At 48.0% G+C, this 144,179-nt stretch overlaps 3 protein-coding genes and 1 long non-coding RNA gene across 14 annotated transcripts; 3 read left to right on the top strand and 1 right to left on the bottom strand.

The window, feature by feature from the left end:
* Positions 1-26,430: 26,430 nt before the first annotated feature.
* On the top strand, positions 26,431-44,480 carry LOC116950704 (uncharacterized). Its single transcript, XR_004404061.2, has 2 exons — positions 26,431-26,569; positions 42,170-44,480. It is a non-coding gene; the product is annotated as an uncharacterized LOC116950704 (long non-coding RNA).
* Positions 26,960-35,247, top strand: LOC116950703 (relaxin-3 receptor 1-like). Its single transcript, XM_076073019.1, has one exon. It carries the CDS (start codon positions 27,661-27,663, stop codon positions 28,957-28,959), a length of 1,299 nt encoding a protein of 432 aa, XP_075929134.1. The 5' UTR covers positions 26,960-27,660; the 3' UTR covers positions 28,960-35,247.
* A 17,604-nt stretch (positions 44,481-62,084) lies between the features above and the next one.
* Positions 62,085-95,362, bottom strand: AMACR (alpha-methylacyl-CoA racemase). Of its 7 annotated transcripts, XM_076073016.1 has the most exons (8): positions 92,864-92,948; positions 91,343-91,414; positions 90,426-90,686; positions 89,544-89,687; positions 88,752-88,912; positions 79,572-79,758; positions 74,593-74,664; positions 65,305-70,591 (listed from the first exon to the last, which is right to left on the bottom strand). In XM_076073016.1, exons 3-8 carry the CDS (start codon positions 90,673-90,675, stop codon positions 70,167-70,169), a joined length of 1,239 nt encoding a protein of 412 aa, XP_075929131.1. In that variant the 5' UTR covers positions 90,676-90,686; positions 91,343-91,414; positions 92,864-92,948; the 3' UTR covers positions 65,305-70,166. The 7 variants fall into 7 exon arrangements, with proteins under 7 accessions (XP_075929127.1, XP_075929131.1, XP_075929133.1 ...); XM_076073012.1 differs by lacking the exon at positions 92,864-92,948 and adding an exon at positions 62,085-63,249 and having other exon boundaries at positions 70,140-70,591; positions 90,426-92,500; XM_076073018.1 differs by lacking the exons at positions 91,343-91,414; positions 92,864-92,948 and adding an exon at positions 95,239-95,362.
* MORF4L1 (mortality factor 4 like 1) lies at positions 93,179-139,497 on the top strand. 5 transcript variants are annotated; one of them, XM_032968657.2, is made up of 12 exons: positions 93,179-93,319; positions 98,124-98,170; positions 99,102-99,169; positions 100,349-100,435; positions 101,805-101,834; positions 103,304-103,329; positions 105,231-105,322; positions 116,794-116,895; positions 124,418-124,506; positions 127,715-127,887; positions 137,401-137,485; positions 138,373-139,497. In XM_032968657.2, exons 1-12 carry the CDS (start codon positions 93,280-93,282, stop codon positions 138,455-138,457), a joined length of 924 nt encoding a protein of 307 aa, XP_032824548.1. In that variant the 5' UTR covers positions 93,179-93,279; the 3' UTR covers positions 138,458-139,497. The 5 variants fall into 5 exon arrangements, with proteins under 5 accessions (XP_032824548.1, XP_032824547.1, XP_032824551.1 ...); XM_032968656.2 differs by having other exon boundaries at positions 98,124-98,176; XM_032968660.2 differs by lacking the exon at positions 101,805-101,834.
* Positions 139,498-144,179: the final 4,682 nt, after the last annotated feature.

The following is a 144,179-nucleotide window of genomic DNA, read 5'->3' as shown; positions in this document are numbered from 1 at the left end:
TAAAGCCGTATGGGCAGCGCACGAGCGCTTGTTACACCTGGGTGTTCATAAAACCATTGGGTTTTGCGGTTGCAATTTTTCTGGCCGGGCATGCTGCGCGATGTAACCGACATTCTTCTGGGGTGCACCCATTGCGCGCAACGTAAACCGCCGGCTAAAACGGCATGCCCGCCCCTGCAACCCATTTCGGTGTCTCGTATAAGCGAGTTGGTGGCTCTCGATATTTTGGGCCGTTTTCCTACTAGGCCACGTGGTAATAAGTACCTTCTGGTTGGGGTAGAATACTTTATGCGGCGGCCTATGGCCTGGGCCTTCCCCAACCAGTCAGCAGCGGCCGTCGTGAATGCCTTTATTCAGGGCTACGTCCTGGACAAGGGTACACCAGAACGGTTGCTGACCGATCAGGGAAGAAATTTCTCAGGTGTCCTGTTGAATGATGTGTGCCGCCTGTTGGGCACAAAGAAAGTGTGCACTTCGCCCTACCATCCCCAAACCGATGGCATGGTGGAGCGCTTGCATAGAACTCTCACCACTATGTTATGCCATCAGGTCGATGAATCCCAACTCGATTGGGACTTGCAGGTTCCGGGGGTCCTCGCCGCATACCACATGGCACCTCACGCGGCGACGGGATTTTCCCCGTTCTTTTAAATGTACGGCAGGGATGCCTTTCCTCCTGCCGACGTTCGGCTGGAGATAGAACAGCCACCGCAGAAATCCAAGCTCGTTGACCACTTGCGATTTAACCTGCATAAGTTAGCCGAGGCACGGGAGGCTGCCATTGAAAATTCGGCTTCCCACCAGCGAGCAAATTTGAGACTGCGTGATCCATTGACATCCATGCATCGGTGGGCACCGGGAGACAGGGCATGGCTTCACAGCCCCCAGGTGCCAGTGTCCACATCGGCAAAACTCCTCAGGCCATGGCAGGGTCCAGTGGAGGTGGTTGAGGTGCTGCGTCCCCAATGCGTTAAAATTCGCTGGGGACGGTGTCGCTGGTTCGTCCACCTTTCTCGGTTAAAAGCCTTCGTCGCGCCGCGCGCCCCTGCGACACACACACAAGCACGGGGGCCGAGTGTGCGACGCGTCCAACGAGCTATATGTTGCCCCATTGGTGCCTAACCCACAGTAAAGATGTGTCGTTCCTCCTGCAAATGACATGGGAATGACAGAGCCGTGCAGGCCACGTTCGGCCTCGATGGACCATGGGTCGTCAGGAGTCCCCACGGAGATGCTTCCGGACCCGCCTGACGCTCGTGTTAATCTTCCTGCACCTCCCGTGCCGCCAAAGAAGCTGGCCGTCCCCTACGATGGCCCCGCGAAACACACGCATGTTAAATCTCGCCGGTCTTTGTAATGAACACCTTGCTTGCTGACACGTTCCCGGATCCAAATCGGTTTGCAACACACGTCGCCTGCTCTGTCACGTCGTTTGTGTGTTCTGTGTCATGCCTACTTTGCCTTGTACATACGTTGTGTTATTAGGGGGGTATTTTTATGGGTTTCTCTTGTTCTGTTTTGTTCGCGAGGCACACTCACATTTCTTGCATTGTTGGGGTTTTTCGGGGTTTCACATTGTTACAGCCGGGACGGCTGGAGCTTCCGTAGGAGGGGGTGATGTAGAGGTGCTAACTACTCACTGTTCAGTAACTTGCATTGCCACTAGATATCAAAGGGGCAGTGCAGCGTTACCTCTGTGTGAAACGGTTGGGGTCAGATGAGGTGAAGTGGATCGTAGCCACAGTTTGGTAACAACCAATCAGACAGTTCCACGTGGTAATGTGGGATTGGTTAGACCTGGCCACAAACGGGTATAAGAAATGTGAGCGTGCAGAGCGCAAGGAGTTCTCTCCCTACACGAAGACCGAAGCCTGGGCTGAAGATAGATAGGACCCTGGACCCAGCCTTCCAGCCCTTCTGAGGGCTAAGGCTCGGCGTATCCAGTGGTCAAGACCCACCGGGCCAGCGGTGGGTCAGATAGCCTCCCCTAGGTCCCAGCCGGAGGACTCTAGGATAGCTGTAGACTTGAGATTAAGTCCCGCCAAGACAGGAGGCTGTACCTCCTTAAGTTAGCAAAGAGACCTGTGTGTAGGTCCCACTAAGTCCGGAAGTTGTACCTTCTTAGGATAACGGGTGAGCGGACTGTATACCCCTCTGTGTGTTATGGACTGTGTAAGAGAAGAATTACAATAAACAGAGTGTGCCTCATAAGACGTTTATTCATAATTATAAACACTACAACTGGTGTTAGAAGTGGGGTCTGCACCACAGCGATGACATGTCATTGTTGCAGTTGCGTTGTCACACGAATAATGCGGCTCCGCATCACGGGAAATTCAATTCATTTGTTATGAAGCGCGGCTTGCTGATGCATTGGGATGCTGACTCGTGCCAACATAAAATCGTCATGCCCTCCGCCTTGCGATGTAAAGCCATATGGGCAGCGCACGAGCGGTTGTTACACCTGGGTGTTCATAAAACCATTGGGTTGTTGCGGTTGCAATTTTTCTGGCCGGGCATGCTGCACGATGTAACCGACATTCTACGGGGGTGCACCCATTGCGCGCAACGTAAACCGCCGGCTAAAACGGCATGCCCGCCCCTGCAACCCACTCCGGTGTCTCGTATAAACGAGTTGGTGGCTCTCGATATTTTGGACCCTTTTCCTACTACGCCACGTGGTAATAAGTACCTTCTGGTTGGGGTAGAGTACTTTACGCGGTGGCCTATGGCCTGGGCCCTCCCCAACCAGTCGGCAGCGGCAGTCGTGGACGCTTTGTTCAGGGCTACTTCCTGGACAAGGGCACACCAGAACAGTTGCTGCCCGATCAGGGAAGACATTTTTCAGGAGTCCTGTTGAATGATGTGTGCCGCCTGTTGGGCACAAAGAAAGTGCGCACTTCGCCCTACCATCCCCAAACTGACGGCATGGTGGAGCGCTTGCATAGAACTCTCACCGCTATGTTATGCCATCAGGTCGATGAATCCCAACTCGATTGGGACTTGCAAGTTCCGGGGGTCCTCGCCGCAAACCACATGGCACCTCACGCGGCGACGGGATTTTCCCCGTTTTTTTTAATGTACGGCAGGGATGCCTTTCCTCCCGCTGACGTTTGGCTGGTGATAGAACAGCCACCGCAGAAATCCAAGCTCGTGGACCACTTGCGATTCAACCTCCGTAAGTTGGCCGAGGCACGGGAGGCTGCCATTCAAAAATCGGCTTCCCGCCAGCGAGCGAATTTGAGACTGCGTGATCCTCGGACGTCCACGCATCGGTGGGCACCGGGAGACAGGGCTTGGCTTCACTGCCCCCAGGTGCCGGTGTCCACATCGGCAAAACTCCTCAGGCCATGGCGGGTCCGGTGGAGGTGGTTGAGGTCCTGCGTCCCCAATGCGTTAAAATTCGCTGGGGACGGCGTCGCTGGTTCTCATCCACCCTTCTCAGTTAAACCCTTCGTGGCGCCTCGCGCCCCTGCGACACACACACAACACAGGGGCCGAGTGTGCGACGCATCCGACGAGCCAGATGTTGCCCCATTGGTGCCTAACCCACAGCGCAGACGTGCCGTTCCTCCTGTAAATGACATGGGAGTGACAGAGCCGTGCAGGCCACATGCGGCCTCGATGTACCATTGAGTCCCCACGGAGATGCCTCCGGACCCGCCTGATGATCGTGTTAATCTTCCTGCACCTCCTGTGACACCAAAGAAGCTGGCTGTCCCCTGCGATGGCCCCGCGAAACACATGCGCGCTAAATCTCGCCGGTTTTTGTAATGTTCACCTTGCTTGCTGACACGTTCCGGTTCCAAATCCGTTTGCAACACACGTCGCCTGCTCTGTCACGTCTTTTGTGTGTTCTGTGTCATGCCTACTTTGCCTTGTATATACGTTGTGTTATTAGGGGGGGTATTTTTATGGGTTTCTCTTGTTCTGTTTTGTTCGCGAGGCACACTCACATTTATTGCGTTGTTGGGGTTTTTCGGGGTTTCACATTGTTGCAGCCGGGATGGCTGGAGCTTCTGAAGGAGGGGGCGATGTAGAAGTGCTAACTACTCACTGTTTTGTAACTTGCATTGCAACTAGGTATCAAAGGGGCAGTGCAGCGTTACCTCTGTGTGAAACGGTTGGGGTCAGATTAGGTGAAGTGGATCGTAGCCACAGTTTGGTAAGAATTAATCAGACAGTTCCACGTGGGAATGTGGGATTGGTTAGACCTGGCCACAAACGGGTATAAGAAGGGTGAGCGCGCAGAGCGCGAGGAGTTCTCTCCCTACACGAAGACCGAAGCCCGGGCTGAAGATAGACAGGACCCTGGACCCAGCCTTCCTGCCCTTCTGAGGGCTAAGGCTCGGCGTATCCAGTGGTCAAGACCCACCGGGCTAGCGGTGGGTCAGATAGCCTCCCCTAGGTCCCAGCCGGAGGACTCTAGGATAGCGGTAGATGTGTAAGTCCCGCCAAGACAGGAGGCTGTACCTCCTTAGGTTAGCAAAGAGACCTCTGTGTAGGTTCCGATAAGTCCGGAGACTGTAACTTCTTAGGGTATCGGGTGAGGGGACCGTATACCCCTCTGTGTGTTAAGGACTGTGTAAGAGAAGAATTACAATAAACAGAGTGTGCCTCATAAGAAGTTTATTCGTCATCATAAACACTCCACAATTATTAAAATTGTCAAAGTTTTTCATTTAAAAATGTTTTACAATTTTCAATGTTATTGAAAAAATATATATCATATATGAAACATGTTGCGAGAATCTCTTACACATTAATCATGGGCGAAATAAATGTGTTTTTCTAGGATGGTACAGCGGGGACAAGAGAGCCATGAAGTTCGCTATCCCAAGAATTTGGTGGGAACCCACTGACCATTCAAGCAACTGCTACTTCTGCATGCTGGACCCGTCCAAACGTCGGACGGGTTCAGTATCCGGAACTTCCTTTATCCATCGCCCCGGTGCCACACTGACATGACCTCCCCGTTACCCACTCCTCCGGAGAGAGAGCAGTCGTCTTTAGAAGAGAGCAGCAAGTCAGAGAGCAAGGAAGACGTTGTAGATCCAGATGACAGTTTCAGAGGTGGAGCTGAGGAGAGAAACCCATACTACCCCAACCAAAAAGACCTCAACGACTTGATCAGAGATCTTGGTCTTACCAAGTCCAATGCCGAGCTTTTGACGTCTAGGCTCAAGCAGTGGAACTTGTTGGATGAAAGCGTGCAAGTCGCAGATCAGAGGAAGCATCACCAACCTTTTTGCAGTTTCTTCACCCGTCAAGATGGGCTCTGCTTCTACCACAATATGACCAGTTTGTTCGAGGCAATCGGAATCGACTGTAACCATAATGAGTGTCGCCTCTTCGTTGACTGCTCATCCAGGAGCCTCAAAGCCGTGCTACTCCAACTTAAAGAGGATAACAACAGCATCAAGACCTTGCTGGACGCCTTGAAGTATGATGAGTACGGTTGGGAGGTCATCGGAGACTTAAAATGGTAGCATTCCTGATGGGTCTCCAAGGCAGTTTTACCAGGTTTCCCTGCTACAGTATCTTTGCCTTTGGGACAGCACAGACACCAAGGCGCACTACCATAGGCGGGACTGGCCACAGCGGACCGAGGTCTCTGTGGTGAGAAACAACGTCAAGTGGAAGCCACTGGTGGACCCCCGGAAGGTGCTGATGCCACCACTGCACATCAAATTGGGCCTTATGAAACAATTTGTCAGAGCTGTAGATAAGGAGTCGGCAGCCTTCAAGTACCTTCAAAACTTCTTCCCTAAGCTGTCTGAGGCAAAGGTCAAAGCCGGTGTCTTCATTGGATCACAGATAAAGAAGATTATGGAGTGCAATGAATTCCCTAAAAAGCTCATTAGTAAGGAGAAAGCGGATTTGAACAGCTTTGTGGCAGTGGTTCGTGGCTTCCTGGGCAATCACAAGGTCGAAAACTATGTGGAGCTGGTTGAGACTCTGGTGAAGAATTATGGCACAGTGGGCTGTAGGATGTCCCTCAAAGTCCATATCCTTGATGCTCATCTTGATAAATTCAAGGAGAACATTGGAGCGTACTCGGAGGAGCAAGGCGAGCGCTTCCACCAGGATATACTGGACTTTGAACGCCGCTACCAAGGACAGTATAACGAGAACATGATGGTAGACTACATTTGGGGGTTGTGATTTACAGTAGTTACCATCTCGAAAAACTACTAAATCTTTTGTAGTCATTTTTGTATTACTTTAGAATAAATACATGTTAATTTTGATTCATATGTTATTTTTTCTGACTTTATGTGAATGAAACGACACAAATTCGTCCGTTTTCTCATTGAAAATAGGTCAATTTCAAAATATCACTGTCCTGGTCACCAAAGCAAAGTTTGTGGATAATAATAGCTTCGGCATAAGCAATTACGAAATAACACTTACTACCCAGGAACAAAAATTGCGTTGCATAGTGTTATCATTAAGACCTTTTACATGCAGCAAACCTACATTTTAACAAAAAAAATAAAAAGTGTTTGAAAATTTTAAAATAAGGCTAAGTAAAGGGGATAAATTGTAAATGTAATTATGAGAGAGAGGAAAAAAAGAGCCTTGATTTGGAGAAAATTGCACGTGGTGTCACGTTCTTGGTTCTTTCGGTAAAGTCATGTAGAAGGGAAACAATAAAATAAAAAAATAATAATTAAAATATGAAACAATAAAATTCTCACGACGTTTCGACTGCAACACAAGCAATCATCATCAGGTCTGAAAACCACAACAATATTTTTTTTTCACATTTATTTTCTTAAAATTTTCTTGTTGTGGTTTTCACATGTATATGTGGGTGTTATGAAAATTGATTTAAAATAATGAAAATAAATTACATTTAAATTTTGCATAAATCCGAAATTACGTTAATTTATGCAATTATGTGTAAAAATTATGCTAATTCGAGAGATATTCGTAATAATTATACGAGTGGGTGTGGTTATGTCAATTACAGCCTTATGATAATCAGGCCCCGCCTCGTTGACGAGGTGGTGTTATCAATCGGGATAATGCAATTAATCGTATGCAGTTATGCTAGTGTCAAGAGTCAACTCGGCTTCGTGGTTTAACTTCATATTATCGATCAGGATAATACAATGATTCTCACTTTAGCATTTACCGAGTATGGATTAGAGTTTATGTTAGGTCACCAAGTTCATATCTCATCGCAGAACCAGATCTTATGCATAGATTTCAGGAAAGAATCACACGACCACTTCTGCATTAATCAATTGATTTCTAATTAAACCTTAACTCTAAAAGATACAACTCTCAGCTTGGAATTACAACACAGTATCAACACAGTCTCATCAATGACTGCGTGGTTTCACTTTGACACCAGCACCTATGGTTAATTCCGCCGCGTAACGCGAGCTGTTGGTGAGAGAGAGCGTCGTTAAAACATGCATATGCTAATCTAAATAAAAACCTTAACCTCATAATAAATGATTATACTTGAATTGTTCACGGAGTACCGCACTCATTCATAGATCCATAAGCAACCCTTATCACGTTGTTAGCACATTAGGTCACGGAACAGTTGAGTATTCTGTCGAGTACGCGAGTACGTGCGCGATCAGTAACGAGAAGTACTTAAAGATTATATGACGATATTAATACGAAAAAGGCGATCAAAAACAGTAATTATTCCCAAAGGCACAAATATCTCAACAGATCCATGGGGAAGATTATATGATTACCGGAATACTTAGGGTGAGGGGGTGCGGTGGGGTGTGGTCTCTCCCCTGATATCCTTATCTTCGACTAACGTTTAATTAATTGTGGACCAGATCGCCTGATAAGGAAGCCGGTTGGATACGCTATTCCCCCCCATGTGAGCGTAGCTCCGTGGTGAAGGTGTCAAGGATTCATTCGTATTGATGGATCGGTCGGTACTTATGCGACTAGAAGTACAGCCCAAAACAAAATATTAAGGAGGAAATATTACGAATATACTTATAAACGACGGAGTGTTCACTCGATCTGTCGCGATGCCTTCACAGCCACTGATGGCCTATGGACTTGAGTATTGGCTTCTGGTTAAGGACCCGTGTAGGTTTGAGTGATATGAATTGTTTTGAATAGTCAGTATTTGGAGTTGAGTCTTTAGGTCAAGCGAACGTTAGATTGGTCGTGTAGTGGGGAGCATAGCGCATCATCGTATCGTTGAGTTCTTTTTTAGGTTAATGTGTGAGTGTGGTTGGTCTTCTTGCGTTAACATACACCGACGTTGGCATTCCTTGTAGGAAAAGTATACTCGCTCCCTTTAGAGCGGTAAGGGTGCGTGGGGGTGCATCATACGTATAGCCGGCACTCCTCCACACGGCGGCCAACCTCTGTCCACGGCTGGGTGGGAGAGTTGGCACGCTGCCCACTCCTGGTGCAGCTAGAACATGCGCAGCACTGGGAGGTGCAGGCTGCAGATCCTCTTCACTGCTGGATGGCTGCGCTGCTCTCTGGTGGCTGATGGCACTCGGCGGCAGACGGCGCTCTGTGGTTGACGGCGCTCTGTGGCTGACGGCGCTCTGTGGCTGACGGCGCGCTCTGCCCTGCTGGTAGATGCCAAGCTGGTAGAAGCCCATCTGGACTGATGAGCCGGGCTGCTCTAGCCCTTGCTGACGATGAGGTCGTGGCAGAGCCGAGCTGACCCACCGGTCGCAGCTCGCTCCTGAGCCGACCCGCAGGTCGAACTCTCTGATGAGCCGACCCACCGGTCGAACTGAGTTGAGGTGATGAGCTCCTTGCTGAGGAGCTGAGGAGCTCCGTTGAGGAGCTCCATTGATGAGTTCCCCCGAACTCTTGCTGATGAGATGGCGAGCTCAGCTGATGGGCTCAGCTGAGCTGAGCTCAGCCGAGCCGAACCGGACTCCGATGAGCCGGCCGAATTGAACTTTCAATGCGGCAGCGTCCTCTTTTATGCCAAAATCCTTCCTCTTGACTCCTCCCCACAAGGTGGGGCTTCTTTTGGATTTATCGGTGTGTCGTGGTCTCGAGCGTGTGTCCGTCTGTGTGTCCTTGTGTATGTGTATCCTTGTGTGCGTCATTTACGGCCTTGTTCTATTGATTCCTTTTTCCATAGTCCATCAAAAAAACAGCAGGTGTTGCAAATCGTCTCAAGGCGTCTTTGTCTGTGTGGCACAACCTTGAGAGAGGCGGAATTCTCCCCTGTGTGACCGACTCTCACCGCTTCCCAGACCCAGGCCCCCTCTTTTCATACCATCAAAAACAACAGGTGTTTCAAATCATCTCACAGGCGTATTTGTCTGTGTTGCGCAACCTGGAGGGAGGGGCAATGTTCCCTCATACGACCTTTACCGACGCATGGAGAAATGGTTAAGTTTTTTTTTAAGTTAACATTGTCATCACAGACTTACAGTTATCATTCTGCACGTGACTCGAGGTCTGCTGTGTTTGCTGTGTCAGTCTTCCATCGTGGCTCTTGACTTTAGCTCCAGGGAAAGTGCTCTCTTAAGCTTATGTATACTCTCATCATGTACGGCAGGGAGACAAAGGCGGCTGGGAGACCCTCTTTTTCCTTGGCCCTCGGTTTAACATCACTCAAGTATCTGCAAGGCCATGCCAGCGGGACATAGCTCATGGCGCCTTTAACTGAAACTCCCTGTCCCACTCTCTCGCTGTCTGTCTCAGTCTCTGCCCCACACTCTGCCCCATTATCGTGCAACTGCTAGCTTTAGCACAGACACCCGATGGGGTCTCTCCCACCCTCGCTTCAGGGCTGCGCCTTTATCTGCTTCTCGGTCTACACACGCCGTTCATCTCAAGGTCTCCTCTCCAGTTCTCATTAATTTCGTCATTTCGTCTGGCTGCCGTGGAGGAGTGTTATCTATCGGTTCTCAGCCTTGTGAGCGCAGGTGGCTGTAATAATGAGTTAGCTCTGGTCTTTGGCGTGCCGAGGCCAGCTTTACATGGGTACCCGCAGGCGCCTCTCCCGCCCCCCACTTCAGGCTGCTCTGACTTACATGTGTTTATTTTATAACCTTAAATTAACACTGCATTCTTATTGGCTTATGTCCGGAGGTTAGAGAATTCGTTTTGACTTTATCAATAATTCTGTGTGTGTCATATGCTTCGGTCAGGTTGTACAGGAACTTATTAAAGGTGAATCAACATTCAGTATTGGATTAACAAATGGGCAATAGTTCATTGCTGTAGGTCGTAGCCTTGTCTCCAATTGGAGCGAGCACGAGGATCGATAGTTTAGCCTACTCCTGTTGTCGAATTTCGAACTTTAACGTTACTTTAAAGCAATGCGGTGTAATTGGATGATCTTTTGACGTACCTATGTCTGTGGCTACTGTGAACTCTCCGCGACCTTAGGCTCCGCTTACGTCACCCTGCAGCTTGCTGTGCTGCGTTGTCCGCTTCATTATTTTAATTTCAAAACAACGGCCCGTGCTGAGGTTGGGGGAGGTTGTCCTTGGATCCTATAATTTATTCAATTTATTTATTTAATTATAAGGTAGATAGTGTTAGTGTCAATGTTCTGTCTGCTTCATTATTTAATTTCAATACAATGGCCCTCTCATGGCCTCCACATGTGGTTTGTTTGGGTTAGCCCTACATTGCACACAGATAGCCTATGATAATTGCCTTGCCTTCAGCTTATCTCAGGTCTCTCACGCTACGGGAGGACAAGGCGTCTTTTTGGCTTACGTGTTGTTTTTCAGTTTACCGTGCTCTTATGTGTTTTATTCATTTAAAAAATATAGATGTATCGGTTAATTTCTTGTTAATATTAATTTTGGAAAAAGGCGCATATCCCACACACACCTGATGATGATTGCTTGTGTTGCAGTCGAAACGTCGTGATAATTTTATTGTTTTATATTTTTATTATTTTATTGTTTCCCTTCTATGTGACTTTCCCGAAAGAACCAAGAATATGAATCCCTGCAGTCACGAAGGCTTTAAATCAAAATTTGGTGTCACGTTGTTATTATTACATGTTTTGCTTAAATGTAAACCAATTGACTTCAGGCGACATAAAATCATCAACGCCAACACGGTCCAATCGGATCATTCGCAGAGATTTTCATCCAAATATTATTTACGGTATATTTGCCTTTGGGACACAAGAGACACCAAGGCGCACTATCATAGGCGGGACTAGCCACAGCGGACCGAGGTCTCTGTGGTGAGAAACAACGTCAAGTGGAAGCCACTGGTGGACCCCCAGAAGGTGCTGATGCCACCACTGCACATCAAATTGGGCCTTATGAAACAATTTGTCAGAGCTGTAGATAAGGAGTCGGCAGCCTTCAAGTACCTTCAAAACTTCTTCCCTAAGCTGTCTGAGGCGAAGGTCAAAGCCGGTGTCTTCATTGGATCACAGATAAAGAAGATTCTGGAGTGCAATGAATTCCCCAAGAAGCTCACTAGTAAGGAGAAAGCGGATTTGAACAGCTTTGTGGCAATGGTTCGTGGCTTCCTGGGCAATCACAACGTCTAAAACTATGTGGAGCTGGTTGAGACTCTGGTGAAAAATGACGGCACAATGGGCTGTAGGATGTCCCTCAAAGTCCATATCCTTGATGCTCATCTTGATAAATTCAAGGAGAACATGGGAGCGTACTCGGAGGAGCAAGGCGAGCGCTTCCACCAGGATATACTGGACTTTTATTTGGTAACGCCGCTACCAAATATATATGGGAGACTATATTTGGGGACTGATTCGTGAAAGTGATTTACAGTATTGTTACCATTTCGAAAAACTACTTGTAAATCTTTTGTAGTCATTTCTGTATTACATTAGTATAAATACATGTTAATTTTGATTCATATGTTGTTTTTTTCTGACTTTATGTGAATTAAAAGACACAAATTCGCCCGTTTTCTCATTAAAAATAGGTCAATTTCAAAATATCACTATCCTTTCTAGATTTAAAGCTTTCGTGACTGCAAAGACCCATACTCTTTGGTTCTATTCGGTAAAGTCACGTAAAAAACAACAAAAAATAAAAAAATTCACGACGTTTCGGCCACAACACAAGTGGCCTTCATCAGGTGAAGGGACCAGACTGTCTAGCGGACAGCGCTAGAGTGAACACAGCCAAGCCCAGATCACGACCTTTAAGTTGTGTGAGAGGAAGCAGAGCGCCTTGACAAAGGAATTAGCATAAAAATTTGCATTTAATTGGCGGACTTAGCATGATGAACGATGTACATGGGGGTAGCATGTGCAGACCGGCGAGGGGGGGAGGGGGGGAGTTTACATATTGATGGTGTGAAAAGGGAATTTAAGCAACTGCTAAAGTTTGGGATACCACTACTTGAAAAAATATACTGTACCATTGAAAATTAGTTTAATGTTTGGTTTGATTTAGAACATCTTTCCAATGGTTGCTTAATTTGAAACCATCCTCTTGGTTGAAATTGCGTTTGTGTTTGTAAATCTGAATTGCCTCGTGAACAAATGGAAAGCTGCCATTCTTGGATGTTCTGTTTGAGAGGAGACCTGATGGCTCATTGGGACAATCAGTCTACAGGAAACCCACCCACACATATTCCTACTTGAAACCTGATTCCCACCACCACCCGATGCAAAAGAATGCTCTCATCAAAACGTTATACCACAGGGCTCATTGCATTTCGGACCAACACCACCTGACCAGTGAATTAAAACATGTACATCTGGCCCTAAAAAGGAATGGATACTCTGACCGTGCCATCCGCCAAGCTGTTTCTCCCTCCATACAGAAACAACCACTTGATACTCCGATCAAAACCATCACACTACCATATATAGCAGGCGTTACTAAAAAGATCTCCAAAATTCTAAACAAACACAAGATCCTGGTCCGGTTCAATACAGTACACAAAATCCGTGACCTGATCCCTTCCATGAAGGATGTCATTCCTGACTTACACTACCCCAGAGTTTACAAATTGATCTGCACCTGTGGTGACTGCTATATCGGGGAGACGAAACGACATGTCTCTGACCGAATTCGCGAGCACAAATCAGATTTGAAACACAGCAGAACGAATTCTTCTGCCATAGCTGATCACTGTTACAGCACTGTGGGTGATCACGATATAATTTTCTCTGATACCAAGGTTCTTTGCAAACCCACGGGTTTTTATCAGAGATTTGTTCACGAGGCAATTCAGATTTACAAACACAGACACAATTTCAACCGAGAGGATGGTTTCAAATTAAGCAACCATTGGAAAGATGTTCTGAATCAAACCAAACATTAAACTAATTTTCAATGGTACAGTATATTTTTTCGCAGCTGCTTAAATTCCCTTTTCACACCATCAATATGTAAACTCACCCCTCCCCCCTCGCCGGTCTGGACATGCTCCCCCCCTGTACATCGTTCATCATGCTAAGTCCGCCAATTAAATGCTAATTTTTATGCTCATTCCTTTGTCAAGGCGCTCTGCTTCCTCTCACACAGCTTAAAGGTCGCGGTCTGAGCTTGGCTGTGTTCACTCCAGCGCTGTCCTCTAGACAGTCTGGTCCCTTCACCTGATGAAGGCCACTTGTGTTATGGCCGAAACGTCGTGAATTTTTTATTTTTTGTTGTTTTTTACGTGACTTTACCGAATAGAACCAAAGAGTATCACTGTCCTGGTCACAAAAGCAAAGTTTGTGGGGAATAATAGCTTCGGCATAAGCAATTACGAAATAACACTTACTACCCAGGAACAAAAAATGCGTTGCATAGTGTTATCATTAAGACCTTTTACATTCAGCAAACCTATATTTTAACAAAAACTTGTTTTAATTGTTTGAATTTTTTTAAATAAGGCTAAGTAAAGGGGATAAATTGCTCTTGAGCGCTTCAACAGAATAACAATTGTAAATGTAATTTATGAGAGAGGAAAAAAAGAGCCTTGATTTGGAGAAAATTGCACGTGGTGTCACGTTGTTATCATTACATGTTTTGCTTAAATGTAAACCAATTGACTTCAGGCGACAGAAAATCATCAACGCCAACACGGTCCAATCGGATCATTCGCAGAGATTTTCATCCAAATATTATTTAAAGTACGCTCGGCTATGCGTGGAATGTAATATTTCTACACACACTCGTTGATACTTAATAGTAGAAACAAAGCACAGTGATTCGCATATTGCTCTACAAACCCCGGACCTGAGTTCGATTCTCGACCGCGGCTGATGTCAGAACCGGTCCTGGGAGCACCCTATTCACCAAGCCGCATAGACCAGCGTGGTGAAGTATGGTCACGCCCCCCCCCCTCTTCCCACCCCACCTAGGGGTCATGACCGACACGGATTGGCGAGGCCTTCATCGAGCAATGGATTGACAAAAGAGCTGTACATGCACACGTGTCCCCACACGTCACACACGTGGTGTGCAGGCACCGCAAGTACGAATCACTTTAACCCCATAAAAGGCCCGAATGTTTACAGCGTAGTGATCTGAATGCAGATGGTGAAACAGATCCGAATGCGGGATGCTATAAAGAACACGTATCATCCAGCCGTCAGGTAACATGAGGGCGTGTGGTGGACCCAGCGGGGCACAAATTGTAATGGTGATCCATAAGAACAACGGCTGCGAATAAGAAGGTAAGCGAAACGAACGAACTCACTGTTAAAACATTTCTTTTTTACTAAGGCCCACTGAGTTACATAGTTATTTTGAGAAGTGACCTGGCCAAAAATCTATGTATATTGATCTTATTTTGCACCGTACGTAGCCAACTGTGCTAAGTAGAGATGCGGGGAAAGGACAACAATAATAATATCTCAACGAAATGGCTTATCACGTGGAAATGTGTTTCAGCCAAACGCGTGATGTTGATTCTAAATTTGATTTGGAGCTTTCGTGACTGCAGGAATTACTCTTTGGTTCTTTCGGTAAAGTCACGTAGAAGGAAAATAATAATTAAATAATAGCATACGACGTTTCGATTGCAACTCGAGCAATCATCATCAGGTACAAATGAAAGCGAAAACAAACCTAGTAAATGTAGACTCCAGCGCTGTCCTACCAGACAGTCTCGTCCCTTCACCTGATGAAGGCCGCTTGTGTTGTGGCCGAAACGTCGTGAGAATATTATTGCGTTATTTTATTTTATCAATTTATTATTTTATTCTCATTCTACGTGACTTTACCGAAAGAACCAAAGAAGATAAACCTAGTAAACTTAGAAATATAATGCAATACAACACAGAGAGTCGGCTAACATAACAGTTCTTCCAAAGATTGCTAAATTTGAGAACGAGACAAAACACAGACACGGAGAGATGTAGACAGACACATAAGCAGAGAGAGATAACACAGGCACACAGAGAGACACACACATAGGCACACAGAGAAACAACGCCTCTGTGTCGAGGCCTTAAATAGAGAGAGGGGGGCAGTGAGAGAGGAGGGGGGTAGAGAAATTAGCATTTCAATTAGATATTTGGGGCTTTCATGACTGCAGGAAATAATAGAGCAACAACACGAGGACACACCGAGAGAAAGAGACAACACACTTAATCAAACAAACTTAGTAAAATTTGGAAATGTAATGCAATGCAACACAGAGAGTCGATCAACACGGAACGCATAGCACGGTTGATTACGTTCTTCCAAAGATTGCTAAAATTAGAAGTTAAGTGTGAAATTTTTAGAGAGAGAGACAAGACACAGACACGGAGACACAAAGACCGACAAACACGCAGAGAGAGAGACAACACAGAAACATAGAGAGCGAGAAACCAAACTGCAGGAAATACAAGAGAGACAACACAGAGACAGTCACGAAAGCTCCAAATGCAGTTTGAACCACCTCTACGGGGAGGTTTTAAGTTTGTTTTCTCTCTCTCTCTCTGTGTCTCTGTGTTGTCTCTCTCTGCTTGTGTGTCTGTCTTTGTGTCTCCGTGTCTGTGTCTTGTCTCTCTCTAAATTTTCACACTCAACTTCGAATTTAGCAATCTTTGGAAGAACGTAATCAACCAGGCAATGCGTTAATTGTGTTGACCGACTCTCTGTGTTGCATTGCATTACACTTCCAAATTTTACTAAGTTTGTTTAAGTGTGTTGTCTCTCTCTCTCTCTGTTGTTGCTCTATTATTTCCTGCAGTCACGAAAGCTGCAAATATCTCATTGACATGCTAATTTCTCTACCCACCCTCCCCTCTCTCTCTGCCCCTCTCTCTCTCTATTTAAGGCCTCGACACAGAGGCGTTGTTTCTCTGTGTGCTTATGTGTGTGTCTCTCTCTGTGTGTCTCTGTGTTATCTCTCTCTGCTTATGTGTCTGTCAATGTGTCTCCGTGTCTGTGTTTTGTCTCTCTCTTAAATTTAGCAATCTTTGGAAGAACGTAATCAACCAGGTAGGGTGTTGACTGTTATGTTAGCCGACTCTCTGTGTTGTATTGCATTCTATTTCTAAGTTTACTAGGTTTGTTTTCTCTTTCATTTGTACCTGATGATGATTGCTTGTGTTGCAATCGAAACGTTGTATACTATTTTATTTTTATTTTTTCTTTTTACGTGACTTTACCGAAAGAACCAAAGAGTTGATTCTAAATGTGAAGATAAGAACTGGAGGACCCGGAAAAAAATACTCGTGACCACGGGGATATGCAAACTCCGAATATACAGCAGGCATCAGGGTCCGGATCGAACCCACAACCTCCTGCCTACCAGGCGAGATCGTTGACATCTCCTAGTCACCGTGGCAGCGATCTACGACGAGATTAGAGAACCACGGCTGATGTGGCGAGGGGTGGGGGGAGCGTCCCGAAGCGCCGGGGACCATCACCACCCAGCGACGTCACAATCCATCCGGCTCGTGCGCAGCAGCTGATTTCATCGCTCCATCTTCATGTTGGGAAGTACTCGCGAGTGCGATTCCCTCCTTTGGCTGCCACTGTAGTTGGCATAGAGTAATCTTGTTGTTGTTGTTGTGAAGATGATGATGATGATGATTTGAAGCTTTCGTGACTGCAAGGAAATCACGTAGGTAAAAAAATTAAACAACAAAAATCACGACGTTTCGGCCACAACACACGCGGCTTTCATCCGATGAGCTGTGACTTCTTGTCTCGTTGTCTGTTAAAAGCTCTAACATATATGTGAAAAACCTCCCCGTAGAGGCTATCAATTCCACATTTGAAGCTTTCGTGACTGCAAGGATCCATACTCTTTGGTTCTATTCGGTAAAGTCACGTAGGTAAAAAAATAACACAACAAAAATCACGACGTTTCGGCCACAACACAAGCGGCCTTCATTCGATGTGCTGTGACTTCTTGTCTCGTTATCTGTTAAAAGCTCTAACAGATAGGTGAAAACCCTCCCCGTAGAGTCTATCAATTCTAGATTTGAAGCTTTCGTGACTGCAAGGATCCATACTCTTTGGTTCTATTCGGTAAAATCACGTAAGTAAAAAAAACCATGACGTTTCGGCCACAACACATGCAGCCTTCATCTGATGTGCTGTGACTTCTTGTCTCGTCTGTTAAAAGCTCTAACAGATATGTGAAAAACCTCCCCGTAGAGGCTATCAATTCCACATTTGAAGCTTTCGTGACTGCAAGGATCCATACTCTTTGGTTCTATTCGGTAAAGTCACGTAGGTAAAAAAATAACACAACAAAAATCACGACGTTTCGGCCACAACACAAGCGGCCTTCATCCGATGTGCTGTGACTTCTTGTCTCGTTATCTGTTAAAAGCTCTAACAGATAGGTGAAAACCCTCCCCGTAGAGTCTATCAATTCTAGATTTGAAGCTTTCGTGACTGCAAGGATCCATACTCTTTGGTTCTGTTCGGTAAAGTCAAATAAGTAAAAGTAAAAAAAAAAAAAAATCACGATTTTTCGGCCACAACACAAGCGGCCTTCATCTGATGTGCTGTGACTTCTTGTCTCGTTATCTGTTAAAAGCTCTAACAGATAGGTGAAAACCCTCCCCATAGAGTCTATCAATTCTAGATTTGAAGCTTTCGTGACTGCAAGGATCCATACTCTTTGGTTCTATTCGGTAAAGTCACGTAGGTAAAAAAATAACACAACAAAAATCACGACGTTTCGGCCACAACACAAGCGGCCTTCATCCGATGTGCTGTGACTTCTTGTCTCGTTATCTGTTAAAAGCTCTAACAGATAGGTGAAAACCCTCCCCGTAGAGTCTATCAATTCTAGATTTGAAGCTTTCGTGACTGCAAGGATCCATACTCTTTGGTTCTATTCGGTAAAGTCACGTAAGTAAAAAAAAATAAAACAACAAAAATCACGATTTTTCGGCCACAACACGAGCGGCCTTCATCTGATGTGCTGTGACTTCTTGTCTCGTTATCTGTTAAAAGCTCTAACAGATAGGTGAAAAACCTCCCCGTAAAGGCTATCAATTCTAGATTTGAAGCTTTCGTGACTGCAAGGATCCATACTCTTTGGTTCTATTCGGTAAACTCACGTAAGTAAAACAACAAAAACCATGACGTTGCGGCCACAACACAAGCGGCCTTCATCTGATGTGCTGTGACTTCTTGTCTCGTTGTCTGTTAAAAGCTCTAACAGATAGGTGAAAACCCTCCCCGTAGAAGCTATCAATTATAGATTTGAAGCTTTCGTGACTGCAAGGATCCATACTCTTTGGTTCTATTCAGTAAAGTCACGTAGGTAAAAAAATAAAACAACAAAAATCACGACGTTTCGGCCACAACACAAGCGGACTTCATCCGATGAGCTGTGACTTCTTGTCTCGTTATCTGTTAAAAGCTCTAACAGATAGGTGAAAACCCTTCCCGTAGAGGCTATCAATTCTAGATTTGAAGCTTTCGTGACTGCAAGGATCCATACTCTTTGGTTCTATTCGGTAAAGTCACGTAGGTAAAAAAATAAAACAAAAATCACGACGTTTCGGCCACAACACAATCGGCCTTCATCCAATGAGCTGTGACTTCTTGTCTCGTTGTCTGTTAAAAGCTCTAACAGATAGGTGAAAAACCTCCCCGTAGAGGCTATCAATTCCACATTTGAAGCTTTCGTGACTGCAAGGATCCATACTCTTTGGTTCTATTCGGTAAAGTCACGTAGGTAAAAAAATAACACAACAAAAATCACGACGTTTCGGCCACAACACAAGCGGCCTTCATTCGATGTGCTGTGACTTCTTGTCTCGTTATCTGTTAAAAGCTCTAACAGATAGGTGAAAACCCTCCCCGTAGAGTCTATCAATTCTAGATTTGAAGCTTTCGTGACTGCAAGGATCCATACTCTTTGGTTCTATTCGGTAAAGTCACGTAGGTAAAAAAATAAAACAACAAAAATCACGACGTTTCGGCCACAACACAAGCGGCCTTCATCCGATGTGCTGTGACTTCTTGTCTCGTTATCTGTTAAAAGCTCTAACAGATAGGTGAAAACCCTCCCCGTAGAGTCTATCAATTCTAGATTTGAAGCTTTCGTGACTGCAAGGATCCATACTCTTTGGTTCTATTCGGTAAAGTCACGTAAGTAAAAAAAAAAAAAACAACAAAAATCACGATTTTTCGGCCACAACACAAGCGGCCTTCATCTGATGTGCTGTGACTTCTTGTCTCGTTATCTGTTAAAAGCTCTAACAGATAGGTGAAAAACCTCCCCGTAAAGGCTATCAATTCTAGATTTGAAGCTTTCGTGACTGCAAGGATCCATACTCTTTGGTTCTATTCGGTAAACTCACGTAAGTAAAACAACAAAAACCATGATGTTTCGGCCACAACACAAGCGGCCTTCATCTGATGTGCTGTGACTTCTTGTCTCGTTGTCTGTTAAAAGCTCTAACAGATAGGTGAAAACCCTCCCCGTAGAAGCTATCAATTACAGATTTGAAGCTTTCGTGACTGCAAGGATCCATACTCTTTGGTTCTATTCAGTAAAGTCACGTAGGTAAAAAAATAAAACAACAAAAATCACGACGTTTCGGCCACAACACAAGCGGACTTCATCCGATGAGCTGTGACTTCCTGTCTCGTTATCTGTTAAAAGCTCTAACAGATAGGTGAAAACCCTTCCCGTAGAGGCTATCAATTCTAGATTTGAAGCTTTCGTGACTGCAAGGATCCATACTCTTTGGTTCTATTCGGTAAAGTCACGTAGGTAAAAAAATAAAACAAAAATCACGACGTTTCGGCCACAACACAATCGGCCTTCATCCAATGAGCTGTGACTTCTTGTCTCGTTGTCTGTTAAAAGCTCTAACAGATAGGTGAAAAACCTCCCCGTAGAGGCTATCAATTCTAGATTTGAAGCTTTCATGACTGCAAGGATCCATACTCTTTGGTTCTATTCGGTAAAATCACGTAGGTAAAAAAATAAAACAACAAAAATCACGACGTTTCGGCCACAACACAAGCGGCCTTCATCCGATGTGCTGTGACTTCTTGTCTCGTTATCTGTTAAAAGCTCTACAGATAGGTGAAAACCCTCCCCGTAGAGTCTATCAATTCTAGATTTGAAGCTTTCGTGACTGCAAGGATCCATACTCTTTGGTTCTATTCGGTAAAGTCACGTAAGTAAAAAAAAATAAAACAACAAAAATCACGATTTTTCGGCCACAACACAAGCGGCCTTCATCTGATGTGCTGTGACTTCTTGTCTCGTTATCTGTTAAAAGCTCTAACAGATAGGTGAAAAACCTCCCCGTAAAGGCTATCAATTCTAGATTTGAAGCTTTCGTGACTGCAAGGATCCATACTCTTTGGTTCTATTCGGTAAACTCACGTAAGTAAAACAACAAAAACCATGATGTTTCGGCCACAACACAAGCGGCCTTCATCTGATGTGCTGTGACTTCTTGTCTCGTTGTCTGTTAAAAGCTCTAACAGATAGGTGAAAACCCTCCCCGTAGAAGCTATCAATTACAGATTTGAAGCTTTCGTGACTGCAAGGATCCATACTCTTTGGTTCTATTCAGTAAAGTCACGTAGGTAAAAAAATAAAACAACAAAAATCACGACGTTTCGGCCACAACACAAGCGGACTTCATCCGATGAGCTGTGACTTCCTGTCTCGTTATCTGTTAAAAGCTCTAACAGATAGGTGAAAACCCTTCCCGTAGAGGCTATCAATTCTAGATTTGAAGCTTTCGTGACTGCAAGGATCCATACTCTTTGGTTCTATTCGGTAAAGTCACGTAGGTAAAAAAATAAAACAAAAATCACGACGTTTCGGCCACAACACAATCGGCCTTCATCCAATGAGCTGTGACTTCTTGTCTCGTTGTCTGTTAAAAGCTCTAACAGATAGGTGAAAAACCTCCCCGTAGAGGCTATCAATTCTAGATTTGAAGCTTTCATGACTGCAAGGATCCATACTCTTTGGTTCTATTCGGTAAAATCACGTAGGTAAAAAAATAAAACAACAAAAATCACGACGTTTCGGCCACAACACACGCGGCTTTTATCCGATGAGCTGTGACTTCTTGTCTCGTTGTCTGTTAAAAGCTCTAACACAGTGGTTCTTAACCTGGGTTCGATCGAACCCCAGGGGTTCGGTGAGTCGATCTCAGGGATTCGGCAGAGCCCCCGCCACGGAGGTCCGGACACACTTGAATTATTGTGTAAATTTGTGATGACACACACGGCCCGCTTGGCCATCACTGGCTGCAGATGATCATGCTACACTGCTTGGCCAATCAGCGCTGCGGGGAATTTAGTGCGTACTCAGTAGTCAACGTGTGACTGTTGTTGTCGTACGTCGGGTGATTTCTTTAATATTTTATCCATACTAACTATGTCGGGCAAAAGAAGAAAGTGGTCGGACGAATATGTACAACATGGATTCTCATGTATCACGGAACGTGATGGGAGTGAGCGTCCTATCTGTATGATTTGCAACGCCAAGTTGAGCAACTCTAGTCTTGCACCGGCAAAACTAAAGGAACACTTCTTGAAGCTGCATGGAGACGGGGAATACAAGAACACAACACTTGCTGAATTCAGGGTGAAGAGAGCCAGATTCGATGAAAGGGCCACTCTGCCTGCTCTTGGATTTGTACCTGTTAACAAACCGATCCTGACAGCATCGTACGAAGTTGCTTACCTGATCGCAAAGCAGGGCAAGCCACACACCATTGGTGAAACACTTGTGAAACCAGCTGCATTAAAGATGGCGAATCTGATACTCATAACAGCGGCCGAAGGTAAATTATCCCAAATTCCCCTTTCAAATGACACCGTCAGTGACAGAATAGAAGACATGAGTAAAGACATCTTGGCTCAAGTAGTCGCGGATCTGATTTCAAGCCCGGCAAAATTCAGCCTTCAACTCGATGAAACCACAGACGTTTCTGATCTAAGCCAGCTTGCTGTTTTTGTACGCTATGTGAAAGACGACATGATAAAAGAAGAGTTTTTATTTTGTAAGCCTCTTACAACAACAACGAAGGCAGCCGATGTGAAGAAGCTTGTGGATGACTTCTTCAGAGACAACAATCTTTCATGGGATATGGTTTCTGCAGTTTGTACGGACGGAGCTCCAGTCATGCTGGGAAGAAAGTCTGGTTTTGGTGCACTAGTAAAGGCCGATGCACCACACATCATTGTGACGCATTGTATTCTGCACAGGCATGCGTTGGCAACAAAAACCTTACCTCCAAAAATGGCAGAAGTATTAAAAACTGTGGTGGAATGTGTGAACTATGTGCGAAAAAGTGCTCTGAGGCACCGCATCTTCAGTGAGCTGTGTAAAGAAATGGGCTCTGAATTTGAGGTACTTCTGCTCCATTCTAATATTCGGTGGTTATCCCGGGGACAGGTGCTGAATCGTGTTTTTGCCATGCGTGTGGAATTAGCCCTGTTTTTGCAAGAGCACCAACACTGCCATGCAGATTGCTTCAAAAATCCTGAGTTCATTCTCATTTTAGCGTACATGGCTGATATATTCGCAGCTCTCAATCATCTCAATCAGCAGATGCAGGGTGGTGGAGTCAATATCATGGAAGCGGAAGAACACCTGAAGGCTTTTCAAAAAAAGCTACCGTTATGGAAACGACGAACAGAGAACAATAACTTCGCAAACTTCCCGCTTCTGGACGACTGTGCAAGTAAGATCGAAGATGTGTCTGGAATCGGAGATATTTCTGTATCCACGGAACTGAAGCTAACAATTGCCACGCACTTAGATGAGCTTGCAAAGTCTCTCGACGGATATTTCCCTACAAGAGAGTCATATCCAGCATGGGTGAGACAGCCGTTCACGTTTGCTGTTGAAACAGCAGATGTCAATGATGAATTCCTCGACGAAATCATTGAAATTCAGCAGAACCAGGTTCAACAGCAACTCTTCAGAACAACAACGCTCTCAACGTTTTGGTGTCGACAAATGAACAAGTATCCAGTTATTGCTAAGAAAGCCCTGGATTTGTTTATACCATTTGTTACAACATATCTTTGTGAGCAATCCTTTTCGAGGATGCTGGACATAAAAACGAAGAAAAGGAACAGACTTTGCTGTGAAAATGACATGAGAGTGGCACTTGCCAAGGTGAAGCCACGCATATCTGAACTGATCTCTCAAAGGCAACAGCAGAAGTCACATTGATTTCCAGGTATGTAATTTGTTGTGAGTTTATGCATTGTGTTGGTTTTATTCTTTGAACAAGGTAATGTTCATGCACGGCCCATTTTGTGTACCAGTAAAAAACATATCTATGTCTTGAATTTGAAAAAAATCACATTTTATTTTTCACTAAAGAGGGGTTCGGTGAATGCGCATATGAAACTGGTGGGGTTCGGTACCTCCAACAAGGTTAAGAACCACTGCTCTAACAGATAGGTGAAAAACCTCCCCGTAGAGGCTATCAATTCTAGATTTGAAGCTTTCCTGACTGCAAGGATCCATACTCTTTGGTTCTATTCAGTAAAGTCACGTAGGTAAAAAAATAAAACAAAAATCACGACGTTTCGGCCACAACACAAGCGGCCTTCATCCAATGAGCTGTGACTTCTCGTCTCGTTGTCTGTTAAAAGCTCTAACAGATAGGTAAAAAACCTCCCCGTAGAGGATATCAATTCTAGATTTGAAGCTTTCGTGACTGCAAGGATCCATACTCTTTGGTTCTATTCGGTAAAATCACGTAGGTAAAAAAAATAAAACAAAAATCACGACGTTTCAGCCACAACACGAGCGGCCTTCAGCCGATGAGCTGTGACTTCTTGTCTCGTTGTCTGTTAAAAGCTCTAACAGATAGGTGGCCGAAACGTCGTGATTTTTGTCTTTTTTTTTACCTACGTGACTTTACCGAAAAGAACCAAAAAGTGTGGATCCTTGCAGTCACGAAAGCTTCAAATCTAGAATTGCTAGCCTCTACGGGGAGGGTTTTCACCTATCTGGTAGAGCTTTTAACAGACGAGACAAGAAGTCACAGCTCATTGGATGAAGGCCGCTTGTGTTGTGGCCGAAACGTCGTGATTTTTGTTGTTTTATTTTTTTTTACCTAGGTGACTTTACCGAATAGAACCCAAGAGTAAAGATGATGATGACTTTTCTGGGAACACAGTTGTTCCCGCGAGTGTTTTTCCGATGAGTCTGGGACATTTCCATTCAGCATGCTCGCGGAAAAGAAGAGGTGGACTGACGCGGTACGGGAGGATGTGAAGCTGAGTGGGCTTTTCGAAGACCGAAGGCTCGTGTCAAGATCGGCGTCTCTCGAGGATGCTTATGAAGGACGCTGCTGAGCAGTTGGAGGCAGTCGCCCTCCAACAACAACAGAGGGCGGAGGAGCGACGCGCACAACAACGAATTGAGCGCCGGGTGACTAAAATACAGCAAGATAGCATAGTGGGGAGCACAGGTAGTGCATCTGTCAGTCGACTCACGGCACCTGGGTCTGTCCAGTAAACCTCTTGCCGGTGAGCCTTCGACACTTCACGTGACAACCTTAAAAGTGCACCTAGCCTGGTAGCGATGCTGTGCTGATGTCGAATGGCGGCTGTTGTAATCGTGTTGTTGTTGTAGTGTACGGGATACTGTGTACGTGGACTGTGATTACGGTGGGTGATACCCGTGTCGATGGTCGGGGCTCTTTTTCCACGAAAGCCATCACGTTCTAATAATAGCGGCACCGTTCTTAGCGAGCCCTCTTACCCAGAGGAGTCGGGAATCACGTCGTTTTGTGAACGTCCAACACAGAGAGAGAGAGGGAGGGGAGAGAGATCCGTGTGAGCTGCTGTCCCATCACCGGAGCGAGGCGTAAAGTCAGTCGCTCACGGACGAGTTGCGGCCTTTAACTCAGAAGTGACGGCGATTGCTTCCACAACTCTCTGGGAAGTAAATGGCATCGTGCAGAGCCCCCCCCCCGTCTCCAGGAGTCGTGTAGAGGCAGCAATGAGGTCAAGGGCCAGTCAATCCCCCCTACACCTCCCCAGCCCCTCCACTCTTCCCCAGCCCCCCGCTCCTCCCCAGCCCCCCTCCCCACACTCCTCCCCAGCCCCCCCCCCACACTCCTCCCCAGCCCCCCCCACACTCCTCCCCAGCCCCCCCCCCACATTCCTCCCCAGCTCCCCCCCACACTCCTCTCTCGGCCACACGCAGTTGTTGTTATTGATGAACGCGTTGAGTATTTGGCTGTTTTTTTAATCCTTGCGCACCACTGCCAATGCAGCATCAACCAACATAATTTTCACGGAGATGTTTGGCCAGTTCCTTTTAAAAATATCATTACAATATTTGTTGTTAAATTAAAGAAAAAACAGTTACACAGATAATAATCGTATGTTAACAAATCATCTTTTCAATTACATGGCACGTAAATTACTCATCATCGCAAAGTGCCTTACATCACGGCTCATCTCAATCATTCCAAGGGCACCCCCAGTAGCAGCTGTCACTGTGGGCACAAGGGCATTAGTCTGCCAGCTAGTTGGGGTTGGGGGGGATAATTATTCGGAGAAATTTCCAGAAGTATTTTTTCTAAATTGGAAAAATTGGACCATGACGCACCCCGTTTTGAATGACTGTGCGTGATTTTAGGCTGAGTACACCCTACTGGACATCTGTGAAAAATAGATGTATAGCTCATCGGATTCCTCCAGTATGAGTAAATGTGTTGCATAGCCGAAGTGGTGACATGGCACAGCGGTAGTGAGATCTCTGCTTGATCCCGAGGCTTACGGTTCAAATCCAGAAGGCTGCTCCAGTTACCACTGTGAGTACGAATCATACATTACGCGCCTTCATGGTAACAATGCTAACTGGAGGTGGGTGGGAGACGACGATTTAACTAAAACTATATATAAATGGGCATGCCAATGTTGAGGGGGGGTTTTTTTCTTTTAATTAATTTCCAATGATACATTCTGAATCCACCGGACGCATTTCACGGCGAAACCTGGCGCTTTGTAAACGGCATTCTCCCATTGGTCGGATCGAGCGTCGCACTCCACGGCAGGGGCGAACCGCTCGGTCCTCTTGTACATTGGCATCGTGTGTTTGTAAGCGTTAAGCACGAGGTATGAAGCGATGATGAAACGTGATCTTATGGATACGTTTTGGGCTCAACTACTGCGTGTGCGTTCCGGATTTCATCTTTGCAAGACCTTCAAGAGCATCACTGGAATTGCCACGAGCCCATTGAGTGAGTTATATTATCACTTTGCGTGTGTGAGGTGTTGTGAGCTAATACGATCGCGTGCGCTGTGGTTTGATTGACATGCTGCGCACATGCACTATTTGCAGGGCACCTCGCGTTGGAAGCGTTCCACTCGCGTAGATGACAATCGCCATTCGAGTACTGCGAGGAGTTGTTCTGTGGCGTCATCTTCTTAAAGGGGGTGGGGGGGGGCATTATCTGACTATGTTGAACTTCTTTCACACCGTCCGTAGCCACTCGTGCCAATCGGAGGTGCGGGCGCGAGGTGGTGGGTGCACGGCTCACTGCGAGAGCTCTGAATTGGACATTTAACGTCACGATGGCTTCATTGATTCATTCTCACGGACATCCTCGGACGTTCTCCCTGCACTCCCGAGTGTCGTCGCCTGCCTCAGTAGTGTCGGGGAGCTTCCGCAGATTTCTGAATGTCGCGTCTGCTTCATAAAGAGCCGCGCGCTGCTACGAGCCGCTCACTCTTTCACGCTTCGCTGGGCGCGTCTCTACGTCGACGGTACTTGGCACCGCCATTGTAACGATGGCAGCGTGCGTTAAGGTGCGTGGCTAGGCGGGAAGTAATCCGAGGGCTCAACAAGGAGTGGAGTGGCAAGCGGAGGTGGCGTTTTCGGATTTAAAGTCGCGGTTTGCGGGCACAAGTTCGGCGCAATGGGTCGGGCATCGGTGCGAAAGATCGCTAGGGTTTAATTGATCAGTCCTCGGATCGACATGATTTGAAATCAGCGCTCCGACGATCGGGATTTGCATCATTCGGATTCGAGTTATCGGGAAAAAAATGCTCGACTTTTAAACCATCTGCATTCGCATCACCAACACACATCATTCGTCGGATTATAACATTCCCATTCGAATCGTCGACATTTGTTTCACCGTCGTTCGAACAATTGATATTCGACAGATCGACTTGCAGATCATCACCATTCACACGTAGCAACACTCGAATAATCAGAGTTACCAATTCGGCATCGTTCGAACCTCGACCACCACCATCAACAGCATCATCATCACTCGGTTCGAAGAAAACCCACGACCACTCGGGCGCCGAGAGTTTGCGAGCAAAGATGAACGCGACGCGCCTGTTCGGCGGAGACGCGAACGTGACGCGTCGCTACCTGACCCTGTACGACATCGACGTGGCGGCGGACGGCTCGGCGGGGCTTCGCATCGCCATCTCCGCCGTCTACTCCCTCGTGTGCGGCGCTGGCCTCCTGGGAAACTTGATCGTGGTGCTGCTGATGCGCGCCAAGCAACGATGGCGCAAGTCGGCCGTGAACACTCTGGTGCTGGGTCTGGCGCTCACCGACTTCCACTTCGTCCTGGTGCTGCCCTTCTGGGCGGCCGACGTGGCGCTGGACTACAGCTGGCCCTTCGGACGCCTCATGTGCAAGCTCGTGTCGGCCACCACGCTCATGAACATGTACGCGAGCGTCTTCTTCCTCACGGCCATCTGCGTCACGCGCTACCGCTACATCGCGGCAGCGATGCGCGCGCGGCCGAGGCCCACGTCGGCCGCGGCCCGGTGGGTGTGCGTCCTCATCTGGCTGACGGCCGCGCTCGTCGCCGCCCCGCACGCCGTCTTCGCGAGCACTCGCGCCGTGTCCGGCGACGTCCTCTGCCTCGTTCGATTCCCCGGCTCGGAGGACGCCGCCCAATTCTGGCTCGGCCTCTACCAGCTGCAGAAGGTGCTGCTCGGCTTCGCGCTGCCACTGCTGGTCATCAGTGTCTGCTACCTGCTGCTGCTGCGCTACCTGCGGCGCCACGGCGTGCCGGGCGAGCGCCGCAAGTGGCGCGTCACGCTCTCCATCACCGTCGTGGTGCTCTCCTTCTTCCTCTGCTGGCTGCCCAACCACGCCGTGACGCTGTGGGGCGTGCTGGTCAAGCACAACGCCGTGCCCTTCGGCAGCGCCTTCTACACGGCGCACACCTACGTGTTCCCCGCCACCGTGTGCCTGGCGCACGCCAACAGTTGCCTGGACCCCGTGCTCTACTGCCTCATGCGCGCCGAGTTCAGGAGGCGCCTGGCGCGCGCCCTGCACTGCTGCGCGAAGTGCGGCTCTCCCGTTGCCGCGTCGCGCCGCTGTCGCGTACGGCCCATGGAGCCGCGCGACTCCCAGCAGCAGCTCCAGCAGCAGGCGATAATGCAGGAGCAGCAGCAGCTGCAAGTGCAGCAGCAGCTGCAAGTGCAGCAGCAGCTGCAAGTGCAGCAGCAGCTGCAAGTGCAGCAGCAGCTGCAAGTGCAGCAGCAGCTGCAAGTGCAGCAGCAGCTGCAGCAGATGTGCGCCGCCGACCTGCTTCAGGCAGCGGACGGGGATATGATATCCGCCCAGGGGCAGGTGGCGCTGCCTATGCAGGAACGCTGAGCCGACATCTGTAGCAGCAGTAGCAATCGCGTGGCCAATAGTGGCGCCGCTTACGTCAGCGGCAGCACAGCCGGTGTTCGCAGAGTAAACAGCAGCAGCTGTCCACGTGCACTCCTGTAAGTAGTGAGTCACTTCCAGCACAGGAGTTCGTAACTCAGCAGTAGCAGCGGCACCAGGCCATTTGTTCCAATAGCAGCAGCATCGTCATAACCACCACCACTACAAGCAGCGGAAGCTGCTGCACTTCCATTCATACCGCCACTTTGATCAATCCTGTAACGCACTGTGGGGAGCAAGTGCTGTTAGCGAATATCAGCACGTGTGAGGCCCGGGAAGGGCACACGAGGGGGTGGGTGGGCAGCACCACGCCCGGTCGCCTTCATCTCCCCAGTGGCGATGTTTACACACCGCACCAGGTACTCATTTGAGGCTGAGTCGACCTAACTATACTTCGCAATCATCGCCATCCCCCTATTGCGAAAGTGAAAAAATAATCATGGGACGCATTGTGGCTTCTCTGGATAACTGAAATTAGGAATAATAATTCTTAACAATAATAATTCGAATTAAGAATACCAGCATCAGAAGCTGCACCCGTAGCAGCAAGAGTGGCAGTACGAACACCAGCAGCAGTAGTATCAGCAGAAGCTAAAACTAAACAATGTTTATTTGTGATTTAAAGCTTTCGTGACTGCAGGGATTCATATTCTTGGTTATTTCGGTAAAGTCACCACGTAGAAGGGAAACAATAAAATAATAAAAATATATTTCATTGTTTCCCTTCTACGTGACTTTACCGAAAGAACCAAGAATATAAACAATTTTTATTTGACCAGGTAAGGTCCACTGAGCTAACGTAGCTCGTTTTCAGAAGCGGCCCGGCTATCACAAATGAAAGCTCAGCGAAGTTTATTATCATCGTGTGGAAATGTATAGCAGCCAAATACTCTAAACGCGTGTTGTTGAGTTTAAATGTGGAAGGAAAAGCCGGAGGACCTGGAGAAAAGCCACGCGACTATGGGGAGAGAGACACGCAAACTACAAATACACAGGAGACATCAGGGTCGGGATGGGGATCGAATCCACGACCTGTTTACCAGGCGAGATCGTTAACATCTCGCCCCCAGCAACAGCGATATCAGTAGCAGCAGAAAATAATAAGCAGCAATGTGTGCGTGTCCGTCTCTCCACCTCAAACAATCACAGTTATACTTACACAGCCCGTCAGCCATGCGACCTTTTGGGAGTGCATCATTTGAGCAACATTGATTCAAGACGAACAACTCTGCACTGGTTTCGACAGGCGGTATCTCATCAGCAACTGTGCAGGGCTCATCTGCAATGGATATTCCTCGTTCCTATGGCGGGACCAAGTATAACTCGACTTCACTGCGCAAAGACGCGCAGATTCATGTTACCAGCCTCAGTGGGATGATAATGTTCTTCTTTTGTACGGCTGCTCATGTAGGTGCAGAGCATCAACTACAATTTCACATTCACATGGTTATCAAGCCAGATAACCGCGTCAGGAGTAGCGGAGTGTATCATCATCGCTGTGATGTCTCCTTCGTATTTGTGGATCGGGCATTGCGTCATTACACGTTGTACGGCCTGTTCTGGATGACCACAGTCACACACTGGAGAGGTTCCATTTGTGCATCAGGTGTCCACATATGTCATGGTTTGCGCGTATGTGGTTTAGGATGGACCATGAGCTTCGTGGAAGATCAAAGCAGTAGTGATGATGATGGGTGATGACAGTGGCGGTGATAGTGATGATAATGATGGTGAAGTTACCGCGTTAATCCTGGAATGATTTCAACTTTTAGCATTGCATCATGATGTGCATTGTTCTGCAGCCTACAATGACTGAAGTGTATCATGTGTGGAGTTGGTGATTGATGTACCGTGTTCTGCTGTGTGCTACACACTTCGTGCTGTGTGTGGGGGTGCGTGTACTGAGCACCCGTGGGGAGCGGTGGTGTAGCAGTTAGCGCACTGCGCTGCGAACCCGGCAAGCCGACTTTGATTCCCGCTCACGGCGGCTATCACCAGTGACGATTATCTGAACCGGTCCTAGGCCTCCCCTAGGTCGACTCAGCCTCAAATTAGTACCTGTTGCAGTGTGTAAACATCGCCACTGGTGAGACAAAGACGGCCGGGCGTGGTGCTGCTCACCGTTCCGGCCTTCATAGGTGCTCGCTAACAGCACTTGCCCCAACAGTCTGTTAGGACTGTACGGGAGATCTTTGTCTTTGGAGTTTTAATATCCTTAAGCAGCGTATACGTGAGATAGGGAAATCAAATGCGTCGTGCACGTGTTTATGGTGTCATGCTTTCTGAACGTAATCTAGCAGAAGGAATGAAGCGATGGCGACGTGTAGCAGCTTCACTGACACTGCCAAGTGTTGACCTCTTAACTATAAGGACTCCCCCGGCCCCACGGTTCTGGCGATAGTTTAACCGCTCATAAACCGATTGACGTCCACACACGGCGTGGGAGCTGCTCGTGGTGTCACGGTCAGCACAGCGGACTCGCAATCCAGGAGGTCGCCGGTTCCATCTCCCAGCCCGGCAAGTTGAGACAATGGAGCGAGTTTCTTGAATCTCCCCTCACCCATTGGTGTAATGGGGGAGGGGCGGGTTACCGTCACAGTCGATCAGGCAGGTCGCAAGTGGTGAAGAGTGTGGGTAGCCCCACCTCTTCCAACACGTCTGGTCAACGCGAAAGAGTAGGCCAAAAAAGCCCTCTAGAATTCGCATTCAGTGGAGGCCCCGCTAGCATGTCGCGTCATCTGGCAATTGCAAGGGTTGATCGCTGTGCCCTTAGTTACACGCCGTAGGTACACGGAAGGGGATTTGTCCCAAACATCTCCACTCAGGAGCCACATGACAATGCGTCTGGAGAGTCTGAGAGGCCTTGCTCGATACTCGCTGTAGACAACCAAACGGCCGTCGTTGTGGCCTTTGCGGACCAAGGCCTTCTTCTGTCGGCTTTCATTTAAGGAGGCATGCTCCGGGCCCGTTTCTAATTTCTGAATCTCATCATCATCGTAATAATGGTGAATAGTAAAACAGATGTTATCATACGGGTGAGAGTTAAACACACAAACTGTGTAGTGTGTGTATATATCTGTATGTGTATGTAGTGGAGTATGAAGGTGTGTTGTGGAAACTGCGCGATTGCATGATCACACGGACAGTGTGGGTTATCTTGGGTTAGCCTGTGGAGAAGGCGAAAACAGCGTGGGTCGTGTTAGGACAGCTAGGTGCAAAGGCTGGGATGATGAGGTAACGGTTGGGCCAATTAAGCCAGAGGATCAGCAACGGCGGTGATTGGCTGTGGCTGTTGTCAAGGGCGAGGAGGCGTCGAGATGTCTGGGGAAAGGCAGGTGTTTGAGGACGCGAAGCGTGCGGAGGCACGCGGGCCAATTAATTAGCGGTAATGAGAATGGGGATAAATTGGGGGGAGACACAGTTTGGAGACAGAGTTTGGAGACGGAGACAGACTGTGAAGCAAGACGAAGTAGTTAGCGGTGGAGTGAGCGTAGCAGTAGCAGAGCTGAAGGCGGAGTGTGCGAAGTCGCTGTGTGCGAAGGAGCTGAGGAGAATAGCCAGCAGTGGAGAGAGCGTAGCGATAGCGGAGCTGAAGACGCTGTGTGCGGAGTTGCTGAATGGGGAGTCGTTGAGTGCGAAGCAAGTGAAGTGATAGTGGGGAGACAAAGGTGGTGAGCGAGACGAGCGGAGCACGGCGAGCGAGCCGTGGTGACCAGGATACTGTGGAGTGTGGAGGACATGTTGAATGTTGTAAATAAAGCGTTGTTTGAAGACAGAAGTTGTCCACGTAAAGTCGAACACTACGTGTATATGAAGTAGCCGTATGTTTTGTCTTGCAGGTGAGGTTTAACCACGAAATATTTTGCAATACAATTGAGATTTATGTTGCATATAAATGCTACTGCGTCTCAAGGCGCTGGACACAACAGTGCAACCCTAAGACATTCCAGCGAAGTATGGTTATTTATGTATTTAGCCCCCCCGCCCTCCCTCCACGACCCCCCCCCCCCCCAACGCACGGACCCCTCCACTCTTCCTTTCTCTCCTCCCCTTGTTCCTTCCCTCATTCCCTTCTCGTTCCCTCCTGTCCCCGTTCCCTCCTCTTCTTCCCTTCTCGTTCCCTCATCATGTGCGTTCCTGCTCTTTGAGACGTCTTAAGAAAAGGGCGCATTACAAATGTACGTTGTTGTCTTGTAAAAAAAAAGATTGTCACGGCTCGAAGAAAATCTAATTGTGCTTGACAAGCAGCAGGGAGTCGACAGCACTGAGTGGATGATGGGAGAGAGTACCAGACTCGGGGGGAGGGATCGGCACAGGAGAGTGAGCGACCTCTGACGAAGCGAAAGTTTCAATGGAGGCAGTGGCATAGTGACGACATTATCGGTGGTGTAGTAACTATTATAATGTAGTTAGTACACCACTGAAAATGTAGTTACTCTGCCACTGATAATGTCGTTACTACGCCACTGATAATGTAGTTACTACGCCACTGATAATGTAGTTACTACGCCACTGATAATGTAGTTACTACGCCACTGATAATGTAGTCACTACACCACTGATAATGTAGTTACTACGCCACTGATAAAGCAGTTACTACATCACCGATAATGTAGTTACTACACCACCGATAATCTAGTTACTACACCACTGATAATCTAGCTACTATGCCACTGATAATGTAGTTACTACACTACCGATAATCTAGTTACTACGCCACTGATAATGTAATTACTACGCCACTGATAATGTAGTTACTACGCCACTGATAATGTAGTTATTACCCCACTGATAACACTATGTAACACAATTTTTGTTCCTGGGTAGTAAGTGTTATTTCGTAATTGCATATACCTAAAAAGTATAGAAAATGGCTATTATTCCCCACAAACGTTTCTTTTGTGACCAGGATAGTGATATTTTTAAGTTTACCTTTTTCTATGATAAAACTGGCGAATTTATGTACTTTCGTTCACATAAAGTCAGAAAAAACATATGAAGAAAAATGTATATGCATTTATACTAAAGTAATACAAAATTAATACAACAGATTTAGAAGTGAGTAGTTTTTCGAGATTTACGATTATACTGTAAATCACTTTCACGAATCAGCCCTGAAATGTAGTATCCCATCATGTTCTCGCTGTACTGTCATTGGTTGTGGCATTCAAAGTCCAGTATATCCTGGTGGAAGCGCTCGCCTTTCATCTCCGAGTACGCTCCCATGTACTCCTTGAATTTATCAAGATGAGCATCAAGGATATGGACTTTGAGGGACATCCTACAGCCTATTGTGCCGTAGTTCTTTACCAGTCTTAACCAGCTCCACGTAGTTTTCGACCTTTTGATTGCCCAGGAAGCCACGAACCACTTTAACAAAGCTGTTTCAAGCCACTTTCCCCTTACTAGTGAGCTTCTTGGGAAATTCATTGCACTCCAGGATCTTCTTTATTTGTGGTCCGACGAAGACACCGGCTTTGACCTTTGCCTCAGGCAGCTTAGGGAGGAAGTCTTGAAGGTACTTGAAGGGTGCCGACTCCTTATCTATAGCTCTGACAAATTTTTTCATAAGACCCAATTTGATGTGCAGTGGTGGCATCAGCACCTTCCGGGGGTCCACCAGTGGCTCCCACTTGACGTTGTTCCTCCCCACAGAGAACTCGGTCCGCTGTGGCCAGTCCCGCCTGTGGTAGTGCGCCTTGGTGTCTACATTTTTTGTAATCATTTTTTTACTACTTTAGTGTAAATACATGTTAATTTTGATTCATATGTTGGTTCTTTTTCTGACTCTAAGTGAACGAAAAGACACAAATTCGCCCGTTTTCTCATTCAAAATAGGTAAATTTCAAAATATCACTGTCCTGGTCACAAAAGTAAAGTTTGTGAGGAATAATAGCCATTTTCTGAACTTTTGAGGCATAAGCAATAAAGAAATAACACTTACTACCCAGGAACAAAAATTGTGTTACATAGTGTTATCTGCTCCGGGGGTGTGGCAATCGGTCAGATGGGGGCCCCAATATTTGATTTGTCTCGCACAGTCGCATCGAGATGCTATCCGATATTGCGGCTCATCTTGCCTGGTCACATCATCGTTATGCTCACGGTCTCGAACATTTAACGTTGTAGGGGCGCTCCGTCTTTTGCAAAATGCAGCCACTACAGCTCCGTAAGTACCTGTTTGCAATATAATTGACGCGTATTGAATGAAATAAATATCCCAAGTACGGAGTTCTATGTCCAATGTTCTTTAACTCAAGTTACTCTCATTCAAAGCAAATGACGTTTCGTTACGTTACATTGCGTTTCTTTACGGTAACAAACAAACGGTATTACTTCCAATACTAAACTGTTCAAAACATATCGCATGTTTTTCAAGGGGGCCCCAACTCGTAGCCTTGGCCACCAGAGGGAGGGGGGATACTCTGCAGTATCCTGGGATAACGTTCCACGCAGCACGAGTGGTACCAGATATCGGCACAAATCAATGACTGCCACCCGAACACAGATGCCAACGCTCGGACTACTACATTCAGTCAAGGGATAAACCCGGGTCAAACCGGACAGGCGGCAACCCTAGCTCCGCGTCAAACCTGGACAGATAACGACCCTTACATGCAGCACCAGAGCACAATGAAGGTCTGATTTTGATGTCGCCAAGGCTGACCGATATCACTGACAGAGCATTCCAGGTCTTGTGGTCGATTAATTTGAGGACTAAATTTTCCCCACTGTCTCTTAAGTATATGCCCATTAAGTTATTGCTCACGGAGGACGGTTGTATACTGGCTGGATGCGTAGGTGAGTGGGGGGGGACGGCGGGGGGGGGGGGGCTAAGGAGGTTATTGAGGGGCCAGATCATTCACGGTCGTAGACCACGTGGCATTGTCCGATTTCTGGGAGGTCTATGAAGCTGGCATCAATGGACAGAACTTAGGAGCAGCGGGACATGACGGATATTCGTCTGTCAGAGCAGAAGGAGATATGTCTCTAGGAAGGAAGTGGCCTCGGGAGGAATGACCAGCTGAGACATGATACAGGTCAGAGTTTACAGCCTGTCTGTACGTTGCATACAAGTGCCACGGACATCATACAGGTGACATTGCACGTGCAAGCGATTTGCAGATGTTGATGTCTTTGCAGGCAAGAGTTCTTGCTGTTAGTTTGCAGGTGATGTTATCGAGTGTTGTTTGTAGGCGAGCGTCGACCGCGTGCATTGCACAGGCGAGTGCTCACTCCAGCCCTGGATGCGTGGTACCGGTGAGGGTTAGGCCGGTGCGTGCTCTCGAGAGACACCTGAATGGAACTTCAAAGGGGCTGCCTGTTGTGTGAAGATAAAGATCTCCCATATATCCTTAACAGGCTGTTGGGGCAAGTGCTGTTAGCGAATAGCACCTATGAAGGCAGGCACGGCAGACGAGGGGTTGGATGACCAACACCATGCCCGGCCGCCTTTGCCTCCCCAGTGGCGATGTTTACACACCGCACCAGGTACTCACTTGAAGCTGAGTCGACCTAGGGGAGGCCCAGGACCAGTTCAGATAATCGTTGCTGGTGTTGGCCGTGAGCGGGAATCGAACTCGGTTCGCCTTCACACACAGTGACCTGTCTATCTCTTCACACGCAGTGACTCTGTCTATCTCTTCACACACAGTGACCTGTCTATCTCCTCACACACAGTGACTTGTCTATCTCTAACTCTCCCTGTACCCACCTATACCCTAATCTTCACTCTGCTCATGCTAACTCTATTTATTGTCCTCTAGGTTCGGCTCTCAATCTATTTCTCACTAACACTTGCCGGGCTTCCACTCTTCGCATCTCTCTCTACTCGCTGATGTCTCCACTTCTCGCCAACTCCCCCGCCGTCCAAATCACCTAGCCTTTTGATCCCCTTTCCAATCAGCCTTAATTAATTGCCACGTGCCTCGCTGGCATTTTCCCCGCCAGCTCCACACCTGTCCAACGGCCCAGACTCCGTGACACCGCCACTTAACGCTAACAGCCTCTCGACCAATCACAGCCCTCGTCCCTTGACTCCCTTAATTACTTTGGCTTGTTTACGCCACCCGTGACTTCATCACCTGCCCGACCTTACATGACCCACACTGTATGTACTGTATATGGCCAATTTTCCCATGTGTATTTTCTACTCCACTACATAGGTAACAAGCTGAGATTAGGAGCACTCCCTTTAAGAGTGTGCTCCTAATCTCAGCTCGTTACCTGTATAAAAGACACCTGGGAGCCAGAAATCTTTCTGATTGAGAGGGGGTCAAATACTTCTTTCCCTCATTAAAATGCAAATCAATTTATAACATTTTTACATGCGTTTTTCTGGATTTTGTTGTTATTCTGTCTCTCACTGTTCAAATACACCTACCATTAAAATTATAGACTGATTATTTCTTTGTCAGTGGGCAAACGTACAAAATCAGCAGGGGATCAAATACTTTTTTCCCTCACTGTATGTTCTCCCGCTCATCTGCATGGGTTTCCTCGGGAGTTTTACAATCCTCCCCCCTCCCCCATAGCTAAAAACACATGCAGTGTAAGTGGTATTAGCCAAAGCAATCCAATGGTAGAGGTGGGTACAGCAAAGTTGTTCATGTTATAACGGTGTATTATGTTGTTATAAATCATATCAGCAAAAACAGCCGCCATTCGCCACTAAGGGGCGATTATGGTCACCAAGGCACTTGTGCCAGGCCAAGTGCACTTTTAGGCCACGTGTAGTGTCGAAGGCTCGCTGACAGAAGGTCACGGGACAAACCCAGGTGCCATGGGTTGGCTGACTGAGATGACTGGCAGATGCACCAGCTGAGCCACCTACTGTGCCAACTTGCTGCATATTAGCTGCAAGTTGTTGTGAGCGTCGCTCCTCTGCCCTCCGTTGTTGTTGGAGGGCGACTGCCTCCAACTGCCCAACAGTGTCCTTCACGAGCCTCCTCCACAAGAGGCCAATCTTGACACCGCTTGCACCAGTCTTCGAAAAGTCCACTCAGCTCCACATCCTCCCATACCGCGTCAGTCCATCTCTTTTCCAGCTCATGTCGCACCTGTTTAGGCCCCTCTATCCGGCCAAACAAAAGCTGCTTAGGCATGCGGTGTCTGGGCATGCGGGCTACATGATCCAGCCAACACAGCCTTGCCCATCACAATCATTAAGGCAAGGACTCCTAAAGCACAAAGAACAGCCCAGAACCCTGGCATGTCGATAGTATCGACCACAATCATATATCACAAAAAGTGTGCCAACAAAACTACAAGCGCAAATACCACCGCTCAAACACGCACGCAGAGAAGGCAACGCCACACACACAGGACTGTTCAAACACAACGTGTTAGAGAGTGTACCAAGTACTGGAAGAGGTGTCGGGGTCAGATTAGACGCCGCAGAGCATGGAACTTACGGTGGCTTCGGTAAACGTGCGAGGGATCTGGGGCAGGGCCAGACAAACGGCAGTTATACGTGACTTTACCGAAAGAACCAAAGAAGGAGTTATACAGTACTTTAAAGCAATGAAAAAAGACATGATATTCCTGCAAGAATGCCCCCTGCCATATTCCTTCGGCCGGGCGGAATTGATAGAGCCCTGGGACGGCCGTTACTTTTGGTCAGGGAGTAACGTTAATAAAAACACTGGTGTCGTCATATTCTTGGGCAGCCGAAAGGTGGAGATACTGGAGACCCAAGATGTGGTCCCCGGCCGGCTCCACTACATTGACGTTTGCTACGATGGCACGGAACTCCGCTTGATTAACATATATGCTCCTTCACAGTACACTGTGCGGGAGGAATTGTTGGATAACGTGGCGGCCCTGTTGCTGACGCACGTTATATTGGGCAGGGATTTTAACTGCCCGCTCTGCCTGACAGATGTCATACAGGCATCCGGAAGCAGGAAACTAGACCCCTCCACCAGGAAACTGAACGGGCTTCAAACTGGCGGATACTTTTTGATTGATGCACCCAATTCGGCCGGGGTATACATGGTCTAGCAGCTCCGGTGCATAGCAGTCGAGGATAGATTTTATTTTCGTGTCCGCCAAAGGCAAAACGGAGGGTGCAGGGATAGAACCCTTTTCTTTTTCCGATCACAAGATGACGACTGCAAAGCTTCGAATCCCGGGCAGCCTGAGGTTGGAGGGGGGTCTGGAAAATGAAAGTAAGCCTTCTAAAGGATGAAATGGTGATCGGGGATTTTGTCAAGAGGTACGATGAATGGCAGAGCTTGCAGGGTTGTTTCGGCACCCAGGTGGAATGGTGGGAAATGGTAAAAGACAGGACTAGGGAGTTTTTCCAGGCTCAGAGCAGGAGGAGGAGCGTCAGGAATAAATTGAAGGTAGAATGACTGGTCGAAAAGGGCCTATAAATTGCTGGAACTGGGCTTTCCAGTTATGAGGGAGATAGGGCAGCTAAAGGAGAAAATTACCTCCGACAGTATAGACGCGAGCAGCACAACTCGTTTTTGGGGCTCGGGTCAAGGCGGTGGAGGAAGGAGAAAAGTGCACAAGATTTTTCTTCAAAAGACGTAGGAAAACATAACCTCATCAGGGAGGTGGTAAGCCCTGACGGGGGAAAATGTACATCTACAGCATCAATAGTGGAGGTGGCACGGGACTATTATGAGGACCTATACAGGAGTAAGGTGTCGGAGGCCGGGGCAAGGGAATCCCTTCTGGGAGAGGTTCACCTGGGGATCACAGATCCCGGGGGAATAGAGGGACAAATTCAGTTGGGGGAGCTGAAAGAGGCTGTGATAGGACAACGTAGGCATAAAACGCCGGGCCCAGACGGGATTCCAGCTGAATTTTATACTACGTTCTAGAACACGGTTAAACACTGAGTTTGTACAGGGAAATTCTGCAGGATGGCCCAGTGCCGGATTCCATGAGGAGGGGGGTAATTGCCCTCGTCTTTAAGGGGAAGGGGGAACGGAATGACCTGGGGAGCTGGCGCCCCATCTCCTTAATGAACTCGGATTATACAATTTTGGCGAACTATTGCGGCACGTCTAGGGAAGGTAGTAGGAGAGGTAGTTGTGGCAGATCAAACGTGCGCAATCCCGGGCAGGCGGATTACGGATAACCTGGTCTTGATAAGGGAGGTTTTGGAAAATACAATGGAAAGGGGCGGACCCCTGGGGCTCCTGAGCCTCGATCAGGAGAAAGCATTCAACCACCTCTCATGACTACCTGTTTGCTGTGCTGGAGAGAATGGGGGTGGGAAGGTGGTTGGTAGGTTGGGTGAGGCAGCTGTACAATCAGCTCACGGCTAGGCTGCTGGTAAATGGAGTACTCTCAGAGGAGTTGCCCATCGAGTCGGGAGTAATGCAAGGTTGCCCTATGTCCCCAGTCTTGTTCGTGTTGTGCATGGAGCCTTTTGCCCAGGCCCTTAGAAAGAGCCCAAAGATTAGGGGAATGCATGTACTGGGAAGCGGGGAACCAGGGAAGGTTCTAATGTACATGGACGACGTGGTGACGATCTGTAGAGACGTGTCCTCGGTCTGGGGCGTTATGGAGCTCGCGGACCTCTGCCACCGGTCCTCGGGCTCCAGGGTGAATGTAAAGAAGACCGAGTTGATGACCTTTGGAGACCCCAGGCTTTTGGAGGGCCGCCCACCAGGGATAAAATGGCTGGAAGATGGGATCCGGATCCTGGGGGTTGCTTTTCACCGAGAGAATTCGGCAGAGCGGAATTAGTCAGAAGGTAAGGGTGGTGGAGGGCAGGCTGGCCAAGTGGGCAGACAGGTGCCTCACGATAGAGGGGAGGATTTTAGTGTTAAAGGTAGAAGTCATCCCAGCACTGAACTACTTAGCTCATGTGTTCCCGCCGGGCGAGCAGGTAGCGAAAACTTTGGAAACGATATTCTTCAGGTTCATCTGGGGGGGAGGGGGGGAGGAATGGACCGCATGAGGAGGACTAATGTACAAGAGTACTGCGAACGGTGGGAGAGGTGCCCCAAATGTCAAGCGCGCCCTCAACACGGTTTTTGTGTGCAACACATTGCGCCTATTTTTTTTCAAAGGGCCCCAAGGGAAGGCCTCGTATTTCTTGCAATATAGACTGACATGGCTCCTGCGGAGGCTGGGGTTGGCCTCATTGCTGTGAGGCATACCGCTTGCCTGGCCGCAGGGGTGGTTGAATGCGGTGCTTGAAAGCTATATTACAGAATACGGGCTGGCCCGAAATGGGAAACATGGTGCCCAAAAGACATACGGTCAGAGATGGACAAGAAGGAGACCTGCACGGCGGTGCCAGGAGTGTGGGGGAACATGCACCGCCAGATCTGGGAAAATGTTTTATCGGAAGCCCTGACGAGGAGGCGACGTGATCTTTCCTGGCTGGCCACCTGGGACAGATTAGACTTTAGAAGATTTATGTTCTCCCGTCACATGGCCAGAACCCACAAATTCCCGAGGGGATGCGGTGCGAATGAGAGCTCGGTACACGTCCTTGTGCAGTACCCTTTCACGCAGGAAGTGTGGGAGTTGTGTGGGCCGCTGCTGTCTTGCTTTTGTTCAGTTGAAGCAACGGTGCCGAATGTGGTTTGGGGGCTCTTTAGACGGAAGGCGGGAGGGAACTGGGCCTGGGCATGGGCCATTATTGGGGCCATTAAGGAGGCTCTCTAGAGAGCATGCAGGCGAGAGATGAAAGGCATGCATATGTCACCGCTAGAGGTATGCTGCTTGGCCAGATGGCTAATTGAAAAAGTGGAGGTGGAATGGGTAAGAATGGAGAACCGAATGAGAAATGGCGGTGGCCTTTACCCCCCCCCCCCCCCCCCCCCCGTGTGTGGAACCGAATGAGAGACTGGGCCTGGGGATGCCCTCTGACTCGGAGAAGGGACGTGCAAGTGTTTGTTACGGCGGCCACGGTCGTATCTTGTTGCTGACCCAAAATGGTGTGGTGCCAGGTTGCCGCTCCTTTCCTGTTTTTTATTTCTCTAACCGGTGTAATGGACACACGGGTCTGTAGTAAAGTTGTCTCGCTTTCCTCCAGCGACGCGTTAAGAGCCCCTGCACGGGCTGTGGTGTGGGTTTCTCGCATTTTTGCCACCCGGCAACGGTCTGTTCATTGCTGAGGAATTAATACATTTTAAAATAGCTGGCGTCGTCATGATCATCTTTTCTCCCTCGCCCCAAGCAGGCACCCTGGCTGTCAGGCCAGTGGCTGCTTTGCCATTTTTTTCCAGCCGAGCTACCGAGATGAGCAAGGACGACCAAGCCCCATCGACAGCTGCTGAGGTGGAAATGGCCGCGACTCGACTACCTGGAGGACAGAGGTCAGTGAAGGAGGGCGATGCAGCTCAGGCGGCAACCTCGACTGAAACGCGGCAGGCTGTGGGGGATGCCTGGAGGCAGCTGCCAAGGGGAACAGAGGTACCGGTGCAGAGGGAGGTGGTCTCTGCCAGGCTGAGCGAGAATGCTGCAGAAACAGATGCCTCTGCTGGCCAGTGGGCACAAGGCGATCGGAGCGAGACCATTAAGGTAGATGCTGAGCCTATAGGGGCAGGACGGTACCAGGAACGAGCGGGCCAATGGCGAGGTGGACCGGGGGTGAGCTTCACACCGGTCCACGCTAGACGACACAACTGTGTTCGGGTGGCCTTCAAGGAAGACGTACCAGATGAAGTGACCATGGACCGCTCGAGTTTTGTACGGACAGTGGTGGTGGGGATGCTACAAGCCGAGCCTATGGACCTGTTTTAATAGCCTTGCCAGGCGGAAGCTTTAAGACGAGCAACATATTGCAGCGTTTCCTGACTCGCTTTAAGGAAAAGGCAGGCGAGAGGCATCTGTCGCTGCTTAAACTGCAATTATTGTCAAAACTGGATACGAAAATGGTGACTGAATTCCTGTATAACAAGACACTAGCAGATCACGATGTGGAGGTATGGTTGTAACAGCACTGCCATTTGTCGGGTTGCAAGTGGGTCCAAGACTCGCTAGGCATCTGGACAGGTGCCAGACAGTGGTGGGTGAGGTTGGATGGGGCCCTGCAGCATATCCCGAGTGCCCTTAATATTGGCGGTAGTCAGGACTACATCGTGTACAAGGGCCAACCCAAACTCTGCAGGAGGTGTGGGGGAAGAGGCCATCTGGCAGCGGCGTGTGAGGCGCGAATGTGCTATCACTGCAAAGCGCTGTACCACGTAGTGGAAGAGTGCAGAGTCCCAGCACAAATGTAATCTTTGCGGGAGCAAGGACCATCTGTACCGGAATTTCCCGGAATCATACGCAAATATGGTCCGGGCACATAACTAGACATTTGAGAGAGAGGACAGAGGGACGACTGAGGCTGGGTTGGAGCACACACCAAGCAACCGGGCAACTGATGGCGTGAGTGGAGAGATGGCTGGACTGAGAACGCCACTGCTGGACGAGAGGGAGGAGGGGGAGGTGTCGTCTGAGGATGGGAAAGCATCCGCGAGCCGGCAGGAAGGTGGGCCCGAAGCCAATGAGATGGAGGAGGGGGCCCCTGAACCAACTGTGGCTGGTAGGCGGAGGAGGTGGAGGCGACAGAGGGCGAAGGGGTGCAACAGAAGAAAGGTGACAAGGGGTCTTTCGAGAGGACAGCAAAGAGGAAGCGGAGGACACAGAGTGCTTCACCCTGATCTGCCCCCTGGGAAGGCCCTCAGCTGTCAGACTCTTCAACAGACTTGGTTACATCTGAATAAGAAATAACAACCAAGACGAGCCAAGAGAGTGGGGGTTTTCCTCGAAACCCATGAGTGCTGAATGTCTCCTGGACTTGGTCGACAAGAACTGTTCATTGCTGGAGGATGTCTCTGAGCCGGACTAGACACCCCTGGTCATGGAGCTCTCCATATCATCAGTCAATGTGAGGGGAATCTGGGGTGTGGCTAAGCGTAGAGCAACGGTGCATTATCTGCAAACTTTAAGAAAAGACATTCCCTGCAGGAATGCCACCTGCCGTACTCCCTCGGCCGGGCGAAGCTGTTTAAGTCCTGGGACAGACACTGTTTCTGGTCCGGGAGCAACGCTAAGTGCACTGGGGTAGCCATCCTCCTAAGACGTAGAAGGGCTGAGGTACAGGAGGCCCAGGAAGTGGTCCCTGGCCGTATGCAATATGTCAACTCCACATACGACGGTGCTCCAGTACGCCTAATTAACGTATACGCCCCCACGCGGTATGCGGAGCGAGTGGAACTATGGGGTAATATAGCTGCCCTGCTGGTTATGCAGAGGCATGTCGTATTGGGGGTGATTTCAACTGCCTGCTCAGCCTGTCAAATGTGCTGTCTACTTCTGGGGGCTGGAAGATGGACACCTCTTCTCGGAAACTCAGTGCCTTAGTTAAGGATTTTGATTTAACTGACACCTTTCGATTGCTGCACCCAGCATGTCCAGGTTTCACTTGGGCCCATAGTTCGGGATCTCTGCTTTCAAGAATAGATTTTCTTTGTCTCGGCTAAAATTAAAGCGGAGTATGTGGAGACTGAACCGTTCTCATTTTCGGATCACAAACTGATTACGGCGAGGCTACGAATTCTAGGTGGATTAAGGTTAGGGAAAGGGATTTGGAAGATGAACGTGAGTGTCTTAGCGGACGAAAGTAATGAGGGCTTTCATCAAACGCTATGAAGAATGGAGAAACCCGGGATTTCCTTCGATAAATTAAACAGGTCAGGGCTCCTGATGAGATGGATAAGCAAATTCAAATTGAGGAACTGGATGAGGCGGTGCGAGGTCTACACTTGCACAATACACCAGGGAATCACGGCATACTGGCCGATTTTTAAGCCAAATTCGGGGGCACCATCAAGCATGACTTGTTACAACTATACATGGAAATTTTGGCGGAGGGTCCAGTACCAGAGTGCATGAGGGGAGGGGTAATATCCCTTATATAAGGGGAAGGGGGCCCGCAGTGACCTTGGGGGCTGGCGCCCAATTACCCTGCTAAATACGGACATTCCATCACAGCACGACTAGGGAAAGAGTGGTAGAGGAACTAATATATGCAGACCAGACATGTGTGGTCCCAGGTAGGCATATTTCAGACAATCTTATCTTACTAAGGGAGGTCCTAGAGACCACGATTGATGGGGGAGGACCACTGGGGATTATTAATTTTGACCAGAAGGCTTTTGACCGCATATCGCATGATTATTTGTTTTCGGTGTTCGCACGCATGGCTTTTGATAAATGGGGTCCTTTCTGAAGCAGTCCCAGTTAGATCAGGCGTGAGACAGGGGTGCCCCATGTCGCCAGTCCTATTCGTCATTGCATGGAACCGTTTGCCCAGGCGGTCGGAACCAATCGGAGAATTCGAGGGGTGCACATCCTGGGGTGTAGAGAACAGGAAAAGATAGCAATGTATATGGATGATTTTGTGGTGTTCTGCAGGGATGTCTCCTCGATTTGGGAGGTACTGGAACTGCAAGACTTTTTCATTTGGCCTCAGGATCCAGAATTAACCTGAGTAAGAGCAAGATTATGATTTTTGGAGACCCTAGGCTTTTTGAAGGTCGGCCAACACAACTGAGTGCAGGTAGAAGGGATTAAGATCCTGGGGGTCGCCTTCTATCAGCAGGAATCTGCAAAAAAGAACTGGAAGGAAAAAAATAAAGGCTGTGAACGGCAGGCTGGCCAGGTAGACGACCAGAAGCCTCACCATCGAAGGGAGGATATTAGTGTTGAAGGTAGAAATGCTACCTGCGCTCAACTACCTGGTGCACATCTTCCCACCAGACGCGAAAATGTCGTGTTGTATGGAGACATTGTTTTTTTAGTTCATTTGGGAAGGCGGGATGGACCGGGTGGAGAGGGGAGACCACGTACAAACACCCTGCAAACGGTGGGAGGGGAGTCCCTAACGTCACACATACCCTGACTACGGTTTTTGTTTATAATATGCTCTGCTTATTTTGTTCAGATGTCCCAGGCAAAGGCCTCATATTTTTACAATATAGGGTGGCTGTGTGCCGTGGTAAACAAGTACATTGCAGAATACGTGCCGACCCTGGTAAGGAAGTCGTGGCATCCACGAAGTGTCCTTTTCGAGATTGCCAAGAGGGAAACCTGCACAGAGGTACCAGGGACACGGAGTGCCCGCCACCATCAAATATGGGAGAAAGTGGCGTCTGAGGTCTTAACTAAGACGCAAAAGGACATATCTTGGTTGGCGGCCTGGGACAGGTTGCCATGCAGGGCGTTTATGCATTCCCGCCATATGGCCCACACCCCTAAATGCGCAAGGGGCTGTAATTCGGACGAGTACATAAGTAATATTTTTGTGCGATGCACTTTTGCGCTGGAGGTGTAGGAGTTGTGCCAGCCTTTGCTAGCCTGTTTTCAGGCTAGTTTTTTCGGCAGAAAGCAGGAAGGGCTTGGGCCCAGGCATGGGCTGTTGTGGGAGGCTATAAAAGAAAGCCTTGTGGAAGGCGAGAGGTCTGATGCTCCAAGGTACCTACATGACGCCTACCGAGGTTTACCACCGCTGCATCAAGCATACACCCAGTTGGCGGAGTCGGGGGGAGACGCCCCTCGCCTTCCACAGCACACTACTGTCGCTGGGCCATGATGCGTACCCAAGGATGGAACGGACAGGGCTGGATTCTCTGGTGCTGGAGAAACTCGTGACTCTGGCTCGGGAAATTAAATTACTTTTTTGCCAGCCACAGGAGGACGACCTGTCCTCGATTCGGGTAGCCCAATGCATCCAGGCCGACTAACCTGCGACGTATTGGGGTGGCGGCCGGGGCTGGATTTCCAGGAGAAGAGGGTGACCAGGAGCACGAGAGTCTCCTTGGGCCTGTGCGTCGGGTGGTTGGAGCCCGTGGGTGAGTCAGAGCGGGACGACGACGGGACCAGCGGAGGGGAACCTTGCCTCCGCCAAGGCGGGGCCCCGTTACCTGCTTCAGGTGTGGCCTGTCGGGCCACATATCCAGGGGCTGCCATGCTAATTTGGGGAAGTTTTTTCCCGACTTTGCCATCCTCTGCCCTGTCAGCGTCCACTCTGCGTCCAAAGGCAGGTTGTGATTTGTCACACACCCGGCCGACACAGCCACCTCATGCATCCCCATTGCAGTCAGTGTCGGGTACACACGCCATCGCCCCTCATAAGGATACGGGGTACTAAGGTGGTGCTTCGTTGCATGATGGTTGGCCGCAAGGGTCCAGGAAATGGACTGCACTGGTGCACCATGTCATGGCAGCGGGAGCGGGATCATCCACGGTAGGTGGATTTGTGCAGGGTATTGAGGTGCGGATGCTCTTAGATACGGGGGCATCCACCACCATGGTTTCTGTCGACGGTGGGTTGCTGTAGTCCAGTAAATAATCCGTGTGTTGCCGCTAATGGCGGGAGCTTAGGCATTGTGGGCCAAATTAAGGCATCGATACGGATTGGCAATATTGAAAGGACGGGCCTGGTGTTGGTTTCATATTCATTGGTAGTGCCTTGTTTATTGGGGACGGATTTTTTTGAAGAGGATGCCCCTCTGGATTTTAGTGGACCAGGGTTGTGTGGCATTGCCATCGGGGCATCGGTTGAGGTTTTTGGAGTCCCCTACTGGGTGGTGTATGGCTAACGCTGTGGTTCGGGTCCTGGTGCATGAAACTGTTAGGGTTCCTCCCCTGGGTGCACAGATGCTCGTACCCTTGAGGCTGCAAAAGCAGCTCGACGAGAAAATCACTGGGCGTGGGGTTCTTCGAACCCCTTGCAATAGAGCAGTTAATTGGCTCACTTTGTTAGGGGCTCAGACGATAGTGAGGGGTATCAGGAGCCCTTACTGCAAGTATTAAGTGCTGGGCTGGATACCGCAGTCGTACAGCCTGGTACGGTGTTGGCCCACGCGATGGCTGCGTGTTGAGGATACGGATGTTGTGGTCACTCGTGTCGTGGCCACAGTTGAACGGGATGCGGTGTTTGATGACTCGTGGATTTATCCGTTGGACATGGGTAATCCGGATTTGTCATTGGAGCAGAGTTGGTGAGTTGCGGGCATTGCTTCAGGACTTCTCCGATGCATTTGGTACAAGTATATTCAATGTGGGCCGCACGTCCCTGATGCGTCACCATATTGATATGGGTGGCGCCACTGCCATTCGTCAGAACTCAATTCGGTTTAGTCCGAAAGAAAAGGACTACGTTCGTCAGGCAGTCGCCGATATGTTGGCCGCCGATATCTCCCTGTCAACCAGTGCGTAGGGTGCTCCCATTGTCCTGGTTAAAAAGGATGGGAGTTTGCGGTTCTGTGGACTTTCGGAAATTGAATAAGATCTCCGTGGTGGACGCGTATTCGCTCCCATAGATGGACGATTCGTTGGATGCCCTGTCGGGCGCGGTTTTTCTCCACACTGGATCTATTGTCAGGGTTTTGGCAGTTGCCCCTGGATGAAAGTTCAAAACCCAAAACCACGTTCTGGACACCAAGGGCCATTTCAAATGGCTTATGCCAACTGCTTTAAGGGGTAGAGTAACGAGAGCTGCCCATGTGAAATGCACCTAGGGGTGCAGAAAACGTTGTCCACGTTGAAACGGGACTTCCTTTGACCCGGGATGGCAGAGGACGTTCACAACATGCTCACGAGTTGTGTAGAATGTGCCCGCCGGAAGCCCCCGCCGAGACTGACCTGACCACTGCTGCAGTCCATTGGGGTGTCCCGTGTAAATGAGCTTGTGGCCCTCGACATCCTTAGGCCATTTCCTACCACTCGGAGGGGAAATAAATTCCTGCTAGTAGGGGTAGAGTACCTGTCACAGTGGCCGGTGGCATGGCCCCTACTGGATCAGTCGGTGTCCATTACAGAGACGTTCCTGCATGATTATGTATTAGATAAGGGGCCCTCAGAACGTCTCCTTATGGAACATGGCTAACATTTTTCTTAAACTATTGCAAGAGGTATGTGATTTGTTGGGTACGAAGAAAATTCGAACTGACGGTATGGTAGAGGGTTTACATAGGACACTCATGTCCATGTTGTGCCAAGTCAAATGAAGCACAGTCCGATTTGCAACCTACATGTTCCTGGAGTTCTTGCAGCCTATAGGATGGCCCCTCATATCTCTACCGGGTTCTCCTTGTTTTTTTTTATGTATGGGAGAGAATGCGACCCCCCCACCCGGTATGGAGTTATCCCCGAAGGCTGTGAAGGCCGGAAATAAAGAGAGAATACCTCCACCTAGTGTCTCGAGTTTGGAACACTATATATGTACCATATGGAAATTGATCCGATATAGCCATGAAAATTGTTTCGAACTGTGTGGCCAAAGAAGATGATAAATAATGTAGGGACCAGAGGAATCCCCATCGCGTCCCAATGTCAATAGAAAATGGCTCTGACCAGACAGTTATAAAGATAGGGCAGTCGACACACAGTTCGCATAAGAGGTCATCGCTGCCTTTAACTGCACTAAGTCTCAAGCTCTGGATTGCCCTTTGCACTATCTCCACAGATCAGAGAAGCAAGGCTGTCACTGAGTGGCTACTTCCTCCAATATTTGAGACATGACAGACCTTAGCAAGGTCAATCCCAACCTGCTACATGATGTAATCTGAGCTGAGGGGTCTCCCCTCCCCAAAGACCTCAGAAACACTCAGCTAAATCTGCAAACCTGTTCCATGGTGGTCGGAGATAAGATCGCCATTTTTTCGCTTCACAAAAGTGTAGGCGTAGCACCGCAAATTACTGTTTTAATACAATTAAAGAGTCATTTGGGAGTGTTTGCGTGATACTGAGAGAGCTTCCAATTTTTTTCAGCAACCCACGACCATCACTCATCCTCGCAGCGCTGCACGGCTTTCTGAACATTGGAGCAAAGGCTGCAGGAAGCATCCTCGCTCTTGGATGTGGGATGGCTTTAGACGATGGGAGTGGGCCTGTCGCTTTCTCTCAGCTCGTCAGAACACCATCAGCCAGGGTCTCTGGGAAGGTCTGGACGGCATAGGCAATGCAGCCATTGCTGTTGCACGAGTCAAATCCCGAACCTCACCCATGTCTCCATAGCCTCACACAGAAAGACCCCCCGTGTAGCCTTTAACAGACTGTTGGGGCGGGCGCTGCTACCGAGCATCTATGAACAGCATGTGTGGGGGTGGGTGGTCAATACCACGCCTGGTCGCCTTTGTCCCCCCCAGTGCGAATGTTTACACAGCACAAGGCACTCATTTAAGGCTGAGTTCAGTTTTCAGTTCAGTTCAGTATATTTATTTTGGTATAGCCCTGTGAGCCATTCGGCTCTTGAATCGGGTGCAACTCCGAAATCACTGTGAATCGGCGTTCTGTTATCTTCCTAGCCGGAACATGTCCTTGTGTGTATCGTGTACCACGAATGTTGCACAAAGAGAAGGATGTGCTGTCAGCGAGCACCTATTAAGTCCATCTTGGCACATGGAGGTGGTGGAGAGAGCAGCACTCCACAAACGGTGGAGTGCTGCTATTCACACACCGTCAGGTTTTCATGTCAGCCCGAGTTTACCTCAGAGTCCCAGGATAGATTCAGATTCCACTTGCCACGAATGCGTCTACCGTGGTTCGAATATGTAACCAGATAGCAGTGTGAATCACTGCACCACTGCTCCCCAGTAAACAAAGATTCCTTGTTGTAGCCTGCATACACTGAGGTTCGGGGAAGGACAATACACTATGAATGTATAGTGTGGTAAAATACGCGGTGCGCAATGCTGCCCGAGGGCAACGTTGCACGTGCAACATGAGGTTGCACGTGCAAGCCGCCACCTCTTTAACGGGAGATTCGGTTGCAGACGGGGTCGGTCTGGGGTCATACACTGGGACCGGAGGTGTCGCCTTGGAGACGTGCGATAAAAAGTGGTTGACGGGCTGACAGGCGTCAGCCGGTAATGCCCTAAAGCAGGGGTGGGGAACGTCCGGCCCGCGAAATAATTTGGTCTCTGGCCCCGCCAAGGCAACCGCAGGCGGGACTCGAAATTCAGTAAATCTCGGAGCAAATCTGGAAAAGCAGTTGCGAGTAGCAAAATCGTCAACACCGGCTAACATCATCACACGCCTCGCCAAAGAGAAGCAGTTCCAGCCATTACATTAGGAGTAAGTTATTTAAATGTTTGACCAAATATAACAGGCTAATTTTTAAGTTGATAATTTTGTATGGCCCGCGAATGATGTTATAAATATCCCAATGGCCCTTGGCAGAAAAAAGGTTCCCCACCTCTGCCCTAAAGAGACACAAGGGAGGAGTTGGATAATTGGCAGGAGGATATAAAGGGGTGTGTGAGAGCGGAGCGGGAGTTCGGGTTCTGGGACCAAGGTGAAGACATCTCGCCGCTGCCGCTCAAGCCAGGGACGGACCTCAACCCTCACGAGTCGACGGGCGGGTGATGGTTGATCGCCCCCGCCCGGATCGGACGAGTGAGTGGGTCTGAGGGAACGAAGGCGAGGGCAGCGGCGCAGAGGGAGAGCGGCTGGGTGCAAGCTCTGTGTGTGAGCACGACTGTGTGCAAGCTCTGTGTGAGCTGATGTCTGTGTGCGGAGCTGTGAGTGCGGAGCTGTGGAGAGGAAGAGCTGCCGCAGGCAGGTCAGCGAGGTGTAAAGTAGATAGGGGAAGTTGGTTAACAAAGTGACCGTGTAGACAGAGATGGGAGTGCCTACAACTGGTGCGAGAGAGAGTAATCAAGTGTAAGCAGGTGACTTGGAACAACGTGTCCGACAGTGATTCTACACGTTACACGAGGGGAAGGTGTTGCTAACACCATGACCAGTCCGCCTTTTTGTCTCCACAGTGCTGATGTGTATACACTGCATCCGGTACTCATTTAGGGCTGAGTCGATCTAGGGGAGGCCCAGGACCCGTTCTGCTCTCGCTTGTCACTGATGTTAGCCTTGCCAAGGTTTGTAGTTTGTAGTTTAGCGCATGCATCACTCGGTCACCCACGACGCACACTGCACACGACGAGCGAGCACGCGGGGAGAATGAGAGTGATAATGAGTGTCATTTAGTCACGGTTAATGGCTGTTTTCCTGTAATTTGGATATGAGGTGGGTAAGCGTGATTCTGCGTATTGTGGGAGTTCTGAAGCTGATTAAAAGCCACACACGCACACGGTTGATAATCAGCACTAATTGGGTCTTGCTGGGCTGCACTTTGCGTAAATAAACGTGACAGGATTTTGTTGTTATTCAAGTGTGAATGTCCTGTCTGTGCGCGTGTAACGGTGCGCGCGTGTGGTGTGTGAGCGCGTGTCATGGGTCTCCCCTAGGTCAACTCGCCTTAAATGAGTACATGGTGCGATGTGTAAAACACATTGCTACTTGGGGACAAAGGCGGTCGGTCGTGGTGCGAGCCACCCGCCCCCTTGTATGCCGTGCCGACCTTCATAGGTGCGACTCACTAACAGCACTTGCACCAACAGTCTGTTCAGGCTATACGGGGGATCTTTGTCTCTTGTGAGCGTGTGTGTATATGAATGTGCGTGTGTGTGTGAGGTGCTTGCTTACAGCACTTGTCGCAAAAAAGCAAGTTAAAGCTATATGTGGATCTTTGTCTTGCCTTAGACAAATGCAATCCCTAACTCTAGCGAAATAGCTAATCAACGACAAACACTAACCCCAGGCAAAATAAACTAACTGATCAACCACTAGTTCTAGCCCTCTCATTGACCCAAACCAATTAACAAACTAGCCACTAGTTCTAGCCCTCTCATTGACCCAAACCAATTAACAAACTAGCCACTAGTTCTAGCCACACTCCGAAACCGGAGCCATGCAGTGATAATGTGTTTGTTCATTCGTTTCTCAGTCCACTTGTCCTGATGAGGGTCACGGCGACACCATGTTGAGTATGGTGGTCCAGATCTCGCTTTCGCTGGCGACAGACTCCCGCTCTTCCTGGGGAATTCCCAGGTATTCTCAGGCCAGCTGAGAAACATAGTCCCGCCAGCGTGTCCTGGGCCGGCCCTGGGGTCTTCGCCCAGTGGAACATGCCCAGTAGAGTTCCAGGGGGAGTCTACCCGGGGGCATCCTTACCAGCTGCCTGAACCACATCAACTGGCTCTTCTCGATCCAGAGGAGCAGCGGCTCAACTCTGAGACTCTCCCGGATTACCGAGCTCCTCACCCGATCACGGAGAGTGAGCCCGGAAACCCTGCGGAGAAACCTAATTTCGGCCCCTTATACCCGGTCATTACCCAAGTTGATTACTATAGGTGAGGGTGGGAATGTAGATCGACCTGTAAACCGAGAGATGTGTTCGAGAACTTGGCTATCGCTTCACTACTATGGAGCGGTACAGTGCCCGCAACACTACAGATGCCGCACCAATCCACCGACCGATCTCCCACTCCATCACACCGAGGTACTTAAACTCCTCCTAAGGGCAGCTGTTCCCCCCTCACCGAGAGAACAATCCACCCTCTTCCGGGAGTGAACTATGACCTCAGATTTAGAGGTGATGATCCTCATCCCAGCCGCTTCACACTTGGCATAAAACCGTTGAAGTGCACGCTGGAGGTCACAGACTGGCGACACAAAGGGGACAACGTCATCTGCAAAAGCATCAACGCCACCTCCATGCCCCCATACTGGATACTCTGCATACCACGCCTTGATATCCTGTCCATGAAAATCACAAACAGGAGTGGAGACGAGAAGCACCCTTGGTGGAGTCTAAAACCCACAGTGAACGACTTTGATTTAACACCAAGAATATGGATACAGCTCTCACTCCGGGATCAGGGGTACTGGATAGCACACAAAAGCGGCAACAGTACATCATTCTCCCGCAGCACCTCTCACGACATTGCAAGGAACAGTCATATGTTTTCTCCAAGTCTTCAATGCAGAGGTAGACTGGAGAAGCATACTCTCAAATATCTGCGAGAGAGAAAAGAGTTGGTACATTGTTCCATGACCATGCCGAAATCCAATTATTCCTCCTGAATCTGCGGTCCGACCAACGGGCGCAGCCTGCTCTCCAACACTCTGGCATGAGCTTTACCTGGGACGCTGAGGAGTGTGATTCCTTTGCAGTTGGAGCACACCCTCTGGTCCCCTTTTTGAACATGGGAACCACCACCCCAGTTTGCCAATCCAGAGGTACTGTATCCGCCTTCCATGCAAGATTGAAGAGGCGTGTTAACCATGACATTACTGCACTCTCCAGCCCTTTCACCAACCAACAACTCTGGGCGAATCTCGTCCACTCCAGTAGCTTTTCCGCTATGAAGGCCCTAGACCACCGCAGCGACTTCAGCAGCCGTGCTGGATCCGACCCCCCCAGCTGTTTTCAGGGCTGCCTTCTGAGAGGATGGCATGTCCACCGGGTTGAGCTCCTCAAAGTCTTCCTTCCACCTCTCGACTATCTCCTTAGTTGAGGTCAATATTACGCCACCCTTATTGAAAACAACTTGGACCACATCCCGTCGACCCCTCTTAAGGCGTCGGATGGTTGGCCAGAATATATTTGAGGCTGCCAGGTAGTCCCTCTCCAAACGCCACCCATGCCTGGGCTTTTGCTTCAGCAACTGCTGCAGCTACCGCCCTATTGGTATGCCAGTGCTTCTCAATCGAGTCGGGAGACATTTTTCCGAGCATAGCTCAGCCTCCTTCACATTGACAGCTTCCCTCATGATTGGTATCCACCAGCGGGTCCTAGGGTTGCCGCCATGACAGGCACCAACTGCTTTCAGGCCACAGTTTTTCGCAGCTGCAATCACAATCGAAGTCCTGAACACCGTCCACTCGGATTCAACGTTCACGACCTCCTCTGGATCCCTACACCCGCCTAAGACCTCTCACCAGTGGTTACTCCGGAATAGCAGAGAGACCACCCCCGATTGAGAAGTTTGGTTCCAGTGCCAATGGTGTATGTGGAGGGGAGACAGACTATATCTATATATTCTTGGTTCTTTCAGTAAAGTCACGTTGAAGGGAAACAATAAAATAATAAAATATATATAAAACAATTAAATTCTCACGACGTTTCGACTGCAACACAATCAGTCATCATCAGGTGTGAAAACCAACGGCAAGAATATTTGAAAGAAGTGGCGGTTTGCATTTATTTACTTTTAAACGTTAGCACCACGGATAGCGATTTGACAGTTTGTTTAGATGGACGAGTTCATCTATGTTCGGAAAAGAGGAGGGGGGAGACGAAAAATTAATGTATGCTGTCTGAAAGCCACCGTAGGCGTGAACCATCAATTAAGACCCAAAATTGTTGATCAAATCCTTCCAATGATTGCTCAGCCAGAATCCATCTTCTTTGTTGAAATTGTCTCTGTGTTTATATATATGGATAGCCTCATGAACGAATCTCTCATGGTAGCCAGATGGCTTGCAAAGAATCTCTGTCTCGGAGAAGTCAATGTCATGTGAGCCTACTGAATTATAACAGTGATCTGCCACGGCCGCGGTGTTGGTCCTACCGTGTTTAAGGTCTGCTTTGTGTTCACGAATGCGGTCCGAGACATGTCGTTTGGTTTCTCCAATGTAACTACTACCACAGAGGCAACTTAGTTTGTAGACGCCAGGGTAATGTATGTCCGGAATCACATCTTTTACAGATGGAACCAGATCACGGATTTTATGTAATGTGTTGAAACAGACCTGGATCTTGTGTTTATTCAAGATTCTGGAGATCTTTTTTATGATCCCTGAAACATAGGGTAAAGTGATGGTTTTGAAAGGCTCCTCAAGAGGGTCCTTCTTCATAGTTTGAGTGATAGCTTTACGGATTGTATAGTCGGAGTAACCATTAGCCTTAAGAGCTTGGTGTACGTGCTTGAGTTCCCTGCCTCTGTGTTCCTGGTCGGATATGCATTGGGCTCTATGGTGCAGAGTCTTGATGAGAGAATTCTTCTGTGATGGATGGTGGTGGGAATCCGGTTTCAGATAAGCATCCGTATGGGTAGCTTTCCTGTAGACAGAGTGGCTCATTGAACCATCAGGTCTCTTCTTTATTAGGACATCCAAAAAGGTAGCTTGCCATCTTTTTCGACTGCCATGGTAAATCTGATGGCTGGGTGTATGGAATTGATGTGGTCGAAGAATTGGTCTAGAGCAGGCCGGCCATGTGGCCAGATGACAAAAATGTCATCCATGTACCTCTTCCATAAGGTTGGGCGCAGAGTGGCAGTCTGGATGGCGTCAGTCTCAAATTTATCCATGAAAATGTTGGCTATAACCGGAGATAGGGGGGAGCCCATTGGGGTGCCCTCAGTTTGTTTGTAGAAAGTTCCATTCCAAGTGAAGTATGTATTGGTTAAGCAGTGTCTCACCAGGGGGGGTACCTTAGTGTTTAGTCCTTGATGAATCAAGTCTTCAATGATTGCGATGGTGTCAGGTACAGGAACTTTGGTGAATAAGGAAACTACATCAACACATTACAGAAAATCCGTGATCTGGTTCCGTCTGTAAAAGATGTGATTCCGGACATACAGTACCGTGGTGTCTACAAACTAAGTTGCCTCTGTGGTAGTAGTTACATTGGAGAAACCAAACGACATGTCTTGGACCGCATTCGTGAACACAAAGCAGACCTTAAACACGGTAGGACCAACACCTCGGCCGTGGCAGATCACTGTTATAATTCAGTAGGCTCACATGACATTGACATCTCCAAGACAGAGGTTCTTTGCAAGCCATCTGGCTACCATGAGAGATTCGTTCATGAGGCTATCCACATATACAAACACAGAGACAATTTCAACCGAGAAGATGGATTCTGGCTTAGCAATCATTGGAAGGATTTGATCAACCATTTTGGCTCTTAATTGATGGTTCACGCTTACGGTGTCTTTCAGACAGCATACATTAATTTTTCGTCTCCCCCCTCCTCTTTTCCGAACATAGATGGACTCGTCCATCTAAACAAACTGTCAAATCGCTATCCGCGGTGCTAACGTTTAAAAATAAATAAATACAAACCGCCACTTCTTTCAAATGTTCTTGCTGTTGGTTTTCACACCTGATGATCACTGCTTGTGTTGCAGTCGAAACGTGGTGAGAATTTTATTGTTTTATATATATTTTATTATTTTATTGTTTCCCTTCAACGTGACTTTACCGAAAGAAGCAAGAATATGAATCACTGCAGTCACGAAAGCTTTAAATCAAAAGACTATATCTAGTCGGTACCTCTTCTTTGGTTCTTTCGGTAAAGTTACGTAGAATGAGAATAAAATAATAAAATGAAACAATACAATTCTCACGACGTTTCGGCCACAACACAAGTAGCCGTCCTCAGGTGAAGAAACAGGACTGTCCAGAATACAGCGCTTCTTCACCTGAGGACGGCTACTTGTGTTGTGGCCGAAACGTCGTGAGAATGTTATTGTTTTATTTTATTATTTTATTCTCATTCTACGTGACTTTACCGAAAGAACCAAAGAAGATGAATCCTTGCAGTCACGAAAGCTTTAAATCGAAATTTAGTCGGTACCTTTTCACCTCCTCCACCAGCTCTGACTTCCCCCCCAGTGACGTGACATTCCACGTCCGAATAACTAGTATCCATCGCCAAGGTTCAGTCCATCTGAGGCCATCCATCTCCCTGCCATGCTGGCATCGCACCCACCTCTCACCCTTCATCCTACAGATGGTGGGCCCACAGGACAGTGCCATGTAGCAATTTCAGGCACAGACCTAATTGGAATATGTGGGTCACCCAGCCAACAGGCGCTTGCTGGCAAACACCACTCCCAGGCCTGGCTCCAAATGGTGTGTTCCGATATCCCTTGTTCGGGCGAGGTTCTCTGATTTTTTTTTTGTTTAACTATTCATGAGGGGCTTTTTTTGGACCGTTATTTGTTTGAATCCTACCCCCGGACCAGTTCGCCAAGGCAGACCCTACCAGAAGCACAAGACTCCAGGCGACATGGCTCTGAGGGTCCCTTGGAACACACACACAGATTCCACTTATTGTGTCCTCGGATGACGAGGACGACGGGGACATAATCCCCCCAACAGCTCCATAATCAAGGACTCCGGAGATAAGTCCTGAAGCGGCAATCCCCGAGGAGCAGCAAAGCAGGGACATCATCACCTCGCTGCCTGCAGCCGGAGAGGGTGGCGCGAGCTCACCTCACGTATCGCGGGCTTGCTTTCGGTCGCAGCGGAACTGTTTGTCCAGCTTGGGTCTGCAACACCTACCGAGGATGCTGCAGCACGGGGGCAGCTGGCGTCAAGCTCTACCGTCGCCGCCGTGGAAGCGCCGCCATTTTGCCCGCCGTGAGCGGGGCGGCAAAATCGCCCGCCATTTTGTCGACTGGGTGGGAACCACTTCCCGCCAAATTCGAGTTGCCGTCAGCGCCTCGTCCGGAGGTGCCTTCTCTTCAAAAGCGGCTGCCTTTTAAATTTTGATTTAAAGCTTTCGTGACTGCAGTAATTCATATTCTTAGCTATTTCAGTAAAGTCACGTTGAAGGGAAACACCGTTTAAAAATAAATTAATTAATGCAAACCGCCACTTCTTTCAAATGTTTCTTGCCGTTGGTTTTTTTCACACCTGATGACGACCGTTTGTGTTATGGTCGAAACGTCGTGAGAATTTGTATTGTTTTATATATATTTTATTATTTTATTGTTTCCCTTCAACGTGACTTTACCGAAAGAGCTAAGAATACGGGTGCTTTTTGTCAAAGAATTTGTTGCTGCGGGGGGCCTCATTCTCTTTGTGTCTCTGAGTCAGTCACTACACATGTACACTCGTGTGTTTGTATGTGCTCTCGTGTGTCTATGTGCATGTGTGTGTGTATGTACACGGGTGTGTGTTTGTGGAAGCGTGTGTGTGTGTATGTGGGGAGCGGTAGTATAGTGGCTAGCACGCTGCGCTATGAATCCTGCGGCGCGAGTTCAATTCCCGCTCATGGCCAACTAAAGTGACAATTATCTGAACCGGTCCTGGTTCTCCCCTATGTCGACTCAGCCTCAAATGAGTACCTGATGCGGTGTGTAAACATTGCCACTAGGGAGATAAAGGCGGCCGGGCGTGATGCTGGTTACCCACCCCCTCGTGTCGTGCGGCTTTCATAGGTGCTCGCTAACAGCACTTCCACCAACAGTCTGTTAAGGCTATATGGGAGATCTTTGTCTTTGTAGTGGAATGCAATCTCTTTGAAGATATTGCCTCGTGTATAAGGGAATTGGGGGGCTACGTGGTAAAGGAGGTGGCACCCCAACGGGGAACTCAAGCTGCTGCTGAAGCACTCATACATGCTGCTGGATCACGACAATTTTTTGTTATATGCTCTGATTTAACTGCTTCAATTTTGACTTAAAACTTTCGTGACTGCAGGAATTAATATTCTTTGGTTCTTTAGGTAAGTCACGTAGATCGAAAATAACATGTATACAAAAAAATGACGACCGCTTGTGTTGCGATCAAAACGTCGTGAGTTTTTTTTTCTATCTACGTAACTTTACCGAAAGAACCAAAGAATATGAACTGCTTCAGTTGGTCCAAAAATGCCGCTGCAAGGGTGCTGACTCACACCCCCAAACGTGAACGTCTCACTCCCAATTACATTTTCCTTTCATTGGCTCCCGATCTGTTTTAGAATTTGGTTTAAGATTTTACGAATGACGTGCACGTATTTTGAATGGACTTGCCCCTGCCTATCTATCTGCCCTCATTGAAACCTACACCCCACCTAGGGTGCTTAGTTAATCGGGTATGGAGCTGCTCATTCAGCTTCAGGTTAAATGCAAGGCACGTGGCGCGTGCGTGCCTTCCCATCTGTAGCTCCCGTGGTGTGGAACGCACTCCCGCTTCATATTCGTCAACTTCAGTCCATTCCCATTTTTTTAAATACCTATTTGTTTACTAAAGCCTTTAATTGCGTTCACCTTCGTTCGGGTGTTCTATATGTATTGTAAGGGGCAATGTATAAATGTTAGGCCTCTCTCCATTATTTATGCAGAGACAATAAGAATGGTAAATTGTGGCCTGAACACCTGATGGAATTTTTAAACTGCCATCACTACCGTATAAAGCTCATGAGCTTAGGAAAATTTCGCTCCGCTGTTGCCGTCTCTGAGTCACTTCATATTTCTGCCGCGAGGCCGTTGTTGGCTGTGAGATAGTGGCGACTGTGTAGCCTTAGACCTCACGAGTGTATGACTGGGTCAACCATTGCATTCTGCCGAGCCAACACCGCGCTCACCTTAGCTTTCTTCCAATCTGACACACCCAGTATGAGCTGCAGCTGCCGTGTCTCGTTGTGCACTCGTGTGAGTCACTCCGCCATCAGCTGTGAGATGATTCAAAGGGGCAGAGTGTTTGGGTCCTCTCGCTGTTCTTATATTAGTTTTGGGACAGACGAAGCTGCTCACTTCTACGATCCGTGGAGAGTGTCTTTCTGTCTTGTCTGGCTGAGTGCACTTCTCGCGAATGCACGGAAATTAAAATCGCCGCAAAACTCATCGCACGGCCTCACCAATACCAAAGGGACAAAAAAATCGCACGCACCTTTGACCGTGTGGTCGGGAAAATATTGGTTGGAATGAAATACGGTGAAAATAACAATTTGCTGTATTTCCACACACGAGTCAAATATCATCGTGACCTGCGCATTGGCGCGCATGCGATCATCAGAATGCGGCGGAAGGTGTGTTTGTGCGCGCGTTTGCGTGTGCATGTTTATACTGCGCGCGGTTTGCTTCCCCTAAAAACAAAAAGAGGCTCCTTTATTTGAGCGGCCTGACAGTTTGTTGTGCATTATCGACCTACGCACAGTCGGGTCACGGGCGTGTGTTAACGGTGCTATAATTTATTCCAGTGCGTTTACCTCACCCGGGATATAAATAATTCTATAATCTAATTTGTTCGTACATTTCTTTGGCTCTTATACTGCGGGCCACTTCATTGCAATTTGATTCACCTTCGCATTGACTTGTACGGAACTCTCATGCTCAGAATACTCAGTCGTGACTAACTCAACACATGTTTTCAATAACACGGTGACCTTAAAAGGACAAATATGTAATCAGCGACGTTTCGGGCAATGGCCCTTCGAAATTGCCCAAAACGTTGCCTATTATCTATTTGTCATTTTAAGGCCACAGTGTTATTGACGAACGTGTTTGAGTGTTTTTTGTTAATTGCACTTTGGCACTACTGCCAATGCAGCGTCCCCAAATAATTAGTTTAGTTTAGAAGACCAAGTCACTGTAACACAACGCAGGTTTTCTGAAAGGTAGCTGGGTGGCTCACGGGGATGATAAAGCATCAAAGCACTGAGCCGGCACCGTGGATATCCTGGGTTCAAATCGGGGGGTTTAGCCGCCTATCATTTAACCAAGTTCTCATGCGTAGTGGGTATATGATCTCAGTCTAGTCACCAATGGCTGTACAAAAAACGCATTACATTTTAAGATTGGAAAAATAGCTTATTAGCTGGATGGGCTTTACATGAAATAACTGAGCCAGGCAGTGGTGGCTCTGCACGTGGCTCCTTGCAATCCAGCACTGTGGAGGCAGCAGCAGTTGGCGTTGGTGGATCACCGCACGCATGCTGTGAAACTCCCTTTCCGAGGGTGTCGAGGTGCTGTACCCTGGATCGCCAGGAATTCAAGCAAGTGGACTAATCTCCACCTGTTCTCATCTTACGGGGATAGTGTGCTTCCTCCTCGTGCGCGTGTGATTCATCCGGGTGCTTGAGTTTCCTCCCAAATGTATAAACACTCATCAGTAATTGGCTGTAAATATGAAAAGAAAACCCATGCAGAACTCTCCCGAAAAATAGGATTACCTGGATAACTAAGTCATTATTAACATACTAAGAATACTAATTTTGGAAGTAATGCCAAATGTGTGCCCTTGGTGCAAATACAAAGAAATACCGATTGAAGAGACTCGAGCAGGAATTCTGTCTAATCACCTTCCCATGCAATTACGTTTGACCCAAGGTGGTGGGCGTTGCTCACTCCGAGAGTTTTGAACCATGTTACCACCAGCCAACAAATTGGGGTGTTGGCTGGTGGTAAATTCAGCATTGAACAACCGCTAGTCGCTGTCCGTGGTGCTAACGTTAAGAAAAAAAGCCACCTTTAAAAAAAATGTTGCTGTGGTTTTCACACCTGATGATGATTTCTTGTATTGCAATCGAAACGTCGTGATAATTTTATTGTTTTATTTTTATTATTTCCCTTCTATGTGACTTTACCGAAAGAACCAATAATATAGGTTATATCAGTTACTTCCTTATGGTGTGCACATGCCTTGGTACGGTACGTACAACGTGCGTTCCGTGCTGTCTCCTGTACCGATGCGAACGGGTGCTGGGTTTGTATGCATTCGGTGGGTCGGCGGTAGTGCATTTGCCGATTGTTGGAGAGGTTCGAAATTTGAATCCGGCAGGCCGCTTTGGTAAATACTCCGGGTGTATTAACTGTGAAATACAGTCCGATTCAGATGGTGGTTAAAGATCCAGTGACACCATGAATGGTGCCGCGGTGGCGAGATGGTAACCTCGCCTGGTATACAGGTCGTGGGATCGATTCTGACCTGACGTCTATATATTTGGAGTTTGCATGTTCTTCCCGTGGTAGTGTGAATTTTTCTGTAGTTCCTTTGTTTATTTCCTCCACGTTTAGAAACATGCGTTTGGAGTATATGACTGCAATAAATTGCCACATGATAATAACCCACTTCGTTGAGCCATCATTTGTGGCCAGGTCGCTTTTGAAAGAGAGCTCCATAGCTCAGCGGGCCTTACCGGGTAAAATAAAATAATAGTAGTTTTAATAGTTTAATGGTCCAAATTTGAAATCTTACATCGATAATTACTGAATTTGGAAACAGATAGTAATGGGTGCCACCCTCCCCTCTTCTTATGCCAAAATCTAGCAGGACCCTCCAGCAAAAGGGTCTGGGGGCTCAATTAGACTTTCCTGGATAATTAAGCGATATGTAAAATGTTAACATAATGCATCTAAAGTCTCATGACAATCCCATGTTCAGCCCAAGAAACTGCACAACGTGCGCGAAGATGACAGTGACGCCAATTACAAGACAGTCCAATTCGAGGAAAGCGGTGGGTGGGGAGAGCGAGTGGAGAACGCGTGGTAAGTGCGGGTGGTGAGAGCGGGTGGGGAGAGCGGGTGGGGAGAGCGGGTGGGGAGAGCGGGTGGCTCGGATCCCCCGGAGAGCCGTATCGACGTCTCGTGTGTATGTTTAACTTATTTCGCACCGTACGTAGCGAACCGTGCCATCGCCACTGGCCACGCGGTGAGCTCGTGGTAAACCCCCACGGGACAGTTGACACCAGGCGACTCGCTTGTCCTGCAATCCACACAGGGACACACACGGGTAGTGGGGGAGGGGCTGCAGGCACCGTGTGTACAGATTGTCCAGAAATCTCGCGCTCTGCCACGTGCTCCTTTTCCGCACCTCCCGAATAGCATGGATGGCTACGTACGGTGCAAAAGAAGTTCAACAACCGCCATTCACCACCAGATGGTGGTGACGTCACCACTGTGCTTGTGCTAGGCGATGTGCACTTTCAGGTCACGTGAGGTGCCGAACGTCCGCTGGCAGGTTACGGGACATACCCAGGTGCCATGGGTTGACTGAGATGAATGGCCGAAGTACCACCTGTGCCGCCTACTCTGCCAACTTGCTTGTGTTTTAGCCGCCTGGTGCTCTGCTCGTTGTTGTGAGCGTTGCTCCTCTGCCCTCCGTTGTTGCTGGAGGGCATTTGCCTACAACTGCCCAGTAGCGTCCTTCACATACCTCCTCCATAGAGGCAGATTTTGATACCGCTGGTACCAGCTATTGGCAAGTCCACTCAGCTCCATATCCTCTCATACCACATCATTCCATCTCTTCTCTAGCCCGTGCAGAACACGTTTAGCCCCCTATATCTGGCTGAACAAAAGCTATTTGGGTATGCGGTCGCTGGGCATGCAGGCTACATATCTCAGCCAACGCAACCGTGCCTGCCGTAGGACCTCACCGATGGGACCTTACCCAGATCTTTTGAGGATTTGTGAGCTCCGCACACAATCCAATCTGATTATACCCAGGATGGACCGTAGGCAGGCCAGCCTGAATGTTTCTAACCAGCGAAGATGTTCCACTAAGGGGGTCCACCTTTTGCAAGCATAGATAAGGAAGGGCATGACCGTAGCCGAGAAGATCTGAAGCTTCGTGTGGAGCGACAGACCAGGTACCTTCCACACAGCGTTAAGCAGCCGATGAAAATATATAATGCCCCTCGACTGATTCGGTGTGAGAGCTCTGCTGTCAACCAGAGCTGGTCATAAGCACACTACCCAGTTATGGAAACCTCTCCACTCCACAACTACCCCACCGATGGGGCGTTGAGAGGGTGGAGTGTTTGAAGACACAAACTACTCAGGTGGGTGCTTAGTTTTGGTGGGGCTGAGTGAGCAGCAATTACCAAATCATCGACCGCACCTGAGCATCGATCAGCCACCCATTGTATCTGTACCAGATAGAAATTCCTCCACTACAGCCATGATACCTTCTCGTACTACGTGGTCGAAAAATATGTTAAATGTAGGTGTCAGAGGACATCCCTGTCGCACTCCAAAGTGAACAGGGAATGGCTCCAACTCCCAGCCACGTAGCTTACCCGAGCCTACCCACCATCATGATGGTCCTTAATGATTGTGAGCAGAGTTATTGACTCTGAAAGCACGAAGACCAATCCAGAGCCCAGGCCTATTAATGGTATCCTTTTCGATTTAAAGCTTTCGTGACTGCAATGATTCATCTTCTTTGGTTAAAAGGTAAAAAGGTCGAAAAACATGGCAAACTACCCTTTTTGGATGTCTTAATTAAAAGGAGACATGATGGTTCAATGAGCCACTCTGTCTACAGGAAAGCTACCCATACAGATGCTTACTTGAAACCGGATTCCCACCACCATCCATCCCAGAAGAACTCCCTCATCAAGACTCTATACCATAGAGCCCAATGCATTTCCGATCAGGAACACATTACCAGTGAACTCAAGCACGTACACCAGGCTCTCAGGGCTAATGGTTACTCCGACTACACAATCCGCAAAGCCATCACTCCAGTCATGAAGAAGGATCCTCTTGTGGAGCCACTCAAAACCATCACCTTACCCTACATTGCAGGGGTCACTAAAAAGATCTCCAAAATCCTGAATAAACACAAGATCCAGGTCCGTTTCAACACATTACATAAAATCCGTGATCTGGTTCCGTCTGTAAAAGATGTGATTCCGGACATACAATACCCTGGTGTCTACAAACTAAGTTGCCTCTGTGGTAGTAGTTACATTGGAGAAACCAAACGCCATGTCTCGGACCGCATCCGCGAACATAAAGCAGACTTGAAACACGGTAGGACGAACTCCTCGGCCGTGGCAGATCATTGTTATAATTCAGTAGGCTCACATGCCATTGACTTTTCCAAGACAGAGGTTCTTTGTAAGCCATCTGGCTACCATGAGAGATTCGTTCATGAGGCTATCCACATATACAAGCACAGAGACAATTTCAACCGAGAAGATGGATTATATCTTAGCAATCATTGGAAAGATTTGATAAACCATTTCAGGTCTTAATTGATTGTTCACGCTTACAGTGGCTTTCAGACAGCATACATTATATAAAATAAAATAAAAAAAATTCGTCTCACCCCTTCTCTTTTCAGAATATAGATGGACTAGTCCTAAATAAACTGCCAAATCGCTGCGCGTGGCGCTAACGTTTTTATAAATAAATAAATGCACCGTTTAAAAATAAATTTATGCAAACCAACACACCTGAAGACGACAGTTTGTGTTATGGTCGAAACGTCGTGAGAATTTTTATTGTTTTATATATATTTTATTATTTTGTTGTTTCCCTTCAACGTGACTTTACCGAAAGAACTATGAATATGAATTACTGCAGTCACGAAAGCTTTAAATCAAAATTCATGGATGAACTCGTCCGTCTGAACGGGGCCCGTAGCTATCCGTGCTGCTAAAGTTGAGGGTAAGAATCCACCCATTTTTTCACCATATAGCATTGTGATATATAACGACTTATTGTTGGTAGCTTAGCTGATTGGAGAATATAGAGTTTATTGATAACATTAAGGTAATTTATATTTTAGTTTTTTATTGGTTCACTATATAGTACTGTGAATAGCTCAGATGTGTAGGCCTTGACTTCAACATAGTCATTTCTGTGACCAGTCACTAGCTAATCACTCAGTTATTTCAATGCTAAATTCGCCTAGTTATTTCAATGATAAATTCTCCTGTTTGATTTGTACTAAGTGCCTTGGTGAATGTGTATGCTCTGACTTTAACGTAGCTATTTCTGTGACCAGTTACAAGCTAATCACTCAGCTATTTCAATGCTAAATTCTATGCTAATTCCTTTGTCAAGGGGTGCCTCTGCGGATGTGTATGCTTTAACTTTTAACATAGCTATTTCTGTGACCAGTCACAAGCTAATCACTCAGCCATTTCAATGCTAAATTATATGCTAATTCCTTTGTCAAGGCGCGTTGTTTCCTCTCACACAGCTTAAAAGTCGTGATCTGAACGTGGCTCTTTCACTCCAGCGCTGTCCTACCACAGTCTCGTCCCTTCACCTGATGAAGGCCGCTTGTGTTGTGGCCGAAACGTCGTGAGAATATTATTGTGTTATTTTATTTTATCAATTTATAATTTTATTCTCATTCTACGTGACTTTACCGAAAGAACCAAAGAAGAGGTATCCTAGACATTGACCAGGTCAATAAAACAGAGATGTAGGTCCCATTGCAATTCCCTACACCTCTGCTGTACCAGACGGACAGAATATATGTCATCTGTGCAGGACCGCCCTGGCCTGAAACCACATTCGTGCTCCACAAGCTTCTCCTCAGCATGTCTGGCAAGGTGATCTTCAATAATTCATGCCAGGACCTTTTCTGGCACACTGAGGAGGGAAATACCCCTGTAGTTGTTACAGTCTGTGCGGTCCCCCTTCCAATCCTGCGTAACCCATCCAGTTGTCCAGACTGTTTTTATGCACATAAACACCACCCTCCCTCAGCAGTTCGCTTGGGAGCTCATCTCTTTCCGGCGCTTTTCCTAGAATTAAAGAGTGATTTGTGATCGTGAGCTAATGAGGCAAATTCCATCTCTTCAGCAACCCGCGACCACCACTCATCCTTGCAGCGCCGCACGGCTCTCCCAACCTCTGAAGGCTGTGGTAAGCCTCATTCTCCGACGGGAAATGTTGTGGATGGTGGAAGTGGGCCTGTCACATTTTTTCAGGCAGCTGGAACACCTCCATCAGCCAGTGTCTCCGGGCAGGTTTGGATTGTGTATCCAAAGCTGCCATTGCAGCAACATGAGCCATAGTCCTAAACCTTGCCCATTACCCCTCGGCATCAGGAGGGGGGGTCGGTGCCAACCCCCGCTGCATGCAATGAGACCAGACCACTGTGGATTTGAATGGGGTCCTAGATGGACACTCACCACCGGAGTGGAAAAATGGCAGGCGCATCTTACAGATGACAAGCCAATGGTCAGTGGGCATATCAGCTCGACGGTAGGTCCTGGTATCAAGGACATGGGCTCGCATCCGTTGTTCCGTCACTATATCGTCCCGCAAATGTTCTTGCTTGGATCCGGCGTGCATCCATGGTGTTGTGTAGATGTGCCGATGCCGAAACAACATGTTGGTAATTAAAAGCCCATGGGCTGCACAGAAGTCTAGCAGCCTCCTTCTGCTGTTATTGAGCTGATCTAGCCCATGCCTTCCAATCAATCAATCCCAGGTGCCAGCGTCATGACCCACTCAGGCATTAAAGTCACCCAACAGGACAACACTATCCCGAGGGGCCACTTTAGGTAGCACCTGAGAGGTCATAGAAGGCATCTGACTCATCGGCCTTGCCTGCATCCCTCTATTGATGTTCACTTTCGGTGGGGACGTAAGCAACCACCACCATTCATCGCCTACCGTTGATGGAGAAGTGAGCCCACAGTAGCATGGGGCTTATAGCTTCCTACACCTCACTGCCATGCTCCCACACCCCCTTCATTCTTTTGTTCAGAAAAAGAGCCAGTCCCTGTTTTTTATCAATCTCCTGCCCCGAGTAGAGGACTGTCTACCCCATATGGTGGCTGGACCCAAAGCCAGTCCACCGGACCTCCTGAATGCCACAGAGACCCAGGAGGTACCAGTCCAGCTCTCCTCCACAATGAGCATTCGAACAAGTTCAAAATACACATACACAGCCAAGCGTTTTTCAACTGTACGTCACCTTTACAGTCAGCCACCTTATTTGACGTGCTTTGCAAAGCGTCTTCAGTCAGCCATTGTAACTCCCATAAGATGGTAGCACAGGTATGCAAAAGGTGTTGTATTTTTTCCTTTCAGAAGATTAAAACAAATTAGCATAGCCACAGACAATCAGTGCCATGGGTCTCAACCACTGGCCGGCAATTTGGCCGATTGAGATGTAAACTCTATTTTGAAAGCAGAAATCTACTCAGTATTTTGACGAAACTTTAAAATATAACTGGCCTTTGAAAATCGATCACTGCAGAAGCACTTTGCTTGAAGACGCCCCTGTGGTTCGCTGAATTTATGTAATTGTGGCGCAAATTGCTTATTCTGACCGGTTTCAAAGCCGTTCAGTTGTTTTCAGGCGCTGATAGAAAAGCACTGCGGAACAAAATAGGTGGAAAATGTTGAATGTGGTCAATTTGTTTCCAATTTTTGCAACCCTTGAGGTTGCGCAATTCGGCTAAATTACACAGCAGCCCTTGATGGCAAATAAACACCGCAAGCAATTCTCCGTGGGTTATGAATGAGACGCGACAATCAGTGCGCGAGAAAACATAATTAAATTTTGCATTCTGAGGGTGGTTTAAAAATGCAGATAAGCATGTAAGCAAATCTCTCACACACACAAAATATCCCAGGAGTTTTGAATGGCGACTGATATATAAATTGCTTGTATAATCGTTAGATGTTTAAATTACATATTTTTACATAATGAACAGAAATAAGGCTTGATCACGTAACCAGTCGTTACAGAAATCCACAACAAAAGTTGATTGAAAGCACACCCTGCCTACGCTAATTTCTACCACCAACAAATATAATATGCAGTATGCGCAACAATGTGCTATTTGACTATTGAATTCGCATAATTAAGTGACATTGTTAGGAAAGAAAAAGTACTGTTGTCTATTCCATACCGCGTGGCCGACACATCAGAAAAATCACCCAAAAAACCCTGAAATAACAAACTCCCGAATTAAAATTGGAAACCAACTTACAAAACAATTCACCACAAGCCACCGCAACACCTCTGTTAATTCATGAACATACACAATAATGGCAGCATTTGATATTTGTCTCATTGCAAACAAGGTTTCAAATTTGGAAAAACATGTGTGAACTTCTTTCGCACCGTACGTAGCCAACCGTGCTAATCGGAGGAGTGGCTTTATGCTGAATTATTTTTCATTTTTTATCAGGGAGCGCTTGTTATTTGTGACTGAATATAGAAGGATGGTAATTATAGTCCCCTGCTTGTACACAACCGCCAATTTAATCCCTGTAATTTTAATCTGTAAACGCAGCTAGTGGGGCTAACATGCTTATGCAGTGTCTTTATTCTTGTCTCTTGTATATTTTGGAAACCACATGCATCCTAGTCTACGAGTAGATGCTGGATAAACTCAGGATGCCACTATGAAGAATTTTCTGGTAGTGCCGTTCAGCTCGTTGATGTGTCGTGGGGTTTGCACCACGCGTTGTCCGGCAAATGTTTTCGACGTTTCGCCCAACATTCTGGAAGCTTTCTCAGGAACCCAACTGAGCTTCTGAAGAAACCGGCGCAAAACTTTACTACACTTTTTTTTATTTTATCAGGGAAGCCGCAGAGCTATATAATTATTTTTCAAAAGCGACCTGGCCAAAAATGATTGCTTCACGGAGTAGCTTATCATTTGGAAATTTACAGCACCCAAATACTCAAAACACATGTGAAGGGAAAAACCGGAGGACCTGAGGAAAAACCACGCACCCACTCCAAGTAATCAACCGACAGGGTCGGGATTGAATCCACAACCTCCTATATACCGGGCAAGGTAATTAACATCTCGCCACCGTGGCACCAAACACGTGCTACAACCAGAAAACACATTAGAGCTTTAATAATTTGGGTAAAATTACCACTTGGCTTCCCCCATCTGCAATAACTCAGAGGTGTGACTTGTTTTTGCTGCCGGTGCTCTCCACGACACCGTCAGCAAGGAGCTGCTGCACCTCCGGCTCGCCATAGCCGAGCTCGCGCAGCACGCTCTCCGTGTGCTGTCCGACCACGGGGTCGGCGGCAGCGGTGCCGTCGCCGGGCCGCGCCGGTGTGCGCGACAGGCGCGGCGCCGGCGCGGGGACGTTGGTGCCATCGGCGTTGCGCAGGAAGGAGCCGCGCACCGCGGCGTGCGCGTCGCCCGCCACCTCTTCCGGCGTGAGCACGGGCGTCACGCACGCGTCCATGCCTTCAAACACGCGGCACCAGTCGGCGCGCGACCGCTGGGCGAAGCACCGCGAAAACTCGCGCTTGGTGGCCGGCCAGTCGTCCACGCTCATCTGGGGCGGCATGGTCGCCGGGTCCAAGCCCAAGCCTGTTTGGTAAACACAAAGAAAGAGATCCCCCAACGTATAGACTTAACGTTTTTGTCTCCCGAGTACTGATGTTTACAGACCTCACCAGGTACTCATTTAGAGCCGAGTTGACCAAAGGGAAGCTCACAAACCAACACATTAGGAATCGAAATCGGGTCGACAAGTTTGTAGTAGAGTGCATGAACCACTATATTACCGCTCGGTACACACACAGAAAAACAAAGATCCCCCGTATAGCCTGACCAGACTGTTGGGGCAAGTGCTGTTAGCGAGCACCCATGAAGGCCGGCACGGGACATGAGGAGGTTGGTGGCCAGCACCACGCCTGGCAACCTTTGTCTCCCTAGTGGCGTTGATTACACACCGCACCAGGTACTCATTTGAGGCTGAGTCAACCTAGGGGAGGCCCGAGACCGGATCAGATAATCATCACCGGTGTTGGCCATGAGCAAGAATGGAACCCGGGTTACCGGGTTCGTATTGTAGCATGCTCACGGCTACACTACCGACACAATAACATCGCCCGCCATTCGGCACTAAGTGGTGGTGACGTCACCACAGCGCTTGTGCATAGCTATGTGCACATTAAGGCCACGTGAAGTGTCGAACGCCCGCTAGCAGGAGGTCATGAGACAGACCCAGGTGCCATGGGTCGACTGACTGAGATGATTGGCCAATGCACCACCTATGCCCCCTATTGTGCCAACTTGCTATGTTTTAGCCACCCGCCGCTCCGCTTGTACAACACGTGGACTCCACCGTACAACACGTGGACTCCACTGTACAACACGCGGACTCCACCGTACAACACGCGGACTCCACCATACAACACGCGGACTCCACTGTACAACACGCGGACTCCACTGTACAACACGTGGACTCCACCATACAACACGCGGACTCCACCGTACAACACGCGGACTCCACTGTACAACACGCGGACTCCACCATACAACACGTGGACTCCACTGTACAACACGCGGACTCCACCATACAACACGCGGACTCCACCATACAACACGCGGACTCCACCGTACAACACGCGGACTCCACCATACAACACGCGGACTCCACCGTACAACACGCGGACTCCACCATACAACACGCGGACTCCACTGTACAACACGCGGACTCCACTGTACAACACGCGGACTCCACTGTACAACACGCGGACTCCACCGTACAACACGCGGACTCCACCGTACAACACGCGGACTCCACCGTACAACACGCGGACTCCACTGTACAACACGTGGACTCCACCGTACAACACGCGGACTCCACCGTACAACACGCGGACTCCACTGTACAACACGCGGACTCCACCATACAACACGTGGACTCCACTGTACAACACGCGGACTCCACCATACAACACGCGGACTCCACCATACAACACGCGGACTCCACCGTACAACACGCGGACTCCACCATACAACACGCGGACTCCACCGTACAACACGCGGACTCCACCGTACAACACGCGGACTCCACTGTACAACACGCGGACTCCACTGTACAACACGCGGACTCCACTGTACAACACGCGGACTCCACCGTACAACACGCGGACTCCACCGTACAACACGCGGACTCCACTGTACAACACGCGGACTCCACTGTACAACATGCGGACTCCACTGTACAACACGCGGACTCCACTGTACAACACATGGACTCCACTGTACAACACGCGGACTCCACTGTACAACACGCGGACTCCACCGTACAACACGCGGACTCCACTGTACAACACGCGGACTCCACCGTACAACACGCGGACTCCACCGTACAACACGCGGACTCCACTGTACAACACGCGGACTCCACCGTACAACACGCGGACTCCACCGTACAACACTTGGACTCCACTGTACAACACGCGGACTCCACTGTACAGCACGCGGACTCCACCGTACAACACGCGGACTCCACCGTAAAACACGCGGACTCCACCGTACAACACGCGGACTCCACCGTACAACACGCGGACTCCACCATACAACACATGGACTCCACCATACAACACATGGACTCCACCGTACTACACACGAACTCCACCGTACAACATGCGGACTCCACTGTACAACACATGGACTCCACTGTACAACACGCGGACTCCACTGTACAACACGCGGACTCCACCGTACAACACGCGGACTCCACTGTACAACACGCGGACTCCACCGTACAACACGCGGACTCCACCGTACAACACGCGGACTCCACTGTACAACACGCGGACTCCACCGTACAACACGCGGACTCCACCGTACAACACTTGGACTCCACTGTACAACACGCGGACTCCACTGTACAGCACGCGGACTCCACCGTACAACACGCGGACTCCACCGTAAAACATGCGGACTCCACCGTACAACACGCGGACTCCACCGTACAACACGCGGACTCCACTGTACAACACGCGGACTCCACCATACAACACATGGACTCCACCGTACTACACACGAACTCCACCGTACAACATGCGGACTCCACCATACAACACGCGGACTCCACCGTACAACACGCAGACTCCGTAAATATCAGGGGACTCCGTACGACACGCAGACTCCGTATGACACACGAACTCCACCGTGCCCACATCGAGCCGGAGACGGATTCCAGGGAATCTAACTAGGGAAGTAGTTATTCTCAGAAAGAGAGAGTTTAATTTGTTTAACCAGGTGAGAACTCAAGAGAACTCCATGCGTGTAAAGAGTGGCAACCGTTTATAGCATGAGGGGAAACGCGACCGGAATTATGGAGGAGTGGGATTCTTTGCCTGTCTGGGTAAACATACGTAGAGATATTCCGGCTAACATTAAGACTGTTGAAACCGCTACAAGCTAAATCAAATATACGCCATGACACCAAGCATTGAAATACGTACAAATAGACCAAATGTGCAACGAAAATGAATCAACTTTAAAATGAGAGCAGAATACGGGACAACACCGTAATAGGCAGCTTCAAGTGTGAAGGTAGGAAACAGGTGCAGAGATGAGAGGCTCTGGCACCTCGGAGGGATATGAGAGGGGAGGACGCCTATTAGAGTTCAAAGCCAGCAGGCACATGGTGATAATGAACACCGTTATTCAAAAGTAATAAGATTGTAGAATATGGAAAATGTTTATTTTCGATCATGATTATGTTTCTTTACTGATGAAAGCCTCATGAAAGACTCTCTGGGAGGAAACCGGAAAACCAGGGGAAAACCACACAGACTAAGGGGAGGACATACAAACCCCATGAAAAAATAGTGCTGAAGTAGGGAATCGAACCCAGACTCTTATTGCTGCGAGCCGTGAGTGTTATCACTGCACTGGCACCCTGGAGACATTGACAAGTTCAAAAAATGAGTCCCAATGAGAAAAATTGAAATTGACTCGATTCTGATGGACAAACCCCAGATTGTCAGAGATGTCTCCTACCTTCATAAAACTCGAAACGGGAAGGGACTAAAGGCTGGTACGATATAAGTTACAATTCAACATTGCCAAGGAGAGGGCAGAGCTAATCACGTGCAACATCAAGACCGTTAACATGAAAAACAAAGTGCAGGAGGTAGAATAATTTACACTTACTCTAAGCAGTAGTCTGAAAGCCATAAAGAAGCAAAATTATTACACCGAAGTAAAAAATATATATATTTAGTCAGACTGCAACATTAGCAGTGGTGCCCAAGCATGGACCTTCTTCATTTACGTGCCATGAAGAAGGTCCATTGCCTGAAACGTCTACCATTTCCTTCTAAGGCCAGGGTGTTCTTGACAAATGTGCTGAGTTGTTTGAATAATTCAATGGCAGCACCCAAATGAATGCGTTAACTTGCAGTGTAGTGGACAGTTAACTGAGAGTGGGGGGAAAGAGCAAATCATCGCGGACAAGCTACCTTGAGATCACGGCCATGCTACACGTGGCCAGTTCGTGGATTACACGACTCGGCAAAGCTCACACTACCCAACGGCGTCGAGGTCGCCATCTCCTGGCTCACCAGAGCATGATGGCGGTGCGGTCAGTTGGGATCCTAGGATGGAATGCGCATTAATTTCCATCGGTAGTCCATCTGTAGAGGAGATTGAGTGTTACCTCATCCTGGCATGCATGGTTTTCTCCATGTGCTCTGGTTTTCTCAAACAAATAAACGAAATAAAGATCCCCCATATAGCCTTCAAAGACTGTTGGGGCAAGTGCTATTAGCGAGCACCTATGAAGGCCGGCACAGCACAGGGGGTGGGTGACCAGCACCACGCCCAGCCGTCTTTGTTGCTCGAGTGACAATGTTTACACACTGCACCAGGTACTCATTTGAGGCCGAGTCGACCTACAGGAAACCCGAGACCGGGTCAGATAATCATCACTGGTGTTGGCCATGAGTGGGAATCGAACCCGGGTCACCGAGCTCGTTGTGCGGCACGCTAACCGTTACACTACCACCCCGTACAATGAACACCTGTGGAGAGCGGTGTTCATTATTAATGGAGTTGGCCAAACACATAAAAAATAAGACCACAGAGCTTGGGAAATTGCTGGTAGCTCCGGTTCTGGCTGCCTTCCCACTTGTCTGTGGTTTTCCCTGCTCATCTGTGCAAAAATTGCGCTGCGTTACAAATTGCGCAGTGCTTTTGAGATGCGATTTTCATGATTGATGCTGCTATATATGTAAAAATTTAGAATAAAAAATCCACAAAAACCATCATGAAAGAATACAGACAAATTCTAGATTTGAAGCTTTCGTGACTGCAAGGGTTCATACTCTTTGTTTTTTTGGGTAAAGTCACGTAGGTAAAATAAAATAGAAAACAACTAAATTAAATCACGACGTTTCGGAGGCAACACAAGCTTCTGTCTTCAGGTGGAACAGTCACAGCAGAATAGCTGTACCAAGTGTGGAGCTCTTGAGACGACCGGGCTTATATACAGGTTAAGAGGGGGGGGGAGCCAGAAAAGGACGTGGGTGGGGGGGAGGGCTAAGTTAAGCCGCCTTTTGTTATGCTGCAGGGGGTTCGGGGGGAGCGATGGCGCGCTGCACGGGAGCGAGTACAACCCCATTTTTGTTAGAAAGCAATGAAAATGGCTGTACAATTAAAAGGCAGCTAAAGTTTGACAACCTACTGAGAGTAATGGAAATGGCTGTACAATTATAAGGCAGCTAACATTTGACTTGGTTTATAACATCTTTCCAATGGTTGCTCAATTTGAAACCATCCTCTCGGTTGAAGTTGTGTCTATGTTTGTATATCTGGATGACTTCATGGACAAATCTTTGGTAATAAGCAGGAGGTTTGCAGAGAACTTTGGTATCAGAGAAAACACAAGCTTCCGTATTCAGGTGGAACAGTCACAGCAGAATAGCTGTACCAAGTGGGGAGCTCTTGAGACGACCGGAATTATATACTCTGACAGTACTATCCGCCAAGCTGTTTATCCCACCATACAGTAACAACTACCTGATACTCCGATCAAAATAATCATCTGCAAACCTCCCGGTTATTACCAAAGATTTGTCCATGAAGCCATCCAGATATACAAACATAAACACAACTTCAACCGAGAGGATGGTTTCAATTTGAGCAACCATTGGAAAGATGTTATAAACCAAGTCAAACATTAGCTGCCTTATAATTGTACAGCCATTTCCATTACTCTCAGTAGGTTGTATGTCAAACCTTAGCTGCCTTATAATTGTACAGCCATTTCTATTGCTTTCTAACAAAAATGGGGTCGTACTCGCTCCCGTGCAGCGCGCCATCGCTCCCCCCGAACCCCCTGCAGCATAACAAAAGGCGGCTTAACTTAGCCCTCCCCCCCACCCATGTCCCTTTCTGGCTCCTCCCCCCCTCTTAACCTGTATATAATCCCGGTCGTCTCAAGAGCTCCCCACTTGGTACAGCTATTCTGCTGTGACTGTTCCACCTGAAGACGGAAGCTTGTGTTGCCTCCGAAACGTTGTGATTTAATTTAGTTGTTTTCATTTATTTTATTTTACCTATGTGACTTTACCGGAAAAAAACAAAGAATACAGACAAACTATATCGAAGACACAGAATTGTGTAAAACCATTCGGGAAATAATGGTAATGCAAATTATGGCACAAAACACATGCGTGATTGCAGCTGGCATAATATACGATGGGTGAAAGAAAGCACTACTTCGATGATTTAATATTTACTAACGGTGGCCTTTAGCAAAACGGACCAATCTCGCGAGGTACATCAGAGAATCAAGCAATCTCATGCAAATCTTTTCTCATTAACAGCATGAACAAACTGAATAACTCCTGTACCAGATTGGAATAAGTGTGGAAATGATCAAACGAGGAGGGCCAGCTATTTTAACTAAATTAGCAGGCATTTATTCAAGGAAGAGACAAATTAACTCCCTCTATCATGCAATGGCATGTCAATAATTATTTTATTCAACACAACACTGACTTGAAGACGTAAAAAATGAAAATAATTTCCTGCCTCAAGTGAGCACTGAGGCATCGGTGCTCATCTCCTCTTTACAGCGCTGCAGAGCCAACGGAAGAAACTCCACATTCCTATGGCGGCGGCGGGTCCCTCCGTAGGACCACCTGGCTATCCCCCTAAATGTCACTCGTTTCTTTGTCCCCGAAGGGACGACATTGGAGGAATAAGTCAAGACCCAATTCGGAGTTGAACTCTCCACCTTCCAATTGCGAGCCGCACGCTACACCCCTGAGCCGTCATGGGGCCAGAGCGCTGTCTTCACTAACCACTGAAATAGGCCTCGACCAACTCTTTAGTTTGGTCGATTGCACTGGTTTTGTTTTTGTTTCCTGCTTTTCTTGCATTATGCATTGGGATCCTAGGATAGAATGCGCATTATACATTTTAATTATTATTTTGAACATAATTAAGGATAGCCTATTTTCACGAATCAAATATTTACCTAATTACACGAATGAACCCTGTAAAGTACATAAAAACCAATCTGCGATCAACTATTATTACACTAATTAACCCTGTAAGTTACGACCAATCAATATTCAAATCAACTCGAAAATCCGGTTAACCTGCAGGGCTGGAGTGATGATGTCATGGCTGGTCTGATGACGTAAATGAGACCTACTTAAGGACCCAGGTCAATGAACCTGCAGGCAGTCACTTGAGCCCTGACTTTTTTCGAATATCTGAAGACGCCGGTTCTGATCTCCAGTGAAACGTCGTACAAAAGAGGTAATTTTCAAACAAGCAATGCATTGCACTCCCGCAGGCAGAGTTTATTGCTCGTGCCAAGTCTACTAACGCTGCTAATCCTCAACAAATGTTACGTTGCGTTCCTCAGAAAGTCGGCGAAGTGAGTGCAAAACAACGTACATCGGGGCGACGTATATAGGGGGACCCCCTGCAATTAATTTCATTTGGCAAATGTGGACCATGACACCAGCACACCATGGTTAACATCCACCGAGTCGCCGGTGGCGTGCAAATTATGGCTAGTACACCTGCAGCAATAATCACAACGACCTGCCGGGTTCGAAACCACGAACCTCTGCAACACGCAGCCAATGCACCACTGCTGGGCCGTGATGATATCACAGCACCCAAAACTAGTGGGCGATTAACGAGATGGTAATCGTGTCAGCGAGTGATTACCATCTTGTTTTGTGTTTTTAATTTGTCACGCTCGTGTTTCAAAGGGTGGATGCCGCTCCCAAGCACTTTTCAGTCAGTTTCTGCATCCCTTTTTTTTTTCCCCCACGCGCCGTTGACGCTGTTTAATTGAGAGCCTCGTGACTTCTCCATGAGGCACGACCTTAGCGGGAGATTCAGCCACGGCGGGTTGGGGAGTGCCAAAACCCCGGCAGCGGGGGCGGCCGGCACATAACCCGCGTATCACACACGGTCATACAGAGCACGCTGACACGTTCCAATTAGACGCGGGCGCCGACTGCATCGCTCCTTCGCTCGCTATATTCTCGGTCCTCCTCCTTCGCACGCATACCAATCGGGGCGTAGGGTTTACCGCTGGCTCTGCGCTCCCCCGTAGCTTTCTGCAAAACCCGATTCGCCTGGTCTGACCCGCACGCACTCTCGTCCCACTTGTGAGCGTGCCCCCGGGGGACCCAGGGACCTCTCTCCCACAAAGAACTTCGCCAGAATTTAAATGAGTCAATAAATTGCCTCAGTCGAGGCACACAGCCAAGGGGGGGTGGCGGCGGGTGAGAAATCTGTGCAATTTTTAAGAGCAGATTTCGCTAGGCAGATGCTCTTGATTTCTCTGCATAAAAATTGAGTATTTTTTAATGTCTATAATGATGCCCTGACAAATTCTCAGAGCTCTCAGTTGGGTTCCACGGACACCAGTGCTGGGTTACTGCACATGGCTGGCGCGGCCACCTCCGATAACAGTGCAGGATTAAGGAGTCGCGTGATTGTAACTGCACTGCAGTCATTGCCCCAATACACACTTTTGCAGGAGGTACAAATGGAATGGGAGCTTTTGGACAAATCACCTGGATTGCACTCAATCGCGTCAAAATATCGGAAGCTAAGCCGGAGTGAGCCTGGTTAGTGCTTGGCTGGGTGAACACGTCGTGAGCATTTTATTGTGTTATTTTATTTTATCAATTTATTATTTTATTCTCATTCTACGTGACTTTACCGAAAGAACCAAAGAAGATGGGTGAACACCATGTATAAAATGGGTGTTAAAGGATGTTGCATGGGACAGTGCATAAAATACATTGATGTACTGTACTCCAACATATATGCTTCCCACCTTCCCCATCCCACATTGAGCAACATACTGAAGTATGGTAAATGAACCCCCAAGACCCGCAAGGCATGGGGAGGCCCTCAATACAGCAGTGGATTAACAAAACGGCTGTAAACGTACACAAGTAAGCATGTATATGCGTACAAATAAATTCCGTGGATTTTGAAATGCAATACAAAAGTAGTTCTGGTAGTGCCGGACTTCCGCGGATTTCTAAACACGGCAAACCTTTGAGGAGGGCGGAGTAAAATTGAGGCTCGATGGCCCCGACCGCCACATACTGCCCGTCGGCCGTACGGTACGTGTCGTAGAAGGGTGCTCCAGTGTCCAGCATGTTCTCTCCGCGAGGCCGGGCCCACAGGCCCGCGGGCCGCGTGCGCCACACGAATGAGCCCACATAGGCCGCCCCCTCCACCTGCCCGGGAGCGCAAAGTAGACAGGAGGTGAGGCGAGACAGCAGCCCCCAAGCGACGTCGTCCCAGTGACCGGCTTGGGAGAGATTTATCAGAATCAAAATATTTATTTATACTGGGGGATTCAGATGAGCTATGTAGCTATTTTTTTCACAGATGCCAAGGAGGGGCGGGTGAGAGCGCTACATCAAGCAATACAAAAACACGACAGGAGTGCAAAATATAGGAAAGGTAACCAAATCGCTTAAAAAATATATAAAAATAAACACGTTTTATCTTTCCAGGTAAAGCCCACCAAACCGTTAGCTTATTTTTCAGAAGTGACCTGCCCATAAATGATAGCGCAACGAAGTCGCTTACCACAATGGAATTTACAGCAGCAAAATCATCCAAATAATCTATCTCCTTTCTTCCACTGTACAACCGAGGCCATGGTGATGTGGCTCAGAAGGCGCCAGGTTGTTTTCCCACTGCAGGACATGAGCCGTGCTGCTGACATTACTTGCAATAAACGAGTCGAGTCGCGTGCAGATAGTGATACGTATAATAGAAATTATTAACCCCGCCCCTGGCCCTGCTTGGCCCCCAGCCAGAATCCGATGCGTAGCCAGAGTTTCACGGTTTGGTTCTGGCTTGGCTGGACAAATAGCCGATAGAAAACCACCTGTACTCTGAAGGCCCCTCATGTAGCTAGAGCTTAGGGGCTCACATTATGAGGGGCCTCTAAATATACAAAAAAATATCTGATATGAAGTGTCAAGTTTTACATAATCGGTTGAAAAATAACGGAGATGGGGAAAGGCATTCTTCGATGGGGCCTCTTAAGCTTGACATAGCTTAGGGCCCCAGCAATGCCATAATCCGGTCCTGGTTGCATCTCTCTACAACAGGGGTGGCCAACCTGTAACAGACTAAGAGACAAAAATTACCCATGAGTTCTGCAAAGAGCCAAGTGTATATATATTGACAGTTTTCGGCACAGCACGGGGGACATTCATTATTCTCTGCTACTGTGAAAACGTGTTCTATGTTATGCCCTTTAAAAAGAACTGCATGTGGTGGATTAAAGAGCTGCATGTGGGTCGGAAGATGCCCAGTTGGCCACCGCTGCTCTACAAGAAGACAGAGCAGCCAAGGGGGCAGGACACTTGGCACCCCTCACATCACATCACATGCAAAAGGTGTGGGTGGCCTGCCGTTCCATCACCAGTCTTTTCCATGATACTTTGTTCTTTGGCCAGAAATGCATCCTGCCCAAGAAGACGTATTTTCTTAAACAGCCAATATCAAGGATCTAATTTTATTTGTTACCCGATCTATGCACTCCGTCTTCACGTCTCTCAGTGCATTCCCAGCGTGCACCTCTCCACGTGTCTTTGTACACTGTTCATCTCCTGTTCCATTTTCTTTGTGAGTGTCATTTTTCTGGTTCAAATGGAATTGCGGTAACATGCACTGATTACTTTTTCATGCAAATTGCCTTTTGACAGCCTAAAAATGTGTAGGTTATCATGGTATTTTATATTAATTCTTTTTTCCCAGAATCTGATTGATAGATGCATGACTGAAGACGTCATATCAAACAATGAATGGGAGCATGATAGCAGTTGATTGACTATTCATAAAAGATTGCCATTTGGTATAAAAATGGAAGCATTACACATGATTGGGACAAATCCTTAACATTAGTGTATAATGTAATATGGATCTCTGTAGCAAAACCAATGAATATGAATTATACACACGTTGTAATGCTTACCTAATAGGACTGAAAGCGTGTTTGAATTAGCTGTCCATCCATACTCTGTTCTGCACTCCGTTTGTCTGTCCGTCCATAACAACATAACTCCCGTGTAGGTGATACAGTGAGGGAAAAAAGTATTTCATCCCCTGCTGATTTTGTACATTTGTCCACTGACAAAAAAATGATCAGTCTATAATTTTAACGGTAGGTTTATTTGAACAGTGAGAGACAGAATAACAACAACAAAATCCAGACAAACGCATGTCAAAAATGTAAAAAATTGATTTGCATTTTAATGAGGGAAAAAAGTATTTGACCCCCTCTCAATCAGAAAGATTTCTGGCTCCCAGGTGTCTTTTATACAGGTAACGAGCTGAGATTAGGAGCACACTCTTAAAGGGAGTGTTCCTAATCTCAGCTTGTTACCTGTATAAAAGACACCTGTCCACAGAAGCAATCAATCAATCAATCAGATTCCAAACTCTCCACCATGGCCAAGACCAAAGAACTCTCCAAGGATGTCAGGGACAAGATTGTAAACCTACACAAGACTGGAATGGGCTACAAGACCATTGCCAAGCAGCTTGGTGAGAAGGTGACAACAGTTGGTGCGATTATTCGCAAATTGAAGAAACACAAAAGAACTGTCAATCTCCCTCGGCCTGGGGTTCCATGCAAGATCTCACCTCGTGGAGTTGCAATGATCATGAGAACGGTGAGGAATAAGCCCAGAACTACACAGGAGGATCTTGTCAATGATCTCAAGGCAGCTGGAACCATAGTCACCAAGAAAACAATTGGTAACACACTACGCCGTGAAGGACTGAAATCCTGCAGCGCCCGCAAGGTCCCCCTGCTCAAGAAAGCACATATACATGCTCGTCTGAAGTTTGCCAATGAACATCTGAATTATTCAGAGGACAACTGGGTGAAATTGTGGTCAGATGAGACCAAAATGGAGCTCTTTGGCATCAACTCAACTCGCCGTGTTTGGATGAGGGGGAATGCTGCCTATGACCCCAAGAACACCATCCCCACCGTCAAACATGGAGGTGGAAACATTATGCTTTGGGGGTGTTTTTCTGCTAAGGGGACAGGACAACTTCACCGCATCAAAGGGACGATGGACGGGGCCATGTACCGTCAAATCTTGGGTGAGAACCTCCTTCCCTCAGCCAGGGCATTGAAAATGGGTCGTGGATGGGTATTCCAGCATGACAATGACCCAAAACACACGGCCAAGGCAACAAAGGATTGGAAGAAGCACATTAAGGTCCTGGAGTGGCCTAGCCAGTCTCCAAACCTTAATCCCATAGAAAATCTTTGGAGGGAGCTGAAGCTTCCAGTTGCCAAATGTCAGCCTCGAAACCTTAATGACTTGGAGAAGATCTGCAAAGAGGAGTGGGACAAAATCCCTCCTGAGATGTGTGCAAACCTGGTGGCCAACTACAAGAAACGTGTGACCTCTGTGATTGCCAACAAGGGTTTTGCCACCAAGTACTAAGTCATGTTTTGCAGAGGGGTCAAATAATCATTTCCCTCATTAAAATGCAAATCAATTTATAACATTTTTGACATGCGCTTTTCTGGATTTTTATGTTGTTATTATGTCTCTCAATGTTCAAATAAACCTACCATTAAAATTATAGACTGATCATTTCTTTATTCTGATGATGACCGTTTGCGTTATGGTCGAAACGTCGTGAGAATTTGTATTGTTTTATATATATTTTATTGTTTCCCTTCAACGTGACTTATGATGACCGTTTGCGTTATGGTCGAAACGTTGTGAGAATTTTTATTGTTTTATATATTTTATTATTTTATTGTTTCCCTTCAACATGACTTTACCCAAAGAGCTAAGAATATGAATTACTGCAGTCACGAAAGCTTTAAATCAAAATTTGATCATTTCTTTGTCAGTGGGCAAACGCACAAAATCAGCAGGGGATCAAATACTTTTTTCCCTCACTGTACAATATGAACCAAATCATAGAATAAGGTTGCGTTGCCATTTGGGACTTACTTTATTAAAAACTGGCCACATTGCTAAAAAAGGCTTGAACCAAACTTTGAGACACAAACTAGTGTAAAAAATACTCCTGTAGTTGCTAATATTCAAGCATAATTTTCCATCATGGTTTACTCACACCAATAGCCGGGCGGTGGTGGCTACGCACACCTGTAATCTAGCACTGTGGAGGCAGCAAGGGTTGGTAGATCACATAAATATTGCAAACCTCCCTTCTTGTGGGCATTGAGGTGCCATACCATGCCTCGCGTAGGGGCCACTCTTGTAGAGTGTTGCACCCACACAGTGGGTTTTCTCCGGGTGCTGCGGTTTCCTCCCACATGTGTAGTGGGTTACATTCAGGCGCACACTGGAACTTTGGAGGCAACACTATTTATTAGCGAAACTCTTAACATTAACAGGATAATGACATAGGGTGGTAATCACCGTTCCTAACTTAGCTAACACACGGGGATACTAGATTACTGGACTGGAGACCGAGGATCGTAGATGGTGGCTTCATCCCAGAGTTGACCCAGCAGAACAGCCCAGCTCTCCGTCCACACCCTGCTTATAACCACTCCGGTGTGGCCGGCTCCGCCCCAGGACACGCCCCCCCCTTCCCGATCCTTCGGGAAGGCCCGAGCCCCCAACCACGTAACCCCCCTAGGGCCCCTGGCCCCCCTTTATCCGGTCACGTGTCCTGTTGGGTTCACGCAGAGTGTCACGGCCTGACACGACCTCTGTGACACCCGCCTACAGCCCCCATACCGAGCCAACACAGTAGTGTCGTTCTACTACACTACATCACCCCCCCCCCTCCCCGTATAACACACAGCCGTCCCGGCTGTAACGCAATTGTGAAAAATAAAGAAAATATTGAAAGGTGTGCCTCCAAACAAGCAACATTAATAAATAACCGGCGACCGATAATACCGCAAAAACATATGTACACATACCGAGAGGGGAAAAGGAAGAACGTATGGAACGAGGGGAACCAACAACAACACATGTACATCAAGAAGAACTAGTCAACCCGCTTACCCCTCAGCACAGCCCACCCATGTGAAAATTACGCACTCACTGACATATGAATGTGACCGTTTGAACAACGGTGTAGGCAATCAACAAGGTGTGAGAGTCATGTACAGCGGCCAGTCTTCGAACGAGTTCGCGTGGCCGGGCCCCCAGGGGAGGCGAGCACGCTCTCCCTGGAGGTCCTGGGAGAACTTGAAAAAGGCCCAAAAAGGGCACGGCCCCTCCCCAGGAGTTGAGCAACAGGAAGAGCAGGAGTGACGGACGGGCGCTCCACTCCTCCCCTCAAGTCCACATCCGGTCAGCACAACCGGCGACTCCAAGGGTGGCAGGTGCTGGAATCTTGTGACAAGACGAAGAAACCCAAACCTCCTGAAGCACAGCACCACGAACACGCGCCTCAGCTCGTTGGACACGACAGCCACCCGGCCCCAGGGTAGTGGAGATGATTGTATTCCGCCCGATGGGAGAAAATAAAAACAAAAATACACAGATTCCGACGTGTTGGATGCACAATCAACACCGGTAATCGAACCGAAATCACACACCAACACCACATGGATGGCAGGGTCCCACACCACCCTGCCACCGTCCCATCCCTCAGGTAGTGAGAAGGCGAAGACCGACATGTCTAGCACCCATCTACACACCAATTAACATTCCGGACGTCTACCGACATCCCGGGTCGAGAAGTCGTACCTCAGGGTCCGACCCATGTACTGGGGCAAAGGAGTCGCACTTCAGGGTCACCCCAGTATCTAAATTTTTTGAGAAATATAAATTCGGCATGATAAAAAAAATCTGCCTGCTCTTGCCCAGAAATGGCGGCCGCACGTGCGAAGCACATTTGCGAGGTTTCCCGTGCTCGTACAAAATGGCGGCCACATGCGCGAACCGCATCTCCGCGGTTTCCCGCGCTCGCACAAAATAGCGGCCGCATGCGTGAACCGCATCTCCGTGGTTTCCTGCACTTGCCCAAAATGTGGGCCGCATGTGCGAACCGCATCTCCGCGGTTTTACCGTTCTTGCATCTCAGCAGCCCTCCCTTGGGGACCACAACGGACATCTCATGTCACATGTTCGCACCCCCAGCCTTTCCGACACGTCACCGCAGCCCATTGCACGCGTTGGCCGTATCGGGGGAATTTTAAACCAGTCTCTCCAAGACTCGCATTGCAGCAATCAGCTGTCCCAACCGAGCTGAGAAGACAACAACACCTCTCTCCTGGACTCGCATTGCAGCAATCAGCTGTACCAACCGAGCTGAGAAGACACACCAACCCCTCTCTCCAAGACTCGCATTGCAGCATTTAGCTGTACCAACCGAGCTGAGAGGACACCTCGAACCCCTCTCTCCAAGACCCGCATTGCAGCATCCAGTTGTACCAACCGAGCTGAGAGGACACATCAACACCTCTCTCCAAAACTCACATTGCAGCATCCAGCTGTCCCAACCGAGCTTAGAGGACACATTGCTCACACACTCCAACTCGCAACGCAGCCCCTGGCTGCATGCAATCGAGCGGAGAGCGACGCCATTTGGCGGCAATTTACAGCCCCATGCACCCTTGTCCTACATAGAACCTAAGAGGTACCGTCGCACAAAAAAAACATATTTTTTTACGTTTGTCGAGCAACAACGGACAGGGACCAACCAGTGAGCTCGTAACACACTGAACCCGTCAATCCAAAATCCCCCACAACCTCAACCACGGGATTTCCACAGGGCTGAGGCACCCAACTCAAGAGCAAAACACCATACACGATGGTCCAAATAATCAACGATATCGTGCAATGCAGTATATGCAGTATACGCAGTCTGTACACGTCAACCATTTGGAGCGATGCTCCATACAGTCCGCACATAGCAACACTCACGAGCAAAGCTCCATACAGTCCGTACCTTGTTAATAATCGCGAGCAAAGCTCCATACAGTCTACACTTCGCCAGCAATCGCGAGCGAAGCTCCATACAGTCTACACATCGTCAACAATCGCGATCAAAGCTTCCTACAGTCCACACATCGTTAACAATCGCGAGCGAAGTTGCATACAGTCAACACATCGTCAACAATGTCGCAGTCCGTACATCGTCAACAAACGCGACTCAGCAACAACAAAAAAACGATGTCACAACGCGAACTGTTGACACGGCAACCCACAGGATTTTAACAGGGCTCAGGGCACTCGAACATGACCAAAAAAAATGCAACAAACAGCCCCCTAAAAAATAAACGATCCCGACGCCGTAATCAACAACAAACAATGTAACAACGCGGACACCCGCACGGACGCCTCGTCCATCCGCCACTCACACAACCTGATTAACACACTCTGCCAGCCAGCGAGTAAAAGTAAAAAAAAACACGCAATCGCAACCTGGGCACACAAGATGGGTGAAGTGACTGCAAGGGCCGGGTATATGTCATGTCACGACTCGCCTGAGAGGCTGTGAATAGCGGAGGACGGCAGGGTGGAGACTTGAGACACCCTGAAGAATCTTGGATGGTGAGCGCAGTATCCTCTTGCGAACTGATCCGGCTTCCCGCACTCGAACAGAAGATGGGGGCGCCACTGAGACGCCCGAAGATCTCCCTCCGCAGGTGTTGAAAATGGCGGGAATGGCATTTTGGCGGGAATCACATCCCGACAGGCTGCCGGAGCGCCAGCAACAGTGGCGGCGTCCTCTCCCCGCGGCTCCGGTGCTCTCTCTCTCTCTCAACGGCGGTGAAGCAGCGGTGTGATGTCCGTGTTAAACATTTACAATCAGATTGTAAATCTTCTTTGTAAATGTCTTCTTTGTAAATGTCTTTGTAAATGTTGTGACTTTGCTCTCCAACACACCGGTCTGCTATACTAGTGTAGCGTCAACAATTCAGAGAGGAGGCACTTTCTTTATTAACAGCCTGTACATAACACTAGCCGTCTAACACTGACGGCGTTGACTGAGATAGCCAACTACTATCCTTCGTAGTGCAATATCTAGCGGAGACGTTTAGTGACAACGCCGATGAGACGACAGCAACGATGAGACGAGTTTATTCCCAGAACCGGCAGCCTCGAGCTCCTTCCTGATCTTGGGTCCTTTTATGCTCCCAGCGCGGCCTGGCTCCGCCCTGACCGCGCCTCCCTTCTTGAACCCGCTAGCAGGTTCCAGAGGCTTCCAGATGGGGTCCTCCGTGACCCTTGCCCCAGTTCCTCCACCCTGCCAACACACCTGTACTGTCTGTCCACCACAGTTGCTGCCCACCAGCCGGCACTATTACACTACACAGAAAACAAGTAAGACTTGATTTCTAAACAGTGTGAGAACCCATATAGGCAAAGGTCTCTTTGGCAATGGAAACCTAATGCAAAGAACAAATTATGCAGTATGCAAACATATTTCACTAGGGGAAAGGAATAAATGCAATCATAAAAAAACAAAAGTGCAATAAAAATCCTGACGTAAATATTGGGCAGGGATAGGCAGTCTGATGCAAGACCAGCCCACTAGGCCACCCGGCCACCACACAACACGAGGCTCAATATGATCATCATCATTATGTTCATCATCATCCTCATCATCAGTCTCTGTATCCAGACATCCAAGTCGATTGGAGGGCAACATCTCCCATTGCCTTCATATCCTCCCATCTGCTGTCTTCATCACTCTTCAGTGATCTTCTCTCCTTTCCGAGGCCTATATGACACCAGCTTACCACCTTCTTCCTTGGCCGTGCCTCTTGGTCTCATTCCCTCCATTCTCAACTCAACAGTCCAACCCAAATACTTAGTTTATTTAGTTCAAACGGGTGCAAACTCAGGAAACCAGAATAGTCTAATTTGCAACACCTGGGGCATTGGTCTGCCAGTAGGGGGCGATGAATGCAAGGTATAATCTCGATTAAGTAGTTTGTGGTTAATTGTTTTACTCGCCAAAATAGGACCTTGTCACCGTTACACATTGTTAGCTTGTCGATGAAGTCAGGGGATCTTTAATGTCTGCTGTCAAACAGACGGTATGAAGGATTTAATGGTTAATAGACCCTCAGTAATAATCAGGACAGCAGTTGGATACGAGCTGTGAACCTCTGCAACAAACGGCGAACACCCCACTGCTAGGGGCCACGTCACCGCCAACACTGAGCACAACGTCGACAGGGCTCAGTTTCCTTTCAACAGCAGCATCGGCAAAAATGTAAATTACGCGGGGATGCACGCACCATGCTCGTGTCGATGATTTGCCCGAGGCCAGACCTGTTCCTCTCCAGCATGGCCATGGTGATGCCCATGGCACACATGAGCCCACCGCCCGCAAAGTCCGCCAGCAGGTTCAGAGGCGGTGTGGGCTTCTCGCCCTGGCGCCCCAGCATGGACAGCAAGCCTGCAGGGTCAGGGAGGAACGGCCGCACACAATATAATGACGTAGCCACCGCCACGCGAGAAGCTCCAGCTCAGCAGAAGGATTCCCCTCCCTCTACAAATCCACTTTAAAACATTTCACAAATATTGCAAACATACATGAGAGCCCACTGCCTTTTTTTGCATGTGTTTGTTTAGTCTGTTGTCCTTCCCCATACCTCCAATGAGCATGGTTTCTACATACGGTGCGAAAGAAGTTCAACATACATACATGTGCCCAATTTTTTTTCAGATCTCACAAGCTAAGCAGGACTGAGCATCGATAGTGATCGGATTGGCACCGCATACATAACATATGTCACAGTGGGCTGCAGGACAATGTAGCCAGCAGAGGACAGTGCACCGAAATCCATTGTTGCGCTGTACTTTGCTCTAAAGTCTACGCTCCCGGTTTTACATTCGATAAGCCCATTATAGCAACAGATTTACGAACCGAAGCTAATGCATGAAAGCTTTCAACACTTGTTGGAAAGCACGAATAACCACTGCTCTGTTGTCTCCCGTGGCGACTCCACATTGCCGGCAACGGCAGCGCCCCCCCTGCCCCCCCCCCCCCCCCCGAACTTATCTACGCCGCGCATTGCGGGCCCTACCGGACATGGCGGCATAGTTGATGTCGTGGCCGGCCATGCTGGCGTAGGGGCCGCTCTGGCCGAAGCCGGTGAGCCGCGCGTAGATGAGACGAGGGTTCTCGCCAAGCAGCACGTCTGGGCCCAGGCCAAGCCGCTCCATCACACCTTGGGGAAAGGGGAGCACGCGGAGGGACATGGGGACACAGGACAGAGACAAGGGAGACGCGGGGATGTAGGGACATGAGGACAGGACAGCCACAGAGAGATGTTTTTGCTGATTCATTTTTAGATAATTAATATTCTACTTGTGGGAATAAACTGGTGTCACTAGAGAAAACTCAACACAAAACAAGAGGGGATAACACTCACTGGTCCGTACAGCAGAGTTCACAAACCTACATACCATACTAACATCTCCTGGCCACCCCTCCAACAGCCCGGTAGGTTTTGGAGTTTTACAGATCTTTGAGATATACCAACCCTCACCTTTGAAGTGCTCGATCATAGGCATGCACCACCATGCTGTAAGATAACAGTGCCTCCTGCCAGCACTGATGCATGCGTGTGTGTACCTGTGTGCTGCTCAGTAGTGCAGCGGTTAGCTCTCTCCACTATGGCCCCAGCAACCCGAGTTCAATTCTGGTTACGGCCAACACCAATGATGATTACCTGAAACAGTCCTGGGCCTCCCGTAGGTCGACTCAGCCTAAAATGAGCACCTGGTGAGGGGTGTAAAAACAACAGCACAAGGGAGACAAAGGCGGCCGGGCGTGGTGGTCATCCACCCCCTCGTGTGCCATGCCAGCCTTCTTAGGTGCTACTCACTTGCCCCAACAGCCTGTTAAGGGTGTACTACAGTGGGGGGTGGAGTCTTTGCATTTGTGTGCGCTTCTCTGCTGGTACCGGGGCGGAAGGGCTCAATGAGAACGTCGGAGGCACGACACAGCCGGCGCAGCACAGCTACGCCTTGCGGACACTTCAGATTGAGCGTCAGCGACAGTTTCCCCCGTGCCAGCACATCTGGCATGGTGGCACGCGTCCCCGTGCGGTCAACACGCACCACCCGTGCCCCAAAGTCCGCTAGCACCATCCCGCAGAAGGGCGCCGGCGCCAGGCCGGCCAGCTCCACCACGCGCGTGCCGGCAATCGCCATTGCTCGCAATGCTGTGAATACAAAGGTGATGCGTTTAGCCGTGGCAAGCGCTGTAAATCGTCTGTGTCGGATTCCAAGGTTGTGCTGTATAGGTTTATCTGTGTTTTTGGTTTGGAACACACGTTGTTCGAGGCCAGACCTATTCCTCAGATCCTGAAGAAGCTCCAAGAACGTACAGCCAAACGTCGGACAACATACCAAATAACACGCTGTGCAACCACAATACACATCAGACAACGCTGTAAATAGAGTAAGTTTATCCATGCTCAAATAAGTGGTCGTCTCGCTCTACGCCAGTGGTGGAAATTACATATTCCCATGGTGGAGGGCAGTATATTCTTAGGACGACCACCGTTGACTTCCCAAACTCAAAATAATTTTTTGACCACAGTGCTATTGTTGAACTGTTATTAAGGTCAACGTGGCACACAAGGGGTGGTGTTGTCAGATGTATGTCAGACCACCTGTATTTTTCGAGTGCATCAGGTACACACTGCACCAGGCACATGTTCTTGGCCGATTTAACCTGGAGGAGCCCCAGGTTCAGATTCCATTTCAATGCGCAAAACTGCACCACACACACACTCCGCATACGCATCGCAAAAGATGATTGCAACACACAAATTTAAATTTTGAGAGATGCTTAAATGTCTTAAAGGACTCTCACCTGGTTAGAAATAATGGAGATGTGTTCACCAATGCTTGCAAGCCTCCTGGTGCAAATATTGATGCTCGCAAGCTGTTTTTAAACGAACATGTGAATGTTACAAAGTTGGCTCCTTTTATCAGTAATGCGCTGCGAGCAATGCGGCTAACGTTTGGGGCAAAGTCTACTACTGTGTAAGCCATTGTTGGGCATAACAGCAAACCTAACCCTGTAAATTATCTACACAGTGTTGGTTTAAATGTGCGTGAAAATGTTTTACAGGAAAATGATTTCTCTTCACAGAGTTCAGTTGAAAATATTCGAGAAATGAGAGTTCCAAAAGTTAATGATTTTTTCTAAATTCTAATTTAAAACCATTCCAAAGTTTTGTTCAAAACCTAACATTGCACGCTTCATCTTTACCAGCAGAATAAATGACTTGCATTGTTCAACAGTTACATAGAAAAACGATGACCGTATTCCCTTTATCCAACAATTCGTGAGTCTCAATAATTAATTTAAAGTAGCATTTGTTAATTACATTAAGGCTCTGGGTTTCTATCACAGAAACCCAGAGAAGACCCACAACGAATACGATGGGGCAACACTCAAAACTCCGCACAAAATGGATTCAAGAATCAATTTTTAAGAACCCATTTGCTATTCTGCCATTTAGGGCGCCTTGTAGCCCAAACCTACAACACCTGGTATCGCTGCGAAGTCTAGTGTCCAACCACGAAGCAGGCTCAACACCGCTTAACAGTTGACATCAGAGATGGAACACAGTCATGGAAATTTGACCTTTGGCCACCCTAGTTAAGAATTTAAGGATAAATCACAACGCAGAGAAAATTACGGTACTGTATTCACAATGCATTTACATCTTTCTTCAAAGTGTATGTTTATTTCTCACTCGAAATGTTGCAAATGAGACCCCTCGTTCGGCTGCACATTAAACGTTTCCCCTTTAATGTTGCTACCTGAAGTAACGTTTGACAAACATTAACTGGACTTATATTCTTGGTTCTTTCGGTAAAGTCACCTCGTGCCCGGCGACCCCCTGTCAGCCTGGGGGCACCCGAGGTCACCGGCGACACTCACGCGGGGTGGAGGGGGGGACCTTACAATGAGTGTGGTGGGGATTGAACAGTGGCCGTCCGATGGATATACTTTCCCCTGTCGCAGTAACGTCGAATAAGTGTCGCACGCCGCCAACAAGTCAGACAAGCGTCACGCCGTCATTGCCGGTTTTAGCAGGGCCGACGCTCAGATTGTGTGCCCGTAGTTAAATATCTTCTAATTTTAACCGGTTGAGGAGAGAGTAGCCCCACATTTGTAAATGTGAGTGACCTTGTCACCCTGAGTGAGGACTGCACGAACGAGCGGACACCACCTCACGCGCCATCCACCAAATGACAACTGCGTACAACAGCCAACTCCTCTTCACGCTGAACGAATAATGTTCATAACAACAATGTTAACAAACATTACAATTTAGAATAATTGCATCGCAGTCAATGATAACAACAATGGACGACTCACCGCGGAGTGCCCAAACTCAAACAAAAAAACACTGCCACCGAATCGCTCGCCACTCTCCGCCCTCGAGGCGGATCATCGACGCGACCGTTCCGAGGCACAATTCTCCGCGGGCCCTCGGGGCGCTTCGCGCACTCAAAGCGTCGCATCACGTGGGTCACAAGTTGAGCCGCCGCCCTTCAAAGCGGCCCCTCATGCTGCTGCAGTGAACGCTTCCCGCCAGAATTAATCTTGAGCCGCCGATTTTGTGTCAACATTTTTATATTTATTGCTTTAATTTCTCTGCTTTTTCTTTAAGTTACACCTTTTAAAAAATCTGTAGTAATTGGTAATGTTCGCCGTTTAAAGCGAGGTGCGGCGCTCGTCGTGTCGCTGCGCGCACGTTGGGGTGGTTGTGGGGGTTGGGGGTCTTGCGGCGAATGGCTCCGAAGCCTGAACCCAAGCCCAAGTTTCAGGAAGGTGAGCGGTGTGAACCTATACACTCTAGGGTATGCGGCCTGTGTTGAACCTATACACTCTAGGGTATGCGGCCTGCGTTGAACCTTTACACTCTAGGGTATGCGGCCTGTGTTGAACCTATAGGCTGCAGGGTATGTGGCCTGTGTTGAACCTATACACTCTAGGGTATGCGGCCTGTGTTGAACCTATACACTCTAGGGTATGCGGCCTGTGTTGAACCTATACACTCTAGGGTATGCGGCCTGTGTTGAACCTATAGGCTGCAGGGTATGTGGCCTGTGTTGAACCTATAGACTGTGGGGTATGTGGCCTGTGTTGAACCTATACGCGGTAGGGTATGCGGCCTGTGTTGAACCTATAGGCTGTAGGGTATGCGGCCTGTGTTGAACCTATACTCTGTAGGGTATGCGGCCTGCGTTGAACCTATAGGTTGTAGGGTATGTGGCCTGTGTTGAACCTATAGACTGTAGGGTATGTGGCCTGTGTTGAACCTATACGCGGTAGGGTATGCGGCCTGTGTTGAACCTATACCCTCTAGGGTATGTGGCCTGTGTTGAACCTATACACTCTAGGGTATGCGGCCTGTGTTGAACCTATAGGCTATAGGGTATGCGGCCTGTGTTGAACCTATAGGCTATAGGGTATGTGGCCTGTGTTGAACCTATAGGCTGCAGGGTATGTGGCCTGTGTTGAACCTATAGGCTATAAGGTATGTGGCCTGTGTTGAACCTATAGGCTGCAGGGTATGTGGCCTGTGTTGAACCTATAGGCTGCAGGGTATGTGGCCTGTGTTGAACCTATAGGCTGTAGGGTATGTGGCCTGTGTTGAACCTATAGCCTGTAGAGTATGTGTCCTGTGTTGAACCTATAGGTTGTAGGGTATGTGGCCTGTGTTGAACCTATAGGCTGCAGGGTATGTGGCCTGTGTTGAACCTATTGGCTGTAGGGTATGTGGCCTGTGTTGAACCTATAGGCTGCAGGGTATGTGGCCTGTGTTGAACCTATAGGCTGCAGGGTATGTGGCCTGTGTTGAACCTATAGGCTGTAGGGTATGTGGCCTGTGTTGAACCTATAGGCTGTAGGGTATGTGGCCTGTATTGAACCTATAGGCTGTAGGGTATGTGGCCTGTGTTGAACCTATAGGCTGCAGGGTATGTGTCCTGTGTTGAACCTATAGGCTCCAGGGTATGTGTCCTGTGTTGAACCTATACACTGTAGGGTATGCAGCCTGTGTTGAACCTATAGGTTGTAGGGTATGCAGCCTGTGTTGGACCTATACGCTGTAGGGTATGCGGCCTGTGTTGAACCTATAGGCTGCAGGATATGTGACCTGTGTTGAACCTATAGGCTGCAGGATATGCGGCCAGTGTTGAACCTATAGGCTGTAGGGTATGTGGCCTGTGTTGGACCTATAGGCTGCAGGGTATGTGGCCTGTGTTGAACCTATAGGCTGCAGGGTATGTGGCCTGTGTTGAACCTATAGGCTGTAAGGTATGTGGCCTGTGTTGAACCTATAGGCTGTAGGGTATGTGGCCTGTATTGAACCTATAGGCTGTAGGGTATGTGGCCTGTGTTGAACCTATAGGCTGTAGGGTATGTGGGCTATGTTGTGCCTATAGGCTGCAGGGTATGTGTCCTGTGTTGAACCTATAGGCTGCAGGGTATGTGTCCTGTGTTGAACCTATAGGCTGTAGGGTATGTGTCCTGTGTTGAACCTATACACTGTAGGGTATGCAGCCTGTGTTGAACCTATAGGTTGTAGGGTATGCAGCCTGTGTTGGACCTATACGCTGTAGGGTATGCGGCCTGTGTTGAACCTATAGCCTGCAGGGTATGTGGCCTGTGTTGAACCTATAGGCTGCAGGATATGCGGCCAGTGTCGAACCTATAGGCTGTAGGGTATGTGGCCTGTGTCGAACCTTTAGGCTGCAGGGTATGCGGCCTGTGTTCGTATACAATCCTTGTAGGGAATGCGGCCTTTGTCGATCCTATAGGGACCGGGGTCGTATGTCTGTGTTACACGTATACACTGGAGGGTAGGCGGTGGTAGTGGCTGAGTGGTGGTGATGGCTGAGTGGTGGTGGTGGCTGAGTGATGGTGATGGCTGAGTGGTGGTGGTGGCCGAGCGGCGATGGTGGCTGTGCGGCGATGGTGGCTGTGCGGCGATGGTGGCTGTGCGGCGACGGTGGTGGTGGCTGAGTGACGCCGGTGGTGGTGGCTTAGTGGTGGTGGTGGCTGAGCGGCGGAGGTGGTGGTGGCTGAGCGGCGACGGTAGTGGTGGCTGAGCGACGCCGGTGGTGGTGGCTTAGCGGTGGTGGTGGCTGGGCGGCGGCGGTGGTGGTGGCTGAGCGGCGACGGTGGTGGTGGCTGGGCGGCGGCGGTGGTGGTGGCTGGGCGGCGGCGGTGGTGGTGGCTGGGCGGCGGCGGTGGTGGTGGCTGAGCGGCGGCGGTGGTGGTGGCTGGGCGGCGGCGGTGGTGGTGGCTGGGCGGCGGCGGTGGTGGTGGCTGGGCGGCGGCGGTGGTGGTGGCTGGGCGGCGGCGGTGGTGGTGGCTGGGCGGCGGCGGTGGTGGTGGCTGGGCGGCGGCGGTGGTGGTGGCTGGGCGGCGGCGGTGGTGGTGGCTGGGCGGCGGCGGTGGTGGTGGCTGGGCGGCGGCGGTGGTGGTGGCTGGGCGGCGGCGGTGGTGGTGGCTGGGCGGCGGCGGTGGTGGTGGCTGGGCGGCGGCGGTGGTGGTGGCTGGGCGGCGGCGGTGGTGGTGGCTGGGCGGCGGCGGTGGTGGTGGCTGGGCGGCGGCGGTGGTGGTGGCTGGGCGGCGGCGGTGGTGGTGGCTGGGCGGCGGCGGTGGTGGTGGCTGGGCGGCGGCGGTGGTGGTGGCTGGGCGGCGGCGGTGGTGGTGGCTGGGCGGCGGCGGTGGTGGTGGCTGGGCGGCGGCGGTGGTGGTGGCTGGGCGGCGGCGGTGGTGGTGGCTGGGCGGCGGCGGTGGTGGTGGCTGGGCGGCGGCGGTGGTGGTGGCTGAGGGGACGTGGCTGAGGGGACGTGGCTGAGGGGACGTGGCTGAGGGGACGTGGCTGAGGGGACGTGGCTGAGGGGACGTGGCTGAGGGGACGTGGCTGAGGGGACGTGGCTGAGGGGACGTGGCTGAGGGGACGTGGCTGAGGGGACGTGGCTGAGGGGACGTGGCTGAGGGGACGTGGCTGAGGGGACGTGGCTGAGGGGACGTGGCTGAGGGGACGTGGCTGAGGGGACGTGGCTGAGGGGACGTGGCTGAGGGGACGTGGCTGAGGGGACGTGGCTGAGGGGACGTGGCTGAGGGGACGTGGCTGAGGGGACGTGGCTGAGGGGACGTGGCTGAGGGGACGTGGCTGAGGGGACGTGGCTGAGGGGACGTGGCTGAGGGGACGTGGCTGGGCGGTGGTGGTGTTTGCTGAGCGGCGGTGGTGGTGGTTGCTGAGCGGTGGCTGAGCGGTGGCTGATCGGTTGTGGTGGCTGAGCGGTGGTGATGGTTCATGAGCGGTGGTGGTGGTTGCTGAGCGGTGGTGGTGGTTGCTGAGCGGTGGTGGTGGTTGCTGAGCGGTGGTGGTGGTTGCTGAGTGGTGGTGGCTCAGCGGCGGTGGTGGCGGCTGAGCGACGCCGGTGGTGTTGGCTGAGCGACGCCGGTGGTGTTGGCTGAGCGACGCCGGTGGTGTTGGCTGAGCGACGCCGGTGGTGTTGGCTGAGCGACGCCGGTGGTGTTGGCTGAGCGACGCCGGTGGTGTTGGCTGAGCGACGCCGGTGGTGTTGGCTGAGCGACGCCGGTGGTGGCGGCTGAGCGACGCCGGTGGTGGCGGCTGAGCGACGCCGGTGGTGGCGGCTGAGCGACGCCGGTGGTGGCGGCTGAGCGACGCCGGTGGTGGCGGCTGAGCGACGCCGGTGGTGGCGGCTGAGCGACGCCGGTGGTGGCGGCTTAGTGGCAGCGGTGTCTGAGGGGACGTGGCTGAGAGGCGGCGGTGGTTGCTGAGCAGTGGCTGAGCGGTGGTGGTGACTGATTGGTGGTGGTGACTGAGCGGTGGTGGTGACTGAGCGGTGGTGGTGACTGAGCGGTGGTGGTGACTGAGCGGTGGTGGTGACTGAGCGGTGGTGGTGGCTGAGCGGTGGTGGTGGTTGAGCGGTGGTGGTGGTTGAGTGGTGGTGGTGGTTGAGCGGTGGTGGTGGTTGAGCGGTGGTGGTGGTTGAACGGTGGTGGTGGTTGAGCGGCGGCGGTGGTGGTGGCTGGGCGGCGGTGGTGGTGGTGACTTAGCGACGCCGGTGGTGGTGGCTGAGCGACGCCGATGATGGCGGCTGAGTGGCAGTGGTGGTGATGGCTGGGCGGCTTGGTGATGGTGGCTGAGCAGCGTGGTGATGGTGGCTGAGCGACGCCGGTGGTGGTGGCTGAGCGACGCCGGTGATGGCGGCTGAGTGGCAGCTGTGGTGGTGGCTGAGCGGCGCGGTGATGGTGGCTGAGCAACGCCAGTGGTGATGGCTGAGCTACGCCGGTGGTGGCGGCTGAGCGATAGTGGTGGTGGCTTAGCGGTGGTGGTGGCTGAGAGGTGGTGGTGGCTTAGCAGTGGTGGTGGTGGCTTAGCGGTGGTGGTGGCTTAGTGGTGGTGGTGGCTTCGCGGTGGTGGTGGCTTCGCGGTGGTGGTGGTGGCTGTGTGGTGTTGGTGATGGCTGAGCGGTGGTGGCTGAGCAGTGGTGGCTGAGCGGTGGTGGTGGCTGAGCGGTGGTAAATAATGGTCATCGACGGCTGATTGATTCGCGCTTTGCTTGCGTGTTGTTTTGTTGTTCAGGAGAGAGGGTTCTTTGTTTCCACGGGCCCCTGCTGTATGAAGCCAAGGTTGAAGTGAAGCTAATTTACATCTTATCTGCACCCTACACACGATTACTCTTGCGAAGCCAGTTGGGTTTCTCTCGCGGGTCAAGTCAATTAATCGGTGTATTTTTTTCTTTTATTTCGAAAATAGATTATGGAATCGAGCGTCGGCGATTTGATAATCGATTGGGCTGAAAAGCACACACGTGCGGTTAACACCACGGCACATCGGCGTGACAACGTTTCGTACAATACACACCACAGTATAGTACCGTATACAGTACAGAGATACAACTTACAGTCATTTGTAAGTCCACTGCTGGATGAAGAAGGCCTCAACCACGCCGTACCGGGTCGTGTTGCTTGTTCGACCATACTTCATGCTGTTCGGTGCGGGATTGGCAAAGGTTGTTGGTTAACCGATCGGCATTCATGTTCAAGAATTAACACGGGCAACTAGTTTAACAAACCCTCGTTGAATGGGACGCATACAAGTTATAGCTCGTCTGCAGCACTCGTGCTTGCGGGCGGGCCTCAAGACAGGCGACGTATTTATTGTGCTGCTGTTTTGTTAATTGTCTTGGTTGTTTGCGATTCATAATTAATTTCCTTTGGGTTAGATCACTGCAGGCTTACCCAGAACTGAACTTTTATTAACGGCTGATGATGCTGGATGTAATCTTCAGCCAAAACGTCGTGTAAAATTGTTGCTTGTTGTGCTTGGAATTTTTAACATTCTTCCTCCACTGGTTTGGCTGTAAAACCAAATCGGTGTTAAATTCTGTTCATGATGCGACACGTGATTTGTTGTTGGCCCTGTCCGGTGGCAGAGGGTCTTGCTGAAAATTCACATACCCACTCGACGATCTAACCCAAATTAAACTAATTACGAATCGTACACGTGTGATTCGGTCATGAAAGCTTATGTATTAAAATTGGTTGTTTTTTGTTGCAGTGTGTGAAGATCGTGATAAAAGACAAGCAGATAAAATACTTTGTTCACTACAATGGATGGAACAAAAAGTGAGTGGAGCTTTTCTGCACACAAAGCTCTCGCACACAGACGTGCTGGTCTTTTACTGAGTGGTTGCTATTTGCAAAATTATTTGTTTTCTGCAAAATGTTTCGTGAAAAATGGCTATTTTTCCAATCTGGCCCATCACACTTTAGCTGTTTGCCATCATATCTGCTATCGTTTTCATATGGCCTGTAATCAAGTACCTTGGGCTGCAGAATAGGTACGTAACAACTTGGCACCCCAAACAATACAAACAAATTGTTGCAATTTTAGTCACATAGTAGCAGTGATATTCTGTTATTTAACCAGCACATTAAAATATTCCATTGAGAGACACGTAAAATATTGCTTTTGCAAGGCAAACCTGAGTTATTACATCAAGTAATTTTATGTAAATGCGATATTTTGAGATTTTTTTATCATAAGTCTAGACTGTATTGAACAATGATTTAATATGGCTAAGTAAAGGTGGTGAATTCCACCTTCAAATTCGAAAGTACAAGAAATATAATGTCATTCCTGGAAAGGAAATTTACGAGATTAGGCAAATAGAAGCAGTGGAGAAAATTATTGATATTGTGATAAAAATGAAAATAAATTTGCATAAGGCAGCAGAAAAACATTAAAACAAAAACATTACGTACGACAATGCAGTCACTAGAAATCAATGCAAACAACCAAATAGAAATGTACAACCAAGTAATGAAATGTCAAAGCTTGTCATTGAAGAACATTTTTTAAGTTTAATTCTCAAACTCGATGGTGTATGGTGCAGTCTCCACTCCGTCTCGGACTTCTTGTGCTATGAACAAGGGCACTTGCCAGAAACGTCACATTATACATTTATTTGATGAATGCGTTGAGGGCTTATTTGTTAGTTGTGCTTGTGCAGCACTGCCAACACAACAGCATCACCATCATATAATTTGTTACATAGAAACTTGGACCAGGTGAGGTTCCTCAATTTAATTCCTAAAGATGCCCGTAGTCGTGCGTGCTGCAAGCTTTGAGTATAGGAAGCCTGCAAGACCGCTCTTTAATTACGAATCGTATGATGTTGGATACAAATTCGTGAAGGAATCGTCAGGGCCACGTGATGTTATGTACGTATGTTGAACTTCTTTCACACGGTACGTAGCCAACCATGATGCTCACACTAGGCTACCATGTTTGTTGTTCCCCAGCTGGGACGAGTGGGTCCCTGAGAGCCGCGTGCTGAAGTACGTGGAGGCAAACCTGCAGAAGCAGAAGGAGCTGCAGAAGGGAAACCCGTAAGTGTCCCTCAGGGCGCCCGTTCGCACATGCCATCACGCGCTACGCACGTAACGATTCACCCACCATGCGATTCGACTTATGTTTTCTAGGACACGATTTAATTGGTAAATTAATTCTTTTAAAAGATTTCCAATGAAGTTTGAAAGTGTTTTTGCATTGTATCTGTTGGTCTGTATTTGTATCTGTAATTGGGTGGTAGGGGAGGGGAGGAGCATTATAGCTTGTGTAGAGACTATCCGTTGTGAATGAAACTTGTGTAAAGTTGAATTTTGATTTAAAGCTTTCGTGACTGCAGGGATTCATATTCTTGGTTCTTTTGGTAAAGTCACGTAGAAGGGAAACAATAAAATAATAAAAATATAAAACAATAAAATTCTCACGACGTTTCGACTGCAACACAAGCAATCATCATCAGGTGTGAAAACCACAGCAAGAAAATTTGAAAAAAGTGGCGTTTTTTTTACGTTAGCACCACAGAGAACGATTTGGCAGTTATTCAGATAGACGAGTCCATCTATGTTCGGAAAAGAGGAGGGGGGAGACGAAAATAATGAATGCGGTCTGAAAGCCACCGTAAGCGTGAACAATCAAGACCCGAAATGGTTTATTAAATCCTTCCAATGATTGCTAAGCCAGAATCCATCTTCTTGGTTGAAATCGTCATATACAAACACAGAGACAATTTCAACCGAGAAGATGGATTCTGGCTTAGCAATCATTGGAAGGATTTGATAAACCATTTCGGGTCTTAATTGATTGTTCACGCTTACGGTGGTTTTCAGACCGCATCCATTATTTTCGTCTCCCCCCTCCTCTTTTCCGAACATAGATGGACTCGTCTATCTGAATTACTGCCAAATCGCTCTCTGGTGCTAACGTTAAAAAAGCCGACACTTTTTTCAAATTTTCTTGCTGTTTTTTTCACATCTGATGTTGATTGCTTGTGTTGCAGTCGAAACGTCGTGAGAATTTAATTGTTTTATATTTTTATTATTTTTTTGTTTCCCTTTGTGTAAAGTTGTGTTGCAATTTGGGACGGGTTGCCCAAAGCTTGAGGCACAATCCAGAGAGTGAAAAAAAATCACTATTTTCAGATATGTAAAACGCATTTTGTCTCGACAGCTACCCATCGTTGGCTTGCGTACTGCTAATGAAATACTTCCAGTGACAAACGCATGTTGGAAAGTGTTAATGATCCATGCTTAAGCAAGTATTTTTTCTCCAAATTTTGTTCTAATCTCATTTGTATTGTCTCGTTTTCTCCGTTAGCCTAAATGTAAAATATATATTGATATACATGTAGTGTAATGTACAGCCCTTGATCAATTCACTGCTGAATGAAGGCCTCCCCACACTGTGTTGCAGGGGATTGTTTGACCTTACTTCACCACACTGGTCAGTACGGGTTGGTGAAGGGGGTGCCCAGGACCGGTTCAGATATCACTCACCACTGATCTTAGCCATGGCCGGGAATTAAACTCACTGGGTTCATAGCGTAATGCGATAACCACTGCACCACCGCTGCACCCCAGGCTAAATGTCACGGCAGATAAATTAACGTACCGTTTGCAAAAATGGGATATTAATTTTCACGTGCCGATTTTATGCAAGTAAGCATAAGACTAAATCTTAATCGGTACATTTTTTTTATTCTTGATGCTCACATTCTTTGGTGACCTTTTAAGATCCCAGATGCATCTTTTGATGAGATCACACAATAATGCAGTGACATACGATTCAGGTTTATAAAGATAAATGCAACCGCATCTCACGATGCTGTGCATAACACGGATGGCGATGCTTGCCTTCGTTTTAGTGGCGATCACGAACACTTAAGCGCCCCCATCTTTGTGTAATTGGAAAATGCCGCACATTCATAAAAGAGCTTTTTGAAAAAAATGTCAATCCAAGATGTTGTATGCACATGGAGGGTTAGAGCTGTAATGACTCACCCCTTCAACATTTGTAGAATTGTCACGAATTGGGATCACGAGTCAATTAACTTCTTATCCATGTGGTGCATGTAGAATCTAATGTCCGCTGGGTTTCTGTGCTCCCTCGCACACTTGTCCAAGATAATTATTTGTACCTTCCTTAAATGTGCTTCGGACATGGCGATGCCGGCGCTGTTTTTTTTGTTTGCAACCACCCAGCCGTGTCAAAATTTCAAAACACCGGCCTTTTGTCAAAGAGCTTCATAAGCCTTAGCCAATCCGGCCACAGTAGGTAACGCTTTTTATCTTGATTGATAATTACGGTGATTTTAACGGCACAGCCCTTATGCAGAAGTGCGCTTCAGGGACAAAGAATTTAATGAGTCCTGCGTCTGCTGACGTCCGCTTGCACATAAATTTGGCATGTGCGGTGTGTCGAGCTGAGGATTTGCGTGCCACGAGGCGCAATTCATTTTCCCTAGCTCTTTTTGGGTTTTTTTGGCATCGCATTCTCATGTTTACAACGGACGCGTTATAAAGAAAGTAATGAAATACAAGCGAACGTAATGCCATTTTTATGATTCTTAAATGTAATCTTAACCTCGCAGTCATGGAGAGCAATGTGATTACCTGTATTGAGGTTTATTTCGTTTGCATGCTTATTTATTTTCCTCCACCGTATTTTAGAGTGCGACCTCTCCTAAGCCCCCCGCATATTTAAGATTCGAACAATGCACGCTCTGGTGAGTCGAGGCACGCTGTGCGTAATTACTAACATGCTACGACAGGGAAGGATTTGCAGATTGTGATAAGCAAGTGCTATTGAGAGGAAGCTTTAGTCAAAGGCCCCTTTGGCCTGGGTCCGTTAATTTACAGTGAATAAAATTTTAACAATGACTTAACAGGTTTTGTGTGTGCGTTTTTTTGCAGCAAAGGGAAAAAGAACAAACAAAAAGGTATGGTTGGCATTCCAGAAATTTGTCTTTGTCATCTTTTTGATATTTCATTTATTAAGCTGTTAGGTGTAGGCTAGAGAACGGAACGTTTGGCCGTCGCTCGCAGTCGGCCTGTGAAAGCGACTCCTCTCATCATCCTCTTCATTGCCATTTGATGTCACTAAAGACGCAACCCCCCCCCGCCTCCCTTTGAAGGCGCATCTGCACGTTTGAGCGACTAACAACCGCGCGCTGGCACGCCGCACGACTGACAAAAACGTTCCCAACGGCAGCCTTTCCCAAAGCTGGATTGGCCCAAGTACCCATTGAGTGTGGGGCCGAGTTGCTTTCCTATCGCACTGCCCGTGACTTTCAGCGAAGTGACCTGGGAACAACTTGTGCACGAATTCCTTTGTATGGATAATCGCACCTTAATGTGAAATATAATAACTGCTTTCTGCCGCTTATGCAAAATTACTCTGTAATATTGGGTGGCAGGGCGGTGCAGTGGTAACGCGCGTGCCTCGCAGAAAAATTGCCCTGGGTTCAATTCCCAACTAAAGCACTTTCTGCGTGGAGTTTGTATATCCTACTATTTTCTGCGTGGGTTTCCATTGGGGGTTCTCTGGTTTATTCCCATCGCAAAAAAAAGTACACTCTTAACAGGTCTTTTGGCCAAAACAGCCATATGCTGAAAAATTACCTGCAAATTGTTCAATTGGAATTACACATAGCAACATTGCGCCCCACTGTGAAAAACTTGGTGGGAACGTACAAATAAAGAGTCTTGAGACTACTTTCTTGGGAAAACAAGAGTGCTCGTACTCTATTATTTGAAAAAAGATTTCTGGCTGGCACGCGGTCGGAGAAGTTCAAAGTGCTTATGCCACCGAGCACATCTGTGCGATGACATCACCAGCATCCCACAGCATTGAGCCGGGTTTGTGCATCATTTTAATATCACGTCGTCTCCCCCCACCCTCCACCCCGGCGTGGCTCCTCCACAAATGCGTGAGCAGTGCAGAGTAATAATAAAAACATTTAATACTATTCGAGAAGCGTAAAAGTACTTTACAGTACAATGGATCAGATTCTGGAAAAGACAAATCAATATCAAATATCAACATGCCTGGTTTTGTAGACTGAAAATGCATTTGACTCTGGAAATTGACACTCATAAACAAATATTTACGAGTGAAAACAAGCATGGAGTAGCTGCAATGACTTCACACATTCAGCCATGGAGATAAGAGCTCGCCAAACTTATTCCAGATGATAGACAATACTTTATGAAAGTTAAGTATACAGGTATGGAGGCCCATGTCATTTTTCAGCGTTCCGCTCATGTCATCCTGGCCGTTTCACTTAAACCGCACAGTGACGGCAAGGGGCTGTTCCCGCTCCCCCCCACCCCAGCACTGCGTTTTATCACTGCAAGGAATCGGCCCCAGCAGATGTGCAGAATAAAGGGGTTGTTTTGTACGCAGCCTTGAGACGCTTAGCACACAGATGCTCGGGAGACAGCACTGCAGTTGGTGGCACTAATTGGTGGGTTTGAGCAGCAGCAGCCCGTGTTCCTGTGACTTATGGACACGACTCCTCCCTTCACAACGCGAGCGTTCAAATTGACACCGAGCAGTTTCATAATTCGACGTCTGATTTGCAGCTGGAGTGGATTTTTTGCGGACCCCCCCCCCCCCCCCACATGGGATGAAATGTTTCCCGGGCTCCAATCAGAATGCATCGTTAGTGGTGCTCCAGTATATAATTGAGGTCAAATCAGCCCTCAGGTGATTTTGAAACCACAATGCAGTTGTGACATGGCTGTGTCCGTGTCGTTGAGTGTGTAACGGTTGACTTGAGCGGGTGACTGTGGCTGTGGTTGACTCTGGTGTGCTGTGTTCTGCGCGTGTCGCCCATAGGCGACGGCCCTGGCTCCAGCGAGCCACCCAACCCCCCTCCCTCGCAGGTTCCTCGCAAGAAGCGCGCGCGGGTGGACCCCACAGTCGAGAGCGTACGTCTCGCACGCCCACGTGGTTTCACATCAGGTTAACTACTCCATGGGTGACTGCTTTGATTGTGTGATGGTGGATGACTGCCGTTGATTTGTTGGTGACCGTAACAGTTACGCCCAATATGCAGATCCACAGTACAGTGAGTACCTTTCACATGGCCACGTGATGCATTACTTCCGCTCTTATTAATGCATACAGCCCTTTGTCAATCCACTGCTGGATGGTCCTCGATAAGTCATGACGGTTGCTTGATTATACTTCACGCAGTTCATTACAGGCTCGTGAAGGGTGTGTTGGGATGGAGGTGTCGCAACCGGTTCATAAATCACTCGCCACTGATGTTAGCTGTGGCTGGGAATCAAACTCGGGCTGCTGGATTCAGTGCACTAAACACTGTACCACTATTCCACCCCAGCATTCATACAACATACTAAAACATTATCTACCTTTTTTCACCTGTAACTATCTTGCAAGAGAAACATCGCAATGGCCACTTTTTTCAGATATTTGAGAGATAGAGGTTTGTGAAGCGTTGCATACATTCTGTACATTTATTGCTGTCTGTAATAGTTTGACATTTCCCAAGAGTGTTTTGGAGGCAGAGGGTAGGGAGTGGGATTGCATGCTGGAGTACTGCGGAGAGCATGATTGCTATTTATTCCTGACAAAACTATTCACCCCCATGGCAAATAGACAATTCTTTGCAATTTGGAGGCACGGTTCAACATAACTAATTATTTAGCTTTTGTCGAGAGCCTAAAAATGTATATTGCTCTATGATTCGATGCATAATTATTCTACCACCCCTAACTAGTTAAGTATTGCTTTCCAACCTTTGCAATGGCCATCTTTCTCAGCGCCTCGGGAGAGTATTTAATCCCACATTTGGAGAAAATGCAGCTTTATAGTTTGCACAAACTTAAAACACGATGAAAATAACTCTGAGGGAATTATTTTGCGATGGGATGGGAACGATTCGTAAAAATACATTTCCAACGAGATGTGAAAACAACAACATGGCGTGACCCATCTGGCTGGATAATTACTTGCAACTTCAAAAACCACTTCATTTCTCCACTCGGGCTCTTCTCGCACCGCGTACGAGCGCATCTGAAATGCGACTCGGCAGCCGAACAATCCGCCCATCTGCTAATTTAAACGAGCTCAATGAATGCTCCTCCACGGCACTCGGCAGCCGCCGCTAGCAGCGCTTACTTGGTAAGCCCTCGCGAGCACAATGGGCTCACATGATCACCGCTGTTCATCACAATTCCCGCTGCCAGTCATATTATCCTAAGTCACTCAACGGATTGACTAAATAGCTTTTCATTTCCACTGGTGACATTTGATGAAACATTTCCTTTTATTTATTTGCCTGTCGCTGCATCGGCCGTCCGCTTGTCCCCAGGCGGACAAGCGGACGGCCGTGTGTCTGTTCGGGGCCGCCAGAGTTTCTGGTCTTGCAGTTGCTGCTCTCTGAGGACGACTTTGCCGCACAGCAGCTGGGGAGACCGAATATCACGACAATGCTCACCACTTCCATGTTGTAACCGCCAGGTCTCGCCACAAGTGCCCCAAACATGGGCGATTTAAATGGATCGCTTCGATTTTGGTCCGTTGCTCACTTGTAAATCTTAGTGGGGGTATTCTCTCACGTATCTGAACGTCGCTTCATTGAAGCGCCACGTTATCCACAAAGGGCCAAAGATGTTAGAAATGAACAGATTCAGGCCATTGCATATGTGGCCGTTAGACGCATTGTAGTTTCGCAGGACAGTGAGGGATTGCTACGGAGTGGGGAGACCATTTACCAATGAATAGGTGTGATGATGGAGACCCTAATGATGCTTTCATTTGAGGAGGTCGTCTACAGCAGGCTCGCAATTAAAACAGATTGCACGCTGAGGAGCGTGTCATCAACGTGGCACTTGGGCAGAAACGTTCTCGCTGATTGCAGGCAACTTGTTGCTAATTGCAAATAAATTGTCACTTTCTGACTGACGGACGACCCCTGATCTGATAGATCTGAGCCTTGTAAATAATGTGAAGGAGCCGGACACCGGGTCGGTCTGGAAGTAAAGAGCACATCTGCACAAGCTCGTCTTAGCGTGGTGGCGTGTGTGTGTGTGTCTTGCCGTGTTTGCGTGCAATGCCCAACATTCACACAATTGGCTGCATTGTCCGCTTATCGCTTGGGGATGTTGGCTCGTCGTTTACCATTTTTTTTCTGGCCAACTGCTCGAGCCTTCTGGTCTAACACTGTTTGAGACTAGGCTCTAAAGAAAGCTGTCTCTAGTGTGGACCAATCAGTTTCAAATACAATGCCTATACTATCAGAGCATGTTTTGTTTGTATTTTCACCACAAGTATCTGTGGTTAATGCAGACATGATTCCTTGCAAAAGGTTTCAGTTTGGTGTTTTAACCTCTTTTAAAATAATGCAATTTATAACGCACGCAAATTTGCGGACGTAACGGCCTCAACTCAGAGGCGCGGAGCCAAGCTCGGAGTCACTCGAAAGTGTTGCTGTAGAGGTGAGTTTTTAAGTGTCTCTTGAAGGAGACGATTGAGGTGATGTTGCGAATGTGCAGAGGGATGGCGTTCCAGACTGTTGGGGTTGCCACCGAGAAGCGGCGCATAGACATGACCATCCTGGATCTTGGTATCAAGAGGAGGTCGTGAGTTGCGCTGCGCAGGAATCTACCGTGTGCTGAGCTGCAAGTCGTCAATAATGAAGAAAGGTACGGCGGGCAGGCAGATGTGAAGGCATGGTGGCAGAGGCAGGCGATCTTGTATATGACCCTGCTGGCAATGGGTAGCCAGTTGAGGGCACGGAGACAGGCAAATGAGTCAAGACGGGGATAAATGCGGCCAATGACGACGCGTGCTAGGTTGTTTTGTAGTCTTGGAAGTTTTTTTAGGTTGCCAGTGGAGGTCTGGACTAGGACGGAGTTGCAATAGTCGAGGCGAGACCCAACTATGCAACATGCCAATGTGTTGGCAATTTCAATGGAGATGAGAGGACGTAGGTGTATGAGAGCCTTCAGGTGAAAGTTACATGAACTGATGATATGATTGGTTTGACGGTCGAAGGATAAAGTTGAATCTAGGATGGCACCGCGGTAGCTAAAGTGATCGGTGAACGTGATGCTGTGGCCAAAGATGTGTATGGGTGTTGCTTGGTACCTAACATGATGGCCACTGACTTTTTCACATTAAGGGCGAAGTTGTGTGCAGTGAACCACTGTTGCAAGGCGGTGGTACATTCCGAGAGCCTCTCGAATCCAGATGCATTGCTAGAATCGATGGCGGTGAATAGAATAGTGTCATCCGCGTATGAGTGGTGCTTAACACCGAAGCTTGCGATGAGCCGGACGATCAGGGAAGTGTAGGCTGTGAAGAGCAGGGGACCTAGGACGGTGCCCTGGGGAACCCCGCATGATGCTTTTGTTTCAGACAATGTGGACGTGCCCATCCTGACTGAAGATTGCCGGTCCGAAAGGTACAAAACTATCCATTTGAGTGCTGAGCCACATACCGAAGTCGGATTTCAGGAGGGAAGTAAGGAGCGAGTGGTTGACGGTGTCAAAGGCTGACGAAATGTCCAGACTTACAAGTGCAACAATGGAGCCGGAATCAATACCTCGTTAAAATGTCATCGAGCACTCTAGTGAGTGCTGTTTCTGTGGAGTAGTTTTGATGGTAAGATGACCTGTTTTGTTTCCAGAAAAAAAGGGAAAACCTATTCTTATATTTTGACATTGGCAAAGGGGAGGTCCCATGATGCAGCTGCTCACCCTGAGCTCTCATTGTCCTGATAGTGCATTGTCTTTGTGCTGTTCTCCTTTTGGCGTCCTCTGGTCTAACACTGTTTAAGACTAGGATCTAAAGAAAGCTGTCTGGTGTGGACCAATCAGTTACAAGGACAATGCAGTGAGAATTTTATTGTTTTATATTTTTATTATTTTATTGTTTCCCTTCTACGTGACTTTACCGAAAGAACCAAGAATATAAAAATGCATATACTGTCAGAGCATGTTTTTTTTGTATTTTCACCACAAGTATCTGTGGTTAATGCAGACACGACTCCTTGCAAAAGGTTTCAGTTTGTTTTTTTTACATATTAACACCTGTTTTGTTGCCAGAAAAAAGGGGAAAACCTATTCTTATAGGTTTATTTGTGTTCGCTTGTTATTTTCCCTAAATTGGTTTACTCTATTAATTGCCTTCCCAGCATGCATATTTTTGTGCCAGCATGGTGCCTGATTGGCTCATTGTGGATTGTGGCGTGGAAGGTAGTTTCGGAGTTAACAAGCGCTGCAGGGAGCTATTTATTTATTTACTCCCTTGAAGGGGGATTGCAGCTACAGTGAGGGAAAAAAGTATTTGATCCCCTGCTGATTTGTACGTGTGCCCACTGACAAAAAAATGATCAGTCTATAATTTTAATGCAGGTTTATTTGAACAGTGAGAGACAGTAACAACAAAATCCTGAAAAACGCATGTCAAAAATGCTATAAATTGATTGGCATTCTATTGACCCCCGCTCAATCACAAAGATTTCTGGCTCCCAGGTGTCTTTTATACAGGTAACGAGCTGAGATTAGGAGCACACTTTTAAAGGGAGTGCTCCTAATCTCAGCTTGTTACCTGTATAAAAGACACCTGTCCACAGACGCAATCAATCAGATTCCAAACTCTCCACCATGGCCAAGACCAAAGAGCTCTCCAAGGATGTCAGGGACAAGATTGTAGACCTACACAAGGCTGGAATGGGCTACAAGACCATTGCCAAGCAGCTTGGTGAGAAGGTGACAACAGTTGGTGCGATTATTTGCAAATGGAAGAAACACAAAAGAACTGTTAATCTCCCTCGGCCTGGGGCTCCATGCAAAATCTCACCTCATGGAGTTGCAATGATCATGAGAACGGTGAGGAATCAGCCCAGAACTACACGGGAGGATCTTGTCAATGATCTCAAGGCAGCTGGGACCATAGTCACCAAGAAAACAATTGGTAACACACTACGCCGTGAAGGACTGAAATCCTGCAGCGCCCGCAAGGTCCCCCTGCTCAAGAAAGCACATACATGCCCGTCTGAAGTTTGCCAATGAACATCTGAATGATTCGGAGGACAACTGGGTGAAAGTGTTGTGGTCAGATGAGACCAATATGGAGCTCTTTTGGCATCAATTCAACTCGCCATGTTTGAAGAAGGAGGAATGCTGCCTATGACCCCAAGACCACCATTCCCACCGTCAAACATGGAGGTGGAAACATTATGCTTTGGGGGTGTTTTTCTGCTAAGGGGAAAGGACAACTTCACCGCATTGAAGGGACGATGGACGGGGGCAATGTACCGTCACATCTTGGGTGAGAACCTCCTTCACTCAGCCTGGGCATTGAAAATGGGTCGTGGATGGGTATTCCAGCATGACAATGACCCAAAACACACGGCCAAGGCAACAAAGGAGTGGCTCAAGAAGAAGCACATTAAGGTCCTGGAGTGGCCTAGCCAGTCTCCAGACCTTTATCCCATAGAAAATCTGTGGAGGGAGCTGAAGGTTCGAGTTGCCAAACGTCAGCCTCGAAACCTTAATGACTTGGAGAAGATCTGCAAAGAGGAGTGGGACAAATTCCCTCCTGAGAAGAAACGTCTGACCTCTGTGATTGCCAATAAGGGTTTTGCCACCAAGGACTAAGTCATGTTTTGCAGAGGGGTCAAATACTTATTTCCCTCATTAAAATGCAAGTCAATTTATAACATTTTTGACATGCATTTTTCTGGATTTTTGTTGTTTATTCTGTCTCACTGTTCAAATAAACCTACCATTAAAATTATAGACTGATCATTTCTTTGTCAGTGGGCAAACGTACAAAATCAGCAGGGGATCAAATACTTTTTTCCCCTCACTGTACATTATGACCCAAGCCTCTCGGATAACATCACAGTGGATTTGCACCACTGTGATGTTATCCGAGAGCTTTTTGCACGCCATTGAACAAAGCTCCATCTGTTTTAATATGTTCTTGTTCGATAGGAAATGTGCACGCCAAAACAAAAACGAAACCACTCCCAGCCAAAGCTGCAAAGGGCACGAGCGAGCAACGGGAGTGCTGCTCGGTGCCTGATAACTTCATCAAGGACACTTAGTGCTGTGCTGTCACTGTTTAACCACTCAATGTTTAGTGGATGCAACCGGAGATTGGCCTAATTTCCCTCTCTGAGTTGGTCACTCACACTCTCTCCCTGTCTCTTGCTCATCACTCAATTACTCTTTGTTCTCTCACTAATTCACACCATTTTCTCATTCACTGTCTCACTCAGTTTCTTGCTCCCCACATGCCATATCCCTAGCTCACTCGTTCACTAATCAAGTCGTTCCCCTTCCCGACTGACTCATCCCCTGACTCCCGCTCACTCACTTCTGTGACTTGCTAACTCACTCACTGTCTCCATCGTTTTCTCTCTCCGTCACTCATCCAATCCTTGACCATCTTTTTCACTCCTTCCATTTTAAACTTCCATACTCACTTGCTCACTCATTTAGCTATTCTCTGGCTCTCTCCGCTCGCTCGCTCACTCTCTTGAGCGTTTCGACAGCAAACCCAATGAAGCTTAAGCGCACACAACGGCCGTGGTAATTCTTATTTTGTACAAGTCCAGATGGAAAACCTGTGCCTACGCCCATGCTCTTGCCCTGAAATGATCTGCACATGTTGCTTTAAAATTTGTGTTATCCTTTTTTTATTTTAAATGTTTGCTTTTATAAGATTACTGTGCCTAAACTAGAACGTGGAGAGCTGTGTCATTCCACCCACTTGGGTGCTCTGGCAGTGTGTCACTGCCCTTTTAAAGTACTCTGTGTACTTTTGAGAAAACAAGATTTGTTTACTCCACAAAGTTGCTCCAATGCAAACGCCATGCCTTGCCCCAATGTGGACACGTGGAAATAAAGGCAGGCCTGGGTATTACATGGTTAGAGTGCTTGACTGTTAATCGCAAGATTCATCGTCATTGTCATCAGCCATTGACAAGCCCTGCTGGATGAAGGCCCCCATCAAGCCGCCATCTCTCAAGATTTTTTGGTGTAATTAATCCACCTGTGCACGAGATGATTTCATGCCTCCATCTCTTCAGGTGGACATCCCCTCGGACACGTTTTGCTCTTTGGCTGCCACTCCATCACCTCTGCTAGGTTAAGGGTTCAAATTCAGGGGTCAACTCGGCTCCTCGCCCCATTCATAAACATGCGCTTAGATTATTTATTACTTTCCTTCTATAAATTTTCATGTGATAAGCCACTTTGTTGAGCTATTATTTGTGGCCAGGTCATTTCTGAAAAATAAGCGAATAGCTCAGTGGGCTTTACCTGGTAAGGTAATATACCTACCACGTGACTTAACCGAAAGAACCAAAGAGTATGGATCATTGCAGTCACGAAAACTTCAAATCTAGAAGGTAATATTTGTTTTAAGTGATTTGTTTACTTTTCCTATACGTTGCACTCCTATCGTGTTTTTGCATTGTTGTCACGTTCTGACCTGCCCCTACTGGACGTCTGTGAAAAAGAGCTTCATAGCACATCGTATTCCTCCAGTATAAATAAATGTATTTTGATATCGGTAGAATGAATAGAACTTTGTCCCAATAATGGACCACCCCCTACCATTGGAATTTCGAATTTTTACAACTTCCTCAAGGCCACCAACAGAGATGAGTGCAGCAGATTGCTCATTTGACCAGGGAGAGATGCCTTGGCTTGATCAATCACAGTAACCTGAAGATTTCAACTTGTAAAGGAAAACTCAATCCTACAGATGGAAGGAGGCTGTTGTTGGTTTCAATCCCGAGTCAAACACGTAACTTTTATTTCCACGACTTGAAGAAATTAATCTACTGCTGAAAAAAACGCATGATACTGGTAAAAAAATACGTAACAGAAGATTAATGAGGGCGATAATTATGTTTTACTTCATCTTGTAGCTATGCACCTGCAATGTGTGTTGCGAGCAGTCTGCCTTCTCGTAACCTCATCGCAGTGACGTCACAAGGTACATGGCAGAAAATCGTTACGGCGGCACTCCTGAACGTCCCTTTAAAATCTTATTTTACGAAGCTTTAAGCTTGTGTGGGACAAACTCGGGTCACCTGTATTCAGGGTGTATTTACACGACCACAGCAGTTTTGTGTGTGTTGTGGTTGGGTCTTCCTTGAAGTACATGATGCTAGTTCCAAATTGGCGCGGCGAGGACGAAGCGATGAGGTCGACCGTGCGCTGTGTCGGCAGAGTCATCCCCATCCCGTTTTTGCGAGCCGATTCTCTGTGCCACCGAGTAGCCAGCGGCCATAGTCGTCCACTCGCTGTGAAAGGGAGCCGTGATTGCACTAGAATCTCTCCCCTCTCCTCGCTCGGTCGCGTCTTTTGTCCGCAGATAAAGCGTGGTGCGGCGAAATGCAGTCGAAAATATTCCCTTTCGCCGCCCGAAATGAGTACCGTGAATGTGGGAGCGAGATTGTGTGGGGATGGGGGGGGAAAGTGCCGCATTATTTTGTGATGGCGTCATACTGCCGCCCCCGCCCCACGCCATTTTTTTTGTTCGCCCTGTGAAAAATTGCACCTTCTTTGTAATTGCTCTTTATGGCGATGGAGGATGAAGCAGCTAGCATTTTTGGAGAGTCGCTATGCGTCACGAACCCTCGTCGATAGAGAACTGTTCATCGCTTACGGATGGGTTTTTAATGATGGGAGACAAAAAACCCACGCAAGAAAGTATTGGTTACGTCTGACAGGTTCACAAATTACTCGGCTTCCAAGCGAAGAGACCACCAGGCCCGACCCTGCAGAGGCAGTCACACGTGAAGACAGTAAGAAATACATTTTTGAGAAACAGCTTCCTTTCAATCTTCAATGTAGATGAAGTTAGATTTATCGTCGCCAAAGCAGCTCCTGTGTGTGTGTGTGTTCCCTGAGGCTATTGATGCATCGTCGGGTTTGTGTCTTGCATGCTTCAAGGGGAAGAGCCATGCAAGAGGATTGAATGCTTTTTAATGTTAAGTAAAAATCTTTGGTGGAATTAACTAATGACAACAATGAGCCGCAGGACCTGTTTGTTACTTATCTGCACAGCTACTGATTTTGGAAGTGTATGAGGCCGTTGCTTTTGTTTTCTGTGCGGATTAGCGTCTCTATGGACGTCTAATTGTGTGTGTGACTTATCATGTGCTGCTAAACCCAGTGACCTATTGTATTTTTTTTGCCATGGATAACGGTGAAAAGCGGAATCTCATCTGGTCTTGGGCCTCCCGCTAGGTTGACTTAACATTAATTGAGCAACTCGTGAAGTGTGTATCAGCAGTGGCGAGACAAAGGGCAGCCAGGCATGGTGTTGGCCATCCATCCTCTCTTCAGAGATGCTCGTAAACAGCTCCTGCTCCAACAGGCTATTAATGGCTACATGCAGCATCTTTATCCTTTATAGTGTATCTGTGTGTTCGTGCACATGCTTATGCCTGTACCTGCACACCTTTGTCCACATGTGCGTCTATATTTGTATGCGTGTGTGCGTGTTTGCTCTTCGTCCTGTATTGCCTGCCATGTGTTTAATGTTTTTCTTAACATCTAGAAATTCCCCCTCGATCCAATACTGGACCGCGATGCCCATGTGCGTCGGCATGAGACACGGCAATGCTTGGAACCACTTTCGTTCCCCAGCAGAGCGAGCACTACTGCCCTTAAAAGACATCTCAAAACAGCCAATGTCAATGTGGACACGGAGTAAATGTCAGCCAAACCATAAGCAGTGGAGAAGTGGCTTCTGTAGCCGACTTGGTAAAGAGGGTTGAAGTAAAAAGGGAAAAGGCCTATTGGCATCAACACCAGCAGCAATGCCGCAACGCACATCCCATTCAGCAGACAAGTAGGAAATCTTGCCCACAGTACGGCCAATGCTTCTGCTCAAGGGCTGGCCTCCCACCAGCGTGCAGGAAAACGCTGCGAGCCGATCTCCGCAGTCATTTGCGGTGGACAGCTGAAGAGAAGAAGGATCACGGCATTTGGATAGCACTTGCGAGCAGTAACAATGATTAGTCTGGAAGCACTCACGCTTATTCGGCCACTGTCAGCATCCACCGTTCCAAGCGCTCACTTGGTGCGCGCTGCAGCGAGCGTGCCGTAGCGGTAGAAGATTGGTGGTGGATACGCTCATCAGCACCCCTGACCAATCATCCAAGTATGAGGATCTCATTGCGGGGTGGCTTCTCTTCGAGGATAAGAGGGGGGACGTGGGCGTGGATTTGACGCAAGTCTCGTCAGGGACTTTCCCGCATATTCCATGTGGACAAGTATGTCCTGACCAGAGCGACTGGGCATCTCTGCCCTCGATGGCCACAGAGACCCCGATGGTCTTGACCAGACAGCTTAGGATTTTACTGCAGACCCCGCATTCTGCTATGGCAGTGAGAGCCTCGGAAGACAAAAACCTCTTCCTGAAATAAATTGGACATGCTGCAGTGGGAGCGTCGGTGTCTGAAGATGATAAAATCTTCCTGAGACCAACTAGTCAGAGCATCCACTTGCATCTCGCTGCAATGTCATTGGCCTGTACGAGTACATCTCCCAGGAACCCGAAGACGATATCATTGGCCTGAACGTGTACGTCTCCCAGGAACCCTGGATGCAGCATCAGCGGCTCGCCTTAACGTGCAAAGCCGTGAGAGTGGAGCTAAATCAGGAGAGAAGCAAATCGGAAAGAAACAAATAGGTGACGTAACGCATCGGCAGAATCGTCATTGGACGAAGAGAGCTGAGAAATGGATGTTCCCACAAGATCTACGCTCGTTGAGGCGTAGGATCAGGCGCAAGCTCGGGGCAGTGGTGAAAATTATGGGCGCCACACACGTTTGTCGGGCATTACAGACAGGAAACAGGATGCCTCCTTCGGGAGAGCACTTTTGTCTGCTGCCGTCTTAAGGAGTGGCCGATCCCTCCAGCAAGCACCAGCTCTGGATCTCACATTGGGGCAGTAGCTGAAAGTATGGACTAAAGAAAGAGGTTTTTACTAAAGTACAAAACATTGTTGAACGTGTGTTGTGTATGAGCATAGATGTATACAAATTCATGTGTGTGGGTACGTATGTATATGTGCATGCGCGTGGGGAGAGGTAGCCTAACGCTTCGCGCACAGCACTATGAACTCGGCGCCAAGTTCGATTCCCGCTCACGGCCAACACCAGTGACGGTTTTCTGAACCAGTCCTGTGCCTCACCTAGGTCAACTTGACCTCAAATGAGCAGCTGGTGCGGTGTGTGAAGATCGCCACTAGGGAGACATTCGCCCGGGCATTGTGCTGGCCACCCACCCCCTCGTGTGCTGTGCCGGCCTTCATAGGTGGTCGCTAACAGCACTGGCCCAACAGGCTATTGAAGGCTATATGGGGAATCTTTGTCTTTGTGCCCACGTGTGTGCAGGAAGAGACGTTTATGAGCCGTGTGGAGGTGAAGGTGAAGATCCCGGAGGAGCTGAAGCCCTGGCTCGTGGACGACTGGGATCTCATCACGCGCCAGAAGCAGGTGAGCGCTTCGTCTCGCCGTAGACCCGTTGTGCGGGCGCTCTAGGGCGGGGGGCGGGGGGCGTGGGGACGTTTCCTTGCACTAGCCCAGGAGTCGGCAGCCTTTCAAAAAAGAAGAGGTTTTTATTTTTGACTTGTACACAACCACAGCAGGTATACAGCAGATGACAAGAAAATTCAGACTACAATACACAAAGTAATGAAATAAACTATCAATTGTTTCCCTTCTACGTGACTTTACCGAAAGAACCAAGAATATGTATCTTATTTCTTTCCCCCCTTATTCTTTAACAATACTGTGCATTTAGTTGTCACCAAGATATTCCATAGTGACCCATTCCCTGTCATCTATATACAGTGAGGGAAAAAAGTATTTGATCCCCTGCTGATTTTGTATGTTTGCCCACTGACAGATATTATCACTCTATAATTTTAATGGTACGTTTATTTGAACAGTGAGAGAGAATAACAACAACAAAATCCAGAAAAACGCATGTCAAAAATGTTATAAATTGATTTGCATTTTATTGAGGGAAATAAGTATTTGACCCCCTCTCAATCAGAAAGATTTCTGGCTCCTAGGTGTGTTTTATACAGGTAATGAGCTGAGATTAGGAGCACACTCTTAAAGGGAGTGCTCCTAATCTCAGCTTGTAACCTGTATAAAAGAACCTGTCTACAGAAGCAATCAATCAGATTCCAAACTTTCCACCATGGCCAAGACCAAAGAGCTCTCCAAGGATGTCAGGGACAAGATTGTAGATCTACACAAGGCTGGAATGGGCTACAAGACCATTGCCAAGCAGCTTGGTGAGAAGGTGACAACAGCTGGTGCGATTATTCACAAATGGAAGAAACACAAAATAACTGTCAATCTCCCGCGGCCTCGGGCTCCATGCAAGATCTCACCTCGTGGAGTTGCAATGATCATGAGAACGGTGAGGAATCAGCTCAGAACTACACGGGAGGATCTTGTCAATGATCTCAAGGCAGCTGGGACCATAGTCACCAAGAAAACAATTGGTAACACACTACGCCGTGAAGGACTGAAATCCGGCAGCGCCCACAAAGTCCCCCTGCTCAAGAAAGCACATATACATGCCCGTCTGAAGTTTGCCAATGAACATCTGAATGATTCAGAGGACAACTGGGTGAAAGTGTTTTGGTCAGATGAGACCAATATGGAGCTCTTTGACATCAACTCAACTCGCCGTGTTTGGAGGAGGAGGAATGCTGCCTATGACCCCAAGAACACCATCCCCACCGTCAAACATGGAGGTAGAAACATTATGCTTTGGGGGTGTTTTTCTGCTAAGGGGACAGGACAACTTCACCGCATCAAAGGGACGATGGACGGGGCCATGTACCGTCAAATCTTGGGTGAGAACCTCCTTCCCTCAGCCAGGGCATTGAAAATGGGTCGTGGATGGGTATTCCAGCATGACAATGACCCAGAACACACGGCCAAGGCAACAAAGGAGTGGCTCGAGAAGAAGCACATTAAGGTCCTGTGGATATAAAATCTGTGGAGGGAGCTGAAGGTTCGAGTCGCCAAACGTCAGCCTCGAAACCTTAATGACTTGGAGAAGATCTGCAAAGAGGAGTGGGACAAAATCCTTCCTGAGATGTGTGCAAACCTGGTGGCCAACTACAAGAAACGTCTGACCTCTGATTGGCAACAAGGGTTTTGCCACCAAGTACTAAGTCATGTTTTACAGAGGGGTCAAATACTTATTTCCCTCTTCTTTGGTTCTTTCGGTAAAGTCACGTAGAATGAGAATAAAATAATAAATTGATAAAATAAAATAACAATAATATTCTCACGACGTTTCGGCCACAACACAAGCGGTCTTCATCAGGTGAAGGGATGAGACTGTCTGGTAGGACAGCGCTGGAGTGAAAAAAGCCACGTTCAGATCACGACCTTTATGCTGTGTCAGAAGAAACAAAGCGCCTTGACAAAGGAATTAGCATATAATTTAGCATTGAAATGGCCGAGTGATTAGCGTGTGACTGGTCACAGAAATGGCTATATTAAAGTTAAAGCATACACATCCGCAGAGGCACCCCTTCACAAAGGAAGTAGCATAGAATTTAGCATTAAAATAGCTGAGTGATTAGCTTGTAACTGGTCACAGAAATAGCTATGCTTAAAGTCAGAGCATGCACATTCACCGAGGCACCTAGTACAAATCAAACAGGAGAATTTAGCATTGAAATAACTAGACGAATTTAGCATTGAAATAACTGAGTGATTAGCTAGTGACTGGTCACAGAAATGGCTATGTTGAAGTCAAGGTCTACACATCTGAGCTATTCACAGTAACTGGGTATACAATACAATGTATAATGAATACTACATAGTGAACCAATAAAAAACTAAAATATAAATTACCTTAATGTTATCAATAAACTCTATATTCTCCATTCAGCTAAGCTACCAACAATAAGTCGTTATATATCGCAATGCTATATGGCGAAAAAATGGGTGGATTCTTACCCTCAACTTTAGCAACACGGATAGCTACGGGCCCCGTTCAGACGGACGAGTTCATCCAAGGTCGGAACAGAGGAGGGGGAGAGAGACAGCTGCGAGGCGCTATTATACTCCATGTTGTAAACCATACCATTAACCGTGGTGTGAGAGGTATTAAGAGTCAATGCTGGTGAAAGAGCTGCGGTCTGAAGGTCATCTTAAACGGAAATGGTTTAAAACATCTTTCCAATGGTTACTAAGCCAGAATCCATCTTCTCGGTTGAAATTGTCTCTGTGCTTGTATATGTGAATGGCCTCATGAACGAATCTCTCATGGTAGCCGGTTGGTTTGCAAAGAACCTCCGTCTTGGAGAAGTCAATGTCATGTGAGCCCACTGAATTATAACAGTGATCTGCCACGGCAGAGGAGTTCGTCCTACCGTGTTTCAAGTCTGCTTTATGTTCGCGGATGCGGTCCGAGATATGTCGTTTGGTTTCTCCAATGTAGCTACTACCACAGAGGCACTTTAGTTTGTGAACGCCCGGGTACTGTATGTCTGAAACAGCATCTTCTTTGCAAACCAACCGGCTACCATGAGAGATTCGTTCATGAGGCCATTCACATATACAAGCACAGAGACCATTTCAACCGAGAAGATGGATTCTGGCTTAGTAACCATTGGAAAGATGTTTTAAACCATTTCCGTTCTTAATTAATTGTATTTTACGATGACCTTCAGACCGCAGCTCTTTCACCAGCATTGACTCTTAATACCTCTCACACCACGGTTAATGGTATGGTTTACAACATGAAGTATAATAGCGCCTCGCAGCTGTCTCTCTCCCCCTCCTCTGTTCCGACCTTGGATGAACTCGTCCGTCTGAACGGGGCCCGTAGCTAACCGTGTTGCTAAAGTTGAGGGTAAGAATCCACCCATTTTTTCGCCATAGAGCATTGTGATATATAACGACTTATTGTTGGTAGCTTAGCTGATTGGAGAATATAGAGTTTATTGATAACATTAAGGTAATTTATATTTTAGTTTTTTATTGGTTCACTATGTAGTATTCATTATACATTGTATTGTATACCCAGTTACTGTGAATAGCTCAGATGTGTAGACCTTGACTTCAACATAGCCATTTCTGTGACCAGTCACTAGCTAATCACTCAGTTATTTCAATGCTAAATTCGTCTAGTTATTTCAATGCTAAATTCTCCTGTTTGATTTGTACTAGGTGCCTCGGTGAATGTGTATGCTCTGACTTTAAGCATAGCTATTTCTGTGACCAGTTACAAGCTAATCACTCAGCTATTTCAATGCTAAATTCTATGCTAATTCCTTTGTCAAGGGGTGCCTCTGCGGATGTGTATGCTTTAACTTTAACATAGCCATTTCTGTGACCAGTCACAAGCTAATCACTCGGCCATTTCAATGCTAAATTATCTGCTAATTCCTTTGTCAAGGCGCTTTGTTTCTTCTGACACAGCTTAAAGGTCGTGATCTGAACGTGGCTTTTTTCACTCCAGCGCTGTCCTACCAGACAGTCTCGTCCCTTCACCTGATGAAGGCTGCTTGTGTTGTGGCCGAAACGTCGTGAGAATATTATTGTGTTATTTTATTTTATCAATTTATTATTTTATTCTCATTCTACGTGACTTTGCCGAAAGAACCAAAGAAGATGAATCCTTGCAGTCACGAAAGCTTTAAATCGAAACTAATTTCCCTCATTAAAATGCAAATCAATTTATAACATTTTTGACATGTGTTTTTCTGGATTTTGTTGTTAGTCTGTCTCTCACTGTTCAAATAAACCTACCATTAAAATTATAGACTGATCATTTATTTGTCAGTGGGCAAACGTACAAAATCAGCAGGGGCTCAAATACTTTTTTCCCTCACTGTATATAAAATGGAAATTCGTGAATGTGTGTCTTCCAAATGTTTAGCATACTTCCCAACATGCAACAAACCTGAAATTTGGCATGTGGGTAGCTTCCAGACTGTACACTATGCAAAAAATATAAAAATAGACTTTTGTATTTTGGGGGGGGGGGGGGGCGCAATAATGGATATATTTTGCACTTGCAGAGTTGCAGGGGGGGCTGCCAAAGAGCCGCAGGGGGGGCAGCCAAAGAGCCGCAGGGGGGGCAGCCAAAGAGCCGCAGGGGGGGCAGCCAAAGAGCCGCAGGGTGGGCAGCCAATGAGCCGCAGGGGGGGCAGCCAAAGGGGCAGCTAAATAGCCAGCATGCAGCTCCAGAGCTGCAGGTTTGCCGACCCCTGCATAGCCCCACGCGTCCGTGGTGACCGACACCCTGCTTTCCACTACACACCGTGCAGATGTGAGAGATGGCGTTGGCTTGGGTGGCCCTTCAGCGGTGGATTTAAGGCGCTGGGTCAGTGAACAAGTGCGACGTGCGCACACGCACCGCGACGGTGGTCGTGGCGCGCGTGCACGCACCATGGTGGCGGTCGTTGGTGGGAGCACTCGGCGCGCGAGTCGACGCCCGCTCCTCTCCACCGTGACAAAAATCAGCTCGCATCCCCCGCCGTTGCCATGGCCATTTTACAAATACCGCTGTCACGCCAGATGAAAGGGCTACGGGTGGGTGGTGTTTGGAGGGGACATTTAACCGCTTCCTGCCACACGACCACGAGTGGGTGGGATAAAGTAAATTTAAAGGTGCATTCCTACAATTACTTGTTGGGGTACCTGTTGGCCGAAGGACCTCTCCTAGAGGGAGCTCTATAGAGCCTCTATAGAGCGTATCTAGAGCGTATGTAGCTTTCCTTTTTCTATGCTGGCCAGGCGTCTTGGAAGAGGTGCAAGTACCCCACAGCTTTACCCCCTCCACACTCAACGAGCTACAAATCTGCCAACTATCTTGTACCCGTTTCTAACTGCTGTGAGTGGACGGAGGTGGTGGGGGATTTTTTTCAAACCTCGTCCAATTAACTCCTACGCTGAAAGATCGGACTGAGCCGGCAACCTATGTTGACACATCCATGGGGTGGGGGTGTAGGTGGGAGGAGGGTTATGTGAGTGACTTCGAAGCGGCATGCTCGGCAATCCTTGGGAGTTTGATATCAAGGGGAAAACGAAGTCCACATGGTCAGATACTGCAATGGCAGATCTTGGAGGTCAGGTAGTGGCTGTGCATGTGCTGTGGGATCTGCCAGAAGGACGGGAGTGATGGTGAAGTGTGGTGGCAATCATGGCATTGGCCGTGATGACCTCTTGACCATGACGTGTTCATTTTGAGATGTTTTTTGTTGTAAGGCAGCATTAGCTCTGAGTGCGATGATATGTTTTTATGTACACCATTTTCAATACAGCCCCTTTATTAATTATTTAATGGTTATTGACTGCGTGCACCCAGTATTTTTACCATCTGGTAACTGGAAATGATGACATGAAAGCTTCAAACTCCATACCAACCACGTGACATCATTCAAACGGACAAATGTTTTAAATAAATAAACGAACAGTTTTATTTTTATTATTTTATTTCCATTCTACGTGACTTTACCGAAAGAACCAAGAAAATGAATCCCTGCAGTCACGAAAGCTTTTAATTGAAAAAAAACTAACAGTTGTATTGTGGCAAAATGATCAAATGTGTGAGCACGTAGCGAGTGGCGCCAGTCCCTCGTTTGTCATATTGATTCATACTTGTGTACATGCCTCGTCCCCCCCGCAGGCCTGCCGCTGAGCGAGCAGGATGCCACCAATGCGATGAATGCTTCCCCGAGAATTCTGAGCAGTGTGCTGCCGCACGTTCGTAAAAGTCTCTCAGTCGCCGGCCACCGCCAGCCCTCGCCTCCTGCTAGTAGCATAACTCTAAACAGAAGCTGGCCTTGACCCATCGTCCCACAGAATTGTAATTGCTTTTCATACATGTCCCGTGCCAAACTGACCCCGTAGCTCTGGAGTCATGGGGGCTCATACCACCGTGTCAGAGCACTAAGTCAGCACCGCTGAGATCCTCGCTTCAAACCGGGTTTTCATTTGTACCAAGTTGATTGTCTCAAGCTAAATTTCGATTTAAAGCTTTCGTGACTGCAAGGATTCATCTTCTTTGGTTCTTTCGGTAAAGTCACGTAGAATGAGAATAAAATAATAAATTGATAAAATAAAATAACACAATAATATTCTCACGACGTTTCGGCCACAACACAAGCGGCCTTCATCAGGTGAAGGGACGAGACTGTCTGGAGGACAGCGCTGTCCTCTGTCCTCCAGACAGTCTCGTCCCTTCACCTGATGAAGGCTGCTTGTGCTGTGGCCAAAACGTCGTGTAAATATTGTGTTATTTTATTTTACCAATTTATTATTTTATTCTCATTCTACGTGACTTTACCGAAAGAACCAAAGAAGATGTCTCAAGCTAGTCACCGATTCGCTGCACGATACACCCATAATATTGAATGTGGTTTATCATTTAAATTACATTCTGCCTCTGAATAGTAGCATATATTTACCTATTTGATTTCCTTGCAATGCAAACCTCCTTAGCAAGGCAGGTGAGAAGGTGGCACCAATTAAACCCAAATCCTTAGTCACGGCTTAGCTCAAATCCACGCTTACCTTGAGCTGGCTCTGAGTATTGTCCCAGCCACACTCAGGAACTTGAGTTGAGTAGTGGCTGAGCCACTCGTGCATCTCTAAAAAAGCAACTGAGTGGCTCATACATGAGCTGAGCCTGAGTGTTAGGGGGCGAGCCGGAGCCGAGCCACAACTAAAAATATGGTTGTTTGTACGTGCAACAGGCAAACGAAGGGACCTCAACAGTAGTTGTGTGGTGTCACCTTCCAGAAGCCCTTCTGTAACAGGTGATGATGTTAGACTGCTGTGTGTGACATTCACGATGTGAATGTTTTCGTGTCGTGGCGTGAGACTTTGGTAGCATATTTGGAACGCAATTGAGGAACAGGAACGCAATGTCCCATGCTGTTGTCAGACCTGCGGCGGGATAGAGCTGTCTTGTTCTCGTGGTAACAAAGACACTTTCACCTTCCATCCCTGTCGCTCTTTTCTTGTCAAGCTATTTCACCTTCCCGCGAAGAAAAATGTCGATTCCATCCTTGAAGACTATTCCAATTACAAGAAGTCACGGGGGAATTCGGACAACAAGTAAGTTGCCTAGCACTAGACAGCACTCAATAATAATGTTGTTTAAGTTTTCCCAGGAAAGCCTCAATGAATCGCAAAATTTTCTCAGGAGGCTCCTGTGTAGCTTGTTTTTGGCCAGTTTCTTTATATAGACTTATTATTATCTGCGGAGCAACCCAAGTACGTGAAAATAACCCATGAATATGAGAGTTACTCAAAAATATCTGGACAGGCAGGTTCATAACGATTCAACTATTTTTTTTTATTTTACCACTAGCGGGAATTACCCGGCGTTGCCCAGGTCCAAAAAATATTTCAAAACTACTCTTAAAAATCTAATAGCAGTGCGTACTGACTGTGGTGGTGCCTGCTATGATTACAGCAGTGCATTCTATGGTGGTACCTGCTATGATTACAGCAGTGCATACTGTGGTGGTACCTGCTTTCACTGCAGCAGTGCATACTGTGGTAGTACCTGCTATGATTACAGCAGTGCATACTGTGGTGGTACCTGCTTTCACTGCAGCAGTGCATACTGTCTGTGGTGGGCACCTGCTATGATTACAGCAGTGCATACCGACTGTGGTACTTGCTATCACTACAGTAGTACATTCTGACTATAGCAGTATTTATCGACTCTGTACTCACCTGACAGAGTGGCGTGGTGAGGCCTAGTCCCTTGCAGAGCCTCCGGCCTCCCCTAGATTGTCCAGCCGGCCGAGGTGGCACCTTGGCAGGCTGGGACTGGGCTGCTACCCCTGACCCCCCCCCCCCCCCCAGCCACAATCTCCCCGGCTGCTCTGCAGTAATATCTACGGCCTATAGTGGTAGCATCTACTGACTGTATAGTAGTAATAACTGCACGCATCGGGGTGGGGGGGATATCACACAGTGAAGAATTAACATCAACGTTTAGTGTATTTTTATAGCGTTTTTAACGCGAAAGAAAATGTCCCCCTCACTCCCACCGAAGGCGTGCGACTTGGCATGGCCGTTCCCCCCACTAAAGGCGCGTGAGTTGGTATGGCCGTGCACGCGTCATAAATAAATGGAAAGCGCGCAAAAATGGCACTAAATCGCTAATTAAACTAATTTTAAGTTGACGGGTGTGAAAAAGGAATATCGCTTGCTCACAGCGGGGCTTACGGCGTGGTACCTGGCTATTTTTATTTTGCATAAACCCCACCGTTGGAGAGCGAAATCGTTAGCAAGCGCGCGAACACACACAAAGCCACACACAAACCCACAGACTGTTTTTGACTTTTATACATTACCATTGAAGGCCCACTGAGCTATGTAGCTCTTCAGAAGCAACCTGGCCACATGATAGCTCAACGAAGTGGATTATGTGGAAATGTTATAGCTGCCAAATACTCTAAACGCACGTTGATTCTAAATGTGGAGGAAAAAACCAGAGGACCCAGAAAAATTCACACAACCACGGGGAGAGCATGCAAACTCCAAATTTACAGGTGTTAGGGTCGGGATCGAACTCACGAACTCCTGTATACCAGGCGAGGGAGTTAATATCTGGCCATCCTGGCACCCATGATCTTGTTGCCATTTCGTTGCCTTTGCCTGACCACCTTGTACCCCAACGAGTTCCCAACTCACTGTGATCCACCAATGCGAGCCTCCAAAGTGTCAAACTCTCGATGCTGTACATTCACGTCAAGTGCCCTTGAAGTTGTTAAGCCAAAATGCTTTTTATTTCCACAATCACTTGAGAGGCAGCAGAGGTCGACTTTGGATTTGTCAGGCTGAGATGTGGCCTTCTTTATCACGGCCGCACAGTGGGGGTCCTCTTGTGAGCGACAGCACAGGCTCCGTCGTGTGACTGATGATGGTTGGCAGAGACTTAAGGTTTCAGGAATGAAACCCCCCCCCCCCGCCCTGCGACTGCGTTGGGGAGAGCGGCCTGGTCGTAAGGCACCAAGCAAGCGTTGTTGCTCTCTGTGAGAGCGACTCTTGCCCGCACGCTGTCACGGTTTGACGCGCCATTTTGTCCGAGATAAATAACACTATGTAACACGATTTTTGTTCCTGGTAAGTGTTATTTTCTAATTGTTTATGCCTCAAAAGTATCGAAAATGGCTATTATTCTCCACAAACTTTGCTTTTGAGACCAGGACTTTATGTGAAGGAATGACACAAATGCACACGTTTTCTCATTGAAAATAGGTAAATTTCAAAATATCGCTGTCCTGGTCACAAAAGCAAAGTTTGTGGGGAATAATAGCCATTTTCTGTACTTTGAGGCATAAGCAATTGGAAAATAACACTTACTACCCAGGAACAAAAAAAAATGTTGTTACGCAGTGTAATCCCTCTTGAACCACCGGCGACCCAAAGTGAACCCAAAAGGGTTAAATTTAAACCGCGCGCCACAGCGCGGGATAAGTCCACGCGTGTTTACCACGGCACTGGGGTCAGGTGTGTGTCACACATTTAATTACATGATTGATCGCCTTGAGAGCAGCGCGCAGTTAATCCGCGGGTGAAGCCTGGCACTTTACCTATTTTGAGCCACATTATTGGGGTGGGAATTGTACAAAATTGCCCGGCGACCTCACATCATCAAAGGCCAATTTCGAAGCTGTAATCCTATTGGGTTTCACAGTGGAGGCTGATGGCCATTGTGGCATTTGGCATGTGTGTGTCCATCCCAGCGCGTGCTTGTCCCGGCATGTGCGTGTCCCGGCGTTTGCGTGTCCCTGCATGTCCATGCGTGTTCCGGCGTGTCTGTCCGTGTGTGTGTCCCAGCGTGTGCGACCATGTTCACGTGTGTCCGGTGTGTGTAGAGCGGTAGTACAGCGGTAAGCGTGCTTCTTTATGAACCCGACAACCTAACATTGATTCCTGCTCATGGCCAATGCAGGTGACAACTGAACCGATTCCGGGCCTGCCTGAGGTTGACTCAGCCTCAAATTAGAGCTTGGTGCGACACATTACCACTCGGGAGACAATGGCGGCTGGGCATGGTTAAGGCCACCGACCTCCTTGTGCACTGTGCCAACCTTTGAAGGCTATACGGGGGGAGGGAGGATTTTTGTCTTTGTGTGTGTGTCCGTGTGCACCTGATGGATTTATTTACCACTCAACTTCTTTTGGAAAAACAATTCGCACAAACTGTTAATTTTTACTTCCCCTCGCAAGCACTCACGGATGGGTTGTCATCGTGCCCCCACCCAACCCACCACCCCCACCCACCTCTTCCCCCCCCCTTGAGGGAGTACGCGGTGAGCGACGTGGTGGCGGGGATCCGCGAGTACTTCAACGTCATGCTCGGCACGCAGCTGCTCTACAAGTTCGAGCGGCCGCAGTACGCCGACATCCTGGCCGACCACCCCGACGCGCCCATGTCCCACGTCTATGGCGCCCCCCACCTCCTGCGCCTATTTGGTGAGCGCATCCCCTGAAGTCGCGGGTGTGGCCTCACTTGTGAGTGGTTCCTGCGGGTCGTTGGTCAGATTACCGATGGGATCTGACGGCAGCCTCCCCCTACTCACTCCCCTCCTCCCCCCTCACTTCATCACGGATAAGAGGTATTCTACAGCAATAGGGTATTATAAGTCTGCACAACTGCTGGCTAGGACTGAACCTACTTTTTGTGTGCGCTTCCGTGTATTTTAAAGATTCCGTTGTGAGCATTCAAAGGGATTTAGGCAGGCATCACCGTAACGGTTTCTGCTGTTGGAAGGGCTCTATACCACCCACCTCTACGGGACCACTCTTCGCCAATATTCACCCCAATATAATGAACTGGCATTTACAGAACGCTCTTCATTCAGAGCATCCTAGAATGCTTTGCAATCGCACACACACACAAAAAGTAATAACTCAAACCCATTTACTGATCATTCCTGCTCTAAAGTAAACTTACTGCAATTGCATGTTTTAAAATTTGATTTAAAAGGGTTGATTGTCCAGCAGCATTGCTGATTTGTTGGGGCATTGAGTCTGATTCACGGAGTGTAGCAACTATTGCCATTAGATGCCCCGCCCATCTCACCCATTTGTAAACAGCTCTTTGATTGGTGTAGACCTACTGCAGGTTACGGTGACCTCTCCTACATTAACATTAGCTGCCCCGCCCATCTTTCAACCTTTATAAGCAGCCTGCCACGGCAGATTTCCCCCTCTTTTTTCACCTGAAGACGATTGCTTGTGTTGCGATCGAAACGTTGTGATATTGTATTCTTTTTTCTATCTACGTGGCTCTACCAAAATACCCAAAGAATATGAATTCCTGCAGTCACGAAAGCTTTAAGTCAAGGTCCTCCATATATTAAGGTTTTTTGTTCGACCACTTTTGAGTGTTTTGTATGTGGGAGGAAACCAGAGCACCTGGATAAAAACCCACACATGCAAGGGGGAAATGCTCTATCCCATAGAGATGGAACAGGTAGAGTCCACCCTTGCTGGAACGCCTTCTGCCAAGTCAGAATATGGCGCCTCCTCAACGCCACCACGGGAAGGGAGTCCCAAGGCATTTCATGTGATCCACCAACCCTCCTCGCTGCTGCCTCCACGGTGCTGTATGACAGGCGTGTGCCATTCTCCGTAATGACCGTAACGAAGCTAGTTATTAATTATTAAATACGTTTATTCGTTTTCCTGTCGGGATCTCGGTCATGTTTATCTTAATCAGTCCATGTTCCCTTCCTCATCTAGAGAGTGTTGATGTTTAACCCTCTTGGGGTGTTTTGTTGTTTCTTTATTGCTGGCGTCCCCTTTGTTGTTGTGATGTTGAAGCCCAGCTTGCGTCACATCGGTGAGCCAGTGATCACTTCCTGTGTTGATTTCACTTCCCATCGTTTTGCCTGAGTGCAAATCATGTAAATTTCATCCCTAATCCCTCCAATTTTAACACCCTATCGTGTGTCCCGTTTTTGATAACTTTTTATTATTTTAAGGTGTCATCTTTTTGAGGCCGTTTGCTGGCTGCTAACTCAAACAGAGGCCCTCTCTTGCTCTGTGATGTCAAATTTACCAATTTAACCAATCATCCTCTCATCCCATGCTCCCTTGATTTTACTCCTGCATTGAAGTCCCCTCTGATTAGTGTGTGTTTGCCCTCGTGTTTATTAAGAATTAAGGTTTTATTTAAATGTTAACACAAAGCGCTGAAATTCAACATTTTTTTTGGGGTTGGCAGATGGGACAACACGGTATCATTAACAGAGAAAATACATAAAAACACAGGAGACATTTCATACGTGTAAGGTGTTCACTACCAATGTTACGATTCATTATTGGGTTTTTATGGGCGAGATCATCGGTCAGGCACAATGCCAATTATACATATCACGTCCCACCACCCAACAACCAATCAAATGAAGTTATCACGTCATGGCCAAATATGGCAATCGATTTTTTTTCTTTCAGCAAACCACCAGAGTAATGTTGAAAAGCAATTTTGACAATTTTATATGACACTTTGCGGGAGATTACAGTCCGGAGCTCAGCTCTCGCACACGATGAGAGCTCAGCATCTGTTAACACCTCAGGATGTTGGACGTAATCTCCAGCAGAATAGCGTAGAAAATTGTCAATGTTGGTTGGGCTTTTCAGCGTTTCCGCACCTCCGGTTAGCATGGTTGGCTACGTACGGCACGAAAGAAGTTCAACATACATACATGCATAAGTTCCTCCGATTTTTCTGAATGACCAAATTATTCGGCAGATTTCCCATGGCATAAAAGTTTAGTTTAAATCAAGGTATGTTTATTTTACCAGGTAAGGCCCACTGAGCTATATAGCTATTTTTCAGAAGTGACCTGGCCACATATGATAGGTCAACGAAGTGGATATTTATAGCAGCCAAATACTCTTCACCTGTGATTGGTTCTCTCGGGTGGTCAAGGGTTATCGTAAAATGATGATGCAACCCGAAAGAATTCGATTAGAAATCACTCCCCAAGCATAACCACATTGCTTGTACATTATATTTCCTGACTGCTTATCTATAAATGGCAACATTTTTAATTTATAATGAAGTGAAAATCTGCAGAGCTATGTCAAACAGTGCCATTTAAAACTTTCTGATAAGTTGTACAGTGAGGGGAAAAAAGTATTTGATCCCCTGCTGATTTTGTACGTTTGCCCACTGACAAATAAATGATCAGTCTATAATTTTAATGGTAGGTTTATTTGAACAGTGAGAGACAGAATAACAACAACAAAGTCTAGAAAAACGCGTGTCAAAAATGTTATAAATTGATTTGCATTTTAATAAGGGGAAATAAGTATTTGACCCCTCTGCAATACATGACTTAGTACTTGGTGGCAAAACCCTTGTTGGCAATCACAGAGGTCACACGTTTCTTGTAGTTGGCCACCAAGTTTGCACTGCACACATCTGAGGAGGGATTTTGTCCCACTCCTCTTTGCAGATATTCTCCAAGTCATTAAGGTTTCGAGGCTGACGTTTGGCAACTCGAACCTTCAGCTCCTTTCACATATTTTCTATGGGATTAAGGTCTGGAGACTGGCTAGACCACTCCAGGACCTTAATGTGCTTCTTCTTGAGCCACTCCTTTGTTTCCTTGGCCGTGTGTTTTGGGTCATTGTCATGCTGGAATACCCATCCACGACCCATTTTCAATGCCCTGGCTGAGGGAAGGAGGTTCTCACCCAAGATTTGACGGTACATGGCCCTGTCCATCGTACCTTTGATGCGGTGAAGTTGTCCTGTCCCCTTAGCAGAAAAACACCCCCAAAGCATAGTGTTTCCACCTCCATGTTTGACGGTGGCGATGGTCTTCTTGGGGTCATAGGCAGCATTCCTCCTCCAAACACGGCGAGTTGAGTTGATGCCAAAGAGCTCCATTTTGGTCTTATCTGACCACAACACTTTCACGCAGTTGTCCTCTGAATCATTCAGATGTTCATTGGCAAACTTCAGACAGGCATGTGTATGTGCTTTCTTGAGCAGGGGGACCTTGCGGGCGCTGCAGGATTTCAGTCCTTCACGGCGTAGTGTGTTACCAATTGTTTTCTTGGTGACTATGGTCCCAGCTGCCTTGAGATCATTGACAAGATCCTCCCGTGTAGTTCTGGACTGATTCCTCACCATTCTCATGATCATTGCAACTCCACGAGATAAGATCTTGCATGGAGCCCCAGGCCGAGGAAGATTGACAGTTCTTTTGTGTTTCTTCCATTTGCGAATTATCGCACCAACTGTTGTCACCTTCTCACCAAGCTGCTTGGCAATGGTCTTGTAGCCCATTCCAGCCTTGTGTAGGTCTACAATCTTGTCCCTGACATCCTTGGAGAGCTCTTTGGTCTTGGCCATGGTGGAAAGTTTGGAATCTGATTGATTGATTGCTTCTGTAGACAGGTGTCTTTTATACAGGTTACAAGCTGAGATTAGGAGCACTCCCTTTAAGAGTGCTCCTAATCTCAGCTCGTTACCTGTATAAAAGACACCTGGGAGCCAGAAATATTTCTGATTGAGAGGGGGTCAAATACTTATTTCCCTCATTAAAATGCAAATCAATTTATAAAATTTTTGACATGCGTTTTTCTGGATTTTTTTGTTGTTATTCTGTCTCTCACTTCAAATAAACCTTCCATTTAAATTATAGACTGATCATTTCTTTGTCATTGGGCAAACGTACAAAATCAGCAGGGGATCAAATACTTTTTTCCCTCGCTGTACGTGAAATTGACGCTACAAGTGAATGCAATATTCCTCTGAAATTCTGTTAGGATTTCCACAAGGAAATAACTTCAACTGATGTAGTGTTATGAGAGAAAACCAGGCAGATTGTATAATGCATGCTTGCACCGTTTTTTGGCTTTGGTTTCATTCATTCACACTTTACATATATATACGAGCGGGAAGTACTCGGCGTTGCCCGGGCGAAAAAGACACGCACACACATCGACTGATGCACAAACATCGACTTGCACACACAAATGGACTCACACATGCACACATCGACTTACACACACATCAACTTATACACACACAGACATCGACCCACACACACAAACACATCGACTTACACACATACATGAACCCACACACACACAACGACTCACACACACATCGACTCACACATACATCGACCCACACACACATCGACCCACACACACATCGACCCACACACACATCGACCCACACACACATCGACTTTCACACACAGTGACTCACACACACACACACATCGACCTACACACACACATCGATCTACACACACACATCGACTTACACACATGGACGTACATACATGGACTCGCACACACATCGACTTACACACACATCGACTTACACACACATCGACTCACACACATGCACATCGACTTGCACACACACACAGCGACTCACACACATCAACTAACACACAGATCGACTGACACACATTGACTCGCACACGCACATCGACACACACACACAGACATCGACTTACACACACAGACATCGACTTACACACACAAACAAATGGACTTGCACACACACATGGACTCACACACACACACACACATCGACTCACACACATAGACATACGCACACACACATCGGCCTACACACACACATCGACTTATGCACACACACATACATTGACTTACACACACATCGACTCGCACACATTGACTAACACACACATCGACTGACTCGCATCGACCCGCACACACACATCGACTTACACACAGATATATCGACTTACACACACAGACTCACACACACACTCACACACACACTCACACAGACACATCGACTTATAAACACACAGCGACTCACACACATACATCGACTTGCACACAATTTTTTTTTTATTTTCGCTTACACACATACACATCGACACACACACACAAAGAAATGGACTTACACACTCACATGGACCCACGCACATACATCGACTGACACACACACATCGACTTACTCACACACACCGACTCACACACACATCGACGCAGACACGCACATCAACTCACACGCACACTGGACCTAGGCACACACATTATTATTTTAATATTTACTAACTTAATTTTGAAATATTAGTTTACACACACTGAATTTTTTTAATATTAGTTTTCTATCTACGTGAGTTTAGCGAAAGATGCAAGAAAATAGTACTTAACAGTGCCGTGATGAGGTCTAGTCCCGTGCAGATCCCCCGGCCTCGCCTAAATTGCCCAGCCGGCCGAGGTGGCACCTTGGCAGGCTGGGTCGCTACCCTCGCCCTCCCCCACCATCCCTTCGACCACTTTTCAATAATATTATCTAAGCGCTATAATATTAGTATCTACCGACCCAATAGTAGTAAGTTAACACATTGGGGTGGGGGGGGGAGAAGAGGACATGACACTTTGAAGAATTTACCTCAAGGTTGTGTGTTTTATTTGCATTTTTTACGCGAAAGATCATTTCCCCCTCCCAACGAAGGCGTGTGCGTTGCTAGGGGAAACCCCCGGTCAGCTTTGACGCACATGCGCAAATGCGTGCAGCAGCTTAAGGAAATAAATAAATAATGATAAATAGCACTCAATTGTTAATTTAACTACTTTAAAGTTGACGGATGGGAAAATGAAATAGCGCTGGCTCACCATGGGGCTTATGGCGTGGTACCTGGCTATTTTTTTTTAAACGTAAGCCCCACGGTTTGCGGGCCAAAGCCTTTGCAAGTTTCGTACACAGACAGACACGCAGACACAGACAAAAAAAATACGTTTATAGCTAAGATACACATCTGCACGGCCTGTTGTTGGGCCCTATGTTTGAATTAAACCTATCCTTTTTTTTGGTCCGAAGCATTTCACGCGAGCTGAGTTTTCCAATCATAAAATTCCATGTTCGATTTCTGTAGAAGCTTAAGCGTTCCACGTATTTCTTCTGTCAGCGTGCAATTTTTACGTGAGCATTTAGTGCCGTGTCTTTTTTGTTTTTGCCATAATTTAAGACCTCGTATATATTTATTTGCGCCTTTTTTACTTGTTGCAAGGCAGTGTGTTATTTATGACATGCATAAAGTACGTTCGGCCTGGGCCTCTCCATCACTGTCAACCCTGCCCCTGAATTTATTTTTGATCTGTATATAGTACATATGGGCACATTACATACACGTACATCCAGCCTCGATACATGAAACTGGGCGATGTTGATATGCACATCTATGTCCGCATGGGTGCATGTGTTTCTGTATGTACGTCTGTGTGCGTGCTGGTATGTCATTACATCTGCGTGGGTGTTATGTGTGTTTGCATGTGTGGGCGTATACATGCGTTGCTCCACTGATTCATTCGAGTGGCATTCTCTTTTTGTTGGCTGGGTAACGCTGTGTGGAACCTTTTGCCTGTCCTGTCGCTCCAGGCCTTTTCAGCCTCGGTTTTACCCTCCCTTCTCTATGCTTGCAAAATGTTGGATCTCTATATTGGAGCATCTGCACTGGATTCGAAACATTCATTGTGGCCTGCCTACAATCCATCCTGGGTTTGACCAGACTGGATTGCGTGAGGAGCTCATAGATCCTTGAAAGGTCTGGACACAGTCCCACCAGTGAGCTCTTCTGCCAGGCGAGGTTGCATTGGTTGTTTCATGTATCCTGCATACCCATACACTGCATGCCAAAGCAGCTTCTGTTTGGCCACATCGAGGGGGAAAAAACACGCGGCACAGACGGCCTGATGAAGGACTGGAGGATGTGGAATTGAGTGGGCTTGCCAATGACTGGTGCCAGGTAGAGGAGCAATGCTAACAACAATTAGCGGAACGCCGGGCGGCTAAAACGCTGAAATTTTTCACTTTAGGGATCACGTGGTGCATCTGTCAGTCATCTCAGACAGTTAACCAATAACACCTGGGTCTGTCCCATGACCTGCTAGCGTGCCTTTCACACGTGGCCTCAAAGTCCACCTCGCCTGGCACAGGCGCCATGGTGACATCACCCTGACTTAGTGGTGAATGGCGGGTATTGGTGTGTGTGAAGGTTTGATACTCATTGTCTGTTGCTGGGGAAAAAAATTACTTCATCTATCAATTCAGCGATGTACATTTGTAATGGATTCAACTGAGTCGCAGACATAGACTTGAAGGCAACACATTTATCAACTCCAACGCACGGGGTAACTTTCCCCTTAACAGAATAACAACCTATGGTGGTGACCACCAGGCTAACTACACTAATTACAACGTAACTGCTACTATGGACGGGACCAACAGCGTAGGTCCAGGTCCACGTGTTGGTGACTCGTTGAACGGAGACCGTAGATGAAGGTTTCTTCCAGGATGAACAACAACCCTGGTCCCTCTCGGAACCCGGCTTGTATTCTCTGCGGCGTGGCTGGCTCCACCCGTGGGCACGACCACCTTCTAGAATCCTTGAGAGGGATCTGGATCCCAACCACGTACCCACCCCTAGCCCCCACTTGCGGCCCCTTTGCAGACTTGACTGGTCACGTGTCCTCCCGGGTCAACCAGAGTGCCATGGCCTTTAGTAACCTCATCCTACGGCCGGCACTCACACACCCTGTCCTGTAGGGTTGGCACTGCACGCCAAGCGTGGTACCATCTCGCGTTATCAATCAACGCTCACCGGGCCCCTCTAGGGCTGGTACTACACCCACACCCTTGTGGTATCCGCGATGTTATTACACCGCACACTGTGCCTCTCGGGCCGGCACTGCACGTTGACATCTCGCGATGTCACTACACATTTATGAACCTGATCGTTTTTATAACATTCCATCTCAGAAGTTGTCATTCTTTCTGCTTTCGTGCTATTGCCCGACACCTTAACCACTGTTATATGTGTCTGCTGCTAGGCAGCGATAATGAAGATGTGATGACAACAGATTTGGCGCATGCACGCACTCGTGTATGTATGTGTGTGCGTGTGTGTGTGCTCATGACTAGCTCCGGTTTGACAGCAGAGGTCTCGATCCAAATCAGTCGAGCGGCATATTTTCATCGACTGCGTACCTGGTCTGTCACTCCACGAAGCTTCGGGTCTTCTCGGCCACGGTCGATCCATCCTGGGTTTAACCAGGCTGGATTGTGTGAGGAGCTCACAAATCCTTGAAAGATCTGGACAAAGTCCCATCGGTGAGCTTCTCCGGCAGGCAAGGCTGCGTTTGCTGGGTCATGTCGCCCGCATGCCCAGCCACCGCATGCCGAAACAGCTTTTGTTCGGCCGGATAGAGGGGGCTAAACGGGCGCTGCACGGGCTAGAGAAGAGATGGAGTGATGTGGTACAAGAGGACGTGGAGCTAAGTGGACTTGCCAATGACTGGTATCAGCGGTGTCAAGATCGGCCTCTGTAGAGGAGGCTCGTGAAGGATGCTACTGGGCAGTTGGAGGCAATCGCCCTCCAGCAACAAAAGAGGACAGAGGAGCGACGCTCATGACAATGAGCGGAGCACCGGGGTGCTATAACACCAAGTTGGCACAGTAGGGGGCACAGGTGGTGCATCGGACGGTCATCTCAGTCAGTCAACCCATTGGCACCTGGGTTTGTCCTGTGACCACCTGCCGGCAGGCATTCTACACTTCACGTGGCCTTAAAGTGCACATGGCCTAGTACAAGCACCATGGTGACGTCACCGCCACTTCGTAGCAAATGGCGGTTGGTGCGTGCGTGCGTTAGGTGGGGAGGGGCAATGTAGCGCTTAGCGCTTTGTGCTACGAACCTGGTGACCCGAGTGTGATTCCTGCTCATGGTCAACATCCGTGACGTTTATCTGAACCGATCCTGGGCCTCCCCTAGGTCGACTCGGCCTCAAATGAGTACCTGGCGCGGTATGTAAACATCGCCACTTGGAAGGCAAAGGCGGCGGCCTGGCGTGGTGTTGGCCACCCACCCCCTCGTGTGCCGTGCCGGCCTTCATAGGTGCTACTTGCTCACAACACTTGCCCCAACAGGCTTTTAATTATATACGGGGGTGGGGGGGGGTCTTTGTCTTTGTTAGTTCGGATAGGCTCCATGCTGGCCTACACTCCTCTGGACGAGAAAGGCATGGCTCTGCTTCTCATCTTCCTGCACGACTTTCTCAAGTGAGTGTCACCCATTCGCCCTCTCCCTCCGCACTGCCAGGTACCGCATCTTAGAAAAACATCAACACATTTGTCAATAGCACTTGCCTTTAAAGCAAAGGAAAAAAAAACACGTTGAGTGACGTTTCGGGAAATGTCTATGAAATAATGGGTCTTTTTGACGAACGTGTTGAGTTTGGCATTGGCCGTGTTCAGGCTTCGAAACCCAGGTACGCCAAGTTCGTGGCACAGCACGCTAACCGCTCCGCCACCACTCCTCACTCACGCACACTCCTTGTTTACGCTGTTCGCATTAAAACGCCAAATATAGATAAACAGTGCTACTTTTCTTAATGCCACAAATGTAACGTGCTTTTATTCACGGCCCTCCCTGGATGATTTGTCATGAACTAATGTCCCCATTAGTGACCCGGTCCCCTAAATCTGACACCGTGCGCGGAGACCTCTCAAAGGGCACCGCCTGGTCTTTGTTATTTGTGCTTGTGAACCACTACTAATGCAACAGCATCACCAAATAATTTATTATTATAGTAATACGGTTCTTTACCCAGGAATGCCTCACTCAGTCTGAAAGACCCTATTTTCAGGGGGGTATCCTGAAATAGTTTATCGCATTGGGGGAGGGGGCAGACGATTTCTATGTCTTTCCCAGTTGAGTGATTTGCTATCATTTTTAAACGTGGACACCACAAAAGTTGTGATAATGGCGATAACAATGTTGATGGAGCTAAACGTGACAGTGGTGAGTGTGATTCCATCCACGATGATTATGACGATAGATATTCTAGTGACTGTGGTAATAATATTGTTAGGGGTGTCGGTGATGATGACATGTAGACTGCTCGTGTGATCGCCCCCCCCCCCCCCCCCCCCCCGTTCGGTCGTAGGTACCTCGTGAAAAACTCTGCCGCCCTCTTCAGCGCGAATGACTATGAAGTGGCCCCACCAGAGTACCACCGGAAGGCCGTATAATAATCCAAGATTGAGAGGAGGCAAAGATCGGACGTGATGGAGCTCGAAGCGAACGTTTCTTCTCGGAGCATTTTTCCCCATTTAGGAAGGATGCACTTAAAGCGTCGTATTCACTGCAGCATATATAAAGCTTTTAAGTGGTTTATTCACATAAGGGCTCTTTATATATATACAAAACGCATTATTGTTTCCGTGCATTAATTTGTCACGGCTGAAGCTGTGTTCATGCAAATAGATTTTACTGCTTCGTGCCACCGCTTCGTTTCCATAGAGAGAGGCAGAGTCGGGGGGGGGGGGGGCGCAGAGGTTGGAGGGAGTACGGTGGTGGGGGGGAGGTGTAGAGTTTGAGGGAAGGACGTTGCAAGCAATGACACGCCTAAGAGAATTCTCGTTGCATTCCGTCGTTCACATCGTCGTCGTCTTGTTCTTCCCGTGTGACCGGCTGGCGGTCGCAGACGGGACCGGCAGCCAGCACCGCGGGCAGTGCAGCCGCTAGCCGCGTAGACGCCGTGGGCGATCGTTTTAGACAACGCCGCCCGTCGCTATCACTTGGAAGAGGCAGTCATGTCGCTTGGAGATTAAAAATGGCGAAATATTGTGTTGAATCACCGGGCGCCGCGCGGCTTTCAAGTTTTGCAAGAAAGCCTCCTGTTTATTTTCCACGCCGATGTTATTATCACTGTCACTGATATTAAACCAATGAATCGGCCTTTTCGTTCGGGGAAAACGTAAATAAAGAAAGCCTCACGGACTATGTCGATAATTATTTCCACTCTTTTGTGCCCTTTAAGATAGGTCATCGCTTGAAACGTTGACCTGTTACCTATACGTTCGTTCCTCAGTTGTGAGGCAGCGTTAATAGTGTATCTGGCGGGGGGGGTTTTACATCTGTGCTGAGAATAAAAGTATGGTTATCAACTTAACGTTTAACTCGGGTTTTCACGGCATAACATCGTTATTGTGATGTTTCTATGTACAGTATTAGGGTGTCACAATGTGTAACTTTACAGTTAATAAACACGAAGTTGATGTCTTCCAAAGGTCAAATGCTTGTGGTTTAATCGCTCAAACCAACGCGTATTAATCCGTACGCGGTGTGTCGTATTTAAACTCCCGGTGATGTGGTTGAGTGGTTGCGTGTTTTTGCCGCGCCTTGCAGAGGTTCACAGCTCCAGCCCAGTGGCTGCCCTGGTGAATGCTGCGAGAATGTGAACCTTAGATGCTTGCCGTCTGCTTCACGGCAGACCTTAAACGATCCACTAACGTTATTTGAACTAGATCAGGCCTTGTGTGCCAGCATCACGGTGCATATTCGCCAAATTGTATTAATCGTTCGCAAATTTCTTAATAGGGGCAAGCTACGTAGCAACGTCGCCCGCCTACTGGCAGACTGATGTCTGAAAAATAAGAATAGGTTTTACTCTTTCTGGCAATAAAACAGTTAAGATGTTCAAACACCAAATGGATACCTCTTGCATGGAATTAAGTCTGCATTAACCACACGTGCCTGCGGTGAACATGCAAACAAAACATGCTCTTTGGTTCTATTCGGTAAAGTCACGTAGGTAAAAAAAACATAAAACAACAAAAATCACGACGTTTCGGCCACAACACAAGCGGCCTTCATCAGGTAAAGGGACCAGACTGTCTCAAGGACAGTGCTGGAGTGAAACACAGCCAAGCTCAGACCGTGACCTTTAAGCTGTGTGAGAGTAATGAAGGTGCCTTGACAAAGGAGTTAGCATAAAAATTTGCATTTTAATAGGCGGACTTAGCATGATGAAAGGTAGGGAGTGGGTCGACCTGTGCAGGCTGGCGAGGGGGCATGGTAGCGTCCACATGCTGGTGGTGTGAAAAGGGGATTTTAAGAAGCTGCGAAAGTTTGGGGTACCACTACTTGAAAAATATACTGTACCATTGAAAATTTGTTTAATGTTTGGTTCGATTTAGAACATCTTTCCAATGGTTGCTTAATTTGAAACCATCTTCTCGGTTGAAATTGTCTGTGTTTGTAGATCTGAATTGCCTCGTGAACAAATCTCTTATAAAAACCCGTGGGTTTGCAAAGAACCTTGGTATCGGAGAAAATTATATCGTGATCACCCACAGCGTTGTAACAGTGATCAGCTACGGCAGAAGAATTCGTTCTGCCGTGTTTCAAATCTGATTTGTGCTCGCGAATTCTCTGACCGAATTCGCGAGCACAAATCAGATTTGAAACACGGCAGAACGAATTATTTTGCCGTAGCTGATCACTGTTACAACGCTGTGGGTGATCACGATATAATTTTCTCCGATACCAAGGTTCTTTGCAAACCCACGGGTTTTTATCAGAGATTTGTTCACGAGGCAATTCAGATCTACAAACACAGACACAATTTGAATGCGAAAAGGTGAACAGCACTAAGCCAAGAGCATTTATAGCTCGTGGTGAGCAGCTATATCATTTGATACCTTTTTTGCCAGTATGAAAGGATGAAAAATAATCGTTTTTACCCTGTCTTAAGCAAGAGCCACTGTCCGTGCGAATTTTTATCCATGAATTATGGTCACTTGAGTGGCGTGACTTCAGGGCATCTTGCTAATCGTATTTTTATATTCACGTGAAAGACTAGCTTGCAGTGGGTCCTCGTGCATTCGCAACACCCCGTTGGGATTAGGTAGACACATTTTTGTTCCACATGGGGTCAAGGGTTTATTGTTGCGAGTTTGTGTTAGCAAAAAAAAACCTCGGCGAGTGAAGCAGCTGCGCCGGGCCTCGTGTCATTCTCACAGACGCACCTTCTCTCAACATCACTCCCCGCAAAGCGCCGTACGGGAGAAACGAAAGCGCTGAGGCCATTTCCCCAAAATTCCCACAATTGATAAAAAGAAAAAAGATGCACCAAGGGGAATGGCAAAAACACCGTGCGGTCGGGTTGAATGCGTGCAGGTCTTGAAAGAAAATGTAGGAATTGTCTTCCTAGCTACAATTGTACGCCCCCTTCAATTTGTTATTTGTTAGAAAAACAAAAATGCCAATTTAGTTTCTAACCAAAAATAATACAATCTATTTTTTTTATTTCTTCCTTTTCTTAACAACGACTGGCGATGCTGGATTGTCACTGACGTGAGCCGCTCTGCGTCAGTCGGCCCAACCTGGCATTAAAACCGATTCGGTTGCTTGCGGCCAAACATCGGCACTGCCAAACGTATATAACGCAAAATCTTGGATTCACGTATGTTGAACTTCTTTCGCACCGTACGCAACCAATCGTGCTAATCGGAGGTGCTCGTCTTGATTGAATGGCCGTGAAGCATCAAATTGCGCTCTCGTGAATCAGGGGGGGGGAGGGGGTTCTCAGATTGAGTGGCAGGTGTTTTGGTTGTGGTTAGCGGTTTGCGGTGTGTGACACGATGAGTGTGCTTTTGTTTTGTGTCACTCGCGCCCCTTTGCCCTGAGATCTGGAGGCTCGGTCAATATCACGAGTTGGAGCAAACATAAAGACAAGTTCCCCCCCCCCCGCCCCCGTATAGCCTTGAGCAGACTTGGGGAAAGTTCTGTTAGCGAGCAGCTACGAAGGCCGGCACCACACGAGGGGGTGAGTGGGCAGCGCCACGCCCCCCGCCTTTCGTGCCCCCAGTGGCAATGCTTACACACTACACAAGGTACATATTTGAGGTAGAGTCGACCTCATGGAAGCTCAGGACCAGGTTCAAAGATGTCCCTATTATTGGTCGTGGACGGGAATCGAACTCAGGTTGCCGGATTTTAGCACATTGTGTTAAAACTATAAGCTATTTTTATTGTCCCAGGTAAGGCCCACTGAGCTATAGCTATTTTCAGAAGCGACCTGGCTATCACAAATGATAGCTCAAGGAAGTGGGCTTATCGTGTAGAAATTTATAGCAGTCAAATAGTCGAAACGCATGTTGATTCTAAATGTGGAGGGAGGACCTGAATAAAAATCCACACAACCACAGGGAGAGAGAGGCGCAAACTCCAAATATACAGCAGGCGTCAAGGTCAGGATCGAACCCACGACCTAATTTATACCAGGCGAGGTAGTCAACATCCCACCACCGCGGCACGTTAACCACTGCGCCACTCCTCCCCGCACAAGAGTTAGCACACATCCACACACGCACAGTTGCCGGGGTGCAGCAAACTCGTGTTTTCTTGTGGTGGGGAAAAGCGTGGGTACACTCATCTCTTTGTTTTTCCCCCATTCAGCCGTCGAGAAAGAGTTACGCCTCTGTGCTCTGGGTGAGAACGGCACTGGGGCCGACTGCAAGCACGGGTATGACCTCCGTCCGCGGCACTTGTTGACGGAGATGGAAATTAGCAGTGGGTATGCAATGCCTTACGTTGTGCGGGCGGCAAAACGCGTCCTCCAGACACCCAATCCAGTGGTGCACTTTTAGACCGCAAGATTTTTGCTGCACAGCGACGTCACAAAGGGTAAACGGCTCGGTTTTGTTCTTCGTCCTTTAGTGGCGGGAGGGTCACACGAACGTTTGACGTTTTTCTTGTTTTGGACGAGTACAGACTTTGAGCGGAATTTTGGGTTAACATACTGAAAGGGATAAATGATCGACGTGTGTAAATTGATCCGTGTGCGACACTGAGCGAGTTGTTGACACATTCGGCTTTGCCAGGGTTTTTTATTGTTGGTTTACAAGAAAAAAAACAGTGGTTCAAATAAGTTCACATTGGACTGCCACGATTATCCCGTTTTATTCAGTGCTTATAAATGGTATTGATACTGGCTTTTCATGATGAAGACCAAAACAAATCTGTCGGTGGCCCTAAGCCAGTGTTGGAAATCACATATTCTTATCATAAGTGCTGTACCAGAATATTTACAAGATAATACCATTGTTGATCAATGAACAAGGTACCCACCGTGGAGGGATAATGCCTTGGAAGCAACCACCCAGGCAGGCGCAGATTTGAAGACGTGACTCTCTGGGATGTTCCGAACACAATGCCATGCGGACGGATGAAATGAGAAAATACAAGTGGGGATCCAATGTTTAATTTCCATCGGTGACGATTTCAGAAAATATCTCGTCACTTATAACCTCGTGTGCCCTCGTCCTGCTGCTTGTGATGCCACCGTGGCCGCACAGAGACGACCCACCAGAACTGGAGGGGGAGCCACGGTGGCTAGGAGATGTTAACTACCTCGCCCGGTATACAGGAGGTCGTGGGTTCGATATCGACTCTGACGGGTCCTTCAATTTTTCCCTCCACATTTTGAAACATACCTTTAGAGTATTTGGCTGCTGCTATAAATTTCCACGTGATGACAAGCCACTTAATTGGGCTATCATTTGTGATAGCCAGGTCGCTTCTGAAAAAGAGGTACGTAGCTCAGTGGGGCCTTACCTGGTAAAATAAGGACGGGTGTGATCGATAAAACGAGCACATTTCCAATTTCTGGCAAAGGCACATTGGTTGTCCTATAGCACAAGGCCAACCCTCACTGTAGTGATGTGGAATGTCTACCCCAGTGGCTGAGGGCTGTAAAACGGGGAAGTTGTCCAACACTTCCCGCTGCTTGGCACATGGCAGGCGCGATCGTTAGGAGAGGCCGCCTCTCACCCGTCTCGTCTCATCTCACCCGTCTCGTCTCTCACCCATATCGTCTCATCTCATCCATCTCATCTCTTACCGAAGAGTGCTCACTCACGGGGTGACGAACCGTGGAGATGGAATAGACACATGTCAACAGCCCAT

Source organism: Petromyzon marinus, chromosome 40, assembly GCF_048934315.1.
Source record: "Petromyzon marinus isolate PM22_M1 ecotype Great Lakes invasive population chromosome 40, UKy_Petmar_22M1.pri1.0, whole genome shotgun sequence".
Lineage (NCBI taxonomy): Eukaryota > Metazoa > Chordata > Hyperoartia > Petromyzontiformes > Petromyzontidae > Petromyzon > Petromyzon marinus.
Note: the sequence above shows the minus strand (reverse complement) of the source record. Positions and strands in the feature narration are given on the sequence as shown.

What these genes read in the sequence shown, in the direction of transcription:
- MORF4L1 (XM_032968656.2), top strand. Translation starts at nt 93,280, where the DNA reads ATGGCTCCGAAGCCTGAACCCAAGCCCAAGTTTCAGGAAG. An exon ending in TCATCACGCGCCAGAAGCAG is followed by an intron (nt 116,896 to 124,417) that starts GTGAGCGCTTCG and finishes TTTCTTGTCAAG; the next exon opens with CTATTTCACCTTCCCGCGAA. An exon ending in CCACCTCCTGCGCCTATTTG is followed by an intron (nt 127,888 to 137,400) that starts GTGAGCGCATCC and finishes TGTCTTTGTTAG; the next exon opens with TTCGGATAGGCTCCATGCTG.
- AMACR (XM_076073013.1), bottom strand. Translation starts at nt 90,939, where the DNA reads ATGGATAAACTTACTCTATTTACAGCGTTGTCTGATGTGTATTGTGGT. An exon ending in CATTGAGCCCTTCCGCCCCG is followed by an intron (nt 89,688 to 90,425) that starts GTACCAGCAGAG and finishes CCTTTCCCCAAG; the next exon opens with GTGTGATGGAGCGGCTTGGC. An exon ending in AAATCATCGACACGAGCATG is followed by an intron (nt 79,759 to 88,751) that starts GTGCGTGCATCC and finishes GCTCCCGGGCAG; the next exon opens with GTGGAGGGGGCGGCCTATGT.
- LOC116950703 (XM_076073019.1), top strand. Translation starts at nt 27,661, where the DNA reads ATGAACGCGACGCGCCTGTTCGGCGGAGACGCGAACGTGACGCGTCGC.